This window comes from Micromys minutus (assembly GCF_963924665.1).
Source record: "Micromys minutus genome assembly, chromosome: 3".
Taxonomy (NCBI): Eukaryota; Metazoa; Chordata; class Mammalia; order Rodentia; family Muridae; genus Micromys; species Micromys minutus.
In genome coordinates this window covers 32,034,255-32,178,433 of record NC_137972.1, presented here as the reverse complement: position 1 = coordinate 32,178,433, position 144,179 = coordinate 32,034,255, and the positions used below count along the sequence as shown (strand labels likewise).

The window sequence follows — 144,179 nt, the reverse complement described above, 5'->3', positions numbered from 1 at the left end:
CATGCCTGTAATTCCAGGCCTGGGAAGGCAGAGACAGGAGGGATAACAGAGAATGCTTGGGATAACCTCACTGGTTATCAGGTTAGCCAAAGCAGCAAACTCTAGTTTAGTGAGAGACCCTGTCTCACTAAATCAGGGACAGAGTGACTGAGGATGACCTCAGACATTGCTGACCTCCACACCTCCACACATGCATGTGTAGGCGCGTCTACTCAAACAAGCACTCACAACACAGAGGGGGGATTTTGAATGGCTAACAGTATTTTTAGACACTTCCTAGAATATCTTATGTATCAAGGTATGAGGATCATTGGGCTCCTGATGAAGTCCTTTCTGCCCACCCATGCCCCACAATGGACACCAAAGTCTGTCAATTTGAATGGGGCTCCATCTCTTTATACCTAAAGTAGGAATCATAGCTTCAGCTAACCACTGGAGCCTAGGCAGAGTTCTCAATCTTGGGGCCTTCCAGGGATGATTCTAGGCCCTGTGGCTCCTGGACAAGGCAGGGGTGGGGGCTGGCCGGCCCAGCCCAGCTCATAAATCACAGGCCAGGAAACACAGGGTGGGTGCCCTGAGCTGATGGGTACCGCATTAGCTGCTTCATCGGTGCCCCACAAGCAAGCTTTGTGTAGCCCAGGGCAGTTACCAGAAAGCAAACTTGGGCCAGCATGCTCCCAAGGTCTCCAGCTCCCCAAGTCTCCTCACACAGAAACCAGAAACATGGCTCTTTTTTTTTTTTTTCAGAAGGTGGGGGACATTTGGCTCTGGGTTTAAGGGCACACAAAAGGCCCTCAAAGGGGAGACAGAAATCTATCACCCGCCTGGCCAGAAATTGCCCTGGGGGAAGCTGGGCTAGAGCCAAGGGCCGAGAAACCATCCCAGGGGGACCTTAGAGAGGCCTCTTCAAGGGGAGCAGGACCCACAGGCTGTAGGAAAGGGGACATGCCCCTTTCAGAAAATCTTGGGATAGTGAGTTTCACTTCAGGTTCTGACAGAGAAGGACCAAAGGATGAAAAGACAGACAGAAGGATGAAGCATCCGTATCAATAACTGGGTATGTGGGCTGTAAACCACATGCAGGGTTCAGGTAAGATACACCCACAAGAGAGGGAACCCTTGCCTCATCAATCTGTTAGAGAGTTACTTTCTGCTACCCCAAACAAGGGCTCTTTGAGAGAGCAGGAAGCCCTGCCCAAAATGCCAGTAGCAGCTTTGGGGAGAGGAGAAACAGGGCGGAGCATAGAAGATGAGCAAAGGTTCAGACCAGGAAGTGAGGTGGACACCATCTGCTCTCTGATTATCGTGTGGGCTCAGCGGTAGGGAGGGCTGATACCAGTGGCCAGGCTGCTTCTGTATTCTATCCTGACTGGACTTAGGAAATCCTGGGTGGTGGTGGTGGTCCAGCTAAGGGTTACAATGTTGGAAGAAACAAGGGGATGTATCTTAAGATGGGAGGGGCCTGAAGAGCCCAGTCACCCCTCGAGTGCCTGCCATTAGAACTTACTTACCCACACTGCCTCTGAGTCTCTGTGCGATCCTCATCCACACTGCCTCCCTCCTACCTCAACTCAGCAGCCATCAGGGTAGGTAAGCAGGACAGTCAGGTGTCCAGGCTGGTTCCTTTCAGTGCAAGCAGGGGCCAACTTTTCTCTGTTTCATACACAGTTCTGTGGAAGACTCAGCCAGAGCAAATGCTCCATTAAATACATTTAAAGGCAATGAAGTGTAATTTCTCCTCCGGAAATAGCCAGGGAACAGAGCCAGAGTTCTAGTCAGCTTTCAGGGTCTCGGGATTGGGACCAGAGAGTTTTGCAGAGCTAGTGGGAATGGGAGAAGATGAAAAGCTGGGGCCTGGGTCTGGTACAAATATACCCAGAACTGTCCTAAAGAGTTCCAGGGCTGTTCCACAGGCAGGAAGCACGGGCTGACACCCAGCCATGGCAGAACTGAAGTCCCTCAGTCTGCCTAGAGTGGCTGAGAGGAAAAGGACACTAGGATGGAGGGTGAGCTTGGAAACCTGCAGGAAAGTATCTCAGAGGATGTGTCCCCTCAGGTAATGCTGAAGAGAGACTGAGCTCTGGACCAGACATGACACGTCAAGTCTCTTGTTCATCCTTCACAAGTTATCTGGCATTGACCAAAGGGTTGACCTCTTCAGTCTCAGAGAAAGGAGTGATGGTTCGGTACCTGCTTCTCGGGTGAGCAGAAGATGACACAGAAGATGCTACAGAGTGGGTGGTCACCATCAGCGTCTAAGAAAGTCACGATTTAAAAGCCACCCAGGTCACAGTACCTACGGCATGCAGACTCTGTCACGAGTTCCCCGAGCATTTGCTCATAAGAGTCAGCTGGGACTGAGGCATAATGGGCACTGGCAAGCCATTCAACAACACAGGGCACCCGACAGAGGTCCACAGTCACAACACACTGGAGTTATGGTAGGGCAAGGAACCATGCAGAGCAAGTTCTGTGGGGGAAACAGCAGAACGAGGTCAAGGTGGTGGGAGTCTAGCAGGCAGTGAGGATGGCTGCTCCTGCTCTTGACCGTATGTTTCCAGCCGATGTATGCCAGCCACCATAGCTGTCCCTCCTCGGGAAGGGCTGCTGGTGAAGTTAAGCCCACACGCTGCCTCTGCATCATGGTTAGACAACCAGAGGAGGGGCAGAAAGGGATGGCAGCCTTTCACCTGAGTGCAGTATGGAGGGGTGAGGGACAGACAGGATGTGATGTGCTGCCCTAAAGATGGAGTTTGCCCATCTGGAGCATGAACTAAACAGCCTTACTCTCCCAAAGACAGCATGGCATGCCTGCTGCAAGGGTTTGTGACAAAATGCTCGCAGGTGAGTGAGCGTAGGACCCAAAGTACTTTACCTGGCAGGAAGCAGGAGTCAAGATTGGAAGCCCCAAAGTCTTGCAAGAGTCAGCTCCATCAGGTCTCCATGACACCTCTGAGCCCTCTACACCCTACCATGTCCCCCAGCCTCCTCCAAGATTGACTATCTTAGGTGTTTCCTAATGCAGACATTCAATTAGCAAGTCAGCAGGCGTCTCCTCCACCTCCTACCATCGGCAGCGAGATGCAGGGAGAGCCAGACATGTCCGCAGATTGGCACTACTGTTTTGTGCTCTGCTGGTTTCTGCCTTCTGCTGGTGTCACCTCATGGGTCATTTGTGTTTTATTCATTTCTCTCATTTGAGCCTCCTCAATGAGTGCAGGGATGTGGGGTACAGCCACAGCCCGGGGCTCTTCTGAACTCTGTATGTTGATGTCTTCCTATGGACCAATCGGTGAATGAGTCTGACCATACCTGAAGGTTTAGAAATGTGAAGAAGTGCATTTTGGGTCCACCATGGTAAAGCTGAACCAGAGCCAGCAGGGTAGAGGAGAGGGGTTGGCAGGCCACAGCCATAAAAAGATGGAGAGGATAGAGGGGTTCGGCAGAGGCAGATGCAGGGTGACAGACCAGCAATCACTTGCTAAGGCAAGACTGGGCTCTGCACTGACAGCTTAGGCCAGTGCTTGTCATGACCTCGTGACAACACAATGCTTACACAGGTATTTGGAGAGCAAAACCCATTCCTAGGATAAGTAAATCGAGTCACATGGTCTGTCATGTTGTAATCGCTTCCTTGGCATGTCTCAGCTTCTATGCTAGACTGTGAGGTCAGGGCAGTGGGGCTAAGCACAGAGGAAGGTGAGGGTTGATGGTGACCCTAGAGGTGGCTGACCCATCCTTACTACTGGTGGTTGTGAATTTGGGGAAGGTACCAAATTTCTCTGCATCCCTGGAGCTCACAAGAACCGCTGCTCTTATGACTGAATGAGATTGTCTGTAAGCCAGAAGGTACCTGATCCCTGTGCAGTCTTATTAACTAGAACATGTTTACTGTCTGCCTCCCCACCCCACCCTTTTCTATCCCTCCTTCTTCTCACCCCTTCCTTCCTCCTTCATTTCCCTCCTGCCCTGTTTTTTCAGTACTGGGGACCTCCTTCCCCACCATGCTATGCCACTGAGTTCTATCCCCAGCTAATGAATGCTTTTCTTGAATGGGTTATCTGTGATGTTCCCGGCTCAGGGGAATAGTAAGTGTTCTCAACCTATGGGCCACTTCTTTCAGTATAAAAACGGAATGCAGGAAGTAGGAAATGAACAGTGACCCTGAATGCTTAGTTCCAACCCTCTTCCAAGACTCCTGTGTTCTTCCGCACTATGCGAGCCAGCCTGCCTCTGTTCTTGCTCAGTAACATCTGTCTGATGCCTGGGGGTCTCTTTTCAAACCCCTGACATGCCTTCTCCCTTAGCACAGGAAGAGGACTAAGATGGTTTTAAAGCCATCCCAAGGATATATGTACCAAGGCTCACATTCTGAGTCCTCCCTCTCTGTACCATGTACAGAGAGGGAGGACTCAGAATGTGAATGTGCACGTGGGATGCTTGGCAAACCTCTGTCACTGAAACCAGACGCATAGGTGTGTTGGGGCAACCCATCTCTCACCTTATCCCAAATGGCAACACAGATGTTAGCCAACCAGCCACACGGTCACCCTTCTCTCTCAGCATCTCAAAATAGCAGTTTCGGAGGGAGCCAGGGGGCAGGGTGTGGTAGACCGATTTGTGAGCCAAGGCCAAGAGAACTAATCACTGTCGAGGGAGCAGAGAGGGGCTGGAGAGTCCCAGTGGAGAACACGCAACGGAGTGATACCAGCTAGAGATGGTTCTGTGCGGGGGGGGGGGGAAGGGGGGAGCCTAGGATGGAGCCTCCAGTGAGATTTCTTGGATGTGTGAGTGGCAGAGGGTTCCAAGTGCTGGGGCTGGAGAGATAGCTCAGTAGTTAAGAGCACTGGCTGCTCTTCCAGAGAACTTGTGTTTGGTTTCTAGCATATGCAGGGTGGCTCACAGGGTGTCTGGGCCCTCTACCTGCATGTCCTGTGTACACACACCCCACTATAAAATGAAAGTATTACAGCTTTTACACTGGGGTCACTGCTTCTCAGCATTCTGCTGTAAACTGCCCAGCTCTCTGGTGTTGTACCTTGGAGGAGGCTTCCTCAGACAGTCTCACCCAGCAGCAGTACAGTGAGCATTCTAGAATGCTGCAGGTAGCTGGGCTTAGCTGGACTGTCTGGTAGGCTAGGCATATTAAACACATCTCGGACTTAGATGTCTTCAGCTTACAATGGGCTTACGTGAATGAACTCCCAACATAATTAAGGACCGCGTATGTGTGCTATTATTCTGGTGACATCTCACCAGGTGGGGCTTCCATATAACACCTTCTTCATGTTAGCCCTACCACAAGCTCGGCTTCACTTACACTTTGGCTCCAATGCCTACCTAGGCTTCCTACCCTGAAGTAGACCCAGACACCCAGAACCACTCAGACACAACCTCCAGCAGAAGCCTTTCAGGCAGGACATGCCCAACATGGTTATTATTTAACTCAATATCTCCTCTTATTGCCAGCTTTCTCCTGGGCCCCTACCTCAGAAATAGTGAGTGACTGGGGAGTGGACACCAACTTGAATGGCTCTCCCACTCCTGTTACTCTCTCACTGCCCCTGCATCTGTTACCAGGGCAACAGCACCCTTCCCTCCATTCAGATGTTGGCCTGGAGGGATGGCTTGGTGTTTAAAAGTGCTGACTTCTATTTCAGAGGACCTGGGTTCAGTTCACAGCACCCATAGGCTCGTAGCCACTTGTAATTTCAATTCCAGGGTTTCGAAACTCTGGCTTCTGAGGACATCTGCATACCTGTGGTGCACATAAACACACACACACACACACACACACACACACACACACACACACACGGGGGGGGGGGGAGACAAACAGACAGAGAAATAATTTTTAAAAAGTCTTCTAAAAAGTGAGTTTAGCCATTCTCCTGCCTTTTCAAGTTCAAAGTGACCAGATAATGAATCACAGAAGAGCTAAAACTTCTCTATAGTTCCCATGGGTTACAGCAGGAGACAGATGGTTCTGGATACCGGTTCCTTTGTAAAAGGAGCTTGTAACAAAGGGGCACCTGGAGTTCAGGGAAGTTGTCTTAGTTATTGTTCTATTGCTGTTAAGAGACACCATGACCAAGGGAACTCTTATTTTTTTTAAAGTATTTAATTAGGGGCTTGCTTGCGGTTTCCATGATCACCATGGTGGGAAGCAGCAAGGCTTGGCATTGGAGCAGTAGCAGAGAGCTTACATCCTGATCCTCAGAAAGCGGATAGAAAGACACTGAGTCTGGTGTGAGCTTTAGAAACTTCCAAGTCTACTCCCAGTGACACACTCCCTCCAACAAGGCCACACCTTCTAATCCTTCCCAAACAGCCCACCAACTGCTGACAAAGCATTCAAATATCTATATCCATATCCACATAGGGATCGTTCTCATTTCAACCAGCACAGCTGGCAATAAAGAGGACCAGAATCAATGGAAGACACAGACAGCTTTGGCAGTCAGGAGATAAAGATGCCGTCAACCCCAAGAGAAAGCATAGACAGATAGCCTCTGCTAGTCATGGGAACAGACTTCTCCTGTGCCTTTGGTTTTGCTGGGGCCTCCACTTTCCCATGCTGCCCCAAAGCTGGCATGATGCCTGCAGATACAGTCAGTCTACAGGGTCAGTGCTCTGGGCCCAGAGCAGAGCAGAGGTGAGTGCTGTGCAGGAAGGAGTCAATGGAAGATCTAGGCAAACCAGTGCCTTCCTGGTGCCACGGCGATAATGGGAACAAGTGACAAACCAATGTCTCCATCACACATGATGAAGAAGGCAGCATTCTGACACTGTGCTCTGTCCCTTCAAGTTTCCCCCCATCAAGCCCCCTTTCTAACATGCTCAATGCCCAATGCCAAGGTCCCATCTCCTAAGACTAGTTCAAATGACACCACAGTTGGGGAGCTGCCCTTCACTCTTCATCAAAGACAGTGACTCTGTTTCCAAGGTCCTGAAGTATCTCCTGGCTGGATTCTAGTTCCCCATACGTGTCACATCCTTTCCTTAGGTAAATCATCAGACTTCCATATACCCAGTTTGGAGAGCTTGTTAGTTATTCAGTAAAAGACATGAACTAGTGAGTGAATTGAAAGTGGTGAGATATGTATGAACTGTGGCCATCCCTGATGTTCCTATTGGTACCAATGAGTTTTCTACCATGTGCAAACAATGGTGTGAGTTTTCCATACCTGCTGGTGTTTAAAAATAGATGCAATACACAATAGACTCAAAGTCCAAAGCTGATTGAATTTTGCTGAAACATTACCAAAAAACCCAACCAACCAACCAACCAACCAACCAAACAAACAAACAAAAACCCACGAACATACAAAACCTTCAATTTAGATCCAAGCAAAGTCATGCACAGAGCAGCTGCCATCAAGGGAAAAGTTTTTACTGTGGCAGTGGTGGGCACCAGCTTGCAGTTCCTGCCTTGGCATCTTGGGCATAGTAAACTGAAGGAAAGACTGTTTGGAAGCTAAGTTTACAGTCCACTCACCGGTGCAGAGGCATTTGTGGACATGGGCTATGACTCCTGTTTTCATTTCAACAGTTTGTAAACTACAGTCTCCATGCAAACAGGAAAGGGAGCGTCTCAGAGCGGGGACTCAGAGGACTGTTAAAGCACCAGCCATGTGACCAGCATTTGGGAGGCTGGACAGTGTCCAAGGACACTTAAGGAACTTCAGTATCACAAAGGAAGCCTGATGTGCTGTGATGAGACAATTTGGTGTCCAGGCAAATAAACAAGCTGGCTCCAAGAAAGAGCTGGTCTGAGCTGCCCAGTGACTTTACAACAGTTCTGTTCCCAGAAACCCGCAGTTGTTGGAGACTCACCATTGACTCATCTGTTAAAATCTCATTGAGCCAAGTTTTCTTAATGCTTTAAGTATTTGAAGGGAAAAGGCAAATTTGTGAGCTTAAGGTATAAGATCTTGGTAATATTTTAAACCTCTTCCTTGTAAGTATGTATGTGTATAATGTTTGTAAGTACAGGTATGTAAAGTTAGAGAGTAACTTTCAGAGTTTAGTTGTCTCTTTCTCTGGTGGGCCATAGCCATCAAATTTAGGTCATCAAGCTTATCGGAAAGCATCTTGACATAATAAACTACCTCACCAACTCTGAGCTGTAAAGGAAGGAGGGGACATTCCAACAACTGGAGAAAGGCTATTTAAAAAACAACAACAATAAAACCCAAAACAAGACAGTAGCACCTCCTTTAATCCCAGCACTTGAGAGGCAGAGATATGACTATCTGAGTTCAAGGCCAGCCTGGTCTCCATACTGAGTTCTAGGCCAGCCAGGAATATAGGGGAAGATGATTAAAGAAATAGTACATCTGTATCATACCCCACTCCTCTAGGCTCAGATCATCACAGGATAGTGGGTTGGAAAGACTATGAGAGCCAGAGGTTGGACAGGACCATCTTCTGATGTGATAGGACTCATTACCATTCTGGGTTTCTACACAAAACCAAGCCAGCCAATATTCCAGCATAGAATGTTTTATGAGCCCCTTCCTGTGACTGAGAACTTGTGGGATAGGAAATACATTCTGGTAGAGAAAGACTCAGCTTTTGATAGGTTGAATATGCTTCAGTGATTGACCCCAGAGTTCATGGAACACACACTTGGAGCCAATGGGTTATTTAAAAATAAAGATGCTACGAAGTTGGGGAGGCCAGAGAGGTGGGAGGAATATGGGAGGAGTTAAGGAGGCAAATTGGGAGGATGGTGAACAAGAACTTTGGGAAAGAAGCTGTGTCTGGAGAGATTGAAACTGCTGTAGTGTGGAGAGACTGGAATGCTGCAGGTCCAGCAGTTAACCCCTTATTCTGGACCATGTGAGCCCTCAGGTACAGTCACTGCTTGTCCATCTCTGTGTCTGAACTAACATCACATGATTAATAGACAGAAAGCTTTAGAAACCTATTAATGTCGGCAGACCATAAACTTCTGTCAACCCCTAAACTAAGAAGTTCTCAAGTAAAATCTTAGGCCTATATAAAAGTTTCCCCCATCTTGGATCAATGGTCTCCACCATGTGCCCACCAAGGTATTTTAAACTTGCCTTCATTTATGACTTGCTTACTATGTAAAACTGTAAAACTTCACAAAGCTGCTTCCAGTTGGACCATAGAATTTGGAATAACCTAAATCTGTGTTTCTATGTCTCCCAAAATGACCTCAGAATAAATTATGTCTTATTTCCTTTAAGACTGGAGATGTGGTTTTTGCATAGACAATGTAATCAGAATACATGGTGTTAAAGGCTCAAGGAATTAGTAAAAGCATCTTCTTTAAATTAAAGTGGTGCCAGTGAGACAGTTCACTGGGTAAAGGCACTTGCCTCCAAGCCAGGCAAGCTCGTGTGTGTGTGTGTGTGTGTGTGTGTGTGTGTAGCAGCCAGAAGCCAACCTTGCCTTTTTAAAGATTATATTTTATTAATTTGCCTGTCTCTGTGTGTGAGTGGCTACAGTGTAGGTGTGATAGTCAGAAGACAACCTCTAGGTGCCGGTCTTCTCTGCATGCACACAGGTAGGTACACACATACACACTGTTCTGAAGACAGTTTCCATGTGGCTCCAGCTAGCTCATCCTCTGGAGAATTGGGTTTTAGGCTTGTGCCCCCCTAATACAGCCCAGGTTCCTATACTTGAATGGGAGAGAAATGTGGTGAGAAAGGCTGTCCGTATTGGAAGTTGAAAAGTCTAAATGGTCTGAAAAGGTCAATTCCTTATTGCACTTTGTCTGCTAACAGCCAATGAGTAAAAAGCTCTCAAAGTAACTAGCTTAAAGTTCCTGATGGAAGAAGCAGGCAGTTGGACGAGGATCCCAGGAGGCTCTGAAGGCAATGTTTCTTCCTATAACTACCAGAGGAGAGCAACCTGGTGTGTAGTACAGAGCACAGCAAAAATCTTAGTTGAGGGAAAATGGAAGATTGGCTGGGGTCTCCATTTTTCTACTCTGAATCTAGAGGCAAGGGCTTGATTTTGGAATAACTGAATGATAGTTACAGCTTTAGTGAAATGTTTTCTGTCTGTATGTCTGTCTGTCTTTCAAGAGGTATATACATAACACACACACACACACACACACACACACACACACAATTTGTTATTGTTTTTAGCTACCCCAAATGCACTGCTTCCCCCAGTGGCCATTTCTGTAACTGAACACATAGTGCCCTTGGCAAAGGCACTTGGTAAGCTCACCAAGCATGAAGGCAATTTCAGGGATATTCCACTTAAGCTGCTCAGACACACAGACCCTCAGTCATTTCTTCCAGCATCAGAAGGGCTGTCTGTACCTGAGGGGTCTGGTTCTGCATCTACTGATCTGAATCTGTTTCATTTCCGTCCCTTCCCAGGATTTAGGATTCACAGTTCCGTGGCTGTCTTACTCTAGTATCCTGGCAACCTTCTCCAAGGTTCTGCTGTCTGACAAGAAAGGAAACTAGAGGAGTGGGGGGGGGGTGTCTAAAGCTGGTGAGGAGCAGAATAGGCATAAGAGAGTACGGAAGAGAGTTGGAGGGAGGGGGACAGGAGAAGGAGAAAATGGGGAGAGGTAAAGGTGGGGAAAGAGCAGACGAATAATAAAAAGGGGAAGAAGAAAGGATTTTGATGTTAGATGAGATGGAAAATGGCAGGTAGGAAGGACATGGCCTATGTTCCTTAGGTTAGGGGGTCTCCCATCATACCTGGCACTTTGGGAGTGACCCAAGACAAACAAAAGTCTAGAATTAATATCCACATTTGCCCCACCCCAGCTGGAGGTGACTCACCTACTGACCTGAGTAGCAAGGGCTGCTGCCCTGGTTGGCCCCTGGAGTAAGATCCAGGCAGGGCATTGCTTAGGGCATGGAGTGTTGCTCTCTCAGGAGATGGCTATAGCTCAGAACTCAGGGCCTGGTCTTCCTTATGTTTGATTTTAAATTGCTAGTTCCATATCTAGGTTCTGGATAAATTTTTTGGGTTCTGAGTAAGATTCTATTTTTACTCTCCTCAGCTTCCAGTTTTTGATCTGTAGTTTTTGGGAGAGCACAGTTATTTCTAAGAAAATATCTTAACTGTGGGTCAGTTCCAGAACTTTAAATCTAGCAGTGGCAACGGGCAAGGCAGCTTCCCCTCGCTGTTGGGAGAGATATTAGGCAAATTTTATTTCCAACCCAATTTAAGTCAAAGATGGGATTTTAGGCAAAGAATGAAGCAGGCAGGCACTCTGTCTAGCACACAGCTCACCTCACACACACCGGCAGCATGCATGCATGTTAAGTTGTAAACCGACACATATTTACCATATTTTTACCCTAAAGTATTGAGTTAGTTTTTTGACCTTGCCTCGTGGTCATGGCAAGGATGCTGATGAGCTAAAACAAGCCTGGTTTAGAAAGCTCAGCATTGCAGCTGCCTTGTGCTGCCATCCTGAGTGGGGAATTTGGGTTCTACCCTTCCTATAAAAACTCAACTTGACAAAATGGAAGCAAATTGAAATAGAAAACCTGAACAGTCCTATAGTTTTTAAAGAAAAAAAAAGTAAATTAAGTCCTGCATGTCATTAAAAAAGCCACACAGTCCAGTTACCTCCATTCAACCCCTTTCTGGTTAATTAATTATACAGAAGAACCAAAACCAACATGTCAAAAGAAATCTGAGCTTCCAAGCTCCCTGCACCAACATTCACAGCACCCAAGAAAGGACTCAACTTCATCCCTACCAATGGATAAGTTAGTATTAAAACACCATACGCGCGCGCGTGCACACACACACACACACACACACACACACACGTTGTATTCAGGTACACCAAAATAAATAAATAAATAAATAAATAAATAAATAAATAAATAAATAAAAAGAAGGGGAGAGGGAGAGGGAGAAGGAGAGAGAGAAGGAAATGCATCCTTCCTGAAAACATGGATGGCATAGAGGACATTATGCTAAGTGAAATCTATCTGGTATGGAAAGACAAATGTCACTCTTCTCACTTACATATGTGTTTTTTCCCCACAGAAATAGAGCTTAACAGTAGTTTTAAACCTTCTTAATGATGCCATCCCTTAACACCGTTCCTCAGGTTGTGGTGTTTCCCCAACTATAAAACTGTTTTGTTGCTACCTCATAACTTTAATTTTGCTACAGTTATGAATCACAATGAACCAGGATTTCTGACATAAGACCTCCATGAAAAGGTCATTTGACCAAAGGGGTCATGGTTCGTAGGTTGAGAACTACTGGCTTAGAGGGATGGTTAGCAGAAGTTGGAGAGAGGGTGGGCATAGAAGGGAGCGAGTAAAGAATTGTCTGTAACAGGATACAAAGTTTCAGACAGGCTGTTTCTGTCTGGAAGACCACAGAGTTACACCACTCTGCAACTCCAGGTGTTAAAACCTTTCAAAGCAACTGAGAATTGGTTTGCAGTGTTGTGTACTGAAAAGGGCGTCTGAGCCACTAGATACAAATGAACTAACAACTAAACTAATTAAACAAACTAACCAGCTTGACTTAACCCTTCTAAGTTCTGTAAACTAGCCAATCACCACATATTACTCTATCCATGCTTATGGTTGTATTTTGATTAATGATATTTGAATGGAATGTTCCTTGTTTGTGATGAGAACAGTGGAACCCCCAAACTGCAAACTGGCAGGAATGGTACAAGCAAAGAACATAAAAAGCTGGTGACACTCATGGAAGCAAGACACAAAAATCCCGAAATGTTAGCAGACTGTAAAATGAGTAACTAAGGATAAATTTCAAAATGTGACATGTGACACCCCCCTGCCCCCAATCAACCAATGCAATTGACTATGTTAACAGAAAGAACAACAACAACAAAAAAAAACCTGAATACATGAATAAAGAAAAAGATTTAGTACAATCAATACTTAGTCATAATTTGAAAAATCAACATGAAGACTAGAAGGAAGTTCTTGGTCTGAGGGATGGTTCAATTGCTAGAATGATTGCCTACCATGCATGAAGAAGTCCTGAGTTTTATTCCCAGCACTGAGTAAAATCACACATGGTGATAGATACCTATGATCCCAGCACCATGAAAGTGGATTCAGGAGGATCACTGTGAGTACAAGGTTCTCCTGGTCCACATAACTAGTTCCAGACCAGTCAGAGTTGCTTGGTAAGACCTTGTCTCAATTTTACCTCCCTCAAATCACCCAAAAACCAAAAATAATATAAGAAACTTCTTTAGGTAGATAGTTGTCACGAACTCATAACAGACAACACAGTTCATGGCGATTCGACAATCCTTCCTCATGGTCTGCAAACAAGATGGAGTACCCAGGACCTGACTCCCAACCTAAGAGCCAAAGCAATAATGAGAATAAATACCAGAGAGACGAGCCACTCAGTGCAGGATCAGCACCAACATAAAGTCAACAAGTGTAAATGCATTTAAGTAATATAAACTAGGTCCTTAAATCACAATCAAACTATTAGAAGTTAATAAAAGTGAGGTGTTTGGGAACTCTCAAATACTAATTTGGAAATGAATGAATGGGTCTTTATTTATGCTGTGGATCAAAGCAGAGATTATAAAGGTAAAAAAATTAATTGAATAGATGTAAAAACACAGCACGTTATAATTTATGCGCAGCATCTGTATCCACCTTTACGAGAGAGCAAGCACCAATAAACCTGACAGTAGAAAAGAATAAAACACCCATTAGATAGATTAGAGGTTAGACATGTGCTGGTCTTCCAGAGGATCAGCGTTTGATTTCCAGCACCCATATCAGGTGGCTGACAAACCACCTGTAACTCTAGCCTCAGAGGATCTGGTGCTGTCTTCTCTACTCCATGGATTCTTGCACAGATGAGGCATATACCTCACACAAGCATACACATAAACAATATTTGAAAATAAATAAAGGGCCAGTGATGGGACTCAGTGGGTAAAGGTGCTTGTCAATAATCCTGACAACTGAAGCCCCAAAATCCACATGATAGGAGTAGAGAATCAATTCCCTTAAGTTGTTCTCTGACTTACACACACACACACACACACACACACACACACACACACTAATACTAGGAGAATGTCCTGAATTTAAAACTTCAAAACCTAGACTAAGAACAGAAAATTTAAGTAAATAATGATAAACAGAAAAATCAGTAAAAGGAAAAAGAACATGAAAAAGGATGAAAACTTCATGCTGGATCTTTAAAGATGACCAATAAATCAATAATTTCAAGTCAGGACTAATTGGGAAAACAAAAAGAAGACATAGATTATCAACATGGATATGAGAATAGAGTCTATAAGCAGTCAAAGGTCAACAGGATAATGATAAATTCAACACAGGGGTAATAGAAAATATTCTTTGCAATATATAAATTATCAAAGATTATACAACAATAAATACCTGCTGTAAGAGTGGTAAGGCAAACACATTGAATTTAAAGCCTAGACCTTCCCCCAAGAAGATGACTTTAAACTCAAATGTGTTTACTGGAAAATCCAATAACAAGTTAAGAAAGATAATATCAATTTTATGTAAAACTCAGAGAACTGAAGAAGAGTAAGTACCTCTCAGCCAAGCGAGCATTAACCTGAGAACAAAATCAAAGGTATTTTGAAAGACAACAATACAAAAGCATCCAGGCCATGATCTTTCATAAACATTGATATAAAATACATTTCAGTAACTTGCAGCCACCTCATATAGAAAGATTGTGGACAGGTAGAACTTGTTCCAGGAATGCAAGGTTGGTTCTACATCTTAAAATAATTTATTAAGTTCACTATATTTGTAAATCAAAATGAGTAAACATGCATAATCCCATTAATACACACACTCAGGCTAAAAGAAGCATTTGTGGAATCCATTGGTAATTTGTGGCAGAAACTCTAGGCAAGCTAGACATAGAAGAAGTGCTCTTGGTTGGCTAAGCACCTATAAAACTCCCACAGTCATCATGACAATCAAGGGAGGAAGGGTAGATGAATTGATTTCCCCCTAAGATAAAGCAAGGAAAAGAAAGAAGAGGCAGATGGCTTGAAAGGGAGCCAAGGATTCAAGAACTGGTTTTACTAGCAGGCACATTCATCTACACAGAAAACTCTTAACATAGCTACAACCAAATACCTCCCCACAGGAATTAATAAAAGAATTTAGAAAGTTTACAGGATACAAAGTTAGTATATACAATACTAGGGTCTAGAGAGATGACTCAGCAGTTAAGAGTGCTTGCTGCTCTAACAGAGGGTCTGAGTTTGTACCCTAGTAACAGAGGGTCTGAGTTTGTACCCTAGTATGCACATTAGAAGGCTCCTAACCATTCATAACTCCAGCTCCAGAAGATCTGACACCCTCTTCTGGCCTCCACAGGCACCTATATACACACACGCATGTACACACATATACACACATATCATAATTAAAAATAAAAAATAGTTAAAATATTATATTTTATATCAGCAAAAAGAACCCAAATGCAAATTGAAAAAAATTAGTAATGGCATATACAAACTTAATGTGATATATTTGGGGGTAAAATGGTTTAAGAGATGTCTGCATTATTTGTATGTGTGACTGTGTATCTGTGTGTGTGTGTGTGTGTGTGTGTGTGTGTGTGTGTATACACTTGCATGCAGGCGTACGGAGGCCAGAGGACAAACTTGGGTGCTGTTTCTTCTTAGGTCCACCCTGTTACAGGCCCTTGCTGGCCTGGAGCCACATTGCTATCTCCAAGGATAACACAGTGAAGACATGAGAATACAGCCCCTGGAGCCAGGCTATATTCAGTTCTTACTGACCCATTAGTTGTGTAGATACTGGATGCCTTCCTTATCCTCTCTGGGCATCCTGTTTCCCCTCTGGAGTGTGAGGATAAAGCCACACCCATGTCACAGGGTCTGGCAACTGGCTGTGGAGCTGCTGAGGCAAACTCCACCCCTCACCCATTTAGCCACTCCCACCACGCCAAGCCAGCAACTTCACTAAGGACCTGTGAGAGTACTTAGCTTACCTGTGGTCCTTCTAGATCTTATAGTGCATTGGAAAATGTCTGCAAAGTCAGAATCAAGAGTAACTTTCTTCTCTGTGTGAACAATAAGTAACAATGAAGGACAAGTGCATTGTGGGAAAAGGTATGTCCAGAGTGGGTATAGCCCAGTGGAGCAAGCAGCTGACCCACAAGCCAGTGTCTGGGGCAAAGAGCTAATGTGGAAGAGAATTTGCATCCCATCAGAGCTCTGCAGTACAGCAAAGGTGGTGAATAGAAAACCAACCCACGGAACTAAATTACAAGCCCTGCATCCTGCATCTAAGAAATTGTTTCTGTTCCAGATATACAGAGGACTCAACAAGGCAAGGTAGTAGAGGCCTGGAATTCCATGAGTTGGAAAGCAGATGCCAGCCTGGTCTACACAAGTTCCAGACCAGTGCTCTAGGGAGAGATCTTGTCTCAAAACAAAAACCCTGTCTCAAAAATCTCCTACAACTTAGCCATCAAAACAAAACTAACCCAATCCAGCTTTAGGAAAAAAATAAGCAGAAGAACAGAATAGACGTTTATCCGAAGAGACGAACAGACACAAGGGAGCTCACCATGACTAATCTTTGCAGAAATACAAAGCAAAACCAATTAAGGAAATTGGTAACAAAGAGCGAGTATGCTAGCAAGGGTGTGGAAGCAGAGCCCTGAGCAGGATGCATGGGAACGGGAGCTGGATCGCTGCTCTAGAGAACAACACAGAAGTGTCTCTCAAACTACAACTCCCACAGCATCCACCAATTTTACGATGTATCTATACTCCTACCACAGAGGAGTTCCTGACAGCTGAGGTAAAGCAATGATCTATCAGTGAACTAATGTAAAGTGAGTTATGTTTATGAGATACTAGCACCCAATGTTAATAAAGTTATAGAAGTGCTACTGTTTGTATCAACATGCATGAACCTGGAGAATATTATGTGAAATGAAATAGACCAGACACATGGGGGCGAATATGAAATGATATATATGTTAGGAACCCAAAAGTAGTTAAACTCATGGAATCAGATACAGCAGGCTGGGAGGAAGAACCAGCAGGTCACTTCTAATCCAAACTTTGCTCCTTTTTACTGTTAACTGAGAAAACACCCAAACATTCTATTACCATGGAGCTGCCCCACCACACCATCCCCACCACACCATCCCCACCACACCATCCCTACACCATCCCCACCACACCATCCCTACACCATCCCCACCACACCATCCCCACCACACCATCTCTACACCATCCCCACCACACCATCCCTACACCATCCCCACCACACCATCCCTACACCATCCCCACCACACCATCCCCACCACACCATCCCTACACCATCCCCACCACACCATCCCTACACCATCCCCACCACACCATCCCTACACCATCCCCACCACACCATCCCCACCACACCATCCCTACACCATCCCCACCACACCATTCCCACCACACCATACCTACACCATCCCTACACCATCCCCACCACACCATCCCTACACCATCCCTACACCATCCCTACACCATCCCCACCACACCATCCCTACACCATCCCTACACCATCCCCACCACACCATCCCTACACCATCCCTACACCATCCCCACCACACCATCCCCACCACACCATCCCTACACCATCCCCACCACACCATCCCTACACCATCCCCACCACACCATCCCCACCACACCATCCCTACACCATCCCCACCACACCATCCCCACCACACCATCCCTACACCATCCCCACCACACCATCCCTACACCATCCCCACCACACCATTCCCACCACACCATACCTACACCATCCCTACACCATCCCCACCACACCATCCCTACCACACCATCCCCATCTCTACCACACCATCCCTACCATACCATCCCTACCACACCATACCAGCCACCCCCACCATGTCATCTCCACTGTGCCAGTCCCACAATGCTGTTCTCACCATGAAATGTCCACCAGGATATCCCTGCTGTGCCTTCCCTTCCACATCCCGTCAAGCCTTCCCCACTATGATGGACTCAGCTTACAGAACCATGACCCAAATAAATCTTTCCTCTTTTACACTGCTCCTGCCAGGGATATTGTCACAGTGCTGAGACAAGTGTTAATTAAAGATGCAGTTTCCACTGTGTCTGATGAGAAAACCGCAGAGACACACAGGACAGAGCCTGCAGCCTGCACCACTGCACTGCACACTGGTGCAGGAGAGTCAGAAACCTGCTAAGATGGTAAATGTTACATTGGATGTTTTCAGTCACCATGGACATCATCATCACCATCATCCTCACCATCATTGTCATCACCATCATCATCACCACCACCACTATGATGACAGAACCACCACTGTCATGAACTCCAGCACTAAGATTGTCATTCTTCATCACCAATCACCACCATTATTATCACCATCACCACCATCACTGCCACCATCACCATCCCCAGTAGCTCCACCATCAGTACCATTACCACCACCATTGACATTATTCACCATCACTGCCACTATCAAGATCACCATGACGACCACCATCACCATCATTATCACCACCACCATCATCAGGCAAACAGTGGCACATTTGTGGTGAGGGCTCACAGGTATATACTTTCCCCTAAACTCATCAGTGCCTAGAAGTATGTATTGATTGTCTGTGAAGAGGCTTTAAAAGCAATCAGGAGAGATGCTTCCCAAAGGACAGGAAAGGTAACACACAGGAAAGGGACAGCACCCTCGTCAGACCCTGCCACCCATGGCAGCCTACCGTGGAGCCCAACACAATTCATTTTTAGAAAAATCAATAAAGCAGTTATTTTCTCAATCAGAAGAAAACCCCAAGGTCAGTAGAAGGTCTGGAATCTTTGGCTTCTCATCTGCCTCCCTGACCACACAGCCTTCTTGGGGCAGAAGTGGGAAGCTCTTCACTTGGATATGCTCAGCACTTAGAAGAGCCTGGGGAAGGGCATTCAGTAATGTTTGTTTTTTTGAAATGCCTGGGTCCTGACAGAGCAAGTTCAGAGCGGGGCCCTGGATTCTCCATCTCTAATGGGCTCTGCTAGCAGTGGTGTGGACCCCATTTTGACTGGGTAGCCTGTCTACTTAGTGAGAGTTTGTGGGCACCTGTGTAGAGAGGTGATGAGCCAAGAAGAGATCTCAGCAGGAAAATGGAGGAGAGGTGAAGGGCCCTGAATCCCAGTGTTACCTAGTGTCACATGGAGAGGTTTCTGTCTCTCTCTGAGCTTTGATGCTAGCTACTAGGTCACAAGTCCTTTCCTGTGCTGCCCTTGTAGTGTGTGAGCTGTAGCAGCAAGAGCAGCTGGAGGGACAGCAGCGGCCATCGCCGGCATCACAGCCTTGGATAAGCCTGAGGACTTTACCCATGAAAATGAAGAAAGACTTAAAGCCCAGACTCAACATCTGCCACCCAAACACTGACCTCAGATTTTATATTTAATTCTACTTGGTGAATTCTATTGAGCACACACTGACAGCTTTCATTTCTCTGAGACGGTGTCTTTGAGTTTCTGTTGCTTCAAGCAATCACTCTGACATAAATGGCTTGGGGAGGAAAGGTTTTGTTTCAGCTTACAGTTACTGTTGGTCATCCAGGGAAGACAGGGCAGAAACTCACGCAGGCGCGATGAGGCCTGAAGCAGAGGTCATAGGGAAGGGATGCTTACTGGCTTGACACTTATGGCTTGCTCAGCTTGTCTTCTTACACCACTCAGACTGAATGCTCAGGGACTCTCCCACATCAATTCTTAATCAAGAAAATGTCCTATAGGCACCTACAGGCTAAACGTAGGAGGTGTTTTTCTCAATTGAGATTCCCTCTTCCCAGATAGATTTATATCAACTTGACAAAGAACAACCAGTCCATTTCCAACCAGCTGGATTCCCCTTCTTCCCCAGCCCCTATGCTGGGGATGAAGCCAAGGCCTCCTGCTCCCCCTGAACTATACCCAGCCACACCCTTCCTTCGTAAGGATTTTCTTGATCTCCACTTGCACCTGACTTTCTTCAAGGACAGGCCAATTAAAGACAAGCTCATGCTTTTATGTGTTTGTCACAAATAAAAAAATGACAGCTTGGCATTTATCAGGTGCCATCTGTGTGCCACACATTGCTAAGACCCTTGTGTGGATTATATTGCTGTTTTTTAAAATACAGGAAACATCAATCAGAGCATACAGCACACAGAAAGGTGTGGCCTTGACATAGTCTGCTGCCAGGGTGTTGTGTGTGTGTGTGTGTGTGTGTGTGTGTGTGTGTATGAAATTGGTGTGGAGAATGACATGTGGTTTTGGGAAATGACTCAGAACTCAAACAATAATTACTTGCATGTGTAGGCATGAGAATTTGTATTTGATCCTTAGAACCCATACAAAAAATCAAGTGTTGAAGCAGATACTTTTAATGCTAGTACTGGGAGAGTCTGAGACAGACTGTGTAGCCTAGTTTGTGAGCTCCAGGCCAGAGAGGGACCCTGACTCACAAAGCAAGGTAGATGAGTCCTGAAGATGATGCCTGCCTGGCTGACGTTTGGTTCTCTCTCTCTCTCTCTCTCTCTCTCTCTCTCTCTCTCTCTCTCTCAGCATATTACATGTGCATGTACTCACACTGAGCTCTCTTGGGTATAGTCTCATACTGAAAGACCAGGATAAAGCCGACCCCCTAACAGGTAAAGCAGAAGACCCCTAGCAGGTAGAGTAGAGCCAAAAATGCAGGCTAGCCACTTCTGCAATACTATCCTTCGATTTCAGGAACTGGCTGACCATAAAGAATTCATGGCCTTAAGGTCAGGGTGACTCTGTTTCAGAAACTGACTGACCATAAAAACATAAAAGTTAAATAACGCATCATAAACAATCTTGAGAAACCAGGTATTTCCCTTACGATTCTTCACTGGTATTTTTGGTATTCTCCAATGACGTACCCCTTCCCCCCCATTGTGGTTTGTCTTCCTTAAAAGCCCCTACTCTCAGCCACTCGGGGTCGAACTCCTCTACCCCTGCATATATGAGTTTCAACCCCAGTGCTGGATTTCAATAAACCTCATGTGATTGCAGCAAGGACAGTCTCTCATGAGTTCTTGGGGGTCGTGTTATTCCTAGACTAGACTGAGGGTCTCCCCTCTGTGGGGGTCTTTCAATAACTGCATTATGTAATCTTTTGACAGTTTTGGATTAGGGAATATTATGGGTTTTGAACTTTTAGATCCTAAATAGCCAACCTGTGCTTCTATTATGTATAGACTGCTTTCTATCCCTGAAAATAATGTTGTCACTCCATATTACATGGCAAAGTCTCCTTTCAGAATGAAATAAAGCACTGGACATGATGTTATTATATATGTAATCCTGGCACTTGGAATTCAGGTGAAGGATAATGTCAAGTTTCAGGCTAGCCTGGGCTACATAGCAAGTTCTAAGTCAGCATGAGCTACAAAGCAAAGCCCTGCCTCATAGTGAATCCTATAAAATGAGGAAGGAGAAAAGGAGACCAAAGCCCCAGTCAATAATTCTGTGCCAATGGGAGTAGCTACAAGTTTTTGTAATAACTGATGTTATTTTGGTCAGGATTTCTATTCCTGCACAAAACATCATGACCAAGAAGCAAGTTGGGGAGGAAAGGGTTTATTCAGCTTACACTTCCAAATGCTGTTTATCACCAAAGGATGTCAGGACTGGAACTCAAGCAGGTCAGGAAGCAGGAGCTGATGCAGAGGCCATGGAGGGATGTTACTTACTTGCTTACTTCCCCTGGCTTGCTCAGCCTACTTTCTTATAGAACGCAGGTCCACCAGCCCAGGAATGGCACCTACAATGGGCTGGGCCCTCCCCCCTTGATCACTAGTTGAGAAAATGCCTTATAGCTGGATCTCGTGGAGGCATTTTCTCAACTGAGGCTCCTTTCTCTGTGATAACTCCAGCTGTGTCAAGTTGACACAAAACCAGCCAATACAGATGTTAATAGATGTTAGCCAAGATGTGCTATAGCTGGAACCCTCACATACAGTGGGGAGACAGATCCAACAGTCCAGCTCAGAAAAACAATAAAGGCTGGCAGCACCCCAAAAAAGGTTAAACAAACAATTGACTAGGACCTAACAATTCATTCCCAGGGCTATATGCCCAAGAGAAGTGAGAACATATATCCATGCAAAAAGACTTGTACAGAAAAGCTCAGAAAATGAACAGCCTCAACCTGCAAGTAAACCAAAATTTCACTGACGAATAAATAAAATCCTGTGGGACTTGATGCAGCCGAGGAGAAGATAAACCACCTGCGGCAGATGAATCTCTAAAGGACTGTTCCAGGAAAGGAACTGGGTGGGAAAGGCTGTGCACCTTACAGCTGTAGTCATGCAAACGCTTGGAGTAAGTGAAATCACAAGGCAGTGGGTAGAATAGTCAAGGGCTGGGGGAGGCATGAGGAGTGGCAGCTCAAAGGCACAGCATCCCTTTATGAGGAGGGAGTGGAGAAATTGGGAACCACTTATCTCCTGGCCGGCTATCTATGTCTGCTTTAAGTGGATGGGATGCAAAGCATGTGGGGTATGTAACAGAAAAGCTGCTATAAAATACATGCAGAAAATACTAGATAGGAAAAAATTTGTAAGATCAGCAATCAATCAGTCTAAGAGCTCTCAGGGAGTGCTAACATTTTCCTGTTATCAGAGAAATTAGCCTCCAGGAATAAGCTGTTCCAGTGGCAAAGGACTGTAAGTATGTTCAGCCCCAGGCAGTTGGAGCAAAACCAGAGCCATGATGCTACATGGCTTTGGAGGATCCTCCTCCGAGACTCTGCACTTCACAGGGGGTTGATTCAGCCTCTGGTGGAACTTTACATGGGGGTACCCCATGGAGGGCAGGATGAGGTCTGACCTTCACCAATCAACATTACCTACTGCTGACTTATGAGGAAGCTGAAGCAGGAGAGACAACACTAAGATTCCTAGAAGGAGTACTAGGGCCACTAAACACTGTTTCTTCCCTGAGGCAAGAGGTTCCCCAAAAGGACCAAGAAGGTGAAATGCTTGCCCACCTGTAACTTATGTCCATGACTCCCTTATAATGTGGTGCAGGCAGGGAGAAGGCTGTAAAGGCGGCTGTGGCTGAAGTTGTGGTACCCGCAGGCCCTTGGCGGCGGAGGAGGAGGTGGCGGCTCAGAAGCAAGAGCAGAGACTGCGCAAGTTCTGTGAGCTGCATCTTAAGGGGAATGTAAGTTAAATCACCAGGAAGTTGTGGAAGAAGACAAAAGACTTAAGTTGCCTGCAAACTGGGAAGCCAAGAAAGCACGCTTGGAGTGGGAGCTCCAGGAAGAAAAAAAAGAAAAAGGAGTGTGCAGCTCAAGGGGAAGACTATGAGAAGGTGAAGCTTCTGGAGATCAGTGCGGAGGATGCTGAGAGGTGGGAAAGGAGGAAGAAGAAGAATCCTAACTTGGGGTTTTCAGATTATGCTGCTGCCCAGTTACGCCAGTATCACCGGCTGACCAAGCAGATCAAACCCGACATGGAAAGCTATGAGCGACAGAGAGAAAAGCATGAAGAAGATTTTTTCCCCGACATCCAACAGTCTTCTCCATGGGACGCATGTGCCTTCCTCAGAGGAAATTGACAGGATGGTTTTAGATCTGGAGAAGCAAATTGAAAAGTGAGACAAATACAGTCGGAGGCGTCCATACAATGATGATGCTGACATCGACTACATTAATGAGAGGAACGCCAAGTTCAACAAGAAAGCAGAGAGGTTCTACGGGAAGTACACGGCTGAGATCAAGCAGAACCTGGCGAGAGGAACAGCAGTGTGAGCCTCCCCTCACGAACACTACAGAAGCTGGGAAGGGATCGGAGGCTTCTGCCTGTGAATTCAAACTTCACATGCGACCACTTTGTTTACTTAACCCTCCTCCCTACCAGGCCTTTGAAATAAATACCCTTTCTCACCTCTGCCACATGCATATGTCCACATTTTCGTGCTTGGATAGACTATGTGTTTCTTGTAGTGAGTGATGTTTTGTAAAAATCTTATTTGTATAAATCCTAATTATTATTTTTCTATGTATTTTAAATGTGCACAATCATGTAACCTTTGAATTATTGGGGCATAGATGGTTGTATACACAGGTACAGTCACTGTTGCTTTGAGTGTTGTTAGGAAGTAGAAGCTACAGCCGGGCTTTGGGACTAAGGAAAGGACTAAGAAGCAGAGGCTGTCAAGACAGATGCTCCTGGAGTTCTGGCACTGCCTGTCTGGGACTGGAGTTGGTGGTTGTGGCTGTAAGCCCTGAACACTCCCTTTTTAAAAGAACAATAAAATTCTTTGAAATAGAAAAAAAATAATGTGGTGCAGGCCAGCCTACCAAAGGGAACACATCTGAACTTACTGCCTTATACTTAGAACCAAAGAAAAATAAGTTGGGGTCACATGACACTGGACAGTCACTCCATTCTTGACCCACATTATCCTCTAAAAAAAATATTTGAGCACTTGGATACATGAGGTTATTACTTTCTACTGTTCCAGTTACCTACAGTCAACCATAGTCTGATAATATTAAATAGAAAATTGTAGAAATAAGCCCTAAATTCTATCCACTTATTTATTGTAGGGGCTCACTATGTAGACCAGGCTAGTCTTGAACTTACAGAGATCTATTCCACCTCTTCCTCATGAATGCTGGGTTTAAAGGAGTGTAGCACCATGCCTTGCTTGTAAAGTTCATTTTAAGTTATTTTTCTTGCAGTTATAACTTTGATTTTTATTATTTTATTTTTGTTTATTTTACTACTGTTCATCTCTTTCTGGGACTACTTTATAGGTTAAACTTTATTTTAGGTATGAAACCCTACATGTAGGGTTCAGAACTGTCTGTGGCTTCAGACACTGAATAGAGCACAGAGAGAAGGCACTATGAATCTTAGGCCACAGGACATGTCATCAGCAGGAAGTATGTGAACACATTTGACAAGAGGGAACATGGCATTTTACCAACGGGGCCCTGGGGTCAAATGTGACCTGTCCCTAAGGGGCTCTGGGTCATCCTGCTGTGTAACTTCAGGGGCCATAGCAGGAGACAGTATATCCTGTGTGACAGATTCGATGTTCTCAGAAGCCTCGGGTAAACGCAAATGTTCCCAATGTGTCTCCCACCAAAGGGTACAGGTGCAAACTGGGAAATTCTCAGTCCGGAAGAAATCATGTGTCCTTACACACAGGTGCTGGACAGCTCCAGAAAACTTGTGCTCACAAGCAAGGGTACACAGACTTGGAATTTAAACACCACGTTCCCCCACAGAATCTGTATGGGAGGTTCCTCCAAGGGGCAAGTTCCACTTAGGGCACGATAACTGAGCTCTGAGCTAATTCAAACAGATGAGGAAGGCATGAACAGTGTCTTTCACCCATTCCTATCTGTAACAACAAGTTCACATGGTTAAAGTCACTGCCTAGCTCAAATGTAAAGCACAAGTCAGAGAGGTGAGCTGTGTGATTCTGAGTAAGCCATCCACCATTTCTGGGCCACAGTTTCTTCTTCCATAGAAAATACAGCCAGGCTTACAATCCCTCAGTGGTATGTGCGCACAGGGGTAGAGAGGCGTATGTGACAGCTCATGCACAGCCTGGTGTCTTGTGATGCAGTTGGCTTGGGCTTGAGGCTTAGCTCAGGTGTGTCTGCTCTGTGGCCTCCTTCTGGAACCCGAAAGTTCTTAACATAGTAGCATCATCGGATGGCACAGTAAAGCCACATTTTCCAAGGCCGAAGTGAAGGGCCAGAGAAGTGTGTCCAGCATAGGGCCATGGCAAGATCAAGGATAGGGAGCAAGATCAGGGGAAGATGATGAGGCAGGACCACTAGTTCATTCTACTATGGTACAAAAACCACAATCACCACCTGTACACAGTCATCTATTTAACTATTTGCTGGAAATCCAGGTCATTTTAGCATATTCTTCTTTCAGAAGGCTATCCTAGGTGAGGTGGCATAAGGTGAACACATATAATCACATTAAATTACCAAGGGGCAGAGGAGGGAAGACAATCCATGGAAAGTCTGCCCATCCTCCCATCTTTATTCTGGTCCAACACTAAGGATGGCTCACTGAACCAGAACAGACAGCATCAAAGGAACAAGTGTTCCCCTTGTTAGCTGGCCAGGTTACACCCAAAATGTGCTGCAGGGGGTACACAGGGCACAGCTTCCTCCTGAAAGCTGTCTGGAATCCTGAGAGAACACCGAGAGCTTCACGATGTGTGAAGAAGAGGGAGCTGCACTTATAAAGATGACTTGTGTCTTAGGGGCAAAGTGGGGTATCTAAGAAATACACGGGCTAAGCTAATACTTGTCTCAGAACCATTCACTGACTATTCTAGGGTTGTAAGTTATAAGGCTGGAGGCAAACAGATTAGGTTGCTGGTAGTTGGGATCTATGCTGGGTTTGGTTGTAGCTTTGAGATGATAGTGGGATGGTACCTTTCTTAGGTCTGGATTTGTCTTGGACACCTTCAGTTAGGATGGGACTTGTTTTCTCCCTGAGCCTCCTGACTGAGGAAGACGCTGGATCCCATGTTGCTGATGGATATAAAAGCTTAAAACCAGTGTCAAAGCAAGCTGATGGTGGAAACCTTTTGCTGTGAGGCTTCTGCAAAGACATCTAAAAGATTTCCATAGCTACAGGGAAGGGAGAGAAACCGGAGCTCCTATACAAATATATTAGGAAAATAGCTGTTGGTATCAGTGAAACTGGGTTTTATAGAAAACCGTGAGCTCAAACTATGTGTTTGGGAAATTCTGTCCTGGGCTCCTGAGCCTGAGGAGCTACCTCGGGGCATCTCTACATCATTGATGACAGCCCAGAGTCCACATCTGCATCTCCTGATGCAGGCTATCCTGTCGGCGAGTGAAGGAAGGTCACTCTAGTTTCAGATTCTTTGCAGCCACATCTCTTTGGTTCTTTGGCTCTTGGCCCCTTGCATACACATTCAAGTCCTGCTCATGCCTCTTCAAACCTAATCCTAGGTCAAGCCCTCGAAGGGAGGAGTCTCTCATTATCACTTCCTTTTGCCCCCCCCCACACCGGTCCCCACAGAGCTACCAACCACACCTGGCTAAATCTAGTGATTTAGATAGCCTCTTTACTGTCCCCAATCCTGTCTTGACTCCGTGTTCACAGTAATCTTTTTACTATTCAGATATACTCTCTTGTCCCCCACCCCACCCCTGCTGCCAAAAAGGCAGATCTTGTGCCATTCTGCATGCCAGCAGTAATAGCCAGTGTTGACTGGTAAACTCAGCAGGATCTAGAAACCAGGAGACAAGCCCCACACCCCCAGGGCCTCCTGTGAGGAGTTTTTTACATCAGTCTAGGGTAGGAAGGCCTTCTTATCTGTGAGTCCTGATCGACAATAAGGATAAAGAAGCTGAGTACCAGCCCCCATCTCGCTGCTTCCTGACTTCACTTGCCACGTGACCAGTTTTATCTCAAGCTCTGCCTTCGGGATTGCCCCACCATGGAGGATTGTACCTTCAACATGTGAGCCACAATAAATCGCTTTGGACAGCTATTTTGTCACAGTGATGAGAAAAGGATGGGCTCAGAGAACTCAGTCCCTGCAGCTAACCCCGCTGAGCTCCACAGGAAGCCAAGTGTTTTGCTTCTTCAGTTGTGAAGGCGTTTCCCCCCAGGTCCTAGGGTAACAAGCTCATCTTCCAGCTTGAAGACCGGAATAAATTCTAACTGCGGATGCTGTTGTTCAGAGAACAGAATGAATCCTAGTTACCACGTGCTATTGGATGCAAAGACTTGAGTTGAAATCGATTCCTGGCTTAACTGTTATTTTTCTACAAAGTACCAGTGATGGTCAGAGAGAAAGGAAATATTGGTCTTAGCATGTGGGAAACTTAGCTTTGATTTAAAAGGGAATTATGGAAGACTGAGAAGGCCAGGGAAGTTAATATCAAGGTCAACAGATTAGTTCCTCTGGTAGGAAAAGAAGAACATTGAAGGCTGTCAGCAGAGTAAGACACTGTGGCCTTCCTCTTCCTCATCTTCCTCCTCACATAGCAACTGTTCAGAATCAAGCCAAGGCCTGTCATTCCCAAGTCACCCTGAGGTAAGGAGGAATGTGAACCCATTTGACAGATGGAGCCTGAAGCAACGAGGCGACAGCTCAAAGGCACAGAATCATTGTCTTAGTTTGGGTTTCTGTTGCTGTGACAAAGCCACGACTGAGTGCAACTTGGACAGGAAAGGCTGCATTTTATCTTACAGTTCGCTGTCCTTCGCTGAAGGAGGTTAGGCAGGAACTCAAGGCAGGAACCTGGAGGCAGAAACTGAAGCGGAAGCCACTACTCAGTCTGCTTTCTTATCCAACCCAGGACCACCAGCCCAGGGCTGGCTCTGTCCAACAGTGAGCCAGACCCTCCCACCTCAATCATAAATGAAGACAATGTAGCATAGGCTTGCCCGCAGGGTATTCTGCTGACATTATCATCTCATTTGAAGTTTCCTCTTCCCAGATGACCCTGGCTTGTGTCCAATTGACAAAAATCACAGCCAGCAGAGACTAGGCATGCAGTCAGACCTCCCCGCGAGCAACAAATAATGCAAACCTAAGAAGGCCATGTTGGGGGCACCTTTTGCAGACCAGCAAACTGAGAAACTGCGGTATCGGGAGCCTGGCCAAAGTCACACAACTCATGTAGGTGAAAGCAGGGCATTCAGCTTAGATTTGCCTGCTCCTGCCTCTGGATGTCCGGACTCAACCAGACCCTGCTGAGACTCACATGTGTGTAGAATGGGGGTCACGGGTAGAATAAGACCTGCAGGGTAGAGGGTACCGGGCATGGGGTTAGGGTTAAGACCCGGCTACTATCACCTGGGAGCTTCAAAAGGACTTTCCATCTCATGCCCCAGCCACACACTCACCAGGCCCCTGCAACTGAACCCTACCCACACAGCCGTTCGTCCTTCAAAAGTTAGAGCTGTCCATATAACCTCCGAGTAGAGATGGGAAAACTGAGGCCCAAGCTTCACAGAAAGGGGGTAGAAGTTCAGGTACTACACTCATAGTCCACTTGGGCCCGGAGGGAGGACTCTGCTGTTACCTGCACTCAGAAGCCAGTGAGTCAGGCTGCGGGGCAAACCCTGTGCCCTGAGTCAGCCAGGTGTGTGCAAGGTCAAGGTGTTAAGGGAGGCACTGGGCACACAAGGTCAAGTTAAGGGACCCGCAGCACCCCTTCCATCCGGGAGTTCAGGCGGGCTGAAAATGGCCTGGGCACTGAGTCCTTGTCCCGTGCGGTCCAGCCCTGGCGGCTCCCTCGGCTCCACCCCCGGCTCCCCCGCCCGCCGCTCGAGCCTCTCAAAAGCCCGGGCGCCCGGGGCGGCGGCGCAGAGCCGGGGCCGGCGCACGAGGCGGCAGGGCGGCCATGACTGCGGAGCAAGCGCTGCCCCTGGGCAACGGGAAGGCGGCAGAGGAGGCGCGAGGGTCCGAGGCGCTGGGCGGCGGCGGCGGGGGCGCGGCGGGGACGCGCGAGGCGCGCGACAAGGCGGTCCACGAGCGCGGCCACTGGAACAACAAGGTGGAGTTCGTGTTGAGCGTAGCGGGAGAGATCATCGGGTTGGGCAACGTGTGGCGCTTCCCCTACCTGTGCTACAAGAACGGCGGAGGTGAGCGCGGCAGGGACGTCAGGGACGCGCGGCGACACCTGGGGTGGGGTGACACCTCTCGTGCAGGGCCCTGATCCCCCCTCCCAGTCCCCAGGAGCCGAGGGACTGCACGGGGCCCACCTGTTTCTCTGCGCCTGCGTGCATGGAGCCGCTTCGCACCTGAGCGCGCCACCACCTGCCACCTGCCACCGGGCCCAGAGCAGCGTCTGTCACCTGCGTGAGAGACAGACCTGGTCCTGGAGCTCTGCTTTCAGGCAACTCTCGCTGGAGGTTTAGGCAGAAACCTGTTATTTAGCCTCGGAAGCTCCCTATCCTTACAGGAAAAGACTGATCTGAGTAGTCTTTTAGAGAGGTCACCGAAGTACCAGGAGAAGGGGCCCAACCATGTCTTGTAAATTTTTAAATGGCCTCATAGTCACCTTGGAAGGCAGTGCTTTTTTGAATTCCAAAAATGATGGGACCAAGCGTCTAAGAAGCTCTCCGTTTTACTACTGCTGAGGGTGAGATTGAGACTCCAAATGGTTTATTTTTATTTTTTATTTTTGTTTTTTTGCGCAGGATTGAGCTGACCCCTGAGGAGAACTTTTGGACAGGTTTTGCTGCACCCTCCTCTCTGTAGTGTTTTAAATTTGCTCTTCAGGCCCTTTCTAGGGAAAGTATTTTAGGTCTCTCTGGAGGAAAAACTGGCACCAAGCAGTTTCTTTTACTGGGCTCAGACTCACCCACAAAACTGCAATCACGCTGATGTGTGTGAGACGGGGGAAGACCAGCGTCCCTTCCAAAGACACTGTCGCGAAGTGCCACTGGGAAGAACTGAAGATCTGGTCCTCAGCTCTCCCAGCTCAGAGTGGGGCCCAGACTCCCACGCCCCCCCCATCACGGCAGGATGGCAGAGTAGCAAGGGGTCCCATTGAAACCTGTGGTGCTCCAGTTCCTCTCAGAAAAGGCCTGTGTTGGCATTTCCCCGCCTCCCTGTGCTTTCCCTGATCTTTGAGAAAAAAAAACAAAAAAAAAAAAAAACAAAAAAACAAAACAAACAAACAAACAAAAAAAAAAACACCAAAATCTTCAGACACTAAAAAGGTGACAGAGAAGTTGGTTGGCAAGGACCCTGCAGGGCTTCCTGTACAAACAGCTGAGGGACCTGCGAACCCCACTGCCTGGCTCAGGCCTTTTCTTTGGGGACATTCACCCTGAAGGCACAGGCCGCTCCAGGCCTGCCCTGCACTGGTAATGAAGTGGCCAGTGGTGTCCGTGGCTTGGCTAGGGGAGACAGCTGGCTGCAGACTCGGAGACCCAAAATGCACCCTGTGCCCTCAGGCGGGCTGTGCCTCACTGTGCAGACGGAGCCGTTAGAAGCTACCATGTGTGCTTAGGGTAGTTTAACAGAAACTACTTTAAGTTCTTGATTCATCTAGGAAGTGTCAGGCCTCAACAAGAAGCATCCTGCAAAGTAGAAAAGGGAGATAAACTGGGCTAATTAGAAATTCTGTTACATATTGTTTTTGAGGTTGTAGTTTGTAAAGTTGAAATGTCACTCATGTTGGTTGTTTGTTCTTTGATTTGCCACAAGCCTCCATCCGTGCAGACACCCTGGCTTGGGTGAATTAGTTATTTTAAGAATTACAGTGCTAGCTTTGTGAGTACATGGGCCAGCTGGCTTTCCCCCCAGTGTCATCTGTTGGGTTCATGGAGTCCACAGGTGAATTACAAGCTCTTAAGAGAACCACTTCAGCTTTTTAATCAAATAGATTTGGAGTCAGGCCTCAGACACCATTTATCCTGTCATACAAGTTCCTGCCTTCAATCTGGCTGGGCTGTGGTTTCCTCTAAAAATAACGAGTTCACAGGCCACACTAGTAGATTCCCACAATAATTGAAAGTATCTTATTCACTGGGTAGAATCTTAAATGAGTTTATTGCCCAGAAATGATTTAAGACCCTTTCAAAGCCTGGTAGATAAGTCCACACTATCAGGATTGATCAAGGTTGTTGCTGTTAATCTGGTGGCTAAAGAGGCTTCATTTAGCAAAAGCAATTTCAGGTAAAGCCTCCATTCGTAACATCAGATGGAGAATACTGTGTTTTCATGCTTTGTTATTAGAGGAGAGAAAGAAAATAAGGGATTTGGTGGGGTGGGGTGGGGGGTTCCCCATCTGTTCCTAGGAGCAAGGCTAACTTGATTTTATTTATTTTGTAGAAAGGCCCGGGCTGTGGGTATTGTGTTTAGAGCAGTCCTCACCCAGGCTGACCCTAAGCCAGCTTTGAAGGGGGATTCTTGCTACAAATTTCTTAGGGCTCAGAACCATACCTGGGATCATATGTGCAGGAACATTTAACCCCTTGAAGCCCTGTGCTTTTCATTGTATGATTTTCTGAAAAGTTTTTATTTTTATTTTTCTTCTTCATGCGAAAACTCTCTTAGGGGGATTCTACAAGGAAATAATGAGGGGTTGTCTCCGCTTACCCCCTTGAGATTAGTTTGGAGTTGAGAAGGGAACAACACATAGGAGGGAGATGAACTTAATCTGTGCTGGGGGGGGGGATGGGCTGAAGAGATCAATGCTTTCACTTCAGGCATGAAGGTTGGGTTTGAATCCTCAGCACCCACGTAAAAAGCCAGCTGTGGTAGTACACATCCCATATTCTAGCAACAGGGAGGTGGAGACAGGAGAGTACCTGGAACTCACTGGCCAGTCAGTATAGCAGAATCAGTGAACCCCAGATTCATTGTGAGACCCTGTACCAAACACAACATCAGGGTTATAGAAGAAGACATTGACTTCTGGTCTCTATATACATGTGCACAAACATGTATGTCCACACTGACAGAAAGTAAATTGATCTCTCAATCTCTATTTCTATTGCGCGCTCGCGCGCACACTCGCGCGCGCGCGCGCGCGCACACACACACACACACACACACACACACACACATCCATCCATGTGTGCACACAAGGAATTTCTCTACAAAACACTTTATTTCCCCAAGCCTCTTATTTCAATCACACAGCCATCCTGGGAAATAGTCAATGGCATTAATTATTAAGACTCATTTTACAGCTGGAGAAGTCGAGGCCCAGGGATAGGAGAGAGAGAGTTGCTTAAGGTAAAGAGTGGCAGAGGACACAAACCCCCTCCTATGTTTTGTGGCTCTGGCCTTTCCAGACAAATTGGAATTCTGGCTGGCGGAGAAGCATGTGCTGCCCTGGGGTACACACCCTCGGGATAGGACTGATGCTGCTGGAGAAAGGCAGGGAGTTTCCTTATCACCCTCTGTACCCCCACAGGGGCGTTCCTGATTCCTTATGTGGTGTTTTTCATCTGCTGTGGCATCCCTGTCTTCTTCCTGGAAACGGCTCTGGGGCAGTTCACAAGCGAGGGCGGCATCACCTGCTGGAGGAGAGTCTGTCCTTTGTTTGAAGGTAAGTGTGGATTTCTCAAGCAAAGTAAAGTTTGTCTCATTGATGCCAAGTTGCCAGGAGCCGCTGAAGGCTGTCTCAGGGGACAGAGACCCCAGCTGCTCTTTCCTGTTCCTCCTCACAGGTATTGGCTATGCAACCCAGGTGATCGAGGCACACCTCAATGTCTACTACATCATCATCCTGGCGTGGGCCATCTTCTACTTAAGCAATTGCTTCACCACTGAACTCCCTTGGGCCACCTGTGGGCACGAGTGGAACACAGGTATGGTCTCCAGGCTGGGTCTCTCCTGGTCCTGTGGAGGGATCTGGGGTTGGTGGTGCACCCTGAGTCTGCAGGCTCTTGTCCCAGTTCAGTTTCCTGGGAGTGGCCCCTGGAACAATGGTCACCTGATATTCAGCAGCTAGAGGTAAGACTGAGCCCTGAGGACACAGTTAAGGTATGACCAAGGGCTGGACTACAATATGAGTATCTAGTCCTGCTTCTTTGAGGGGTTCATCCCCCTTAATGAGGCAGAGAGGTGTTAGATTAAACTGAGACAGTTGCATTTATAGTAATGGGCGCACACTCAAAATTGCATTTGGTTGCCAGAATTTGAAAGTCGGAAAACATTGTGTGGAAATGCCGATTTCCAGCTTCTCACATTGAAAAGATTTATGTATTCTTATTTTATATGTGTGTTTGCTTGTATGTGACCATGTTCATGAAATATCTATGGTTGCCAGAAGGGGGAGCCATATCCACTGGGACTAGAGTTATAGAAGGTTAGAAAGTCATGTGGGTACTAGGAATCAAATCCAGGTCCTCTGGAAAAGTGGCCAGTGCTGCTAAATCCTGAGTTAACTCTTCAGCCCCCAACTTCTCTTTAAACACCAAATCTCTGGTAACCTCCCTTCTCGACAGAAATAGCCACAACCATGTCCAGGAAGCAGCAAATGCTTACAGATGACAGTTGCCAGCACCGCACCCAAGTTACTTGGTTTGCTTTATTTAGTTTAAACCAGCTAAATGTTTGAAGGCAGCAATATCCCACACACGCATGCACAGTGGAAAGTCTGGTAGGTCATCTTTGACTTAGATATAATCTGTCATCCTATCAGGACTTCTTTGGTAGTCTAGAGAAGGAGGTGAAAAACTGTCCCAACCCTTTCTGTGCTCACAGCACGCATCACAAATGGACTGTAGCACTCTTTCTTTCTGAGACAAGCCTGGGACTATGAGCCCTTCTCAGAGGTGCTACTTTTTGACTGGAATTGGGACACATACTTGGACCTATCCATCTATGTTAGCATCTGTGGTTAATTATGTCCGGGAGTGGCCTATCACCCCGAGAGCTGAGATACAGTAAGTCTGGGAACTGTGCTGGTCACGTGAGAAGCAGCAGCCATGTTAGGTCTAGAAAGCATAGCAGTCTAGTTTCTAGGTCTGTGTCTTTGCCTCCCCTGCCTTCCAGTCACTTCTGTGTCAGTTGTGGTCAACTTTCCTTAGGCCCAGGGTTCAGTCAGCCTTCCTTTGGCAAGGGACCTCAGGGAGATGTTGATCAAGCTAAAATTCAGGGATGCATTCTTGAACTCCTGATCATCAGTGTATTAAGTAAACTATAAACCTGTACATGCCTTGAATTTCCTCTGCAGCCACTGCCATCGGGGGCTCTTGGAAGATTCTGTGGCTTGACTCTGTGTTTGTAATTTCTCAAGATTTAATTTTTACATCATGTGTCAACAAGACATGTGTGGCTTAGTGGCTCAACAATTGCTTAGCATGCATAAGGCCCTGGGCTCCATCCCTAGCATTAAAAACGGATGGGCGGTAGGAAGGAAGGATGGGCGGGTGAATGGACAGACAGAAATGTTCGAGTGAGCTGAGGCTGAGGCATGCTGTAAGGTAGAAGATCTTGCAGAAAAATGAGTTGGGAAAATATGGGGATAATATGCAGGCTAATCTCACAGACTCTTTCCTTTGCTCTTGGTCTGCTTTTCTATTGGAAACGCAGTGCATTATCCCCACATGGAATTATTCTGCACATTGTGAGAGGGTATGCTATTGGTTTCCTGAGTTGAGTTGGTATTTTATTTATAAATAAATTAACTAAGGATAGAGTTTCATGTATCCCAGGATGGGCCTGGAGTTCCTGGTCCTCTTGCCTCCCCTGCCTAGGTGCTGGGATTACAGGGATGCACAGGGCAGCTTTAAGTTGTATTATACTTGATCTTAGATCAAAGGCTGAGAAGCAATTGACTTAGTATAATTTTAATTTCTTATCTATGAGAACACTCACACAGGTTTATAACCATTGTTTATTTTTATACAATCAATTCAATTTTAATGCAAATGACATCAGTTTTGACTATCCGAGGGAGTATGTATGTACCTTCCTGTCTGTCTACCTGCCTGTCTGCCTGTCCGCCTGTCTGCCTGTCCACCTGTCTGCCTGTCCACCTGTCTGTCTGTCTGCCTGTCTGCTTGTCCACCTGCCTGCCTGCCTGCATCTCTCTCATTTTATTCTGCTAGGGTTGAACTTGTTAGTATTGAGACATGGACTTGCTCTGTGGCCCAGGCTGGCTTCCATCTGTCCTTCAGCATCAGCCTCCCAAGTGTTGAGACTTCAGGTGTGACCACCACATCCAGCATAGTTTTTTTTTTTCCTCTTAGGAAAAATATTAAGCAACACCATTTTAGAGTCTGATGAAAGTCAAGGACGTCATCATTGCAGAAATGGGCTAGGGTATATCCAGTCAGATTGCTGACAGTGTTGGTTTCTAGACTCCAGTGTAGACTCTCTGGACACCCAGCCCCACTTGCTTTCAGCATAAGCCAACAGTAGCCAAGAGAAATGAGAATGACACAGACAGCTGGGTCATCTATTCCCAGTGGAGCACAGATCTTCCTGGCTTGTGATCCCTTTTACAGAGCCCATGACATCATCACTTGCTGTGCCTAATATGCTCCAGCCTCAATGGCAGGTGCATTTGGGGGTTCATCTGAGTGAGAAGGATCTGGCAGATGTAGCAGTACCTACTCCTCACTGGAGCTGAATTGATGTCTACGTCCTAAGGCAGCTAATGTAGGAGGCTGTGCTCCAAGGAGCCTGCAACCCAATGGCTCATGCAACTATGTCTGAAGGTGTGAGGCCCATGGTGGCTGACAGGTTCCAGATCAACGGCAGCCAGCAATAGAACTGTGGCTTGAGATATTCTTGTTTTTGCCTTTAGCAGGCTATAGGCTTTACAGAGGAGGGGGAGGGTATACATGGGGCCTCAGCTATTCCTTATCCTTGGATTATTTCTCTTCATAGTCAAGACAGTTAGAGAAAGTGATTCTTTGGAGGGTCTTGGGGTTCTTGTTTGGTTAGAATTTAGGAGAGGAAAGTCAAGGAAGGCTTCCTGGAAAAGGAGGCAGCTCAGAATTGCTCTGGACACTTGGGTGCTTCTGCTGCAGAGTCCTTTGATGATCAAATTTTTGAAAAGCGTTTGTTCAATAACCAACTTTTTGACTCACTGGAGCGAGGGAGGGATAAAAGACCACAGGCCTCTTCTCTATGTTCTTGCTGGTTTATTCAGCCCCCAGCTCTTTACAAGGCTGCTCCAATAGTCACCTCTTACTACACAAATGGGAATATCAGCTCCATCGGAGCTCCTGGGGATTTCTGTTCTATCCTGTTCTTTTCAGTGAGGGCACTGGGCACCAGAGACCAATGCCAGGCATAAGCAACGGAAACCAAGAAAGAGTAGAAGATGGTGTGCAAGGATTGGGGGAAGCTGAGGCCAGGGGGAGCACTCGGTGAGATGCTGGATGAAAACAGAGTGAGGCTTTGCTCCCACTGCGTCCTCCTCCTGATAGAGCCAGAGCAGGCTACCAGGGAAGGCTGTGGTCAAGCATGGCTTCTCCAGTGTGTTCTGACCCCTGTGTGCCAACACCACCTGGCCGTATCACCAGCTCTGTGTGCTCCCCGGGTCCGGCCCCGTGAAGGTTAATTTCCTATGTGTTTTGTCTTGTTCCCACTCAGAGAAATGTGTGGAATTCCAGAAGCTGAACTTCAGCAACTACAGCCATGTGTCCCTGCAGAACGCCACCTCCCCGGTCATGGAGTTCTGGGAGTAAGTGAAGGATCAGCTGGCCTTGTCCTCATCCCTGCCTTCCCATCTCCTCCCACCTCCATCCTGCTCCTGAAAAAGCCTAAGCTCAACTCCCTCCACTCCAAGCTTCTTGGCTCCCGTGGCTATCAGACTGCTGTAGAAGCAAGCATGTGTGTAGGCTTTTCTGGGGAGTCCCATGGGAGCAGCTGAGAGGAACGCATTCTGGTTCTTTGAAAACATGTCAGCATGCCTGCTTACTAGGGCGGGAAGTGCTTGGTAAAAGGAGTTTAAAAATTCATTCTGAACAGTGGAGAAGTCAGAGTAAGCTAGCTGTAAGCAAAGCCAGGAGTATATTTAGCCTTAGAAAGTCGAAGTCTCTGGGGATGGGGGGAGGTGGGGGCTAGCTTACTCTCAGTACCTGAAGTGTGTGAAAGTTCTCAAACATATTTAAGAAGGATGTGAGATCAGAAGAGCCCAGAAGGTTCTGAGCACCCCTTATCCCAAAAGCTATCACAATTTTACCAGAGTACTGAAGCACCATTATCCTCACAGGGCTGAGGAATACGGTTGTGTGTAAGCTGTACACTAACCTAGGGAGGCATCATTCAGAGGTGCCTTCTGAAGTGTACTCTGTAGAAGTGTATGATGCAAGTGTATAGATAGGTGGTTTCTGTAAGCATTGGAGGCTAGACCAAATGGGACCTGACATCACTGGTAAAGTCTCCCCTACTTTGTGGCTAATTATAGTAATGAATGGTGGATTCCTGAGCAATTTTAATTGGTTTTCCAGATACCATTTTGTTTCCTTCCTGCTAGAAGTCTGGCTGAATTTAGATCTGTCTGTCTTTATATTTGTTCTGTTTATGTATGTCCCCGGAATAGAACAGACATTTCTTTACATATTGTAAACCTTTCCAGGACTAGTATCCAATCCTTACATTTTCTTTTTACTATGTTTCTTTTCTCAGTTGTGGTTTTTGGATAAGTCTATATTGATATAAGGATACGGACTTCTTCATACCTACCCCTTACTAGTGTCGCACTCCATGAATGGTTACTTTGCATTTACAAGTCTTTTTTGTAGGGTTAGACTGTGGTCCATCCCCCACCATGGTTGAACTAATTGAGCTTTCTTGGCTGATTTTAGTCTGTAAACCTATCTTAGTTTGTTATATGCTACTGTAACAAAATACCTAGGACTGGGTGACTTATAAAGAACAGAGGTTTGTTTCTCATACTTGTACAGTTTGGAAAGTCCAGGGTGAAGAGACTGGTACTTGGTAAGAGCAGACTCCTGAACCATCAGAAGGCAAAATGGCAAGAGAGGAGCAAGGGGTCTAAATTTAGCTTTTCCTTAGGAAATCCCATGGTAACAATTTAGATCAGTTCCCATAAGCCACTTTTCAATTCTTTTGCATTGGGATTTCACTCTCCAACTCATACTGTAATGGGGGCACATCTAAACCATGGGCAGGGGTGAAACTGCTGGGTTGTGGGGCACATGTGGCATTGCTTTTAACAGACGATGCAGAGATTGCTCTAATATGCATCCTGAATACCAGCTTGAAAGAATTTCTGCTGCTTTGCTTCTTTCCTTCTTTTTTGGGGGGAGGGGGTGGTAGTTATTTTATTTTGTGTGGAAGTACTTAACCTGTTTGTCTGTCTGTACACTACGTGCATGCCATGCCTGCAGAGGCCAGAAGAGGGCATCAAATCCCCTGAAGCTGGAGTTGCACATTATTGTGAGCTGTCATGTGGGTGCTGGGAATCAAACCCAGGTCGTCTCCAAGAGCAAAGCTTAGGCCATCTCTCCAGCCCCAAGTGAACACTCCACTCTCTGTGCAGCTCATCATCTGAGCAAGTGCTTTTTGTTTCAAGTTTTCTCCAAATAGCATCCTGTGTGTAACTCTGGTTGGCCTGAAACTTGCTGCATAGACAACATTGACCTTGAACTTTCAGCAATCCCCCTGTCTCTGCCTCTCAAATATTTGCATTACAGGCCTTTGCCACTGCACTCCAGCCAGATTTTATTTCTCCCAGGTATTGAGCGTGAAATGGTATTTTACTATTTTAAACATGCATTTCCCTGACTGTCAGCGAAGTGAGCATCTTTTTGTGATTTTTATGCATCTAGAGAAAGACAAATCCTCCTGTATTTCTGTGGGTTGTTTTTTTTTTTTTTTTCTTGCTGCCAACATTCTTTATACCTTTTCTTCTAATGTAATTGTCTTTGCTATAGGATCTTCTCTGAGTGTGCAGCTTCTCCTTCCTTAGGTGTACAAAATTTTCCATTTTCCTGACTTTGTTCTCCTTTGTGGCTGGTACAGTTGACCTCTTATTTAGGGTGACTTTCCTCCCCCAAAGCTGTATGAACAGCTTCTGTATTTTTTCCTAAGAGTATTAATTTTTTGATTTTCCAGCATTTAGGAATGCCATGTATGTGATATAAGGTAGAAATGTAGGTTTTGTTTTCATGTGAAGATTGGATCTGTCCAGCAGCTGTGACCCATCTGTCACCCCGTCCCAGCAGCTTTGCAGTGCCTTCTCATCTAGACTAGGCTTTGCTAATAGCACAGGTCTGTTTCGGCATTCTTTGCCCCTCTAGTTGTTCTTTCTGTCTGTATTGATGTCACCCCATGCTGCTGTTATGACCCTTGACCTAGTCTTGCTTTGTTCATTTTCAGAATGATCTTTCTGTTCCAAACACATTTCAGAATCAGCTCATTTAGCCCAAGCAGCAAGAAATAAATGAAAACAACGTTGGGGATATTTGAGGTCAAGGTCATGACCCACTAGCTTAATTTGAAGAAAGCCATCTCTCTTGGATTACACTTTCAGTTCGTGAACATAGTTCAGCGGGCTCTTCATTTATTTGGGCCTTTTAGATGCCTTTCAAGCATGGCCTTGGAGCAGTTAGCACCCACACAGATGGCATTTACCTAGTCAGTCTCAAAAGGAGCCTATGTGAGGTACGCACGAGGGAGGAGGCTTCAGTTCTGGATGGGACAGCAAAGTGTTTTCTAACTATACCGGGTTGGGGTTCCCTTGAGCAATGTACAGGGGCTTATTTTGCTTACAAAGGTTAAATATGTATTTATATATATATATATATATACATATATATATATATATATATATATATATACCCAGCCTAAAACAAGACATGATATTTCTATAAGGCAGCATGTGTTTTCCCTACTGACCATTCACTCCTTTTGTAACGTATGTGTGAACCTTGTGGGTTTTTTTTTTAAATTCATTGTATTTGTATTCATTTTAAGGGGTTATATGCATGCAACAGTACGTTGTGGAGATCAGAGAACACCTTCGGCAATTAGCTCTCTTTTTCTGCCATGAGAGTCTTGGAGACTGAATTCACGGCTCCAGGGCCAATGACAGGGGCTTTTATCCATGGAACTGCCATACTAACACAAGTCCCTGTATGTTCAATGTCTTTGCCCACAGCCTGTGCTTTCTGCTAGCCTCGGAGAGGCTCTCAGTGCAAGCTTATAGGATGCCTAGGTGGAGGAGGAAGGCAGGCAGGTGGCATAGTAGGAAACCCTATGTGAGAAAGGGTAAGGAGGCCCTAGCGGGGGCCCATTCTTCACAAGTTTTCTATTCCTCAGCACCCATCACTCCCAGCACTACTGTACTATGTCTTTGCTACACATCAGAACGCCAACCTTTTCCAGCTGCCCCTCACTGCACATGAATGTGCAGGGGCAGCAGCATCTCTTCAGTGCATCTATGTCACAGGGTGCTGGGTGCTGTGCACTGACAACACGTCCTCAGGTGCCTTTTATTAGACCCTAACAATTCATCTTCTCAAAAGAAGGTTCGGAGCACAGAGACCATGAGAGGGTTCACATCATCCCGTGAAGATCTGAGAAAAGACAAGACATTGGAAGCACTGAGAGGCACTGGTGCCATTTGATGGGACCGCCATGTATTTCTGATCAACCCAGATTTCCAATTACCTGACATTCACTGGACTCAATCAGACACCTCTCCACAGTGTTCCCTGGACACCACGAACATTTTCTCCAGCCCCATGTTTGAGAACACTTTACTAGGACGTGGTTCTTTTTTGAGTTGAGCTGATAGTTGGTTGATCCTGGGACTCTGGGAAGAACTTTCTAGTTTTCCACCTGCCAGTCCTTGAGTCCTGGGTCAGTTTTCCCAGAGCTGTCCCACCACCATGCTTTCTGGCCTCTTTCTTGTGTGCCTTCCCCATTTGTACTCAAGTCTCTGTTATTTACACCAGGGTCACCATGTCTGGTCAAAGCACAGGCTTTGGCTGCCTGCTGGTTCAGAAGTTCTACAAATGCCTGCCTCTTGCTGTATGTAAGAAAGACATTGTATTCGAGGGAGGCAGTGATGACAAATGCCAATCTCTAATACACAAGTGGAACAAACCTTCAGATGACCATAACATCTATGACAAGTAGCTGCTTCCCTGCCTGCAACTGGTTGGACTTCATATTGTTGAGAACACCCAGCCCAACCCACAGCAAACCCATTTAAAATTTCATTTTCTTTTCTAGAATGTATCTTAAGTGACTCACTCAGCCAACAAGACAAGCCAGACCCTGCATCTGTCCTGGTTCTGACTCTGGCAGGGGCTTGTAGGGTGGGACAGCTTGTCTTTCTAATGTCACATTTTAAGATGGGACCATGGTGGTTTCCCTTAGTTACCATTATGCTTCAAGCCCATGTGCTTATCTGCATATGTCTGCATTTCTAAATCTTGAGCCTGCATCCTCTGGTGAGACTGAGCTGACCGTGTGTTCGCTTTCTTTCTCAATCTCCTCATTCTTCCCTGTCCCAGAGTTTTGTGAGCAACCCAGACTCACGATGCGTACAATTACAATCACTCTGCACAGGGGCCCATGCGAGGAATGTTCCTAGCACTTACTGTGTGCTGGGCTACAGCAAGCCTCTGAGGGGTTCTGTCTGTTTCTTATTCAGCACCTAGCCTGTGTGTCTGGGCTATCCATACTGCAGGTTTGTTTGTTTTGTATCTTTAAAAGTTCCACAGATATCTTAATTCATCATCCTTGGATAGAAATCGGGGTTCAGAGGAACAGAACTGTTGAGACTGGGTATCTCCCTTGCTGCCTCTGTCCCTCCTTATTCCTTTCTTCCTTCCACTTCCTCCCTCCTTCTCCACCTTCCTTTTCCATCCTTCTCCAGCCCCCCTTCTCCCTCTTCCCCTTTTCTCCCTCTTCCTTTTCCTCCCTTCTCCCTTTCCTTCTTCCTCCTCCCCCATACTGGTCTCTCTCTACCCTTCCCCTGTTTTCTGTCTCCTTTCTGCCTCTTCATCCTGCCCTCAACTCTCTTCCTTCCCCCATTTTTTCTCTCTTCCTCCTGTTGCTGGCTTTCAGTGTGGCCCATACATACCCTGTCTTGTACCAGGGTCACCCTCCTGGCTTGTTGCCCTCTCTTTGCCTGCATCTGGTTCTGTGTTTTCACTGAATCTTAATTCAGATGTCAACACCCTCCCGAGTGGCACAGTGGGATGATGCCAATTCCCTTAGCTTTCTCTCTGCACAGCGCCTTCCTGAAGTCCCATGTCTGTGAGCTGGCTCATCCCCCTTCATCTTTTATGTAGTTTAAGCCCAATGCTAGCACAGCCGGTGTTCTTTGTTCACTGTTGCTTGCTAGCACATTCGAGGTGCTTTGAAAACATTGTCAGAAATCCATGAATGGAATAGTAAGCGAGTGGATGCATGCACTGCATAGCCCCTTCCGTTTCAGCTGGAGGGTGGAAGTGGATAATTCCAGCTGGCAATATGGGAAGCCATGACCCCTCCCCACACTGAGCTGTGTGGACAGGCCTGCTGCACAGGTAGAGTATTTGTGAGCAGCTCTTCCACCTGTGACATGGGGACTTGTGTTAGTCAGCATTCCTTGCTGTGATAAAACACCCCAGGTAAGGAGCTCCAAGGAGGAGAAGGGTCTGTGTCTGCTCCCGGTCTCACAAGTCTCAGTCATTGCTCACTTGGTCCTGTCTGAGTCCACAGTGGCAGAGTGCACCACAGTGGGAGCAAGTGATGGAGGAGGTGGTTCATCTTACGGTGGTCAGGAAGTCGACAGAGATTGGATGGGACCTGGATTCTAATGTTATCTCTCACATATGTCTCCCTGTTCTAACCTCCTCCTAGGCTCTCCCTCCTAAGGGTCCCATGGCCTCTATGTGGTGCCATCACTAGACATTAAGCCTTTACAGGGCATCTAAGATCCAAACCATCAAGCAGGCTATGCCTGTTCCCTGTCTAACTGGCCTGTCTGGGTAGCTGTGAGGAGTCTCAAGGAGAATGGCATGAGGCCCTGCGTGGGCTATGAGCAGACACACAGGCTAGCTGCTTTTTATTGAGCATCCTAGTTAGAGTCACTGTCGCTATGATGAAACACCATGATCAAAAGCAAGTTGTATTTGGCTTATAATTCCACATCATAGTCTATTAGTGAAGGATGTCAGAACAGGAACTCAAACGTAGCAGGGACCTAGAGGAAAGAGCTGATGCAGGGGCTTTAAAGGGGTGCAGGTCACTGGCTTCTTCCTTACATTCTTTCAGACTGTTCTCTTGTAGCATCCAGGAATACTATCTTCCGGCTGGTACCACCCAGAATGGGCCGGACCCTCCTCCACCAATCACTAATTAAGAAAATGCCCTACAGGCTTGCCTACTGCCTTATCTAATGGAGACTTTTCTCAACTGTGGTTCCTATCTCAAATGCCCAGTGCACTGAGCCACGATGTTTCTTCTGCTCAACTCTGCTGAGGCAGAGTATTGGCTGGTACTGAGCTGTCATGGCTTGTGACCTGAGAAAGCTTGTGTCATACCCCTGCTTCAGAGACAGAAGGACCCCAGAGCATTTCCCTAGGTCAGGACTAAACACTCTGGTACCATATGCTTCCTGACCCTGTTCCACCCCAACCCATCACACTGCATGGGGCTGAAGTTGTAAATCTCAGTGGTAGGTGCTGTGGCCTAGCTGGAGTCACTTTCTTTTCCCACAAAGGGTGTGCCCCTGGGCAACTTGGGTGGCCTCTAGGAGTCTGTGTGTGCTTCTCTGAGCATAGCTCAATGTGTCACATTAACTTCAAATGAGACAGTGTTTAGAGAACACCCAGCACGTGGTACATGCTCAACAAGCAATTTTAACCTTGTCCAAGCTTCTCCTGGGTGTCCTCACATCTGTACTTAGAGATGTGAGAAACAGTGGAGGAATCCAGGAAGTGAGAGGGACTGGACTTTCTGAAGTACTTGACAAAAAACTGTGGGGATGCTTGCACAGAGCCAAGAAGAGGGATGCTGCCTATCCAGCTTGTGGGACAGGCTTCATGAAGGTGCTGGGGCTGACCCAAGCTGGGCTTCAAAGGATGAATAGATGTCCACGTGGCTGATTGCGGAGCTAGGAGAAGGGACTAACACAGAGTGGACCACGGATACTGAGGTCACATGCAGAGCTTGTGATGCTGTAGTGAGTGTGGAGAGAGGCTAAAGGTGGCAGGACAGTGCGTCTGTTCACCTACAGTGGTTACCCCTGGTTACCCCCTTACCTGTGGTCAGCTGATCAACAACGATAAATAGAAAATTATCGATATAAATCAATTGGTATTTGTCTATTTTAAACTTCACACTGTTCAAAGCAATTAGATGAAATCTTGTTCTTCTATGTCAGGGGGAGATGTCATTTGTTCTGCAGTGATGGGGAGAGAGAGTGAAAGTGGGGAGAGGGAGGGAGATGCAGTAAGGGGGAGGGAGAGGAGTGAGGAAGGAGGAGGAGAGAGGGAAAGGAGGGAAGGGGGAGAGGAGGGAGGGAGAAAGAGAGGGAGGAGGAAGAGGGGAGAGAGAGACCACAGAGGCCAGGGTTGCTGAAGGTTACCTCCCTCAGTCACTTTCTTCCCCACCCCCCCATTCATGCTGTATGTGCTTCCTGCCTGAAGTGGTGTAATATCAAGCTGCTTGTGTTCAGGTGACTTCCACATTATGTAGTGACAGCCCAAGTATATAAGAGTAATACTGAATTTCAGATACGCCAACCAATGAGGAATCAGCAGATGCTTTAAGGAAAAATTAATTTCTCTCTCTTCCCCCACCTCCCTCCCTCTCTCCCTCTCCTCTCCCTATCCTACCAATCCCGTGTGTGTGTGTGTGTGTGTGTGTGTGTGTGTGTGTGTGTGTGTGTGTGTGTGTGTGTTTGTGTTGGGAGCAGTTTCTCTTTTTGGCCTAGGATGGCCTCAAATTTCTTATTTGTTGGAATTTGTTGAGTTTCAAGTCGACTTGGAATTTTCAGTCTTCCAGCTTCAGCCTCCCAAAGGGCAAAATATGTATATTTTAGATGTATAGGGAAAGCATGGCATATATAAAGGACTCATATTGTATGGTGTCAGCAGCCACTGGAGCTCCTGGAACTTTGTTCTCTGCTTAGGAGGGAGTTGTCATGCATGTCTTCCAAGAGAGCTTGCTCTATGCCAGGTGTCATGGAGGGTCTGAGGTACATTATGAAAAAACCAAGTAAGAGAGTGCCCTTGTAACTCAATGTCTGTCTTCTAAGGAAAAGGCTAGCAGGCTACAGACTTGAGAGGATCTGGGTCAAGTGGGCTTCCTTGAAGGGACAGCATTTGAGCAGGGACCCAAGAGGAGTGGAGTGATATACTTACATGTCAGGGACAAATTCTAAGGCCAGAGGAGCAGTGTGGGATGTGGCCCCACTGTGGAGAACTTGTGTGTTCTGAGGCTCACATGCAGGGTAGATCTTTCCTGATAGACACTTGAGAGACCCCATCTTAGTTGGCTTTCTATTGCTATAATAAAGAGTGCAACTAAAAGCAACCTGGGTAGAACAGGGTTTATTTCATTTACCTGTCCTGATCATAGTCCATCACTGAGGAGGTCAGGGCAGGCACTCAAGGAGGAAGAGTCTGGAGCTATGGAGGAGTGTAGCTGGCTTGTTCTTGTAGCTTGTTCAGCCTGCTTCTTCCTACAACCCAAGAACACCCACCCACCCGTAGTGAGCTTAGCCCTCCTATACCAATCATTAATCAAGAGAACACTCCCATAGACTTGCCTACAGTCAGTCTGTTGACCACATTTTTTTTAAATTGTGGTTTCCTCTTCCCAGATGATGCTAGCTTGTATCAAGTTGACAAACTACTTACCCTTCATAGGCCCTAATTTTTTCTGGACCTTGTGCCTTTATGGATGGTTGGAAATAATGCCATAGACTGTCCTGAAAGAGTCCCTGTGGCTCTGGGAATAGGACAGAGCTCTGCCTTGCATCCTGGGTGTGCTGGGTGTGGCCTGGTTGCAGGAAGCTGGTGTATCCCTGGGCAGAGGGAGACTGAGACTGTCCTCAGCTGTTGGGAATTCATGGATGGCAGCAATCTTGGAGGATGGCAGCTTCCTCTTCTCCACTGTGCTGACCCCTGATGCAAAGGACATGCCTGTGCCCCAACTTCCTAAGGTTTCCCCAGTGCTTTCTCTTGCTACAACATGTCTTCTGGACTCACATCAAATCCTGGGTGGGTCTTTCCCCAATAGAGACTCATGGGAGGCTCCAAATTGGCCAGGACTTTAAGGTTAGTTTCTTTTGTTTGATAGTAACAAGATGGTTTTTTACAAGTACCACCTTTTGGGACACATATTGCTTTGTCTTATTTCTGAAAGCTTTTTTTCTGGGGCGTGACCCCACTAGTTATGCGTAGTCCAAGCATTCGCACGAAAGCACCATTCATGATGGTTAAAAAAAAAAAAGACAACAAAACCACATGTGAGATGTCCCATGGGTGAAATTATTCAGCAGCTATAACAAAAAGAGCAAGATAGAAAATGTGTTGGCACAGAGGGTGGCTGCTATTGAGCAGAAGGAGGGGTGAAGTGTGGAGAGAGACATGTGCAGGCTGAGGTGCTGGCATTTGAAATGGTCACCACTTCCTTGGCTTCTGGAGTCTCTGTATAACCATACTGAATGAAAATGGGATCAGAGCCTAACCATGAAATTGCTCATTATGAAGTTATACTTAGTATGTGCAACCTAAAGGTCATTGTTTTGGGGTGCTAGAATTTCTATTTCGACTTGTAACATCAGGTGAACTGTGGAGTGTTTGTGTTCAGAAAGTTTCTTATGGTCCCGGAGAGTTGTCTCAGTGTGTTAAATGCTTAGGATCTCAGCTCTGAGGCACATAAAAGATGGGTGGGCATTGCCAGCCTACCTATAATCTTAACACTTGTAAAGCTGAGACAGGAGATCCCTGAGCATAATTAAAATGGAGAATGATCAAGAGAGATATCTGATATCACCTATGGCCTCTACAGACATGCAAACACACCTTCATAAGTACTTGCACACACATGAGAATAACATACACACGGGCTCATATATATACACACATACATACTTACATTTATACATACACACGTACACCAGTACACACATGGAGGGGGGAGAGTTTAAGATTTTAGATCATTTTAGATTTCAAGTTCTCAGATTAGAGAGTACTTTACCTGTATTTATAGATGCTTGAAGATACACATACCCTTAACCTCATCCACATGTCTGGGAGGGCACATAAGATGTCACTTATCCTCAGACTACCCAGCAGTAGAACTCACAGAAAGTGAGATAAACGGATAAAAGTAGGACTCACGGTGTCAGTGAGTGAGACGCCAATCTTCATGATCCTCCTAGCCCCCACTTAGAGCCCTAGCCCCATCCTGTTAATCTTAACTCATCAGTTCATTCTTGTCAATATTGACTCATTTAATTCTGCAGCCAGCTCTAAGAGATGGGCAGAAGACAGATCTCCATCTTCCCTTTAGCCAACACAAGGGTGTTACCCCAACTCATGGGCCTGAACCCCAAAGCCAGTTCACCATTCACTCCTTCCCCTGAGCACTTGTTCTATGCTGCTACAGGCTGTGCATTGAGGACCTCCCCTCATTGAGACACTGGGGACTCTTGACTTGAACACAGCTAAGAAGAACAGGGAAGGGGTCAAGACACTTGCCAACACAAACCACAATGGTTCTTTGTTGTCTCAGCAGGGTTGTGACCTCTTTATTCTAACTGTTGAATATTTAACTGGCTGCATCACTGGCAAATGGAATTTTAGCAACTAAAATATAGTGTATTCTATGTTTCCATAGTAGATTGTAAATCACATATTGCCCCATCCCTAAGAGATCACATCATTAACAATTCACTCTCTTCCTTCCCTGGGATCCTGTATAACTGAAACTGGAAGATTATTGCTGAAATCTACTGTTCTGATTTCCTTATGCCCAAGAAAACGTCTCTAGTGGTCCCTACAAAGCTCCAAATGGAGCCAGACCCCCATTTTGCTGCCAGTGGCATTTGAGGAATAGAGAAGGCCCAAGGGGAACTTTATTTGCTCTTGGGTACCAGATGAAGTTATCTGCCTCAAGCCATTTCCATCAGGGTAGTCTCCTGGCCCAGAGCCCCAATCTCAAAAAAGACCAGTCTGTTCTGTCATGGTCTGAGCTCCTCACTGAAAGCCCCACCAAGGGTCGGGCATTGTTTTCATGGACAGTTGTGAAAAGCTGTTCAGTGCCGTGATGTAATGTGGGAAGCTAGAGACTTGGACCTTGTGGGGCTAGCATCAGGAATCACTGTGCCGTTGCCTTGGGCTTATGTCTTACTTATATCTGCTGTCCCAGCTTTTATAGAACAGCCATAGCAATTAACCTTAATAAAATTCTTCACAGTTAGGGTCTCCTCTTGCTGGACATTTGTGACCATCCAGAAAATAATACATCTGAAATTAGTCAGGAAAGTACTGGCCATTTTACCTGACACATTACACTGTATAATGGGAAATAGCCAGTTGCACATAGGTCCCGTTTTACATCCTCATGGCTACAATGAGGAAAGGGAGTCACTTTCAGATATCTCCTACTGCACACCTGCCATTACACAGAGTCACAGAGGCTTGTTCCTTCCACCCACCTGTGCAGATGATGTGTCGCAAGGCTGACTATCTGCCCAGCACAGCATGGGGATCAGAGGTTAGAGGTTAAGGGGCTTGTTGAGGTACCTATCAGGGTGAGCCAGAGATGTGCTCAACACAGCCTCTGAACCCCACCTGCATCCTCCTGTGATTGCTCATTCTTCTCTCCTGCCCCTGAACAATGTTAGCATTCCTGTGTATCTCAGGTATAACATCCACTGGCATGTGCTTCCCACAGAGTTCCAATAGCAGCCCTCTGCCAACATCCCAGTGCCCACGGCCTATCCCTGGAAGATTGTCATCACTAGATAGGGCGTGTTCATGAAAAAGGAAGAGAAGGGAGGCTGGAGAAAACTCACAGAAGGCTCCAGCATCTGTGCTGAACAAAGGCATCTGGCGTTTGTGGTTTGCCCTACACTCTAAGAGGATCATTTAGAAAGTGGCTTGGACCTTGTTTTAGAAAAAAAGGACTTCCTGTCGGGCTGGGCCAGATGTTAAATGTGAGACTGATCCTGTCTGCTGCTTGTTGAGAGGACGGGAGCTGGTGAATTGATGCTGGCTCTGACATGTTTTCTGTGGTCCTCTCACTGGCAGCAGGAAGCATCAGTGAATAAATGATCCCAATTCAGGAACAGGAGCAGAGTGGCTTGGAGATGCCTGCTTCTTCTTGATTTTAACCAATGTAAGAGCATATTACACTGTCCAGATTTGTGCGTGCACATGTGTGTGTGTATGTGTGCAAGTACACACACACACACACACACACACACACACACACACACACACACACTTCTGTTCCCCTGTGCTCTACCATCTTCCCTTCCTATGGAGTGGGCAGATGAACAACATCCAGGACAGAGAGGGATCCCCAAACCTGGGCAACCTAAGGCTCCTTCATTGATATAGAGGAAGTAATTCAGATTCTCAGAGTTTTCCTCAGCAGCATGATGTCTGGCTTCACAACTGTTTCACTTACCATGTTCAGCTTCATGGGATGTGAAAATGGTGAACACTCATAAACTGGGCTTTGATATGGGGACTGAGGTTTGTTCCCTGGTTAAAGATACACAGTTTATTCTGTCTCTACCACAGTCAGCTGCCGTCTCAGGAATGAATGACCAGCACTCAGTGTTCTGTGCTGTAGCTCCAGGATGCTCCGTTCACTATGTTCACTCCTCTCACCCTAGGTGTCTCCAACTGTGAAGTTTCAGTGAGTCACCAGCAGCTAGGCACCTCTGCTTCTCCTGGTGTCCTTGTTGAACTCTGTCTACTTCTCCCACAGAGGAGCAGACTTTGGGCACCCCGCCCATCTCTATGTCTGCCCTTGCTGTCTCAAATGTGCATACTTCTAGATTCACTGTCTCTGTCTTCTTCCTCATGCCCCTCTGGTCACACCACACAGCTGTAAAGGGTGGAGGAGAAGAGACGTTGAACTGACATATGGGAGGCTAGAGTTCAAAGCCAGGCTGTGCCACCCATATGTTTTTTGTTTGTTGGCAAATGAATTAGCTACCATCCTACTGCTATGGTAAAACAACCTTGAGTAAGGCAACTTATAGGCAGAGGCATTCACTGGGGATTATGATTCCGGAGGGTAGCAGTCTATCAGGGAACAGGGGCACTTCAGCAAGGGACATGGTGACTAGAACTAGAAGCTGAGAGCTTACCTCTTGACCATAAGCAGGAAGCAGAAAACAGAAAGCATACTGGGAATGGAGTGGGTTTTCAAAACCTCAAGGCCCACCCCCAGTGATGTAATTCCTTCAAAGAGGCTACACCTCCTAAATTTCCCCAAATAGTGCCACAAACTGGGGACCAAGTGTTTAAGTACATGAATCTTAGGGCAATGTTCTCATTCAAACCAGCAAGTTAAACGTGTGGAAAACGCAATTCCTCTGTATAATGATTGTAAAACTAAACGACAAGCCTAAGTGTCCATGTTTTTGTCCATGTCATGCACAATGTAGAATTGCAGTGGCCCCCTTATTCTTGTGTCAGAGTCTGAAAGCCACAGGAAGTTTAAATCCTATAAATTCCTACATATAAACACTTGAGTTAATGGTTAATTGATAAATTTTGAACAGTGTTCAACAGTAATGACTAATAGTAACATCCAAGAATACCACTGTGACAAAGTCACCCAGTCTCCATCCTTGTACTTTGTGGTTCTTATTAAGTAAATTAAGGGAAGCTCCCAAGGTAGGTAGCAAATAGACTGGAGACTTTGGTTAAAGAGGAAGCTCATGTCTTGGACAGGATGTAGAGGCGTAGTGAGAGATTTTGTCATGCCGCTCGGAATGATGTACCATTGAAGGCTTAGAAATTGTTTATTTCTGAGATCTTCCATTCAATATTTCCAGAATATAGCAGACCATCAGTAACTGACGTTGGAGACAACCATGTGCCTTTGGAAAGCAGAAACATGCTGGGTGGGCACTTTCTTCTGAGCAGGTGTTTAGTAGATTTATCGAGATACAATTTACCTATAAGATGGATTATTTAAGTATACAGCTCAACTGTCTTGCATCAACTCACATCGAGCAACATCATAACACAGGTTAAGACCACTCCCATTTCCCGAATGAACTGCCACTGTCTAACATGTGTCTCCTCCGACCTCCAAGCCACTTCTCATCTGCTTTGTCTCTGTGGACATGCCTCATCTAGACAGAGTATAGAAATGGAACTGGGTCTTTGGTAATTGGCTTCTTTCATGTGATGGTTTCAAGGGTCATCCCTGAAACAACAACTTGACTCAGTGCAGGAGGGGTGTCCCTGATCTACACTGCTTAGGGCCAAAAGTGTTTCAGACCTTGGATTCTTTCCTAACTTTTGTGATATTTACACCAAGTTTAAAAGCAAATTCATTTATGTTTCACACTCAGAGGGAAGGAAACTGTAGAGAGTACTCCTAGTGTGTCTGGACTTCACTGTGAGCTGGAGTTTTCTACTTATGATGTCAAATTGCCACACAAAAGCTTTCTGCTTTGGGAGCACTTGGGGTTGGGAATCCTCACCCTGCACTTAATCCCTTTTTCTTTAAGTAATACAATCTATGCCATATGGACACCGCACGTCCTATTGGCATCCACAGCAGATGGATATTTGAGTGGCTTCTCCTTGGGGCTATAGGGACTAAATGCTGTTGGGAACAGTAATGTGTGGGTTTGGGGTTGAACCTGTTCTTGGTACTTCTGGGGCAATATGTACTCAAGAGTGGGGTTGCTAGGTAGATTATCTTTTTTAACTCATATTGTGGTCCTTACTATTAGTGTATGTGTGTGAACATACATGTGTGCACCCTGTGTGAAACTATGTCCATGTGTATATAAAAGTCAAAGAACAGCTTTCAAAAGTCAGTTTTCTCTGCACACCACAGGTTCCAGAGATTGACATCAGGCTACAGAAGCTACACTGTAGAGGGCAGATGCTTGAGGCCTTGCAAGGTATCCACCTCCATCCCAAACGCCAGCTGAGCCACCTTTTCAGCTTTATCAGTTGTTAGTTTGTGTGTGTGTGTGTGTGTGTGTGTGTGTGTGTGTGTGTGTCTAACTTTTACAAAAATACCAAGCTGCTCCCCAGGGCTTCCAACCTGTGCTTCATCTTTACAATATATGAGACTCTATTGTTTCTGGTGCGGTTTGTTAGTTTCTGCCTTTTGCATTGCAACTATCCTAGTGGCTGGGGAGTGACTGTTACTGTGGGTTTGCTCCACATCTTCCTGAAGGATGTCTGTAAAGACAGATATGGAGTGCTAGGTCAGACAGAGTTTATTTCAGGCCTTCTAAGTGAATTCCTAGGGAAGTCTGGAGTGGGCAGTGTTTTCCTGAATGAGGGTCCACTGTGGGCTGAGAACTCAGTGTCTTGAAGAGGTCACAGGGGTCAGCAAACTACTGGCCAAATCCTTGTTTTCTGTAAATAACGTTTTACTGGAAGATAGCCGCACTCTCTCATTTGCAGATTGCTCCTGGTTGTGCTCACATTGCAGGGGTAGAGCTGGCGTCTGGGATGGAGGTGGATGCCTTGCAAGGTCTCAAGCATCTGCCCTCTACAGTGTAGCTTCTGTAGCCTAAGCCTCTAAGATCCTGGTGCACAGTGAGGTGTCTACACCAAGTATGGATAACCCTGCTGTGGGAACTGGAGCAAGGAGACTTGTGGTGGTCTTTACAGTCTGAACTGGAGTATGCAGGGTGGGTAAAAGTTTGTTGGCTTGGGGAAATTGCAAAGGACATTTCCTGAAGAGCAAACAAGAGAGCGGAATTAAATGGGGGGCTGATGGGAGACTTGTTTAGCTATCCGGAAGGTTCTACAGAGACAAACTAGAGGCAGCACCAGATACTTCGCACTAAGTTTCTTCTCTAATTGGATACATTCCTTGGATTCTGGGGGTTTGAACTCCCATCTACAAGATGAACTTCTGATCTGGCTGTCCCCAGGACAAGACAAGGCATTCACATGAAGCTGGGGTGGGGTCCTCACTTTCCATTCCAGCTCTGTTGAGGGAGTGTCTGAGCCCCCCCACTCTAAGAGCCCCCCAGATATGAAAAGAGTTGAAGAGCTGAGTTTGTTCCCAGAAAATTGTAAGTAGATTCTGGGCAGAAGATTCTGGGAGGTGACCCTGGCTCCCCAGTAGGGGCCAGGAAAGCACACTTGTTTTGGTGATGGGCCTTTTTTGTTGTTGTTGGAGTTGGTTGCTTTGGGAGACCAGAACAGCTATTTATAGCCTAGCCCCTTCTGCGCCAGCTTTTAGGGCTGTCTCCATGTCTCTGCCAACCCACATGGCAGGTTAAAGAAAGGTGATCTGTTTGCAGGCTTCGTGCAGGACATAAAGATGAGGTATCCCAGGGGAGGGTGGGAGCTATTCTTCGCAAGGCCTCTCTTAGGTTCTAATGGAAGGGGCAGAGAAAAGGCACTGAGGGTTTGGGGGACAGTCCAACTCAGCAGCCTCTGATCAGAACCACCTCATTCTAATAGGTTGTTGCCTCTGCCCAGAGCAGGGTCAGCACACAGGGTAGATGATCCATCTAGAGGGAAAGGAGAAGGAGGCAGGAGAACCCATTGCAGATTCCAGATACTTCCCTTAAGCCCTCAGAGACAGGGGTTCGAAGCCCAAGACTTCTCCTTGGTAGGTCTCCACCAGGCAGCTGGTGTCAGCAAAAGAACTTGGCTCCAATTCCACAATCCCACCTTGGACAATTGCTTCACTAGCCTGGGCCTCAGTTTCACTATTCATGAGGGAACAGTCAGTACTCCATGTCTGGATCCTGAATCTCAGGTTTCAACCAAGCACAGACTGAAACTATTCAGGGGGAAAATGCATCTATCCAGAATTTTCTCCTGGTCATCAGTCCCCAAACAGATCAGCTGTTTGATAAGCACTGAGGGGTCGGTGGGAGGGGGAAGTTACAAGTCCTTCCAAGATGTTTAGTCCACACAGCAGGCTAGACCAGGTTCTGTGCAAATATTTCATCATGCTATATAGAAGGGCCTGGCATCTTCAGGGCCAAGAATCAGTGCCCCACGGACATAGAGGGTGCTGGAACTAACTCCTCAGCAGTAGTTTGCTATGAAGATGAAATAGCATGAGCTGGGCGCCCCTCCCCTTAGCGCCTGTCACAGCTCCCATCCACTGTCAGCTTCATCCATCCGTTTCCTCTCAGTCTCCTAATAGGAGTGTGCTCTAGGCTTGCTTCCTACCAGCACTCCTTCCTCTGTGGAGAGGTTCTTCCCATCCTTTCCCTCATGTCCTTGTCCTCTCTTGGCCTTCCCCTCCACAGCTCTTATCCATGGTGTAACCCGTTCATTCTTCTGACCCACGAACTTCACTCCCTGAAAAAGCCATCTGGCTGAGCTCTAACCTCCCATCAGCCCAACAGGTCTCCCCTGCACAGGGAGTCTCTCTGCCTTGATGGTGGGCAGATCAATCATTTGCCCCCACGTTCCCTCTTGTTTGTCGTGGGGGGTGCATTTCTCCCATGCTGCCTTGCCTCTCTGCCCTGCCTCTGTCTCCTTAAAGGGTTTCCCCTCTCTGTGCCCTGGACTAGAGATGCTGGACTAGGTGGCAGACAATCTCCCTTTTCTAGTTCTCTCTGAGAGCTCCTGAACCAGGACTTAGGTATGACTTTTCACCCTATCTCTGTTTTCCAAGCTTTGGGTCCAGAGACCCAGTGGGCTCCAGGCTTTTAAGTCACTGAGTGTCTCACTTTGAGCCACCTGAGCTGCTTAGATTTTTGTCCACATGACACAGTCTAGAGTTATCTGAAACAAAACGGAACCTTGTTTGAGAAAATGACCCCATTAACTAAAGTGAAATCTTCTGCACTGGGTAGCCCAACAATGCCCCAACTTTACAATTAATTCTTCCCGATATAGCTGAAGCTGGGTCTCCAGAGGTACCTATCTGCCCCAACAAGGTATCCCCCGTCTTTAGACTCCTCCACCACTCTTGTGAGATGCAGCCCCATACTCTACAAAGCTAATACTACACCTCACTGGCACCTCTGCTTCTGCACTGGGCACACATGGTCCACTGTACCATGGCTAGCCTCCAGCTTTTGCTCTGGGTTCACTCCTGTCCCTTAAGACCTCTCCCCCAACTCCCATTTTTGAGGCTTTGCTGTTCTCTTCTTTCCATCACGAGCAGTTTCCTTGTCTTCATTTCCCACTGGGTCCTGAGCTCTTATGGAACCTCTAACTTGCCGTAGCAGCCACCATCCTAATGGTGCTCAGTAAGCACTCGAATATAACAATTCACGAAGTAGTGACAGGCAGTTTGTACCCCTTTTATTCACTGTGCAGAGGTGTGTGAGATAGCTCTAATCTGTAGGGACCAAAGCTGGAGGGAATACAGTAGTGACTTCGGGGTTCTGGGAGACCCAATGGCTAGCATGGAGGCTTCCAGACTTCCACCTAAGCTCCCTCCATCATTTACTGACGTGGCTCTACCAAGTTTCTTAACTTGGCTGTACCTCAGTTTTCTCATCCTTGAAGCAATAATATGTGTCCCTGCCTCAAGGATCCTGGGATGGGTTAGATGCTTTCACACCTGGGTAGCCTGTGGAGGAAAATGCGATTAATTCCTTTTTACAGATGAGGAAAGCTGAGACTCAGAGAGCTGACGTTCCCCAGCCAAGGTGGAACAGATGGTGGGAAACAGGGCTGGCCTCAAGCCCAGCTGTTTGGTATGTGTCAAGGTCTGGAGATACCTGGCCCTAAAGCTCCAGGCTGGTTTCAGCCTCCAGGGGGGAAGTCTCCAGAAATATGCTCAAAGGTGCTCTCTGGATCTGCTCCAAAGCCAGCGCAGAGTGCTCAGCTAGCATACGCTCATCTCCCCAAGAAACTGGCTAGTCCTGAGTGCTGAGTGTGTCCGCTCTGGGCACAGCGTCCAGAGGTCCGGTCCTGGGTCCTTGCCGGCCAGCGTGTTGGCAGCGAGCTCTTCCTCATTCAGCTGCTCCAGTGCTTTGTGGGGGAGGGTCATTAAGAAAGCTTTTTCCCAGGAAGAGCTATGCCTTCCCTGAGTCTCTGCTCTGGAGTGCCCCAGCCCCCATGCTCTCAAAAGCCGTCCTTGTGGGTTTCAAAACAGCCCTATAGCCTAATAAACTGAGAACCCCATCTACCGAGCCCAGGTTTCCTCCAGAATCTTTTGAGCAACCATCAGCATTGGCTCAATGTAAAGAACATAGTTTGAAGATGTTTTCAAATAGAGTCTGGTGGAACAAAAGAGCAGTTCATCCGCTTTGGCTTTTTGTGTACTGCTTCCCAATTGGGAAATGAGATGGTTCAGTCAAGTGAGGGGGCGCCAGAGCTGGCTGTTCAGGCCTCTGAGGCTCTCGGCTTCCAGAGAGTGGAGCCAGCTCACTCCTAGCAGGTCTGTTTCCTCCTTCCTTTCTCCTTCCCTGTGCATTTTCATCTTCAGATCCACAGCTCAACAGATAAATCCACCAATACAAACACACACACACACACACACACACACACACACACACACACACACACAACCTATGTTTATTCATGAGCTGTCCCGAACCTAGAATAGATGGATACAGAGCATGGCATGACACAGGGACCCAAGGTCTTGTCTAGATCATTCTTCCTTGCCAACTGATGTGCTATCTTGCGGGTGTTTGGAGTAGCAATTACAAGAAAACATATGTGTATCTCTTATTGGGTTCTTAATATGTGCACAGGAAAGGTAGTGGGCACACTGAAAGTTATACAGGGGCAAGAAAAGAATGCTATTGTTTTCCACCTTTGAGATCTCTGTGGGGGATGCTTGTTACTACGGTAAAACTCAATCTGTCCTAACTGCTAGAGGGCCCAAATTAAGCTTCTTGTAAGAAATTATAGGTAAGACATATAATTGAAGGGTGAGTGGAACTGTCCCAGGAGAGGAGGGTAGAGGAGATTCCATCCCCCAATTCCTGTCAAGAAAAAGGCGAAGTTAAAAATGACTCAAGTGAGTAGTAGTTGTAAGTCTCTTCTCCATTACTGAGTCCTGCCTCTGTTGATTCCAAGTGTTTCATTTAGTAAGAAATCCATGGCTCAGTGCTCTCAGGGATCTGTTTGGCAAAGATGCTTCTCCGTTTCCACACTAGACTTTCTCTAAGGTCTTTAAAGATGCATCATGTCTGTGTGAGGTGTGAGTGCCTCAGATGACTTCAAGTGGAGGGTTACTAAAGCACTCCAAGAAGGAAGTATGCTCATTGTTGGGCCTGGCTAGCCAGCTCCTTTGTCCTCACTTAATATGTACCCCCTCTTTGGTCCAGCTTAGCCTAGTTGAACATACAGACCTTCTATGCTCAGAACCTAAGGTAGTGAGTCCCTAGCACATAGTAGGCCCCAGGACATGTGTACTGAGCGTGGTTGCTCCGGTTTCTTCCAGCTGTGAGCTGGTTTCTAGTAACTCAGAGGCTGCCCACAGTCTGATTTTGTTTGGGGGCCTGCCTGATTTCTCCGGCAGGGGCTGGGGCTATGGGGAGCCTGCTGACCAGTGCTAATTGGTGTCATTGAGTAATTAATGCAGAATCAGACCCGAGCTGATTCCCAGGGAGACAGACACTGAGGGTGGCTTTCATGCTTGGTGGGATGGGAGTTCCTTTCTCCAGGGACATTCTCAGAGCACTGAAGGCAACTGGCACTGTCTGGTGGGGGTGGCTTGGCAGCCAGAATGGGGTTCGTGGAGCAAGTGTGGAGGGGGGTTGTGCTAGTGCCATGGTTGGACACAATATGGAGCGTGGCAAGTTTGACTTTAAAGAAACACAACCCCAGGGTGGGCTTTGGTAGCCAGGCATGTGTCAGCTCTGAAGAATTGCGATCTTGGAGAAGACCATGGTGCAGGCGTTTCCAGCCTACCTGGTATCTTCAATGTTCTATAGCACCGGGTCCTCTCAGTATGGGTGCCTCTCCCCATTAGCATAGGTTCTCCTCCTTGGAATGGGTCCCTCCTCTGTCTTCTCCTCCCACCATTCTGTATGCACTCTGTGCCCTGCACCTCTGTCCCTGAAGTGCACCACATTCTGTCTCTAGAGGTTTCATTTAGCCTAGGACAGTCTCTGCTTCTCCCTCTTCAGGGAGCAGATCTTCCATCCTTTCTCCCAGGAAGCTTCCAGGGGCTCCCTGCAGCAGCAAAGATGGGTTGAGTGATGTTGCAGTGACAAGCACTCCAGAAATCTGAGTGAGACGATCCACTATCTTCTGATAGTGCTTGCACTGTGTCTTGGGAAGTCCCTTCGGAACAGGGCTCCCAGGAATCTTACCATGGTACTCTCTTATAATAACAGCAAAGGGAGAAAGGGGGGAACTGGACAGTCATCACAGCTGGCTCCAGAAGCTTCTCTGTGATTTGTCACATGTTCCATAGTCATGTGGCAACCCCCGAGTTCAGTAGGCTTGCAATATGTAGTCTTTTCCTAAAGACTCAGACTATTTACATAACAGTACAGTTTCCCAGATACATCAGACTTAGCAGGGCGGTTCCCAAGCCCATTGTGCCACGTGTTTTTCCTTTCCTCCAGAGTGTGGTTCCACAAAAGCACAGTTTAGGTCTTGTCTTTCTCAGAGGCTCCCTGTTCAGCCCAGGGTGTCACAGTTGGTGAATGACAGAGGGGTGGGGCATCGGAGGGCAGCCCATCCCTGCTCCTCTACTGTCCCCTGTCACAGATAGAAGCACAGCAGCCATCTTCCGTCCAGTGACTCCCCGCCCTCTCTTCACAGACGCCGGGTCTTGGCTATATCCGATGGCATTGAGCATATTGGGAACCTCCGCTGGGAGCTGGCACTGTGTCTCCTGGCAGCCTGGACCATCTGCTACTTCTGCATCTGGAAGGGTACTAAGTCAACCGGAAAGGTAAGACGTTAACTATTGAGCAGCTAGCCCATAAGCAGAAGATGAATTCTGCAGAAGTTAACAATTGACCTACCTGTTGGTCACCAAGAAGCTCATGCTGGAAGCACCAGCTCTGAGTTGAGAGAGGAGAAGGGCAATGGATGAGGAACCCGCCTGGGAGCTCCTCCACATAGGTCCATACCCTTCGGGGCTATTCCGTTTTGCTTTAAGTTTTGTTTTCTCCTCTGTAAAATAGTCTTATACCACCTTTCTGGATGAGTTGAGAGTCACAAAGGTAAGATAGGATAAGATGTATTAAAAACTAAAATATGTTAGGCAGTTATAACTATGATAATTCTTATGCTACTGAGCCTGATTCCAGGTATACACTAGGGCAGGGCATGCTGGCCTTCCCACTAGCCACCCCAAATGAGTCTGTGTCTCATGTCCTTGCAGTGGGGAGTGGGGAGCAATGCCTCTGTCTCACAGCCCTGCTGTGAAAGCCATGCTGGGTGACCTTCAGGGTCACAATGGAGAAGAAAAGGGAAAGAGTGGCCAACGCCAAGCTGCCTGGGAGTTAGCTGTATATGCCTCCTCCACTCGCCGGCTACTAGTCAGAACCTGAGCCATAGCCTCTTCCAATCACAGGGGAGCTAGAAAGAACAAGGGGGCTTAGGTCAGAGGGCACAGCGTGGACTGTGCTGTTGCCATAGCGATAGAGGAGCAGAAGTGGAACTTCCGTGGGCATGTCCATCTTGCTTGTGTATATAGCTTAGAGAAAAAAGGAATTTAAAAAAAAGTTAACTCATTGGATACAGCCCTCCACTGTTCCCTGCTGCTCTTACCTGAGGCTGAATATCAAGGTCATTAGTCTTCTGTCTGGGAATTATTTTATTTTCTTTAAAAATAGGATATCAAGTTCTTATTCCCATCCCTTCCTGACTCCATTACTCTTCATGAATGTGGGTGACACAGGTCACTGCTTGTCACCAGTGTTCTAAGTTCTTGTCTGAGGTGAGGGGTAGAAATGAGGTTTCCAAGCACAGAGGGATCAGCAACTCTGGGCCTTGTGAAAGCTGCTCCCTGGAGGCCCCTCAAGGCTGGGTGGGATGGAGAAACTGCTAGGGTGTGAGAGGCAAGGTGGTCCAAAGGAGGGAAGCTGAAAAAACACAGAAACATAGAGGAATGGCATATAGGAAAAGCAGGTGTGCTGAGAGGCTGTCACAGAGATGCATGGGGACCCCAGCAAGCAGAACAAGGACATTTGTGTCCCTCCAGCCATATCATCTTCTGACCTTTGCTTTTTGTGCATTGTGATGCCATAAAGCAATAGGATCCCTCTGTTTTTGCAAATAAGAGGTGCTTATATTGTTGCTATACTTGATACTGTTGCCTGCTCAAACTTTCTCCCTGTGGTTCCCCTTGCTGCCTCCTCCTAGCTGAAGAAGAGGATAACTGGATTGCTAAGAAGCAGGCTCAGTGTTTGCAGAGCTGGCTAAGCAGCTGGGAGTGCTTGGTGTTCTTCTAAGGGACTTGAGTTTGGTTCTCAGCACCCATGTTGAGTGGCTCACATCCTTCTATAACTTCAGCTCTAGGGAATCTGATACCTCTGGCCTCCACAGGCACATGTGCTTACTTAGATATGTGTGTCTACACACACACACACATAATCACACACACATACACACACACTCACAAACACATACACACACTCACACACACATACACACACACTCACACACACACTCTCACACACATACACACACATATATACACACACTCTCATACACACACATACACATACACACTTACACTCATACACATTCACACACACATACACACACACTTACACATACACACACACTCACACATACACACACACACATACACACACACTCACACACACACACTCTCACACACATACACACACATATATACACACACTCTCATACACACACATACACATACACACTTACACTCATACACATTCACACACACATACACACACACTTACACACACACTCAAACACTCACACACACACTCACACACATACTCAAACACTCACATATACACTCACACACACATGCACACACATACACACTCACACACACACCATTTTAAAATTAATCGTAACAACAAAAGTATCTGGAATTGAAACTCAATCCCCAAGTCTGTTTTTCAGCATGTATGTTCAAAAACACTGGATTAACTCGGAGGTTCTTTCCCTTCTATAGAATAAGATACAGGAGCTGGCTGCAGGGTGAGAACCAAGGGTGTGAATTTGCATGTAGGGTTGACAGTATGGGGGAGCTCACAGCATTACTGAATAGGGGTTTTCAATACTCCTTTATAAGGATAAACTATCGGAGGAGTGTTTTCTGAGCTGGGAGTGGTGGTTCACACCTATGACCCCAGGGCCTGGGAGGCTGGACTGGAGGACCGTCCAAAATCTGCCTATGTTGTATAACAAGACCCTATTTAGAGAAAAAAAAAAGAAGAACAGGAAGAGAAGGGGAAATATTGAAAATCTTTTTTGAGTCCTACTGTAGACTAGTATAATTCAGTTTTGTGTTTTTATTACATCTTTATGTATCTGGTATGTGTGTTGAAGGAGGGGGCATCAGAAGATAACTTACAGGAGTCACTTCTCTCTTTCAACCATGAAGTTCTGAGGGACCAAACTCACAAGCCATCTTCCCAGCCCTCAGTAGGTTTTTAAAAACGGGGAAGTGCATTCTGAACCCTCCCCAGTAGGTCAGTGGAAATGCCTCAGGAACCCAGAGGGGAAGGAAGATGTTAAGATAGTACAGCCCTAAGTACTGTCTCTTGGATGCTGTGCTACATCAGTGAGCTTGACTGGGCGGCAGTGATATGTGTCCGGAAGAGAGCCGGGGTTTATGTAGGAGAGCCACCTATAAGAGCCCAGCATGCAGCCACAGCAAGATGCATATGCACTTGACCCTTGCATGGGCTGTGTGCTGCTGTCTGGGGTGGTGGGCAGCCCAGGTGCTGGAGAGCTCCTGTTGGGTAACTGAGCGAAGGGCAGGCACAGTCTGGGAGATTTCAGATGAAGCTGCCAAGAAGGAGAAGCAAAGCATATCTCCAGCCATGCATTCTCTCTCGGCCCTTCACATCTGCCTGGGACATCCTGTTTCCCCATTGTGGGGAGTCAGTATTCTGTTTCCCAAACAGAGAACCCAAGTCTCCTGAGTCTGAGTGATCAACCAGCCCAGTCATAGGAGTCTTGCGACTGCCTCTGACTCTGCCTCACCTCAGAATTTTGCTCTCTGCCTCTCTTTGTCTCTTGTTTTGCTCTTCTTCTCCTCTGCCCCCACCTGAGTGTAGGAATTACAGATGTATGTCACCACGCCCATTGGCATGCACATCACTGGTAGAAGTGACAGCCACAGCTACAATCGTAACCAGAGTTTGTGATGAAGCACTGCTGGTGGATGCTCCATTCAGGCCCTTGAGCAACCCTGCAAGATGGAGGCTCAGTAGCCCTGTCTGCAGAGACAGCAGATTGGGCATCTAACCAAAGTACCCTCAACAGGCAGCAGCAGGTGGGGCCGAAATCTAAGCACCGTTGACTGCACAGCCCATATTCTGCATAAGGACAAGGCCACACCACCTACAGCATCCTGAGGACAGTGATGGATTTCTTATGACCCGATTAGGAAGAAGTGCTTAGGTGCTCAGGGGTTGCTGCATATATCTAAACAAGAGCTTTTCAAGGTAGTCGTGATGCTGGATATCCTGAGCTGATGGACCATACTCTTGCAGGCTGGCTTCCTGTAAGATGCTCCTGTGTCTCCAATGTCACGGTGATATGAAGGATGAGAGCTATTTTGTCAAAACTAAAACCCCTTAAGCCAATAAGCTCACACCACCCTGATTTTATGTGTGAAGAAATTGAGGCATGGAGACAAAAGAAGGACTTGTCCCGTGTTACAGAGCAAGCGTGTCAGGCCAGCTCATAGGCTTTTTATGAATGGTGGGGTTTCAAGGTTACACCAACAACTTATGAAGGTATATACAGTGTGTGGCATGGGTTAGCTACTGGTTTGTTCCCCCCACTACATCTAGGAGATGAGTCTGGAATCAAGAACTCTTCTGGATTCTGTTCAAAACCATCTGAAAACAGCATGTTGGGTTGACTGAGATAGCCTGTGTGGGCAGTGGCTGCCTCTGGTCCCAGAATGCAGACCCTAGCCAGAGATATTTGCCTGGCATTACTCAAAAAAGGAGGCATCCACCTTCCCTGGACTGTGTCTCCTCTTCATCTCCTTCCTGGAGATCCAGTCTTCCCAGAGGCAGAACTCAGTGCCTGACATGTTAATTACTGTGAGAAAAGTTCCTGGTGTCCTCTATCTCCATGGTGAAAATTGCTCCTGATTTCAGCACAATTTACTCAGTTCTTTCCATGGTCAGGGAGGCAGGCACTGTTGACCTGGCCTCATAATGAATGGATTTGGGAACAGATGACTAACATACAGATACACATGAAGTCCCTTTAACATTGTCCAGCAGGGACATGCCCAAAATGGCCAGGATGAGCCACAAGGCTTTCCTTCCATTGGTATCTCCCTTAGAAGACACCTGACACCACTGAAGCCAGCACTCAGTATCTTCTGGGGTCCTACATGAAACCCCAATCTCAAAAGATGCTTCTCTAGAGGAAAGGGATGCAGAAAAGAGCTCTGGCAGCCATTCATTGCTTCATAAACCTGGTGGAGAGCACAGATCCTACCCTGTACCAGTGAAGAGAGTGGACAGCATGGTCCTCAGTAGGCATGTAGTGTGCAGCCCTCAAGGACAGGTAAGGCATGCAGCCTGTGGGAGTGCACATGCTCAGATAAGAAGCTACAGTTGAACTCCCAGATGCTGCTGATCAGTAATGAAACAGGTTAGCATGCCAAAGCCTGAGAACTCCTGGGGTCTCTAGAATGCTAGAATCCAGTGCATTTGACCCTGGGAACATTTTTTAAAGGTAAAACTCTCTTACGAGTCACAGAAGACTATACAGTTGGCCGAAGGATGTCCATTGGCCAGGTGACTTGAAGCATTTAAATTCATGTCTTCACCTGTTCTGTGCCCTCAGTGAGGAGCAGTGTGCAAATTCAAGGACAAGACCTTGGTTATAGTTCTGAACACACAAGGGTTGCTCATTCGTCACTTTATTTCCCTGCCATGGAAAAATAGCTGAGGTTTGGATGCCATTTCTTCTCTCTAGACCAGTGTTTCTCAACCTTCCTAATGCTGTGACCCTTGAATACAGTTTCTCCTGTTGCCATCACCCCAAACAAAAAATTATTTTTGTTGCTACTTCATAACTGTAGTTTAGCTACTGTTTTGAGTCTTTGTGTAAACATCTGAGATCCAGGATATCTGATGTGTGACTCTCCAAAGGGATCTTGACCCACGGGTTGAAAACCGCTGATCCAGACACTGTGGAAGCTCCAGCAGTTTCCTGTGGACCAAAAAGAAAATATATGTTTGTTAATAATATGTTAAGTTCTGAGTAAGCAAGGCTAAATGAGGCTGATAAGGCGTGACTGTGAGGGACTAACAGGGACCCCACTCATTGAGGCAACTTTATGATTTTATTGTATCCAAGTTTTACATACTACTAAATTCATCATGCCTGCCTCTGCCCTTGGCTTCCTTTCTTGGTTCTCGGGGCACAAGATCACTAAATCATATTGATGAACTCCACTAATCTCTCATTCCGTTATCGGCCAAGTCTGCTGACAACCTTTGTACGGACAAAAACACTTTTCTGCACAGACAAACACAAGTGCTGTGTGTCCCATGAAGCGCAAATCCCAAGTGAATTTGTAGGGTTCGTCTTTGTCTTTCGCCCCATCTGATTAGAACACTGTCTGTGGGCTGGTGCTGTCCTTGCCGATCTTTTGCTTGTAGCTCTGGGTATTCCAAAACTACTAGTCTGCGTGCCTGTGTGCTGACTTTGCTTGACCTTCATGTACACCAGCGGCCGGCCAGCCCTGGCTTCAGCAGATCTGACCCACCGCCTGTGTCTTTAAGCTGCACCTGTTCACTCCAGTGCTGCCACACATGGCAGGACTGAGGAACTGCAGGAGGCTGAGAAGCCCACAAGACTTCACTTGTAGGATAAGAATTCCCTTATCTAAAAGCCCAAACTTCAAAATACTCCAAAATCCAAAGCTTTCTGGGGACTGATATGACACTTGAAAAAATTCCATATTGTTCAACTGTTTGGTGTCCAAATTTACTGAAATATACAACATGACCTTTAGGATGTGCATTTAAGATGATTAAGAGCAAAGTTGAATTTAGTGTTTAGTCCTGGTTCCATATTCAAGCTGTCTTAATGTGGACAGTATTATAAACATCCAAAATATGTATGTATGAAAAACCCAGCTTAAAAAATCTGAATGACAAGCAGTCCTGATTGCAGACAGTTTAAGGAAGCTTTGACACTCGGCCTGTACTCATGAACTGACCCTTTCCAAAATGCTTAGTGGCTCAATAGGCTATGTAAGACATGTTTCTTTTAATAAGAAATGACTGATGTCACCTAATTCATGGGCGATTTCAACCACTGAAAAGCAACAGTGACTGTCTGTGTAGAATCCTTCACACACTCACACATGTGCACGTGCAAAAAAAATGTGATTCCTAAATATGAATATATTCAAACTCACATAAACATACACACAAACATATGCACTCAGGTGTGTATATACACATGCATGTACATACACACATAGATACATAGACACATGAACACACACATAAACCAATATATATGTATGTATATATACACATTAACATACACATGCACACACATGTGTATATACTTACAGACACCTATATATACATGTCCATATATGCACAGATACATACCCATACATATACACACAGATATACACAATCATAAACGCACAAATGAGCATGCACACATAGCCATGCACAGGCATGCACATGCATTTACACGTGCATAAATATGTATACAAATGCATATGTATATATAAATAGATACATTGCACACACACATAAACATCCACACATATAGACATACATGTGCCCACATAGGCACTCAGAATCACACTGCTTGTTTTGGCTCCTCATACAGTATTTTCCATATCCAGATGCTTTTTTTGTGTGTGTGTTTGAAGTTTAGTTTGTTATTTTGGCAATGCTGGGGGTGGTGTACAGTCCAGAGCCTCAAGCATGGTAGGAAAACTACTGTACCCCAGAGCTCCTATCGGAGCCCAGCACTCATTTCTAGGGAGCCTGATCCTTTGTCTGCACTTTCACCCACCCACTGAGTGTTGGCCGTGCACCCACTGTGCACTGCAAACCAAGTGGGGGCTGTTTTCAGAGGCAAGTGGCACAGACTATGGAGCCTTTACTTTCGTGCAGAGGGAAATAAATAACAGAAAAGCTGTTTGAGGAGTGCTAGGGTCTGGTAGAGGGATGCTCAAGATGCTCCCCAGAGAGCACATGAGACAGACAATCGAGGGTCAAGCCACACACACATGTGGTTTTCCAGGTGGGGTGGTTCTGGCGAACTTAGAAGCATTACAAAACCAGGGCAAGAATTGATGGTTAGCAGACAAGAGATGAGCAGAGAATTGAATAAGACCTTCTGTACTGTGCAGAAGGGTGGGGCTTAGTTCTAAGTACAAGGAGACCTTTGGAGCAGAGAAACATGGCTGACTTGTTATTTTACCTGATATTAAGGGGTAGTTGGAGAAGAGGCTGAGGGCATCACAGATAACTAGGACGGCAGTGGCAGAGGTGTGGGTCAGACACAGCCTACACCCACAGCCCCTTTATGGTAGCATTTCTGCTCTGCCCACACAGACACTGAGTGCCCCTGCTGTCTTCCACCTTTTGAGCAGGGGTGTCCTAGCTTAGACATTGAGTTCTCAGCAGACCGCTGTCCCATCTAGCAAATCGAATCAGCCCTCAGGCTGTCCTGATGCCTCCTCTTCGGCTGGCAATCCTGTCTTTCCCTGTTTCTTCTGTCCTTCACCGTGGATGATTTATGGATTTTTCCCCCTCGTTTCCTGGTCTCCAAGAGCAGTGGTTGGGAGGGGAGGACCTAGAAAAACAATTGTGGTCCTTTCCCACCTCCCCCGCTGTCCCTTCAGAGGAAGCTGCAGGATTAGCTGGGATTTGAAGAAGAATCCTGGCTTTTCACTGCACTGGGGTTCTGTTGTTGTTTCTTTCAAAGGCCCAGGACACCAAGGCAGGGGAAAAAGTTAGAGAGAAAAAAAGCCACACACACTCACACACAGACAGACAGACAGACACCCTCACCCAGAAACAGCTGCAAACAGCCTTGAATTGAGTTTGTGTTCTTTCCCTTCACCTCATTCAGCCACCAGGAGAGGAACTGGAGGGAACACAAGGGCTCCCAAACAGGCTGTGTCTGGTCTGGATGTTCGAAGTAGTGAGGCAGATGGCCGAGCAGCGCCTCCTTCACTCATTCTTAACCCATTCTGTCCTCACACCAGCCCATTAGGAAGGTGCTGCCCCTGTGCAAATGGGAAGTCCGGAGTTTCACAGGCTGCAGGAATCCATGGGGTCTGGAAGGAGCAGGTCCACTTGGTGCACGTTTTGCAGATGAAGCTGCAAATGAAGACAGCCCCAGGGCACAGGAGACTCTGCCCTCCCTCCCATCACTGAAGCAGAGCTGCCAGAGTCCCACATTGGAGATCTATGCATCAGGAGCATCCTGTAAAGTTCCTAATGGGTTTAGTGATGCATGAAGAAAGAGAGAAGGGGGCAGGGAATTTAGAGAGAGGAGAGACATGTAAGAGAGCGGAGGAGAGGCTCAGAAGGAGACCTGGGCAGCCCTGCTTTGCCAGCCCTCTAGCCGCCTTGGTGTTGGGACTGCCCTAGTGGGGGATGGAGGTCTGCTTTCAGAGAGGAAACTGGAGCGATCATGAGAGGCATGCAGAGAACCCCAGCAGTTCAGCCGCCATATGAGGGTCCCAGCCAGGGGCCCCCATGGGAGTACAAGGGTACAGAAGCCACACCACAGCTTTGGGTGCCACTCTCACTGCTGCAGTTTGAAAGAAGGAGTAGATGGTGACATTAAGTCAAAGGAGTCCAGCATCCAATTCAGCCCTTTCTCTGGTGTTGAATGGCTGTGCTTCACCTTTAGCAGGATTCTGGCAGCAGCGAGGGGACTTGGAAGGGAGGAAACTTTGCCTCTCAGTAATACCGTCTTTATTAAAGCACAAAGGCCCCCCAAAGTCCGAGTGATTGCTGGGGGGGCTGTTTTGCAGGCCCAGCCAGCTCTAGAGAAAGACTGCAGGAGCCCAAGTGGGGCCTGGACTCCAGGGTTGGGGGATGGGGGGCTTGGGGGGAAGAAGGCACTGTTAACCCTTCCCAATCCTTCCCTGGCACCTGGCACTGTGTGGAATCTCAACCCTGTATGGATTGGTGAATATCCTTTGGGGCACATGGCACCATCACCCTACAAGGTGGGCTCAGAATAACTAGAAAGGTCCTTTTTCTCGATGGAGACAGACACTGCTATTGAGAAACCAAGGCAGAAACATTTTGCTCTGCACCCACAAGATGTTAGCACTGTTGGAGGCCCAGATGGCAGAGGTGACAGTCTCCATGCAGTAAGCAGTTGTCAGGAGTCCGGCCTTTCCACCTCCAACAGCGTCATCAGTCAAGGGGAGCTTAGCAGCAGAGCCTCAGAAGTATACAGTACAGGGAAGGCGGACACACGTGAACATGGCTCAGGATACAGCGAGTTGTGAGCCAGCTCTGTGGATGCAGTAGAGCCATAGTAAGGAAATACCAGGGGAGGAACTAAGGGTAAGTCATGATGATTTTTAGGGAGCTAACAGCTGGGTGGCCAAGTCACAAGTGTCATGGTGTAGGTGTCCCCCTCCCCTGTCACATTGGCCAGTTCTCTCTGTGGTGGATGGGGCCTGTTTCATTCTCTTGGAGTCTTCACTGCAGGCCCATTTCAGCGGCATCGCTGCACCACAAACAGCCCATGCCCACTTAGAGAACAACTGTGTGCCACACAATGACATTTTAGTCACGAGGGGCCACAAAGCAGTGGTGCTGAAGGTTAACAGTGAACTGGAAAGTTCCTGTCAGTGTCATCAGAGGCACTGTAATGTCACAGAACAGGTGATCCTTCCGTGCTGGTGCTGATGCTGGTGGGACAGTGCTTGCCTTAGTTGTCTAAAGGTTAGTAGTCACCTTCTCTCAGTGAGCTAGTGGAGAGGACTCATGGGGCTGCTTTGTTCCTATACTGCACTTTGGTAGTGACTTTAGGGTATGTGTGTACACAGAACCAGGGTAACTATGAGACAGCCTTTCTCTTTTTTCCTTCCTTTTTGTAGACAATAAACAAGGTCAACTCCATGCATGTCAGGGGTACTGAGAGTAGCCATGACTTTGTCCTCAAAGGAAGTCACATAGATGCACCAAACAATGACCTGACTGAGTGGTCCAAGAAACACGTGATGCCTGTCTGTGCAAAGACCTTCTGGACTGATTTGACAAGAAATAGCATTTCCTGGGCAGTCACATATCTGATCCCACCTCTTCAACTTTCTATACCTAGAGTGGCTCAGGAACGCTTTCTTGGGGAAGAAGATAAACGTGGGTCCAGAGTAGGTGTAAAAAAAAAAAAAAGTGACTCCAAATGAGTAGGATCCTTGATAACCAGCTTTCAAGGGAGGGTGGCCACTGATGAAGGAAGAAGCATGGGGAAATGCCATAGAAGCCATCTGTCAGCAGGCAGATAGGCCCAGGCTCCAAGTTTGGGCTCTTACCATTTCCTAGATCCTCCCTGTGTTTCTGACATTGAAGCTTGGTGCCCTGCTATCAGCATGTGATTTGGCCTCTATAGCAGGTGTTCATGTGAATGTAGGCAAACCTACTTTAGGAATGGCATGAAGGTCCAGAGGGGTGAGTGGCATAAAGAGTAACACAGCCGGCAGATGAGCCAGGGTGCAATCCATTTGCCATGTTGCACGGCAGACCAGTGCACCATACGGCCCTCTTACTCATTAGCACACAGAGGAAAGCAGAGACCAAATGTGGCCCTGGGCAAATGTGGTTTTGAATGTAGTGCTTTCCCCCAGGGTGACCGCTGGGCTTTCTTTGCCTCTTGAGATATAAGAAAACCTACCTTGTTATGAGGTTTATAGAAGGTGCTACATGTAAAAATACTCAAGGTGTGTATCTAGCAGACACAGTGTCTAGCCTTACTGGAAACATGAGTTCTCTCTGTCTTGCTGAGCTCATTCTCTGGATCTGGGTAGGTGGGTAAGCTTGAGCCCCTCACCTGCAGATATTCACAGTGATCCTTTTGTAAACAATAGTTGTCCACAGACCAGTGGATGCTGTTTGGGTTGGGACATTACCATGGCATTGGGAATGCTGGAAAAGCCTCATGAAAGGAACTTCATAGAGGACAGCCTGGTAGGGAGACTAGAACCAGGACTACTTTTGGAGAAGAGGTGAGGGAGGTAGAGTGTGGCCATGGAGGTTGGGAAGCAAGCAAGAGGCTGGACTGCCCACCTGAGAGCCTTAAGCAGTGGGGAGCCATTGATGATGGTTCTTAAGCAGAACCATTTTTGGAAAGTTGAGATCACACTTGCAGGCCTCACACTGTGCCCTGTACTGTGACAGCAGCTGTCTTCCTTCCTGTTTGACAACCTCAGGTATGTAAGGAACAAGAGCCCCCAGCGAGAACACTGGGGAAGACCATTTTTCACCGTGTAGAAGTCAGCAAAGACTTTATCCCGTTAAATCATTTGTATTTGGATCAATGTGTTGATCACAGCACTAGGAAGAGCCTGCTACATGTGAGGCCTGCTGGTCCAGATGCTTAGGGCTTCTTAAGCCACTAACAGCTGCAGGGCCTCCTGCTTATGGCTTATAACATACCTTGACCAGTCTGAGATGCCAGTCATACTTAGACTGTGCAGATCAATTGCAGAAAACCCCACTGTGTTGCAGAAAAAGCCAAAGACAGCAGCTTTTACACACAGCACATCTGTAAAGATGTGAGAATTCTCCAGTATGTACGACCACACACTGTAGCAGTGATCTCAACTATGAGGAGCACGCATGGATATGAGGTAAGATGGTAGCCTAGACTGTTCAAGACTATTGTTCTGGGTTTTTCATCTTGAAATACGAGCTTTAAGCAAGCACAGATGTTAGTTTATAAAGTTCTGACTATTATAATGGCCATAAACATGGCTGCCCCAGAGTGGTGTCTTGGTCAGGAGAGTTATGTTGGTGTTGACATAGCAACATGATTTATCTGAAAAGAGAAATGATGTTTAAATAACCTGCCTCATCTCACCCTGAGTGATATCTGTATTTTTAGAAACCCCAGTTTTGATTAATATGAGAAAAAAATGGCTATGCAAGGCCCTGGATTAGCAGTCCCAAATAAAACCTTTAAGTTTCATGTAAAACAGGTTTAAGCTAAGTAGTTAGAACGTCTTGCTCCCAAATAGTTGCCAGGCCATTTGGAAACCTTGGGAAATAGGGCTTTTTTTTGTCATGACTTGCTGTGCACTGTAGTGTTCCTAGAAATCCTAGACCTTGGATTTTAATGCAGCACTTTAGTCTCTGTGATATCAGAAAACTCCCCACATGTCTCTGGTTTAGCCCTCAGGAGGCAAGACAGATGTTACCGTAACCACCAGCTTAGACTATAATACTTAAGCATCCTAAGACTTAATTTTGCAGCATTTATAGATGTGCACGACCATGTGTAATGAGACACCAGCAGGAAAATTTACTTTAGGGCTCATGGTTTAAATGAAGCATATGATATTGCCTCATTGTTTTATGCAGCTGACCATCTTGAAGTGGAGTCATTCAGCAAGCATTAGACACCTATGTAGACCTTGAAGCAGTATGTGGGTGGGAAGAGAGAAGCCGAGAATGCAGCTGGTCACTGAAAGTCCTTTTGACATTGTGACACAATGGTAGTGTCTATAAATATGTCAGGCCATATTCACAGCTATCTTGGGACCCATGTGGTCCAGAGAACCCAGCTTGGATATACTGAAAGCCAAGTGGTAGCTTTCTCCCTGTGGTGTCTCCAGAGCCATGGCATGTGAGTAGGTATAGGTGACCATAGAGGGAGTGAATGTCAGGGATGCTAGGTACCTTAGGTGGAGAGAAGAGAATGGGGTTAAGAAGTTCCCCAAGAGAGGACCCTACTCTCTGTGGTGGGTTTGAGAGGCAAAGAAATTAATGATAAAACCCAGGCTGCAAGCTAGATGATCGGTGCCACTGGGGAAGAGGAGAAATACACTAGAAACAGAGTCTAGAGGAGATAGTTCTCTCTTCTGAATTCTCATCAAGATTGCAGTGGCTAGTGGGAATGCATGGGGGGAATCTCTGGGATGCCACGGAGGTGTCTAGGCTCAGAGAGAGGCAGGTGGTGTGGAATCATCTCATATAGGTTAAGATTCTTTATTGTGGGCATGAAGAGGTTTCAGGGCTCCCACGAACCCACAGGAATTCTGTAAAACTCACAGTTATTTGGGTATGTGTGCTTTTCTACACTCGGGATCCATAGATACCATTTGACTTTAATTTAGTGCCCTACTCTTAGAAGAAGAAATGGCTAACTGACATATTTCACCTGAAGTAAGTTATGGCATTATTTTGTGCACTAAAAACACATGCGTCTCCCATCAAGAGAGAACAGAAATCAAAAATGTGCACCGTGGCTGGCACTATGCCATGTGCTGGTCTATGGCACAGCAGTGTGGACACTTGCTGTGAAGGCTCTTCCACGGGGTCCTCGGCATCTGCAGGCTCAGGTTGTAGGTCAGAGCATTAGCAGGCCATGTGTGCAGTTGGGCCACAGTAACATGGGGTAGTACAGTAACAGTGAGATAGCCTCCTCTGTCTGTGGTATCTTCTTTCCCTAGATCTGTAGAGTACTGGGTTGCCTCAAGAAAATGTGGACTCAAGATTGTGCTCCTAAAGTTGGCTTTTCAGTATCAAATGCCACCAACCTTTTTTGATACCTTTCTGCAGAAAAGAATAGTTCCACCTTTTAAAGACATTTTAAGTATCTTATCATAAATTTACTGTGTGATGTGTCATGGCTTATATGTGGAGGACAGAGAACTGTTTAAAGGAATCCATTTTCTCTCTCCATTGCTGGCTTCTGAGGATTGTACTGAGACCCTTATGCTGGGCAGCCAGTGTCTTTATCCACTGAACCATCTCACTGGCCAGAGTCATCTTAAATGTTAAACAAGTGGTCTCAATGAGCTGAACAGATGGTTCCGTGATTATGAGCATGTGCTGTTCTTCCAGAGGACTCAGGTTGGATTCCCAGCACCCACGCGGTGGCTCACAACCATCTGTACCTCCAGCTCAAGAGCATCTAATGCCCTCTTCTGGCTACCATGGTTACCAGTCCTGCATATGTGCAGAGATGTTATGCATGTACATAACACTGATATACATAAAAATTACATCCTAAAACATTGGCTATTTTAGCCAGTAAAGTCTGTTGCTCATCTATAGTTATAGAAATGGTGCGAGTCTTGGTGCCTTGCATTATAGCAGGCTGGTAGTAGACTCTCACTTCATTACACAGCCTTCCATGATATCATGAGGTGTTGTCCAGGGCTGAGATGAGTCGGGTGTTATTGCCCTAGTATTTCCTGAACTGCTACCTAAATAAGCCTCTTCTCTTTACAAAGTTAGTTGTCTCTGGTATTTGGTGATAATGACAGAAATGGAAAAATGCAGCAATTCAAAAACGTGTTGTAGAATAGTTGGGATCTTATGAGCAAAGGCATGCTCAGGAAGAGAATGCAGGAGAAGGTAGAGGGATAAAGAGACGTGGCAAACACTGGCATTTAAGAGATTTGGCTGAGAAGAAGAGTGAGGCCCAGGAGACTAAGGTTGAAGTGAGCACTGGGGCTAGCTAGCCTATAAAAGACAAAAACAAGAGGGCTGATGCTTCTGGAAGTAGCAGCCATGCTTCCTCTATTTCTAGAGTTTAATTCAAGCTGAAGGAGGGGAAAAAGGAAGCTGCAGACAAAGGATCTAGAACTTGGGAGCCACCACAGCACAAGAAGAAAATGGAGGAGGTGTAGGTTTCAGGGAGAATGTGAGAGCTGCAGGTTTAAACATGGATTTGTAGGTATCCACGTGGAATTGTGGAAAATTCAGGCAGATGTAATAATAAAGGATTTGAAATGTGGGTCTTGAACTCTGGGGCTGAGGCAATTCATTCAGTTGGTGAGTGGGCTAGGAGGCATGGGCCACTCCTCAGCCTCTGAAACTATAGGAGGCAAAAAGATTGGCATGTGGTTCAGGGGAAGAGGGCTTACCTAATGTGATAGAGGCCTTGATTCAACACACACACACACACACACACACACACACACACACACACACACACACACACAAAAGTGCTGAGTATAGTGGTGCACACAAGGAAGGGGTGCAGGGAGAAAAGAAAGTGGGGTATCCTAGTCTGTTTTCATTGCAATAATTAAATACCAAGGCTTTCTTTTATTTTGTTTATTTATATTTTTGTGGAGAATATTCATGGGTGTGGGCATACATGTGTGTATGAGTGCACACTTGTGTAAACAGAGGTCAACATTGTGTGGTTCTCTTCAGGAACCATCTACCTTTCTGAGTGAGGGTCTTTTGCTGGCCTGCTGCTTCATGTTTTGAGGCTCATGTGAACTCCTTACTTCCACTTTCTCTGTTCTTAGATTAAAACAACAAGCACTCTGCCCACCTCCATGGGTACCAGGGATCAAACTCAGGTCCTCATGTTTGCATATAGACATTTTACCAATGAGCCATCTCCCCAGGCTGGATACTAAGTACCTCATAAAGACATTGCTCATCAGAGTTGGTTGATTGGTTGCTTAGTTGATTAAGGGAATATATTACAAAACAAACTGGGGCAAGGAGCCTGTCAGATGGGAGTGGGAGAAACAGAAGTTTAATGAAGGAAAGTTTTAATCTGTCAGAACAGAGTAAGGATCAGAACTGAGAAACTGTCAGGCTGATCTTTTAAGGGTGAGCCTGGTGTCTTCTGAAATGCTGGCTGAGTAACAGGGGCAACAGAAGAGCAACTGAGAAAAGAGGGAGGGGAGCCAGATTCTCTGCGATGGATAAGGTTTGTCTGAGATGAGGTCTATTTTCAAGAGCCTGACAAATGCTATGGTCCCTGCCTGAACCTTTGCTGTTCTTCCTTTTTTTTTTTTTTTACAAGAAAATGTCCTCTAGAGAGCCAGGACACATGGGGTGATGTTTCCTATCTAGCACCCCCTACACATACACACACACACACACATACACACAGACACATGAATTCACTCCAGGATATGTGTGCTTTCTTGTTGCCCTTGGTTGCTATGGTTGCAGAAGCCTTCTGGTCCAAGAAGATGGATGGGGCTTAAGTCATTATTAGCCAAGGTACTGGGCATGTTTTTCAGGCAGTAAGCAATAGCTCTTAATACCAGAGTAAGCTTGGCTGGGCACAGCATGGAATATTTATGTTGCTTGGGCTTGTTTTGAGATTGTTTCCATTTCTGTGGCCTTTATGGTAGAGATGTAAAAATCAATAGCATTGACTTCCTAGCTAATCTTAATTTACCATGAAATAGGCTTAAACCCTGCCTCCCAAATCTGGTCATCTTTTGATACTCTGTGGACAAGGATTTCAATTGGATTCAGCCATCCTAATGAGCTTGCAAAAATCCCTGCTGCTTTAGGACCATGTCACTCAGCATGTAGGGCTTATTCCTGTCCCTGGAGGTGACTTCCCCAGGCTGACACATTCTGCCTTGCAGGAATTTGCTCTCACAGTGGGTTCTAGATCAGGACTGGGGTTACAGGGGCTTGCTGTGCCCTCAGAGTCCATTTTCAGGAGCCCCGAGCCACCCCCCCCCAGCTATGCTGTGTTTCTTGTAGAGTATCTCAAGGATGGGGACCTATTCACTCATCAGCTTCAGTCTGCTCTCAGAACCAAGCACAGGGCCTGGCCACAGTGTGCTCAGCAAACCTGACTATCTGTAGGTAGTATTCAGTAGAAAGTTCTCAAGTCGATGAACAGAGCAGCCTCGGTCCCACAACAAAGTCCAGTGTAGCATGTGTGATATTCACCTGTCAAGATCTAAATTTCATATTAGCCTAGATTTACAGTGCAAAAAGGACTTAATAAGAAAAGTTCTACAGGCTGAGGAAGCATATAGCCCTTAGCCTTGAGCAGCTTTGAGTAAAGATACAGTCAGATGTGTCAGCAGCTGTTTTAGTTTAAATATTAAGTGGCCCCCTAAGGCCTGTGTATTAAAGGCCAAGTTATCAGTGGTGACAATGTAGAAATATGGTCTGGCCTTTAGGGCGGGGCTTAGTAGATGGACGTTAGGTCACTGGGGGGTGTTTCTAAAAATGATGCTGGGATCTAGACTCCTTCTTCTCCTCTCTGCATCCCACTTCATCTCCCCTCTCTTCTTCATTCTCTCTCTTTTCTCCTCTTCCATAACCTTCCCCTTCCCTCTTTCTCCTCTCTGACCATGACATATGATGTAAATAGATCTCCTCTACCTCATATCCCCACCATGATGTCTCTGCAGACCTAAAATATCCCGACCAAGCCACCACAGGTCAAACCTTCTGAACCCATGAGTCAAAATAATTCCTTCCTACCTCTTAAGCTGTCTGTCTTGGGTATTGTACCACACAGGTGGGAGCTGACTCCTATGTCGGCTAACTGCATTATGAGGTAAGATGAAGAAGAGGTGAATTTAAAAAACAAAAAAAAGAAGAAGGTTGCCATTTACTAAAAGCTGATGGGCCAAGATGTAGGACTGATGCTGTGTAGACCTTGGCTTGGTCACTTCCCAGAGTTAGCACAGAGGTGGACACTGTCATGGCAAGAACCTAAGGCTCAATGGGCACATCTAATGAGCAGAGCCACTGTCCTCACTGTAAAGAAAAGAGAATCAAACCCCAGAACAACAGTGGCTGGCAAAACTCTATTGGATGCACCAAGAAATGCTAGAAACTGGATCTGTGTTTGTATGGTGTTGCTGTGTTGCTGAGTGCTGTGTGCCATGTAAGGGTGGTTCTTACAGCCTGGGCGAAGGCAGCCATGATTAAAGAGGCATGAAGAAAACATAGGGCAGAAGCAAGGGCCCCTGGCAGGGGAGAGCAAGAAAAACTAGTGTGAAATTATCCTAGTTGGATCACAGAGGAAAAGACTCCCCACTGGTCCATGTGGTGGTCAGGATGCAGGCTTTGGAGCCTGGGGGAATCTGACCAGGAATCCTGTACTTTCCTGACTGAAAGGGTATATTTCCTTCGGGACATGTTCAGAGTTTGTTTATAAGTGATCTCCAACCTTCCTAACCCTTTAATATAGTTTCTCATCTTGTGGTGACCCCCAGCCATAAAATTATTTTTATTGCTGCTTCATATTTGTAATTGTGCCACTGTTATGAATCATGATTTTGGTGCTCTCAGGCTTCCCCAGGAAGTGAATTAGCCCCTCTTAACATTAGCTTTCCAGTCCTGCCATGTCTCCAGTAGGTACCATATTCATTAGTGAGGTTTCCTCTTAAGTATTTTTCAGAATCACTGCTCTGACCCCCTCGTAGCTGAGATGAGACCAATGCAGCCTCTGTCTGGTCTAGAATCCCTGCTACATTGTCCCCTACCCACAAAGACTATTCATTTGCTAGGACGAGAGGCCACCCCAGCTTTTCTCGTGACTGGGTAATGGTGACCTCTGACCTACTTCCATCATCTGTGTGAAAACTGACCTCTTCACAAGCCAGGAGGATGTAAGCTCAGGGAACCATGCACATTCCTTATCATGGTAATACACCTTATGTGCAAGTCCCCCCAACACTGCTCTTGAACCATGGCAGGGAATCTTGAAGCTTTAATTTATAGCCAAGCCCTTCTTATTTGTTGATATTCCTGGTTGATTCCAGAAGTAGCTAGCTGAAGGTCACTTTAAATGACCTGCTTCTGTATGTCTGTGAAGGAAGATATGGGTCTTCCTAGCCAGTACCTTTCCTTAACAAAAGACACAGACCCAGATCCACCCAGAGTGGCAACATCAGTACCTATGCAAGGTCAGAGAGGCAGCTGGTGTCTAGACATTTAGAGTCTCTGTTGCACTGAGTCTTATTCCCTCCCTCTCACCCAATGGATTAGACTCAGGAGCTCAGTCCCATGTTCTTACTCCCAGATATCTTAGGGTACTGCCCTAAGAGATCTTGTCTTCATTTAAAGGCAGGATGGAAGGGTAAGATCTAGCCCTTCCTTTGATGTACATAATTTGGAAGTGGTACACAGCACCTTCATTTGTGTCTTATTGGCCAGCTATCTGGGAGGGAGGTTGGGATTGGGCAGCCATAAATTCTGTTAAGAATGAGGAGTCTTAGACTGGGGAGATTTTTCAGTCAGTGAAGGGTTTGGATCCCGGCACCCACATAAAATCCTTGGTGTGGCATTGTATGCAGCAAACCCTGCACCAGGAATGCAGACAAAGGGTGCCTGAGGCCTGCTGGCCAAATAACAGACCTCCATAGTGAGTCACTCTATCTGAAGGAGTAAGGTGGAGAGTGATTGGGGAAGAAAGCTGTCAGTGACCCTGTACACATGCAAGCACATTCTAAACAGGGCTCTACGTACTGAAGAAGAGGGAGTAGATACTAGAGCTCCCTCATGGTCTTACCATGAGTTCCACTCACAACTCTCAGCAGGAGCCTGCTCTGATGCTTTCTCACAGCATCTTCCTCTCCTCCTCCCTAACCCTGTCTAGGGATGCCAGTGTGAAATATACATCTTACAGTAACACAGTGTTTGGTGACAATCAGGGAGTCTCTGCTGTTATTAAGCCCATTAGTCAGTTGTTCCTTAACAACTGTTTCTTCATCTACCTGAGAAAATAGCACTGTCTTGTTAAAATACCATTTCCTCTGTACGGAGATACCCTTACTGTGAGAACATGACATTACCCAATTTAGATTTAGTTACCTAGAAATATGTTTTCCCCCCAACATATACAAGTTTTGCTAGAATATTCATAAGAAAACAAATCTAAAAGTAATAAAATAAAATATGGGAAGCAAATTATGTCCATGGGAGCTTCCATTTTTCAGATTTTCATCTTCTTCAAATCTTCTCAAAGTCCAACAAGTTCTTAATGGAGGGATGTCTGACTACTTGGTGAAGGTCTTCCTTGGGAAATCTGGGAGTGGTCCTTAGAAATCCGGGTTGGGGAGAGTAATAACAATCTGTTAATAGTCAAAAGAACGCTTGTCTAATGACTGGCTGTCTAGTGCTGTGCTTTTTAGCCAGGGGGCAGGTAGATGAGCTGGAATGACCAGCTGAAAAGAGAAATGGGCACAGTGGGTTGCATGGGCTTACCGCAGCTGGGGATTGTGAGTAATGATGACTTCCTTCCTAGTCAAGCCAGCGGCTCCAGGTTAAGAACAGAAGCTGCAGCAAACTTCTGAGTGCTTCCAGATGTGTGCCCAGACAAGCCATCTCGAAGGTTTCAGTCTGCAAAGTATAAGAAGAAACCTACATAAGTAGTGTTGAAGACAGAGGAATGGTGTCAGCCATCTCTGGCACCCAGGCGCTCAGCTAATTGAAGCAAGTTCCAAGATTCTGGACAGTTAGTGCAACCCAGTAGGTGTCAGGACCCTGGAGAGCGCCAAGGAGCACTGCTTCTCTGGGAAGGCTACCACTTGACTAAGGACTGGTCTCTAAGAAATTGAGACTAGGTAGGACCTCACACAGCATCTGTCTGGTCTTTCATTACAAATATAGAAGAAATTCTGCTGGTAGTGGACCCTAGAATGATCTTATCTGCGTGAAAGGCAGACAAGAGCATTGCTCTACTGTGGAATGGTTTCTTCCTTGGCAGAGTCCAGGGAGAGACGGTTTAAAGTTAGTTCCTCTCAAACCTGCTTCTCTTTCTTTAGACACAGACAGAGCACCCACAAAGACACCCAACCTTGGGCCAGAATTTATTCTCATCTTATCTCATCACATTTAATTCTGCACTTACCAGCCCATTGGGCTTAGAGGTGGTTTACTGTCTGGCAGAAGTTTCCTTGTCATGTTTGGTAACATAAAAGGCATACTACCCTTAAGAAGATTTGGGTAAATAACAAAAGATTAGCTCACATAAGTGAGTCCACTTGTGGAATACAGTGTGGAAGCTGGAATTATCCTGTCTGTCCCTGTCTCACTGTATTACAGCTTCTCACTTTGTGAGGAATGGAATCTGCCTAGGCAGTCCAGCATTCTGGATCTGCTGACCCTGTGGACCTAGGCCCTTGTCCCCACATCAATCCACTTTCCAAATGCCTTTTGAACAACACTCCACTTTATAACTTTCCCCATTATTCTAAAAAAACTTGGGGAAGGGAGGCCCTTTTGCGAACTCTGTGGCATTCCTAGTGACCAGACAGTCTCCCTGCTATGAAATAAATACCGTTGTCTTGGAAGTAGGGGGAAAAGCACCCCAGGATTCCAGTATTGGGATGCAAATGAGCAATTAGAGTCAATTAAGACAGGATACAGTGTAATTAACACAACTATGTGACCTTTCTGTGCAGAAGGAGGTGACCTGATGCAAGGGGATTCAACAATAGTGAAACTCTTCATTAATCTAGGGGTGTGCTTGGAGCAGGGAGGCCTCACAGCCTGAGCCTAGGGAGGCTAACAAATAGGACCCTCCCTCCTCCACACCCACTTCCCTGTGTTTGAACCACTGCTGGCAACATCAAGGAACAGCCTGGCTGGGTGCTACCTTGTCAAAGGACTTAATGTGCCTGTCTCAGTCTCCTCTCACCCAGAATACTCACAAGCATTGAGAACTCCTTCTTCCAGATATACCCTGGGTCCCCAGATGACCCTGTTCCTTGCCAGGGAGCACCTTGATCAAGAGATCCCTGACTCTCAGTGTGTGTGTGTGTGTGTGTGTGTGTGTGTGTGTGTGTGTGTGTGTGTAAGGAGGAGGGCAATCTGTTGCTATGATATTCCTTGTGATGACCTTCCCTATAAACCCAGCTCCTAAACTCCAGTATTCACCAAACCTCAGTTTACAAGGCTCCCATGTTTCACATGGGCCTGGCACAAAACCATATTCCAAATCACTGGCAGTCTAACCTAAGTTTTTGTTTCTCCCACCCAACAAATAGTGACTGTACTCATCTCCCCCAGAGCCCTCTGTGCTCTGGAACCAGTGAGTGCCTCATTAAAACTGTCAAATGTCAAAGTCCATTCTTCCATTTTAGACATTATGAATGAGCTTTTAAGGCAAGGCAACCATAGTATTTGGTGTTAGAAAGAAGGCTGAGATGGTTCAAGTGACAGGTGACAGGCAGGTGCCATGGCAGTCCTTACAACCACAGCAGGGCTGGCAGTTTTATTTGTGGGGTAACAGGTCATTGCTGAGGTGAGCAAGGGATATTTCAAGTCAGCCACTGTGAGGCATTTCAGAGCTGTGAGATGGGACAAGGACATCCTGGTGGAGGGCAGAACATGTGACCTGGAGGAAGCTCAGCCAGCTGTGTAGGGACTCAGACACACAGAGACTGAACACTGTGGGTGGCCTTGAGCTGGCCATGGACTCTGTGGACAAAGGAAGGCTGGGAAAAGGCAAGGGGACTCGGAGGAGCCTGGCATGCTCCCTAGCAGTGAGGAACTGGCGGTGGGGATGGGTGGAGACCTGCCAAGTCACACAGGAAGAAGCAGGATTGGATGCTGGCACTTGCCACCAAGGCTTGACCATTTCACTCCACCGCACCTGGATCATGGGCTGCTGGCTGAGACTCACAAGACAGAGATGAGCCAGACTTTGTTTCTGAACCTGGGCAGCAGTGTGGACAGCATAGGATTGTCACAGTGACCCAGAAGGAAGGGAGTGAGGGACCCTTGTTGTGAGTGCAGAATACAGTGAGTAAGCCAAATGGTGGGAATTGAGTTTGATGGCATGTGGGGATAGCTGAGGAAAGAGGCCAAGCTCTACATCATTCCAGTGACCACTTGGAAGCTCCTAGATGCTCAGTAGGCATTTTCTGTGCTCATCCCACTTCCTTGCCCTCTGCCATTCCCATTTACCCAGGGATGCCTGGCTCCAAATCATTTTTACAGATCCTTTTCAGAGACCTGGGAAGCAGTTGTCTCAGTAGCCTTCTCTACCTGTTTGACCCTGCCATGCAGTATCAGGACTCCAGGGAGCCCAAGCACACATGCATACATTTTTTTTCAATAAGGACTAGACCTGGATCTTACACATCCATTGATCTGCAGGAAACTGAAGGTGCACATGTGATGATGCGTGGAATAGGCCATGGATGACAGCTGGAATAAGGCATGAAGGGCTTTGAGGCTGCCTGCAGGTACAGCTGCAAGGCATGCTGTGATTGATTAGTAGAGTCTGACAAGTGCACAAGAGAAGTAGGTGCTGGCACATGTCATTTGTGGGCAATCTCTTCACAGATCTATACGGCAACAGTCACCAGCTGCTGGGGTAGAGGGGAGGCAGAGATTCAAAGATAACACAAATACCCATGATAGCCAAAAATAGAAACACCAGAGAAGGGATTTGGGGAGATGTTGCATTTTCAACTTTGATGCTACGCACCCTCTGTGTGTATTATGTAATGACACCCCAAACCACCCTTTATAATCATCACTCAGAACCATCGCCCATTTAATGAATCATACCACCACCAGGATGAGACTCAGTCTGCCGTCTACACTGGCTGGGCACACAATATTCTTGGTTAGGTTTTAAGTGTTTCTCTGAAGGTTACCCCAGTGACCCTATCCACTCAGTAAAGACAACATAGGAGAACTGGCAAATTCAGCCTCATCAAAGTGGTCTTGCAGGCTGAGGATGAATTCCTAAGATTGCGAGCTGTCCTTATATTTTGCATTCTCATCTGTCAACTGTGTGAGCAAGCGCTCATGGCAGCTAAGCTGGAGAATGAAATATGGGACGTGGCCGCTTCTGGCTACTGCACATGGTTGTTATGTTGTTAACCTAGCTGATGGCAGCTAGGTTGTTACCCTACACCTGACTTGTAGATTTGAGCTGACTTAATAGTACTCAAAATAATCAAGTGTGTATATACAGGGGCCAGTGAGATGGCTCTAAGGGTAAAGGAACTTGCTGCCAACCTTACAGCCTGAGTTCAATCCCAGGGACCAATGTGATAAAAGGAGAAAACTAACTTATGTAGAATGCCCACTGACTTATACCCTTCATATTTCTACGTACACCCATACTCATATCTACACACACCAAACAAATTAATAAATCAATTATTTGTTTAATTTTTATCTTTTAAAATTATGTATATGTGGGGGTTTCGTTATATATGCACATCCACATACATGTGGGTACATGCACCTGAGTGCAGGTATCCTCAGAGGACAGAGATGTCAGAGCCCTAGGAACTAGAGTCATATATGGTTGTGAGCCACCTGATATGAGCACTAGGAACCAGCCAGTAAGTAGCACCCCTTCTGTGACTTCTGCCTCCAGGTTCCTGCCCTGTTTGAGTTCTTCTTGTCCTGACTTTCTTTGATGATGAACAGCAATGTGGAAGTATAAACTGAATAAACACTTTCCTCCCCAGCTTCCTTTTTGGTTATGGTGTTTTATGGTAGTAATATAAACCCTGACTAACATAAATTGGTATCAGGAGTGGGGTTTTTATGAAAAGTTTTGGGGAAATTTGCAGAAGGATTTTAGAAATTTGGGCTAGAAAAGCCATTGAGTATTGAGACCACAGTAGGATGTTCTGGAGGAGCTCAGAATATAAAAATACTGTGTATAGCACAGAAGATGGAGTCTTGACTTGGGTAATCTGGAAGACTGGCAAGTGGAAGTGCTCTTAACTACTGAACCATCACTCCACATCTAACAAATGTTCCTTAGATAGAATGCTGAATATCTATCCTAGACAAGGTCTATGAAACTATGTAGAAGGGGAGAGTTTTATAGCAGTCAGCTTGTTGGCCAATGACCAGCCACAGCTATGGCTGACCTTTTCCTTATTGTTGATATTGACTGCCTACTCTAATTGTGTGTCTGATTTGCATGCTCTTTTCTTTGAATTACACTTTGTGGCATTATATATCACAGTATGAGAATGCATCAGTCATATGACATGCCAGAGAGCCCATGGATCATTTGCCATCTGCAATGCAGCATAGGTGGACTGGGGGCTAAGTGAGCTATCATTAAAAACCAGAGATAGCACCCACAGAAGATGATCCAGCCTTTCAGGTGTGTCTAGATGATGCATTGTCACCATCTCTGCTGATCCTTGTGTCCTCTTGTTTGAGGACTGTGTTTAAATACATGCTTTGTGCTAACAAAATGACTGGGCTTCTCTCAAATGATAGAAATAATAAGGTATTTTCATGAGTGTTGTGATGATATCATGAGTGGAATATTGGGATGTTCAAATAGGATAGAAGTAAGCCATCCTTGATATGAATCCATACCTGGCCATGATTCATTAGCTGGGTGACTTTGTATAGGCTACTGAGCTCTCTCTCCTTCTTAATATATAAAAGATAACTCTTCCTGTCCAGAGCACCTTCTACCCTCACCCAGTGTCGAAACATGTAGGATGAGCAAAGCCAGTTCTGTATCCTGTGCATGTGTGTGTGTCTAATATGTCTGCATATACAGTGCATGTCTGTGTGCAGGCATGAGTTTGTGTGTACTTGTGTATATAAATGTTTGCAGGTATGTGCATGTATGTGATTTGCATATATGCATGTGTGTTTGCATGTGCCTGTATATGTATGCATATTTGTATGTGTATATGTATGTGTGCCATGCATGCCTGACATGTAGTAAAAATTCCATTTTCCTCTTCCTTTATCCCCAGTTTCATGTCCTGAATTCTTACTCCTTAAGGAGCCAATGTCTGGGTTACTCTTCTTGGGAAGTCCACCCTGACTGCTTTAGTCGTGGGCTGCTCTGTACCCACCACTGAATGTATTATCTGTCTCTACGTCTGTCTCTTTGACCAGTTGGAAGCTTAGAGAAGAAAGGCCCATTAGATGAATGGGCCAGGCATCTTACCGAGGCATCTCTGTACTGACTTTATAGGAATGGCTTCAGTGTTGTGAGTGCATGTGTAATGAGGAAGTGTGGATGTGAATGAAGGACTGATATGAAGGACTGGAGCACTGGCCAAAGCAGGACCACCTTATACAGGAATGAGGGGCAGTAGCAGAGGCAGCCTGCTCAGAACACATGCTCGTCCTGTGATGTCTGAGTCCCAGACATCAGCAACCCTGTGTCCTGCATCTGAGGACTATGAAGAACTAAACTGGAATCTAAGAATGTCTCTGGCCCTTGAATGGTGACAAGCTGCCTTCTAAACAGAAGTGGGAGGTCCCAACAAGGGACAGTGCAAGTGATTAGAGAATAGAAAATGACAAAGGAGAAAGGGTCAAATGTGGCAGGACTCTGAGCCCTGCAGGATTCTCCAGTGAAGGAGGGCTGGCACCTATGTGTGGACCCAGGACTGGGGTCCAGAGTATGGGTGGTTGGCGAGTTCAGTGTGTGCAGTATTCAGGACAGGGGGCTCCAAGAGGGCTATGTGTTCTTGAGTGCACTGTCTCTCTATTGGCTCATCCTCTCTCTGCTTCTCTGGGTTCAACCATTTGCCTCCTAGCAATCGAGACCCAGAGAGTCCCAAACCAGTGTGGGATCTTCCTTGCCGCTTAGCTTCCTCTCCCACTCTTGGCCTCTACTGCCCATCTTCTTTCCTACCCCCATATCCTAGCCTTTCTTTGGTTATAAAAAGAAAATATTTTTACTAAGAACAGTTCTTTTCAAAATTGCAGGTTTTAGACCATTAATGAATTGTGAAATGGATTTAAAAGAGTCCTGGTCAGGTTTAAAAAGGGATGACAAAGAGGACCAGCAAGATGGCTCAACTAGAAAAGGCACTTGCTACCAAGCCTGACAACCTGAGTTTGATTCCTGAGGGCCACGTGGTGAAAGGAGACTCCTGAAATTTTTCCTTTGACCTATATACATGAGCCATGTCATGTACACAGTAAATAAACACATTTTAAAATGAGTGGAGTCAGATAGACAACATTAGCCAGTGACCCACATGAAGCTGTTTTGAGAAATGTCTTTCCCAGAGCTCCAAGTACAGGATTGTGATTTCTATGTCTTTCTGTGAGTTTGAAACCCACTTCTGTCAAGCTCCTCATATGCCCTTTGTATACACTGAGGAGTAGGAAGAAAGAAACAGGCAGATGTGCCTGTGAGCCTCTCTCCCCTTGGCTCTTGGTGAGGCCCACCACAATCACAGTCCTCCCTTCATTCCTTTTCTAAGTCTATTTATGCAGTAAGAACCATAACATGGAATCTCCCCTCTCAAGGTTTAAACATAGGACACATTATTGCTGACCATGTACGACCTTGGAAGATCCAGCTCCTGCACATGTTCCTCTTGATTGACATGGATGTCACACCCAACATGACGAAGATGACAATGGAGGCACGATCATCCCCCTCTTATCTTCTGTGACTCTAGTTTAGGTACATCCTGTCAGTACAGTCACATAGGAGCCACATCTGTGAATTCAAAGAAACCCAGATAGAAACAATGAATGGATGTTTGCATCGGAACTGGATATGTAGACTTTTTTTCCCCTTGTAATTGTTCCCTAGATAATGCAGAGTGCTGATTGCATGGTGCTTGCATTGTATCGGATGTTGTCAGCTGTCAAGAGATGACACAGAAAATTGTAGAGCTCTCTGAAAGCACTGTGCATGTGGTTTGATGTGAGAGGCGTGAGCATCCATGGCTACTGGCAGCTATAGAAACAAGACCCTGAGGATGCTCACAGCCCATTGTCTTTCTGAGACTGGGCTGTGTAGATGGATACAGAGAACATGGTCCATGCATCTATTAATTTCAGGGAAGCTTCCATAAAGAATGGTGTGCATCATGCAGAGGGAGCTGTGCTGAGTGAAATAAGCCCACCACTCCCATTCCTGACTATCTCCTGTTTCCTTCTTCCTGGCAGGTCGTATATGTCACTGCAACCTTCCCCTACATCATGCTGCTGATTCTCCTGATCCGAGGGGTCACATTGCCAGGCGCCTCTGAAGGGATCAAGTTCTATCTGTACCCTGACCTCTCCCGGCTCTCTGATCCACAGGTAAGGGTTACAGCTGAAAGCACAATGTCACCTACCAGCCACTGAGGCTGATCCACTCACCACCATGTAAGTAGGTGGAAGCCTGTGGCCTCCTCACAATAATAATTATTAATGCATCAATTAAGCACTTAGGAGAGCAAGTGTATTAAAATGCAAGTGGAGAACATGTAAAGGTAACTATGTGACCTGGTAACATGGAAACTTCTTGGTGAGTGCCTTCAACATATGATCCCACCTGGAATGCCTGGAATCAAACTTGTCATATTGGGATTTTTCTGAATTTTGGAATATTCCAGATATTTGATGAACATATTGGAGATGGTGCCCAGGTTTAAGCATGAGATCTATTTGTTTCATGTATATAGCTCATATCTGTATTTTTAGTTGTTTTGTGTGTGAGACAAAAATCTATTGCCATGAGCTTTTCTACTTGTATTATGTTACCATTCTGGAAGTTTCTGATTTGGAGTTTGCGATCAGGGATTTTTTTTGGGGGGGAGGGAGATCATGTGATCATCCAGTATCATGATTTCAAGGCAATGTTTATCATAGATATTGAATTTTTATTTATTTTTTTAATTTTAATTAATTGACTAATTTTAATCTTGTGTACATGTGTATGTGCCATGCATGTATAGGTGTTGGAAGAGGGCACAGGTGTCAGATCGCCTGAGCTAGAGTTGCAGGTGGTTGTGAGTTACCTGATGTGAGGGCTGGGAGCTGAATTCCAGTCCTCTGGAAGAGCAATACATGCTTTTAACCACTGAGCCATCTGTCTCTCCAGCCCTCACTATAGATTTTTGAGTTAGCCATACCACCATCATATCTAGGCTTTTCTTCGTGAGAAGTCTGTTATTTGTTGACGACACACATGGTCACAAGTAAAGGACATGTTAAACTTCACTTAGAAATTGGTTAAAATTACAAACCTATTTTTTCCCCTGCCTGAAATCACAGACCTGTCATAGGGTGTCTTGGGGACAGTGTGGATCTTCACTATGATTGGCTTTCTCGGGAGAATAGTTCACACCCAAACCCACCCTTCACCCCACCTTCACATAAAAAAAATGAAGAAATCAGCTCACCTTTTGTCAGGCCTGGATTATTCTTGTTGTGAGTAACAGCTATTTACGCCTGAAACCCTCTGACTGCTCATGTAGTCATGCTCAAAGTGCCTGGGAGTATATTAAACAGAGACCCCTCATCAGCCAAGCCCTGAGCCTGCACTGCATGCCTGAAGTTGCCCTCAACCTGCACATGCATGCCTGAAGCCTGCATGGAGTTTCCCAGACACTAGCCTAAACCTCACTGAAGTATGTCCAGGGTACGCCCAGGTCTGCAAGAATGCCAGCATAAGAAGCTACTTGCTCAGGGTTGGCTCCATACACCAGGAAATACCCATTTTATATAGAAACAAACACACATGAATCACACGGAACTGGTGTCTCACTTCCAGTCAGAATTTGGTGCTTCTGGGTGGTTTCACGCCCATGGCTTTTGGCTCCCTTTGCCTGGGCAGTGTGGATGAAAAGATTTGCAGAGTACTGGTTATTTACGGCGACTCAGAGGTGTCTGTGACAGCAAGTGATAAGGCCAGTGGACTGGGACATGAACTCATCTTTGCCAGTTTGCTATGCCTCTGCATGCTACTGGCGACTGAATCACAGGAAGGGTCCTCAGAAGAAAAGGAATAGGCTCCTGAGTGCTGTCCTGACATCAGGAGCTCTACTAACAAGGCAGTTGGGGGTGCACACTTTCCATCATGACTCTGTCTTCCCTTGTTAGGTCTATAGGTCCTATATCAATACAAAGCAGGATCCGGCCTGTCTCCTGGTCACCACCTTCTTCCTTCCTAGCCTTAAGGTTAAGCAAAGAGACCATAATCATCCTTACCTTGACAATCAACAGGGAGCCTGGAGCTTGCTAAAGATGCAAGTTCTGGCTCCAGGGGCTCACTTTCAGTGGGTCTCAGATGGCTGAAGGACACTGAAGTAGGTAAGGAGCTTCAGGGATGAGTCTGACATCTGACAGACAGACAGACAGAGAGACAGACACACACACACACACACACACACACACACACACACAAACGAACACAGAGACATAAAGACACAGAGAGGGAGAACACTTATACATGAACATGCATGCTTACAGATTAAAATAATGCTCATGAGCACACATGTAATCACACAGATACATAAGTACACACACATGCACACAGAGGAAACAAGTAAACTTGTTGTTTTAGTCAGGGTTTCTGTTCCTGCACAAAACGTTATGACCAAGAAAGAAGCAAGTTGAGGAAGAAAGGGTTTATTCAGCTTACACTTCCACATTGCTGTTTATCACCAAAAGAAGTCAGGACCAGAGGCAGAACCCTGGAGGCAGGAGCTGATGCAGAGGCCATGGAGGGATGTTACTTACTGGCTTGCTTCCCCTGGCTTGCTCAGCCTGCTTTCTTATAGAACCCAGGACCACCAGCCCAGGGATGGCACCAGCCACCTTGATCACTATTGAGAAAATGCCTTATAGCTAGATCTCATGGAGGCATTTCCTCAAGGGAGGCTCATGTCAATTTGACACACAAAACCTGTACAGGGATGCACACATGAACATATATGTACATACAGAAACATGTGCATGCATACACACATCGATATACTGGTGGACATGCACATACATATGTACACAGATGAATACACATGTACACACAGTCTGAGAAGACAAATTGAACCCAAGGCATAGCAATTCACTCAGCTCTTTTTCTGACCATCTCAGGTTCCCCACTGTCTTCCCTGGTCTCCTTCTCAGCCTCAGTTTCTCCATCAGTGGCCTGAAATGAGCTGGTGTTTTTTCCAGATAGATTTTGTGAGAGCACAGTCTGGCAAATTATGGCCTCTGGTTCAGTTCCAGCTCTCTGCCTGTTTTTACATCCTTTCTGGAGAAGGCCTGCAGTGCTGCTTCAGTGTGGCAAAGAAAAGGTTGAATAGCAACACGTTCTGTGGACACCTGGACTGGGAACCCCATAACCACTCACATACTCAGGAAGTCACTGAAGAACCCCCAGGCTCAGAGGCGGTTATACACAGAGATACAATGTGTTCCTGTCCTAAGAAATTGCTACACCACTGGACACAGAGAGCATTCTAAAGGCTGGGTCCCAGACTACAGCCACACCTGTACTTTGCCCACCTCCACAAGGGCAATGTCAGCTTTTGCAGAGTGCATGCATTTACCCTCTAGTCCTCTGCTGACCTCTGCCCCAGAGCACCCTGGGAACACCCAATGCTTCACTGCTCACCAGATCTTGTGTCTTTCCTGTTCTCCATACCCTGTGTATCTGGTGTTATGCTGGCTACTGCTGTCTCCACACAAAGCCAGGAATTGGCCCCTCAGTGGTTTTCAGAAACAATGCCTGACTCCTCAGGCCACTCCTTGGCCAGCTACAGAGACAGCTATTTGAAATGTGAATCTGATTGGCAGCTCTTTGCTTAAATCCTTTCTGGAGTGCTCATGGTTACTTGAGTAATTCCAAATGAGGGGGCCCCCAAGACTTCTGGGACCTGCATCAACACTGTTTTTGGTTTTTTTGTTTGTTTGTTTTGTTTTGTTTTTGTTTCTTCCATTCCTGCCCTGCTTTCTAGCTCTCAGTTTATTCCAGGTAAGAGCCTTCTTTCTGGGCCTCAAACATATGTCTCCTTTCTGTCTCAGGACCTTTACACATGCTGTTTCTCTACAGACAACTTTCTTTTTGCCCCTAACTCCTTCTTACCATAACATTTACCCAACCTCTAGGACTCAACTAAAGTATGATCCACCAGGCCATCTGGTCTGGAGGGGCCTCAGCCTGGCCTCTCACCTTTTCTCTTCATTCTCAGTGCTAAAGCCTGTGGGCAGCTGCATCTGCCCCTCACTGACCCTCACCTGCCTTCTCCATAGCAGATCCTCATGTGCATGCAGGCTGGAGGTGGGGCAGGCACTACTCTGTCCTTTTTTAAAAGAATGTTGGGACCATTTCAGTTTTATCATCAACAAAATGGAGCTAGTTCCTTTTTCGTGGTCAAAAAAGGTGGCTGTGAAAATTGTTTTAAAATTCTAATTTGTGCTTCACTGGAGGGACCCCAGAACTTAAGACCCCACCATATCCTCCTTAATCCCCATATCTCTTGTCAATCCTCAAACTCCCTTTCCACCATCAATAACACCTCAAAGGCTCTGGGTATGACTTGCAGTTCTTCGCTGTAGTGTAGACTCAGTGAAGCAGGAGGATACCCCTGTTATGCCCACTGTTCGATTGCCAGCCCCTGGCACAGACTACAGTGAGGTAAAGTGACCAGTGAACTTTCCTTGGAAGGAAGGTAGTTGATCCTAGAAGTGCTCACTGCCTGTGTCATGGCAGCCTAAGTCTTCAGTACATACGAGCATGCTCTTCAAGAAACAGTGACTTAGGAATACTCAGTCTACTGCTGCAGTGAAGCTGCATGGCTTCCCTCTCCCTCTCCCTCTCCTCCCTCCCTCCCTCCCTCCCTCCCTCTCCCTCTCCCTCCCTCCCTCCCTCTCCCTCTCCCTCTCCCTCCCTCCCTCCCCCTCCCTTTCCCCTCCCTCCCTCCCCCTCCCTTTCCCCTCCCTCCCTCCCCCTCCCTCCCTCTCCCTCTCCCTCTCCCTCTCCCCCTCCCCCCTCCCTCCCTCCCCCTCCCTCCCTCTCCCTCTCCCTCCCTCCCTCCCCCTCCCTCCCTCCCCCTCCCTCCCTCCCTCCCTCCCTCCCTCCCTCCCTCTCTCTCTCTCTCTCTCTCTCTCTCTCTCTCTCTCTCTCTCTCATCACAGTTCTCACCTATCCTTCAGGGTAAGAATGTTTGTCTGCCATGCAGAGCTGCCCCAAGGCACAGATGCACACCCATGCCCAACCACTTGTATTCCTCACTTCGGCTGCCCAGCCCCAGGCCTGGCACATTGTAGGACCCTGAGTCATGTTGTCTTGTGGCTGGCTCTTAGTAGGACAACTCAGAGCCCCACACTCCCAAGAGGAGGGTGACTTTGAAGTAGGATCCGAGGCTTCTATTGAGGGTCCAACAAACCAAGTTTCTTGTGTGATACAGCAGCTTGCCCTGTGGTTTTCATTCCATGGTCAGAACTTTCTAAACTTCTGTTTGTCTTCACTGTCAGCCCTGAAGCGTGAAGTGCTCCAACTCCTTTTTTACCCCGTTAGATTTTCACTTTCTGTCTTTTCAGTCTTTGGGGAACCAAGGGGATCTTGTGAGAAATCACAATGTCCCTGCCCCAGATTCCTTTCGCTCTTGCTTGTCATTGTGTTTCAAGTGTGTGTTTTCAGAGCGAGAACAGGAAGGCTTGTCACAGATCCAACTCTCGGGTCTGCTTTCCCAGGCTGGCCACTGGTACATCACTTCCCTGTGTTGCCTCCCTTACAGAGGGAGCAGAACCTGAGGATGAGGTGCCCAAATACTGGACCTCGGGGCAAGACCTTCCTTGCCTCCCCACCCCACAGGAGAACAAATCAGACCACCTAAGAAGACAAGACCCTGGTTCAAAGCCTTCTGAACCATGAAGAAGATGACATGAAATTACTGCCACCTGGTGGCAACATTCTCTGGTTCCAGGCTAAGATTCAAAATAAAAAATGGCCTCTGGGCTGAAACACTTTCAAACCAAAATACCCATGTCTCCACCAACTTAGAGAGATAGCAGGTACATTTTAATAATAATAATAATAATAATAATAATAATAATAATAATAATAATAATAATGTCACTGGTATGGGGCCCATGTTCTCTCCCTGACACTGGAAGTCCCTTACCTTTTTCTTTGAATACATTGGTTCTGCATTAATCGCTTTTTCTAGCACCGTGAGTTTATTGTCTACTTTTCAGGCCTAGCCATTTCGTCACATGTAGCTCTTGTCTTCAAGGAGACTCCTGTTTTGTTTTGTTTTTTCAAGAGCTATGGTTCAGTCAATAATAACAATGGTTGGATGGTACTGGGGATTGGAACTGGCCTACAGGCGTATATCTTACCTATCCTTGTGTCCAAAGGCAGAAAATCTTCACCTTTTCTTGGTTCATGGAGTCAGCATTGTTGGGTTCTTTCTTGGGGTTCTGCACATCACAGAGATGCTATCAACGAGTTGGGACCTCAGGTCTTCCCAGAGAAAAGTTCTGGTCTTTTGTCTGTTTTATTGGTGTTGGGGTTAAGAGAGCTGCTGGCATGGCCATCAACATAGTGATACTGGAGTCTGGAGTGTGGCACAATCTAATAGCACACACTTAACTTGCCATCTAAAATGTAACTGCTGATGGTTATTCCCTACTGACAGCGGGTACTCTACCAGTCACCATAACTCTTGTCTCTCCAGCTCACTCAGCCACCAAATCATTACCAAAACTCATTGTGCTCTGCTGATGGAGGTATAGATGCTTTTTATAAGCAAAGTTCTCATAGGAAATATGAGCTTAGAACCCAGTTTAACAAATGAGGGAGCTGAGACATGAGGACTGATGTTTACACAGCTATCCCTGAGCTCAGTGGCTTGTGACTCAGCTCAGCAAAGGGCAGGCATAATGCTCATGGCTGACTACCTAGCTTCCCAGTCCCAGCTGTTCTTGACTATGAAGTCACCACATGGCTTCTTTACTAGGATCCCGGATGTTTCATTACCATCCAGGCACACTACTTTTGCCTGTCCCATCCTGTGCCTAGGTCCCTTGTCTCAAAATTGAAGCAACTGCCCATCACTCACTTCCCAGTGTTCAAATTTTGCCTGTGTCTGACTTCCCCTCCCTTCATACTTCCTTCCCCCATTCTCTTCTGACTTTGCTGCCTCTGGTTTGTTGGTGTCCCACTTTGAGGGAAGCCTCTGGGCAGATTCAAGTTCAGCCTAAACAATATATACAAGCATCTCAACATGGCCCCTGCTTCTTATTGCTTACCAGCCTTGCCTCCTGGACCTGCTGCCTTCCTGCAGCACTCTGAAGGAGCTCAGTGGAGAACCTGGACTGTCAGCTTCCTGCCTCAGTGTTTTGAACTTGTCCTGTAGTTTTATGAACATATCTAGGGTCACCGAGGTCTACTAAATGCAAAGTCTTTGGTCTAGAGTAAAGCCTGTATTTTCTTATCTGCTTTTGTTGCTTGTAGTTTTTGACTGCTGTATGTTACAGAATTGGTGTAGACACTAGATACCATTATCCTCATCTGAAGAGTGCTGGCTTTTGCCTTCATGTGCATTTTATTCCAGCCCTTGACAGTCAGCTGGACCTTGTGTAGGCTAAACACACTGTGACGGTTCACCCTCACATTTTCACATTTTCAGCTCTGTGAAAGCTGCACACTGACCCCAAAAGACTGACCTCATAGAACTAGGTAGGAGGTGATGGGTTTCTGAGCTATGGCTCTCCTATGGGTCCCTTCAAGCCTTGGATTTAGGCTTGGAGAAGGTATAGATATTTCCTTGGTCTAGAGCAGTGCTGCTTAGCTGCAAAGTTTGGGCTCCCAGGAGACACTTGGCAGTATCTGCCAATATGTTCAACACCATAGTTGGATATAGTCCTATCTCACATGGCCCCCATTCCCAGGTCACAATGGGCCTGAACCCAGCTCCAGGGACCCATCACCCAAGGTTCTATCTCAGTTCTTCTTTCTCTATGTCATCCCATAACTGTTCCTCACACATGCTGCTGGTCATTCTGCTCCCACATCAGGTCCCTGCTCAACCCATGACTTGAATAAAAACCCATTGTTTTTTTAATTCATGGAGCTGGTGGCCGCCTGATATAATCTCATGTTTATTAATCAATATGTCCATAGTTAGTATCACCAGTTAGAATTTCAACTCTACATAAACAAAGACTGTGTTTCATCCATTGTGGATTTTCTGGCACTTGGGACAGAACATGAGAAAATCCTAGTGATTATGAGATAAATGGGTAGATGGGCAGATGGACATATAGATGAATGAGTGGATGGATAATAGATGGTGCATGTTAGGTAAATTTATGAATTGTCAATAGTTGAGAAGTCAGATGAATGAGTGGTGGATAAGTGAGAAGATGGATGATGGGTAGTTGAGTGATGGATGGGTAGATTAATGAATGTAGAGAGGCATATGGATCAATGGATGAATGCTAGATGGATAAATAGGTAGGTAGGTAGATGGATGGACAGATGGATGGAAAGACAGACATGATCACATGGATAAATGTTAGATGAATGGGTAGGTGGATAGGTTGAATAGGTGGGTAGGTGAGTAGGTAGATGAATAAGCAGATTAATAGATGGATGGTGGGTATATGGGTGGTTGGATGGATAGTGTTCAGGTGGACAGATGGATAGATGTATACAAAGGTATATAGATAGTAGAAGGGTGAGCAGATAGATGGATGGATGGGCAGTGGGTGGGTCGATAGATGGACAGACAGATAGGAGGGTGTATAAATAGAAGCAGATAAATAGGTGCCATGTGGTAGTTTATCTTAAGGAACATCAATAGTCAGAGGTGAATTTAAAAAATTCTTTCCGGCTGTCTGTCCTAGAGACCTTGTGGAGCTTTGATTTGCTGTCTGAAGGAAGAGGGAAGAAAGAAGGCAGTTTAGAAACAAGCATGGATCAAAAGAATAAATGCCTTTATGCATGCAGGAAGTTACCAGGGAGATTTGGTAACCAACAACCATATGTAACTTGTAATGTGGCTTTAGAGAAAGAAAGGTCATGTTATTCTCTCCAGAGACCATAGCTGTCAAGCCAAAGAATGCAGACTTCCCTCAGTTGTCTGTGGGTGGGTGTGGAAAACTCCTGCATGAGAAGTTGATTGGTGTGAAGAAATCTGTAATTTTAGAAGGCTGTCTAGCTCAGGGCAGAGTGAGCAAAGCCAGGCAAAGTGTCCTGGGGAGTTGGTTGTTTTGTAATCTGCTCTCTTTTCTGTGTGGCTACGTCTTAGAAACTCGTCCTCTCTCACCTTCAGACTGTCCTGTTGTGTGTACCTAGAGGGCAGAGACCATTTTTACTTGTCTCTTGGCCCATGTCGATATGGTTAGGCTAGATGAGACAGCTAGTATTAGCCTATTCAGGAGTCTAGAAAGGACAGGAGAACAGGAAGGAAAGAAGGAGGGAGAAGTGGGGCCATACATCCAATGAGTTGTTGGGACTTTAGCAAAGTAGGCATCTAGGTGCTGAGGATGAAGGGGAACTTGTGCTGTAGGGTCATGAGAAAAGCATACTAGCTATAACATTATAGGTGGCTGTGGCTGAAGTTCAGAAGGCTTGGCAGCAAAGAGATAGGGTCACTTCCAGTAGACACCCAAAGTCCCTCATGACATGTTCTCAGTGGTATAGAAGACAAGCTGAGCTGCACCAAGAGAAGCACATCAGTTCTGTCTAATGACTCTGATGGACTGTTGGCTGGGTTTCTTACTGAGCTTATTTGCCCAGAATATATTTATGAAGTATTGATTGACCTTAGCTCTGTTTTCACAGACCAAGTGTCCATTCCACTGTGGGAGTGAGTACAGGATCAGGTGGGCAGATATAGTTTATGTTTTTTGGAGCAGAAGTTTTTAACTGGGAGGGGGTCTTTCATTAATATGTTTTCCTTTTTGGGTGTTTTAAGCTTACAGAAACAGAAAATAGAAAATCTGAATAACTTTCTTTGCCACTTTATGGGTTCTTCCACCCTTTATCTTTAACCCATATTTCACTTTCTATGACTATGTAGAGGAGAAAGAAGGATAGAGAGGAGGGTATATATATATATATATATATATATATATATATATATATATATATATATATATATAGAGAGAGAGAGAGAGAGAGAGAGAGAGAGAGAGAATCTATGAATCTAATTTCTTTCTTTCTTTCTCTTCCTTGAGCATGACTATTAATAAATCAAAATCAAGCCCTCTGAACCACCAACTACCAATCCTATCTCTTGGGGCTCTAGCATTTATATGCCCTTTAAAAAATTCCCAGAATTCCAAATGTCACACAATTACAGAAACTATCTGTAGCTGTCAAAGCTATGTCTCTGCTAGAGCACAAGGCAAATCATGGCAGCGGCAGAGCAGCTCCATAGCCTCACACCTGGGATTAAGATGAAAACAGTCATATAATATTTTTGTGTTTTTAAAAGAACCCAAATTCCATAATTCTCATTAAATCTTCGCTAATACCCCAGGATTCTGTCATTGTTAGGGTAGTCCATTCCGTCAACATTATAAAGCCATTTTTGGTGTCTTATATTCACTGAAGCCCATAGATTTTATGTTATTTTTTAAACTTTTTTTCATTTGTGTGCACACATACATGTACCATAGTATATTTGTAGAAGTTAGAGGACTACCCATGAAAGTCAGTTCTCTCTTTCCACCATGTGAGTCCTGGGACCAAACTCAGGTCATCACTCTTAGTGGCAGGTACCTACACCCTCTGTGTTAGACACCCTGTAGACATTCTGTGGGTTCAGACAGCTGTGTAACGTCATGTACCCAACATTAAAGTATCATACAAAGTAAGAACACTGCCCTAAAATTTATGTATTCTGCCTGTTCACACCCATCCTCCTTCTGACATTTTCCCTGTTTCCATAATTTTGTCTTTTCCAAAATGATTAGTAGTTGGAATGGTACAAATGTTGGCTTTTTATGCTGGCTTTTTTTTTGGCTTATGTCTTACTACACAAACTGTTTTTAAGCCATCCATGATCTCTCAGGAGGTTGTCAGAAGTGCTAACATTCAGGATCCATCAAGAGGCTGTTCTCTCAAAGACTGCATTTCATCAGTGTCTGGCACACAGGCGGATATTTGAAACATTCTGGTCTAAGAGATCATTTCAGTGAGGTGAAGCCTGTCAGATAAATCAGTAAAGGCTCATGTCTAAAATGTCTGTTGTCCTGAGGACATATATATTCTTCACACAAGAATTTTTTGTAGTTTGGGCCTTCTTCCTGCCATCCTGACTATTCTAAGATGGGAGGAGGTAGAGGACCACCTCAGACTTCCTGGAGGTAGAATACAGTAAGCCCTTTAGGGTCCTAATCCCCTAGAGCTGTGCTATCCAGATATATAGCCACAAATATTGTCTGTTTAAATAGACTGAGACGAAATCACATTTATAGTTCAGTGCATCAGGCACTATAGGCAAATTTCACATCATCAACAGTCATGTGTGACAAGTGGTCACTATAGTGAGAAGTGTATTAGTGAGGGCTTTCTAGAGCAGGGGTTCTCAACCTTCCTAATGCTGCAACCTTTTAATTCAGTTCCTCATGTTGTGGTGATTCCCAACTATAAAACTATTTCGCTGCTACTTCATAACTGTAATTTTGCTACTGCTATGAATTATAATGTAAATATCTGTGTTTTATAATGACCCTAGACAATTCCTGTGAAAGGGTCATTCTACCCTCAAAGGGTTCACAACCTATAGACTAAGTACTGCTTCTCAAGAGCAACAGAATCTAAAGAAGGAATATTCTTTAAAGGGGACTTATTATATTGGTTTATAGCATGTAGTCAGAGTAGTCTAACAATAGATGACTCACACCAGAGAGGCCACCAGCCTGATAGCTGTTCAGTCTATGATGCTGGATATCTCAGAGATCCCAATGTGGTGCTGATGGAGTTAAGGAGCTTCTCACCTTTAGTCTGTTATCAAAGAATAAGCCAACAATACCAGAGTAGGTAGACTTGCTAGGAAGCACAAAGGCATGCAAGAAAATGCAGTTTCTTTCTCTTATTATCTGTGCTTTTACCAGTGCTGCCTAAACTTAGAGTGTGTCTTTCTATTCAAATAATTTGATCAAAACATTCTACATATAAATGCTCAGTGGCTTGACTTTTAATTAGCAGGCAATTTGACAACCATGCTTAGCTATCACAAAGAGCATATATATGGAAGAATTTTGTATTTGTAAAGATGTCTGTTGGGCAGTAATGATGTTTAGAACTAAAGACTCCAAAGCAGGACAATCTGTAGAAATCTGTAGAAACTGACACTTAAGTCTCCCTGAGGGCCTAAACATGGAGCTGTTACCTTGTCTTCCTGAATACATATTGTTCACTTGTATGGCTGTTCATCCTCTAGCTCCAGGGGCCTGCTCATATCCAACAGTGTTCCAAGGATTCCACTGAAGAGCTAGAGTCAGAACTGTGGCCACTGTTTATCTGGACAGGATGAACCATGATGAAGGCTTATCTGTGAGCCCTATGGGAGACTGTGATGGCACTGATCTGGGAAGATAGGGTCTTACTTGTACCTGAGGGAGAATGTGGAAGCCATAGAGGTTTACTCAACCAGCATGGCTATCACCAGCCTCATCCTCTGTCTGAACAATATATGGTAGGACACATAGTCCCCTCTAAATACTACACTCATCAGCTCAATTATTATTATCTACATCCAAATCCCTCATTACTTTTTAGGAGTAGAATTTTATACCATGATCTAATGATTTCTTTACACTATCATTTTCATTTTTTTCTATAGGGTTCCATTTGTTTTTCTGACTAAAGTATGTCTTTTACTAGTTTTTCCATGGGGTTTTAGAGAAACTAAACTCTCTCAGTCTATATAGGGATAAATGTATTTATTCCACTTTTTCATCTTGAGTGATAGTTTATCTGGGTACAGAATTCCAAAGATGGTAACTTACCAGTTACATGTTTGAACTTGAATGTCTATATTGACAAAAAACAGCATGTGATTATACATATACCCAGGACTTCCATGTTGGGTCTTAGGCTGAATGATAATTTTGTAACTTATTATTTACTGCAAGAAATTCACATTCTGCTTTATAGTTTCTCAGAGTAATTCATCTTAACCTATGTGCATGCCTTGAGCTCAAATTTTTAACTCTATCCTTTGGAAGGTATAAATCCAGCTTCTTGGGCTTCTGTTTGCTCATGTATCCTCATGGGTTGCTGGGTCTTTTTCTTCTTCAACTTCCATCTTTGACTTTTTATTTCTTTTGTCAATGGGAAGGCATTTCCATCTTCTTCCAAGGGAGACCGGCAGTTCAAAATGCAATATATATCATGCTTGTATATTCTCTGTATCTCCCATGACAATATCCTTGATCCTTAGCATTTTTCTCTTTATCTTCTGGTTTTGCATCTGGCATACTAATTATTTGGGAATTATATGAGCATTCAGTGAAATGGCCTTTAGTCATTCTTAATTCAAATATGACCATGACAAAGTCATATTTCTTGGTTGATGATTATCTAAAGACCATATATGGACTGTCTATTTGCTTCTTGTATATAATGCAATTATATTTATTAAGGCATGTTGTAATGAATGAAATGCAGTTAATTTATTTCTGTGTTAACAAGCTGTGGAAACAGTGTCTGGCACTAACTGCTTCCTTGATGTGGAATAGCTGAGTCCTAGAGAAAGGGTTTGACTTACTTGAGGCCACAGTTGGTAAAGAATTAGACTGGGACATAGGATCCCATATGAAACATCTGTTACTTTTCCAGTGTTTTGAATCTGTCTCATCACTTGTGAAATAATCAGTATAGTCTGACATGGAATAGAGTTCTGTCTCACTAGCTCTATGACCTTAAACAAGGGGCTCGACCTCTCTAGACTTCCATCTTAATTAACCCTGTTCTTTCCACTTCTGTTAGTAGTAGAGAACACCAGATATACTAAATAGTCTGACATGGAAGAAAGTGCCCTGAGATTTGCAGAGGCCACAGAGAGGGAGATAGAGGAGGTTCTCAACAACTCCAAAATTCTAACATAATTACAATGAGCACCTCATGGACACAGTAGTTTATGATAATTTCTGACCCATCACAGCTTTGTGAAAGAGTGAGGTCTTTTTTGCCCACAAGCAGCAAGATGATGGGGCATTGATAGGTCTTGGGTGACTGGGATTGTGACAGTTGATGTTTGTCTCTGTGCAGACTCACTGGTGTGTGAATCTCCTGTCCCATTTCTTTCACTTCTCATATGCAAGCTGAGCTTTGGAGCACCCACAGGGCAAGCACAGCCCTGCTTTTGCTCACAAAGAACACAGGCCTGACTCCACTGCTTGATTAAAACCTTAGTGACATTTTACCAGGCATAGAAAAGGAAATACAACTCCTCCTCCAACATTACAGAGGCTTAGGTCACTGTCTTGTACACTCCAGCTCAGGAGGCTGTGCTGCATGATGGGAAATTCCCTGTGCAGACTCTGGGGACCCAGAACTATCACTAACTTTAACAAGCCACTGTCTCTCCCCATGCCAGAAGCTCCCTAATCTAGAAAAGAAGGTTATTGAGTAAAATTGCTGGCTTTTATCTTTTCACTAGCAATACCCTTTAATTCTCCATTCTGACTTTCTCACGTAGGCTGCTTTATGTCAAGTGGAAATTCCTCTTAATGGGCCCATGTGTCTGAGTCATAAAAGGTACCAAAGTCTAGGGATACATCATCAGGGTGTCTCCCGGGGGAAAACAAGGCCCATAGAATAGAAATGATTTATCTTTGGTCCTCTCTGTGTTTCTACATTGCATAGCTTCTGAAATGGTGCTGATAAATGTTAGTTTAAGAGAGCATATGATTAAACCAGGTTATACTCAGCCACTACCCAAATGATTAAGCCCTTCCAATATGTGAACAAATTGGACAATATCTTACTCAGCTCTCCTCTTGAGATGGCTTGTGTGCTGCCCAGCAGATAGTAGGTATCCACTGAATACTTGTTGTGAAATCTTAAAGTTATGCTCTTTCCTGGAATAGTGTGTACTGTGGTGTTAATTTATATCACAAAATAGGTAACTGAGCTGGTGGAACAGTCACAGAGTAGTAAAGAAAGAGCTCCCTCTTAGCATGACATGGCCTTTACATATGTCAACACCTGTGGTTAGTTGCTTAAGATCAAGTCAGTCAAAACAGTCCAGAATAAATGTGGGAGGGGCTCTGAGGACCTGCCTTTAGCAGAAGAGCTAGTAACAGCTAATGGCCACTGTGGAAAGGACTGTCACTCTTCTTTTGTAATGTGGCTAGTAACCTGTGCCCTGGTGGATGGCCCCTCACCAATGTGCATATAGGAAGCACTCATTAGATTCAGAGGATTATCAATAACAAAGAAAAAGGAAGACAGGGAATTGAGAGGGTGATGGGGTGGAGACATTGTGCAAGTTGAAGACAGGGAGTAGTAGATGAATATGATCAAAATATATTGGCTAAATGTATAAAATTTCAACAAGCAAATAAAATACTACTTTAAAGAAAAAGAGGATTCCTTAGAAAATCAGATGGAGAAAATAACAGCAGCCACTGGATTCTCTAGTTACTATGAGACAGAAATCTCAAACAAAGACAAAAATGGAGACAAACTCATACCTTCTTGCACTTAGTTTGTTCTTCATTTTCTATGGATCCATGGAAGGCTATGCCATTTCATCCAGAGAAATGTGTGGCTAGAAATAAGGATTAAGAGCCATTCAAATAGGCACATAGGCAATAGGATCATGTTAGGGACTTCAAAGTGTCATTGGTTTGTGCGGTGATGTCAAGGCAGAGATAGATGAGTTTCCAGAATTCTTTGGTTTTCTGATTACTGACTGTACACTCATCTTTGTTCTTGCCATTGCCAAAAACAGCAGAGCTTCACTCAGTTTGCCACCACTGATGGAAACATGCATGTGCATAACTTTTCCCAGAGAGACACAAACACATGTCTGTTTAGCCCAGATAGGGCACAAACAAACAACATACCAAGAGAAAAGAACTCACCCAAATCTTGCTTGGTGAACCAATGAGTTTATTGGCATATCCCCAAGGCAGATGTATCACTAAGAATCCTTCTTGGCATGGGTGATGAGTCACAAGTCTACTGAAAAGTCTTTTTCTCCAGCAATTGTTTATTGCTTATATTACTTGGGAGAGGGTCTTTGTGAGTCTTGTAATCCTCTGTGATTTCTGAACCTTATGAGTTTCCTTAGCTTCCTGAGTCCTTTGACCCTCCCTTCTTCCTCCAGGAGAGAATGCTTCAATTTTGAAACAACAGCTTCTCCACAGTCCACCCCTCTTCTGAATTGTTCCCTGAGAGTGGAGTGGATGGTTATTGTCTTACATTTATGGCAAGCATTGAGCCCCTTTGCCATAGTCAGTTATTCTCAGCAGCTTGTATGGCTAGAAGTCTTCAACCTACACTGCAAAAGAAAAGTTTCTGTCACTGAGGGCAACAGCAGCAGTTTTCCATGGCAAAACCAAAAATGTTTAAAAGCAAATTGACAAATCACATCCACCTAATAAAACAATAGAAGTTGCTCCTTCATGGGAGCCTATGACCTCACCAGCAAAGAGCCTTGCCCCAGGGCATAGTATTATACTTAAATTCTAATCAAGGGAGTTGGCCTTGAAACCTATTGGAAATCAGTTGGTTGCCCTTTGAATAGTCTTAAGTCTTCTATGAACACAATTCTAGCAGCCAGTGAGCTGGGCATGTGCACCAGAGGACATAATTTGTCTTGTATGTTGTTAGTGTAGCAGGTAGGCTCCATATCTGAACAGTACTATCAGCAAAAATCCCCTATCCCCTATCCTGCGTAAGCACTACAAAAGCCAGCAATAGATAAGTGGCTTCCAGCTTCTTCCCAGCTTAATTTCTCTGTGTCCTAGAGAATATTCAGAGGATATCCAAGCACAACTTGAATAGAGAAACTACCTTGTTTAGCTCTCTATACTCTAGCCATTCTCCATGATTGCCCAGCTTCCTCATCCTGATGTGAAGCTTCTGTGGGTCTTCCTGCCTGCCATAGGCTTGGTGGAACTAGATACTACTGCTTAGCTGACTGGGAGCTCAGGGAGCAGGACCATGCTGTGCCCTGCTGAGCCCTGCTGTGCCTGCTGCTGGAACTGATTCTGGGGTCAGATAGGCTCCAGGTCTTGCAGTAGTTCTTACCCCACTGATGGCCATTCTTGGCAATAGGAAGGGCGATGAGTTGGATAAAGGATCTCTGCCCTCAATGTACTTTCTTTCAGAGAAGAACTGTATAGCATATACTCAGAGGGTACAATTGCCCACTACTAGAACAAGCTTAGTCTTTGTCCCCTTACTGTATCATTTATGTCTTCTGGGAATATTTTTTCAGGCTTTAAAAGCATCCAGGTGCCTACCAGTAAAGTACTTAGCTGTCAGAGTTACCACACCCCTGGGAAAACTAGCTTTATATAAATCTCACCTTTGGGTGACCCAGATGTACCTCTCTATTTGCCCTTCTGTCTCTTCTTCATTATTTCAGTACTTGTAAGCCCAGTTCACATGCTGGTCTAAATCACAGATAAGTCAGACCCTCTTCTGAAGCTCATAAACATCACATTTGACCATGTGGCCACAAAGCCACTGGAGCCACATAACAGTCCCAAGGTCGCTGCTGCAGAAGCCTCTTCACTAACTCTTCTGTGAACACAGTCCTCCCAGGCTGCTGAGCTGGCCATCAATCACCATCTCACTCATTCTCTTTCTCTGTTGTCTTCCAGCCCCTGATATTCTTGGGGAACTTAGCTGACAATGGCCAAGTGTCTTTTATGGCTCTATGAGGCAGTGCGTCAGGAATTGGTTTTCTTAGCACTTTCAAATTCTGCACCCGTTGCTCAAGGAAGGATGTGTAGTTTCATTATGCAGTTGCTACATTTCCACAGAACTCAGACTGATCCACTATTCCCTACCCTACAATCTCACAAGCCAGGCTGTGAGAACTCTAACAGTTATTGTTTCAAAGTTGATCCCAATCTAAGCAATGCCGTTGAGTGTTTTCTGACTGTCTGTGTCCTGTACTGAGTCATCATTAAGGGGGTTTTATTTCCTTCAGAGTTAAAGATTGAACCTGTAGGTTTCTCTCTCCTCAGACACAATCTGATGCTTCTCATGAGTGCCAAGGTCTGTGCATCAGTAAAGACTCTTTAGCACATATTTAATTGTATACTTTTTCCTGTACTCTAACAGATGTAAGAAATGGCAGGCTAACACTTTACACACACACACACACACACACACACACACACACATACATTTTTCCCTGCCAGTTAAGGCAATAATGTAGAAGGACAGAATCCATATGTCTCTTACTATAATTCCTCCTACTCAGACAGGTTCTTTCTGGACAGACAGTTGAGCATTTGTGTCTGTTCAATGCTACCACAGCCTGTTTGTAATACTAGCCAATGATGCTACTCTTGGTGATGGCAGCATATTCTCTAGTTCTTCTGGTAAGAGGGTATCCTCATGTTTGTGCAGAGGATGCTCCTCTTCAAGGAGGTATATAGCTAAGATGTGTGAGATATTTATAGTCAACTTAGAGGAACATGGAATTTTGTAAGAGACAAGTTTCCAGGCAAACCTATCTGGAAGTATCTGGCCTCTGAGTATGCCTATGAGAGATTATGTTGATGAGGGTAATCTAACAGTGGACCATTCCCTGGGCTTGTGTCAGGAATGAATTATCTCTTTATCCTATAGGACACAAGTGAGAGATCAGGAGACAATCCCATCCAAATTTAAATGATAAGCCAGTGAGTTCAGGAACAGATGCATCAACAAAATGCCCCCCACCCCACCCCAGTCTGAGTGACAGTCAGGAAAGACCTCCTTGGAGCTCCACTGAAGAGTCTCCCTTGGTACCACTGCTGCTTGTGTAGCCTTGGAAGTGATCTGTATGAGTTTGTAACATCCCAAGCTTCCAGAATCTTACAAGCCTCCCTTCTTCTCCAAGAGCATGATGTTTCTACTCAGAGGGAATGGTTATGCAGCAGTGTCATTGAGCAGGAATCATGTTTCCTCTCCAGAGTGTCCTGGGAACTGTCTCCCCCCCCTTTTTTTTTTTTTGTAGTCTTGACCTGTCTCTTCCAGGGAGTGTCTTCTCTGCCATCAGTCTGGGTAGCAGCCCCCACCCCCAGATTCTATCATTGACATTCACTGTGTTCACTATCACCTAGAACTCTCTACCCCTCTTCCATCCAGTTTATTTCCCGTGCATTTTAAAGTGTGTTGTAGACATAGGAGCCCTTCACCCAGGACATGTCAGCTTTCATTTCTTGGTTTATCTTCTTAATGAGCATCCTGAGTTTTGCTGTTCAAGATCCAGCCCTGGGAAGTCACCTAGGGAGGCACGAGTAGTAAGGACCTTGGCTCACTCTCTGTGCCTTTGCCCCAAGGCTTGAGACACTGTGCTACCGAGAATCCTTTGGGAGGGTGAGGAGCCATAGCTGCCAGGTCTCCTATTTGTTCTTCTGAAGAAGCCAGCTCTCATGCATGCTTGCCTGCAGACCTCCTCGGGGTTCTGAGCCAACACTGTCCAGCTGTGGTGTTACTGCCCAGTTCCCCAAAAGCTGCCTCCTTAGCCCTGTGCATGCCCCGTTGACTGCCAAGTCAGTCAAATGCCCAGGGTCACAGAACTTTTGAAAGGTGTCACCTCTTCTTTTTATATGAGCTGGGGACAGACCATGCGGACGGGGGGGCAAGGTGACCTTTCAGGATGATAAGGGTTCTGGGAGCTGAAAGAGAACCATGAGAGGTGGGTGGGTTGCTGGAGGCCAGGCAACAAGATCCATAGGAACACTAATTTTGGGGAGCAGAGACTGGGGACAGATGTATAGCCTGCTTGGAGACTCTGGGTACAGATGGTGGTAACTTCCTAGATAAGTAAAGATCTCAGAGAGGGCACCAAAGGACAAATAGAGTCTCACTTCTCTGGACTCTGAAGAAGTCAGAGTGATAGAAGCAGGAGTCCTCAGGTTGAACCACTCGGTTCAATAAACAAAATCGCATCTTCAGATACCATGAAGAAGAGCCTTGCTCACCCATTACTCTCTGCTGAATAACATACAACAGCTTGTCTATGGGTTCAGGTGGGTTAGGTTTTTGCCAGTCATCGACAGACAAGATGTGCAGGAGGTTGACACAAATACTTCACTATTTAAGGACCAAGCATCCTAGTGTTTTGGTAGAGGGGGATGTCCTGGTACAAATTCCCAGTAAAATCCAAAGGATACTTAAAAACCACTGAGAGAGTCAATTAAAGTGTTCTCACCTCACACTACCCACTGTGTGAGAGAATGTGTGCATCAATTAGTTTGATCTGGCCATTCACACTCCCAAGAGCACCAGCTGCCTAAGAGACCTGTCTTCAGAGAGACCCAAGGAGTCTGAGGAAAGCCTTAGATGCTGACGATCTGGGAAGTGTCTACTGCCTCTGGGAGAAGAGATGTTGAGTACCAAAGAGAGCTGGACCAGTATAATTGTTGGGAGATGGGGTGATTCCAAACCAGACTATGGAAGCCAGGTCTCCTTTACTGGTTGATGCCTCCACCACTAGGGCTGGGATGGGAACAGGGAGCAAGAAGTCCCTGCAGGGCTGAGAACACATTTGCCTCTGCTCCCCCAGCTCAAGATCACAGAAAGGCCTAGACCCCTCAAAAATCTCTATTAGACACACAGAGCCACGGTCTTTTCTGACCATTCAGTTTTTTCTGTGAGCCCTGTGCATGAACACCATCATGAACAGTTCCTAGCTGCGCTGTCACCCACAGAGAAGCTATGACTTCAACCTCTACAAGGTCTCCCAGAAGAGCTGGGTTTCTACCCAGCCTAACTGACCTGTATACTCCAGAATTTCTGCTTGTCTAAGCTCCTTTCCCCCTGTACACCTGCTAGGTTGCAGGCTCCTGAACAGATGATCTTGGGGGTCTGACTATTTTTGAATGCCTGTATCTAGAAGCTATATAATAATGGTCAGAAAATAAGACTGAAAATGAGTCTCTGCAACAGTTTGGCTTCTCAGCTACAGAAAAGCTCAGAGATCTATCTGTCCAGACTTAAAGGTTCAGAGCACTTTAAGCAGCTACTTCTTCCTAATCCTCAGCCTCAGGGGACTCATCCTAGGATAGACTCTCAGCCAGGAAGGAAGCTCATTTGACTCCTGTGACTATCAGAAGTCCCCAGCCGGCATGAGTCCTCTTTAGGAGGCTCCTTGGGGACTTGAGTGTGTTCTCAGCATCAGACATCTGATCATCACAGAATTGAATAATCTTTTCCTGCAGCCTTCCCGTGAGTCCCACAGGCATATTCCTACTTGGGAATTTTGAACAAGTCCCAACCAAATATGCATTGATTAATAGGTAGTTGCCCCCATGGACTCCAGGCATGGGTGGGGGAGGGGCTCAGGAATGCCCCTCACCCCTCACTCAGCCACTTGCTTGGAAGTACCCCTGCTGAGCAACTCCAGTACCACTCTAGCTTTCCTAATCTTGGATTTTGTTCTCATATTTGCCATCTTGTTTTCTTCCAGCCTCCCAGACCAATGCATGCACCACTGACCCACTAAACATGTGCATTTCTATGAGTATACTATGGCTTTTGCATGTGACTTCTGCGATGGGCTCAACTAATCCTGGCATCTAGCTACTACTTCCTTGCCTGAAATGTCAGAGATAGACAGTCATCTCCCAGGTTTTACCCCATTGCCAATTCTGGCTGGTAGCAGACCCTTTTCACCATAGCCAGATTGAGAACTGAAGAATGATTGATTAGTAATGCCTGTCATGGGCAGCAGTGAGAATGGGGTATGCATGTCACATAGTTGCCATTGCCACTGCTCTCTAGTGCCTGAATTTTATATAATAGAAAACCAAGGCTAAGAGGAAAAAGAAAGAGTTCACGAACTTCAAGGACTATATGCAAGAGAACTCAGGTCCCCTTTCTTTTCAGTACAGCTGGTTCCTTACCTAGTCTAATACTTGGGATTCTGCATGGACCTTGAAGGTTTTGTTCCTGTGTGCTGAGTCTAAAGCAGTGGTGGTCTCAGTTCTTGAGAACTTGCCAGCATGGCACAAAGGACTGGGTGCTCTTATGAAAATCCATCTTTGCTAAGACAGACAGATGATGCTCAGGGAACACAATGGGATGCTGGGAGGTCTCTAGTCTGTGTTCAGACAGACATAGTAGACTGTGCAGTCTTCTACCGGACAGCTGAATTTCCTCTCCTCCAACCCTAAGAGACCCTTTTCTGTAGACTGGACCCCACACTGCCATGGTCCTCAAAGGACACAAAGCATTCCTGACTTTGAATCAGTTCTACAGTTATTAAAGGAAAGAATTTGGCCATAGTGGGAGGGGCTAAGGCTTCATCCCAGGGCCAGCTTGGCTGATACAAGAGAGTATGCCAGCCCAGGGCTGGACTTGGGAGCTAGAGTTTGGCTTGGCCCAAGGCACACTGGCCTGGTGCTGTCTGTGGGTGAGTGTTACTGCTGCCAGACCAGACCCCTGCCAAGGCAAGGCTGGACCTCTGATTCAGATCACTTTGAATGGGATGGGTCATCAGCATGGTGTTTACAATGGGGGGAGGAGCACCTGTAGCTCCTAGTGGGAGTCAATAGGGCTTATGTGTGAATGCCAAATCCTGCATGTGAAATGTGCCATCTATAATGCCAGGGATGATCCCCTGAAGAAATCCCAGTGGGGGAGATCTTGGCTTAACTGGATCTCCCATGGACAGCCCATGGACAGCCCTTGAGGAGGGTCTAAGCTGAGACAAGGTTCTGGCTCTGGACCTCCTCTGTAGAGCCCTTGGAGAATGGGGCTTAATGTCTCATGGGATAAGCTGAGGCAGGTATGCATAACCCCCAGTATTTTACTACATAGGACATCAAAGGTCACTGCCATGTACTTGGTACCACCAACCACCCATCCACTTCCTCTATTTTCTGTATCTCGGATGCTGTAGCTCAGCATCCTGGGCAAAGCTCCAGCCACAGTGACTCCTGCTCACCACTGCACACACAGGGGCCACCAGGATCAGCCTACACACCCAAACTCCACACACACAGAGGCAGCCAGCGTCTCGGTACTCACAGCTTAGCCCTTCAGCCCATTGACATTTTACTGGCAGGTCCAGGGACAGCCAAAGCCAGCTGCCCAGGGAAGGGCTTGGCACTCACTCGGGAAGCAATAGAACATGTTTCCAGTGGGGCTTTCAAGCCAAGATCCCCTGCCCCTTCCCACCACTACCATCCTGCTGGCCCAGCACATTAGCATTTAAATATATCCAAAGTCAGCTCCCTCAAACCCTCTTCCCCATAGAAGCCACAGGGGAGGAGCATTTGAATCCTTCTCCTGGACTCCAGGCCCCTCATAATGGCCATACTGTATTCACTTGCTTCTGTATGTGGCATTAGCTGGGAGAAGGAGCGAGGGTGCCTAGCAACCGGAGGAGGCTGAGAAAGAGGTGGGAAGGAAGCGGTTCTCATGTAATTATTCACTTCCACAAAAGCCGTTGTCAGGTACACACTGGAAACACAGCTGTTTCATTCTTCTTCTAACCTACTTTTAATCCTTTCAGTGGCCTTCCCAATAGAAAAGGTGGAAAGAAAGACCTTGATTCAGCCCTTTCCTGCCAGGTTATATAGTGATGTTTGTGCTTCAACTGAGGGCTCCACTTTTAAAACGTTGTGTGTATCTGTGTGTCTGTCTGAAAATAAAATGTTCAAGAAAAGGCTGTGGGTCACTAAGCCCTGTCCTGGCTCCTGGCTCCGTAGGACAAAGGCTGCTTGCACTGTTGGGTCTGGCAGTGTCCACTGGGCATCAGGGAGGTAGGGAGCCTAGGAATTAAGAAACATTGGCTCTCCCCACCCATCACTGGTTCCTGTACTCATGACTAGAGGAGCTAGGTGCATCTGTGCAGTGTTGATGTGTCTCAGAAACCTGAGAGGGAGATTGGATATCGGATTTTGGAAAAGACTCAGGAGTTTGCTTCCCTGGCATGGTAGAAAAGTATTAGAGTAAGAGGCCAGTGCCCAGTACCCACTGAATACTTTCTATTTATTTGCTGTTTATGAATGATGAACATGAGGCCCAGAGAGGTCAAGGAATTTGTCTGGGGTCACATGAAAGGAGTGAGACTCCAACCTGCCTCTGCCCACATACAGCTTCTGCTCCATTCACAAATCCTTCTGAGGATCAGAGCAAGGCATTCCCCACCAACATTTTTTGGTTGGTTGATTGGTTTGGGGAGTTGTATTTTTGTTTTTTACTTACTGTCTATTGTATTCACTGTTTCCCTCCCAGTCACCTCTCCCACAATCCTTCCTCTATCCTCCTTTCTCTTCTCTTCTAGTGGGTGGAGACCTCTGGGTCTCTCCCAACCCTGGAACTTCAAGTCTCTGTGAGGCTAGGCTCTTCCTCTCCCACTGAGGCCAGAAAAGGCAGCCCAGCTAGAAAAACATGTCCCACATACAGGCAACAGCTTTTAGGATAGCCCCCATTCCAGTTGTTTGGGACCCACATGAAAATCAAGCTGCACACCTGCTACATGTGTGTGGGGAGGCCTAGGTCAAGCCTGTGTATGTTCTTTGGTTGGTGGTTCAGTCTCTGGGAGCTCCAAGGGTCCAGGTTAGTTGACTCTGTTGGCCTTTCTGTAGGGTTCCTATTACCTTAGGGGCTGCAATCCTTCCTCTTATTCTTCCAGAAGAGTCTCCACTGTTTGGCTGCCCCACCAATGTTTTGCTGAATTCTCCCCTATCCCTAGAAGCATCTGCTCCCAAGCCAAGACTGACTGTATGTGCCAGGGTCCATTGTCCCCAAACTGAGTAGATGGAGCTTCTCTCTCCAGCTGCCTTATCTACCTAAATGACAAAAGATCTCCAACTTGACAGTGAGACTGAAGGGTAGCTGAGGTACACATGCAATTTGCCCAGTCCTTGGGGTCCCAGGCTCTGATACAGCTGGTTGGAGCCACTGTGGTAACTAGGGTTACTGTCAGTACACACCTGTTCTTACTAATAAGCCTACTGTGGGACACAGCCATCGGTGCTGACCAGCAGTGGGCTCTTTGCAGTCCTGGAGGCACATTCTGGCTGGGGTTTCTCTGTGGTGATCCATCCCACCTCAGATGCCTTCAAAGAGCACACCTCTTTCAGCTCGCTCTTGGCTGCCTCACCTGCCCTTCTCTACCAAATGTTCCGTCTCCAGTCTCCATCTTTATCTCTGCTGGAGGGAGCTGGGTGAATCATTTACCTACTGTGGTCCTTACTCTCAGAGATCAGTCAGTGTATCTGTGTTACAGGGGAGGATGTAAAACAAGAGTCCCCACCCCAACCCGTCTCTCTTTGCTCCAGGTATTAAGACAGGGGCCGACTCGCTAGGCTCCCTGGCTCATCTAACACTGCAACTAGGCTGCTGAGTCCCCTGTGGGTACCATTTCTGGCTCCCCAGGCATAAGCCAATTCTATCCTTTATGTGTGAGACAAACAGAAAGTTGCAGTCTCCGCCTGTACACAATATCCTGCACCACCCCCAAGAACCCTGGGTCAATCACTCATATCTTAGAGGCCCTAAAAAGATACATTGCTTTTGTCTCTACATGTGGATGAAATTAGACATTCTACAAGTAAGCTCGGGGCAGGGCTATGGAAAAGGTGAGCCAAGGATCTGCTTAGCTATATCTTTAAACCTGGCATGATTGCCAGCCACAGACTGGGTACAAGATTCACTATCCCCACTAACTGGGAAGCACAGCCTCTAAGTATTGAGAATTTGACTTCATGCCTAAACCTGTTCTTTCTGAATCCTGAGAGTCCCACTGGACAGGCAGGTAACACCATGACCCATGTGCTGGGGCTCCTTGGAACCAGTTGTCCTGAAAGCTGTCAAGGGGCTTTTCCTGTTCCCACACAAATCTGCCCTAAAATCTCTGAATGTGGGCTGCCCTTGCAGCAAGGCCAGCACGCCCCCCATTCATCCTGCGGAACATGGGGAGGATCTGCTCCTCCACTGACCTGGCTTCCTTAGAGTTTGCTTAGTGAGACTGTTTTCCCTTCGCATTGTGTAGGGGGCAGGGATAGAAAGCCATTTCTCAAAGAAACCTCCACTTCTGCAGCTCCTGGGAGATGCGAGCAAGAGGGGTTGGGGTGTGTGGCCCCCATTTACCAAGATAAAGTCATTTATTTTGTAGAATTCAGGGATGCCAGGTGCATGCTGAAGACCAAGAAACTCTCCCACCATCCTCTGAAACATAGACCCAGAAAGACACAGACTCAGACCTGAGTCTCCTTTAAGAGCTATTTGACCTTCAATGGGTCCATTTCCTCTTCAGTGGAAGCAAAGATGCAAGATTGACCCAGCAAAAGCATCATACAAATCCTGAAACTGAATCATGGCAGCCTCAAGAACACAGTCCACTTTGGCCAATGTTAAGTCAAGTCTTTCCCTAGGGGCCCATCAACTCCATGAAGGGGTTAGAAATGTTCCTTTGCCTTGTTTTCTTCACCTCTCTTCTCTTTGATAGTTACATCCTTCCATGGCCACCATAATTTCATTCATTCATTCATTCATTCATTCTGTATATAGAAAATTTCAAGTAGTGAAAGAAATATGTGCATGAAATCATGCCTTAGAGAAAATGTGATGTGAGCCTCTAGCCATTAATACCCTTCTCATGGGAACAGTTACCAAGCTTTCTTGCCCTTATGTTGGGATCCTGTTGCCTGGCTCTAGTCAAGGTACATGGACAGTAGTGACAGAAACCAGTCTCTGCAGGTTCCAGAAAGTTTCCCAAAGAAGCTTCTGGATCTTTGTCCCTTGGCTCCATTGACTGTGTAAGAAGCAGGTACTGAGGTAGCAGAGAAAGTTTGGATCACCATGTAATAGATGGAAGATGTTGTATGCACAAGCTCTGTGGGGGTGCAAAAAAGGCTGGTATCTATCTGAACCCCCAGATGTCAAGGCTCATAAGCAGCCCAGCAGTCCTCACCAATTGCAGCAGCTCATTGATAAACTCATCAGCTTCAGTCTACACCAAGAGGCCAAGCTGGTAGCCAGCCACAACAGCATCATCTCAGCCATAGGCATATCTGTTGTACCCAGTTATTGAGAAGAGGAACTTTCCATACTCCACACTAAGACATGTCATGGCTTTTCATGGAACATTCTTAAGAAACCTGGCCTAGAATTTTCTCAGGCTCTGTGATGCCCAAGATGCATGTGTCTATATTATAGAGGTTGACATCAGGACTACAGAGATGGCTCAGCAGTTAAGAACACTGGCTGGTCTTACAAAGAACCTGGATTTTTTTTTTACAGCATTCATACCAAGTGGTTCATATCCTTCTGCAACTAGTTTCAAGGGGTCCTAGCACCCTCTTTTTGCCTCCATGAACACTGCATGCATGTGATGTACACACAGAAAACCAAGTACATACACATAAACCATTTTAAAATGCAAGAAAGATCTATAAAGATGGCTTAGTAGGGAAATGTATTTGCCGTGAAACTGGACAACCTGATTTACATCACCAGGACCCTCATGGATAGAAGAGTAGAGAATCTACTTCCGTAGTTTTTTCTTGGTGACAGGCATACAAGCACCTTCACACATGCATACCCACAACAAATAATACATAAGCCAACAAACAAGTGTATTTTTTAAATGTGAGAAAAATCAGTCAGTATAAACAATGTGCAAAGAAGGACCAACACAAGTACAAGTCCCTAAAGAAACAGATCTAAAGTAGTAATGAAAGGCTGTCCTCCGCCTAGAAGGGGAAAACTTATATCTTGTTAAATTCATTTTTACCTGGTACCAGGAATGTGGCTCAGCTGGGAAAGGGCTTGACTACCATGCATGAAGCTCTGGGTTTGATTCTAGCTCTGTGTGAACTGGGTACCTGTAATCCCAACACTTGGAAGCTGAAAATAGGGTGACTATGGAGTTATCCTCTGCTAGATATGGAGTTCAAGGCCAGACTGGACTACCTAAGACCCCATCTCAAAAATAAAATGAAATGAGCTTTTAAAACTAATACATAAAATGTAAACCTCGAACATACTGATGGGAATAACATGCATATTATGTATGGGATACTGTATATTTCAATGTATATACAAATTACATAATGCTTACATGATGCTTAAGTCAGCTCAAACGTCTCTGTCTTTTTAAATATATTTATCATTTCTTTATGATAGAAACTTTCAGACTCCTTCTTCTGGATTTGTTTATTTGTTTATTTTGTTTCTGGAGACTGAACCCGGAGCCTTGTGTGCTCTTGACAAGCTTTGCACCATTGAAGGTACCCTTCCCTTTATTCCATTACAGATCTGTCCTTTCCTTAATAGTTCTAATCTCAAAATCATAACCTCTCTTCCAGCATAAGCCTTGGCTGTAACATTAGGCTTCCAGGGTCCTATTCCTCTCCATATTGTACATTTAGTATTTTTTCCTGTCCCGTTGACTGTTTTTCATTGTAACCTGCTAGTGATTAATTATTAATAACCATGTGACAGAGCCAATATTAGACTGTCTTAAAATCTCTTTCTTTGAAAAAATTAGTATGATGCTTTTAAATTTAGTCTCAGAAAAGTTCTTAGGACAAGGACAGAAAGCAAACAGATTTTGCCAAACTATCATAAAAATGAACTCTAGTCCAGACGATAATATTATTCTCCCATGAAACCTCTTGAGCTGGGGCTCCAAAGTTTACATATCTCTTGGTATTACTGTCTTCCAAGTGTCTCCTAGGATGGATGATTAAGCTCTGCAGATAGCATTTAATTGCTCTTCTAAGAGGTTTCAAAGTATTCCACGTTCCTGGAAAAACTAATCAGGCTTGTGATAAGGGCCCACTCTGAGTTGGGGAGAAATAGGTTCCCAAAAAGAATTTGAAGTCCCAATACTCAAAGGGAAGAGATGGGTGCTGGATTTCCAGAAAAGTTGTCTGCTAGTGCAAATCCATGTGTGGGTTTAGGATGCCCATCATTGGGATGTGTGGACAGGAGCTCTGGAATCTTTTTAACTCAGAGTTGAGGACTGTGATGGGGCTCTGTTGAGTGTTTGAGCAAGCTTTTCCACCAGTCCACAGTCCATTTCCCCCAACCTGTGGGAGGCTGAGCTCACAGGATCACTAGCCATAGGTGTGAGTGCCTTGTGACTAGCTATCAGTGACCAGTCAGCCACCAAGCATCTTACAAGGCTCCATCCGAAACTGGCATTCTGTTCCTGAGTCAGCATCTGAGCTGTGGTCTGCTTGCTTTTTTTGTGTGAAAAGAGGAATTCTCAGGGAGAAACTGGCACGTGGGAAACCGAGACAGGATGAAGCATTTACAACATATTCATCTCTTTCCTCAATCTTCAGCAATTTTTACTCTTTTGGACCCTTTCTGCCAGCATGTAGGCATTCTCCAGTTCCTGACACTTTGAAATCCCTCTCTGAGTTTTGATTCTCTTTTGTACTGCTACCCACTCTGACTCTTCATCTGTAACAGTGAGTCTTGAGCTTTGTGAACTTTTAAAAAAATAGTTTTAAATATAATATTCTTTGAGAACTTCATACAATTTGTTTTAATCATATTGTTTTGTTTTGCTTTTAGAAAACACCATCTCACAGCAAACAGCCTTCTGGCTATTTTAATTTTTCTATTTCCTCTTCCAAGATATTTCCTAAGCCTTAAGCATAGGGATGGATTGTAGATGCAAGCATCGGGGCTAGGTGCTCATGATCAGTTGTTCTCCGCATCTGATCAGTTGTGGCTTTCTGTAATGACCTCTGCTGCTAAAGGAAGCTTCTTTGAAGACAGGCGAGAGCCATCGTCCCCTGTGGGTGTGAGGGCAGTTAGGAATCATACTGCTTTACAGTGGCTGTAGTAGGTTCTCCTCTAGAGTCAGTAGCCATGGATAGTTGACTATATATGACCCTGCATCCTGGTGAAGCATCCCTACCTCAGAGCAGGCTCTCTTCTAAGTCCTTCTGATGGATAGTTTACAGTGCCAGGCATGATAGTAAACTTCCAGGGATAGTTTACAGTGCCAGGCATGATAGCAAACTTCCAGGGATAGTTTACAGTGCCAGGCATGAGTTTTCTCCTACTGGGCAGACCTTACATCCAATTAGGCAGCTGTCGGTTATCCCTGGATAGATATGTAGATAGATAGATAGATAGATAGATAGATAGATAGATAGATAGATAGATAGACAGACAGACAGAGCTTTTGAAACCTTCAGAATTTCTTGTCATTCTGATCATTATTTGGGCTCAGAAGTGTTACAGCTGGCTAGGACTACTAAATGTTTTCTCCTTGGCAGCTTGCATGGCTTGTTCTAATGCTATGAGAGGTGGTCCTCAGGGAGAAGGCATTCAGGTTAGATCCAGATGGATTCCTCCTCTGTCCAAATCATGCAGTGTTCTTAGTAATGAGCAAAGGCTATGGATATTGCCTGTGTTATTTGGGCAATTTCTTGGGCTCATCTAACCAACAATGCAAAGGTTTATACTATCTAGTCTATGACCATTAAGAGGTTACCCAAAGGGCATAACTTCAATTAAAAACTGTATGTGTGCGTGTGTGTGCATTTAAGTAAATACAAAATAATATGATTCCAATGGCTTTGAAAATAATCTTGTGTTCTCTATATCTCCCAATACCTGTGTCTCAATACACTTTGATTTGCCAGAACTGTGTGTGTGTGTGTGTGTGTGTGTGTGTGTGTGTATGCACACACACACACAGAGAAAGAGAGAGAGAGAGAGAGAGAGAGAGAGACAGAGACAGAGACAGAGACAGAAAAAGAGATAGACAGAGAGAGGGAGAGTTCACCCTGTGTTGCTCCTTTGATGACAGCCTAGGTTAGGAGGGGTTGGCAGACACTCTTGTGAGTGTTACTATTGGATGGTTTCACAAATATAGGCAGACCAGGCAGAGTGGCCTGTACTATATGAGAAAACTCTGGAGAAGAGATTGTGCCTGGAATGGGGGTGTTTTGGGAACTCTGAGGCTCTGAGGCAGTACCACCATGTGCAAGAGAAAACTGTGGTCTGGGGGACACAGAATCAAACACCAGGAAAGTTCTCACTTTGGGAAATGATGACCAGTCAGAGGTGCCTAAAGAAGAAAGACATGTGTCACTCTCTGTCACTGGAAGGAGTCAGGTTGAAGTCCATCAGAAGGACTTAGAAGAGAGCCTGCTCTGAGGTAGGGATGCTTCACCAGGATGCAGGGTCTAGTTCTGAATCTGCACGAGTGTGGCAATGCTGTGTCTCTAGATCTGTGTGTTTCCACCCGTCATGTTCCAGCTGCATGGTCTTGGGTGGGTTACTTGCCCTCTTCCTTCCTTGGCTACGAGAGGAGGCTAAGAGCACACATGGTACCCTGCATAGGGCTGCCCAGGACTGCTGACATTCCAGTGCAGACTCACACAGAGGCTCAGCAAGGTACCTTGCATACCAAAAGTGCCTAATAGCGGCTGCTACTGCCTGTGCTCAGTGCTGAGTTTAATCTCCAGGTGGCGCTGGAAGCTCAGCCCAAATCCCAGCATGTTTCAGCTGTGGCTTTCCTTAGAAACTTCTAGGTAGTGAGTTTAGAGCCTCAGGGAGGGAGAGCACTAGAAAAGTCAGTGTGATTGCCACGGTGTGGTTCATTCTGCCCACAGGAATTTTAACCAGAGGGGATGTTAGCAAGAAGCTGGGTGCCTGCATCCCAGGGAGGCTGGCGTTAGGAAATCTTCTGTAAGCTAGTAGACCCAAACACATGCACGCACACATATAAACATGCATACACACACCTTCCCTCTGGACTTGTGGGAACAGACTTAACACATTCTCTGCACAGTCATGAGGCTGTTTGCACGGCTATTTATTTATTTATTTGTTAGTTAGTTAGTTAGTTAGTTAGTTAGTTAGTTAGTTAGTTATTTGTTAGTTAGTTAGATGTGATATGGCATAAAAACAGGGCCCATGGCCAGGAAGCCCGGTCCTGATATGCTCATTCTCATAGCAGGCCTCATGGGGTCCTTCTCTTCCACCTTTGCAGAGGAGAAAACAGCCTGGGAGATGCTAAGTTGCTTGCCCAAGGTCACACAGCTGGAACCAGAGCCCTCAATATCCAAATACCATTTTGTGTGTTTGGTTTTTTTGTTTGTTTGTTTGTTTGTTTTTGTTTTATTTTGTTTTCCAGATAGAATCTCACTATTTAGCTCTGGCTGTCCTGGAACTCACTATGTAAAACAGGCTGGTCTTGAACTTACAGCGATCTGCCTGGCTCCACCTCCCAAGTGCTAGAATTAAAGACATGTACCTCTATACCTGATTTTATTTACTTATTTATTCATTTGGAGACAAAATTTTGCTAAGTAGCTCTAGCTAGCCTAGTTACTAAGTAGACCATGCTGGCCTTGAACTTGCAGAGATCCTCCTGTCTCAACCTCCTTAGTGCTAGGCTTACAGGCTTATGCCCACAGGCTCAGCTCAATATCCAAATTCTCATTATGCAGTGGACTATTACCACACCTTTAGATAAATCTAGGATTTATTAAGGACATTTCTTTTGAATGAGGTAGTCCCCAGGAATATAAATGTTTTAATAAGGGCTCCTAAGAAAGTTAGGAAATTTGATATTTCTGACCTAGAGTTACCTCAGGGGGTGGGGGGTGAGGGGGATGTCCAGAGAGCAAGTTCCCTCCTCCCCCGTTTGACTCTCCCTCATCCCACATCTGACTCTTTCAATGCCCACATCTTTGTGCCCTCCTCCAGGTGTGGGTGGACGCTGGGACGCAGATCTTCTTTTCCTATGCCATCTGCCTGGGCTGCCTGACCGCTCTGGGGAGTTACAACAACTACAACAACAACTGCTACAGGTGAGCCGGGCGACAGCCACCCAGTCTTCTACCCCCCCCCCCAGCTAGCTGCTACACAGGGCTCAGTGCCAGCATGCATGGCATGTATTGTATATATACAATTATATACAATAAGTTTCTTGTGGCCACACAGCTAATAAGGAGTGGAAATGGTTCAACCCAACTGACTCTATACTACGGACCTTGTTTCTGACTCTTGCTGCTCCCGAAGGTCCATGGGTCTTTCTCTTGACTCACCTGGCCCTCCTTGGCCCATTCTCCATCCACCCTCCTCTTGGCATATGCCACTTGCAAAGTCTCAAGGGGTTCAGGTAGAGAGGTGACTAAGGCTGTCAGCCTTGCAGGCCTGTAGCCTGAGTAGCCACCATGAGGCTGAGGACCAGGGACAGTCATCACTGTAGGTGTGGGAAGGGGGGCAGGATAAACTCACTCTGGGTTCCTTCACTGTGACCACAGAGTTTGTCCTCACACCTAAGAGCCCAGCACGTGGCACACAGTAGGTGGATACTCGATGGTAGGTGGAGAGAGCATCGCAGTGTGAGGCTGGGAGCTCCTGTAGGAAGGAGTCTCTGGAGTTGTGATGGGTCACTGCCAGGAGAACAGAGCAGCTGAGAAAGGATACCATGCCTGTGTCCACCCTATGTACCAGTTAGCCACAAAGGGAGACTATCTCAGAGCAAGGAATTAAATGCTAATTTGAGGATACGAAATGATGATTAGAAAACTAAAATGAAGTTTGTAGAGGAGGGAGCAACGGATGGGTTCACGTGAAAATGTACACCGCCTCAAACTTCCGGGAGGGAAGAGAAAACTATTCAAAATATCACATCAAGGAGTTGGGCCTGATTCTCCCTCTCTTGTTTCCTGTACATAGAAGGTATCTTTGTTTACTCTGGGTTCATATTGCATTTTATGATGAAAAAGTAGTCAGGAAAGCCAGGCATATTAGTACACAACACTAGCATGCAGGAAGATGAAACAGGATTGCTGTGAATTTGAGGCTAGCTTGGGCTACATAATGAGTTCAGGCTAGCCTGTGATACAGTTAGACCCTGTCCTAGCCACTACTCAGCCCCAGACCAGCAAGGAAAAGCAAATTAGTACAGATAATTTTTGTATATTATTTAACTTCAAATAAAATATTTATTTATTAAATTATTAAATTAGAAGTTATAATAGTAGCATATAAGGTTTTTGGGGTCTTAGATCAAAATATATAAAGTTAAACACGAATGGCTTTCTCTACCAGCAATCAAGCAGTGGATATGAAAATGAACAGCATTTCATTTTGTGAGAGGGGCTTGCCCCAACCCACAGCTGGTAGGAACTCAGCAGACAGGATCTTTCCTTTTCCTGTCTGATCAGTGGAACAAAGCAGATGCCTGCAAAAATCTGTTTTCAGATTGTTCTGCAAACAGGTCTGCCAGCAGTCAATTAATCCCCTCTCCTGACAGCTTAGTCACCTCTGGAGCTCAAGCAAGCCCAGCTCAGCTCCTGCTGACTTCAAAGCCCTGGTTACATAAGCCTTCCCCAGAGATTGCAGGGAGCTGTAGAAGTCATGAGAGGAATAGAAGAGCCCTGGCCAGGCAGGACCCAGCCTCATGTGGCTGAGTGAGCTCACAGGTGAAGACTGCCATCCAGATACAGTGCTAAAGGGGCTAGAGGTCCCTAAAAACTCAAATACAAGAAAGTGATTAATCAGAAGGGCCTATGGGAGAGATGGGATTTGCGGATAGGGACGTTTGCCTTTCCCAGCCTCATGGTGGCTGAAGGTCTGGACTTGAAAGCCCTGATTAGCTTCAGTAGGGGAATCTGAGAGGACTGAATTCTCAGCTACAGTTTACCTGATCACTGATGATGGAGCCTGAATCCAGTCGTGGGATTGGAGGACCTGACAGAGATGGCGCATGTAGCTCCTTAAACTTTGACAGGAGAAATCCAGACAAGAGCAAGCATGGAGTAATACACACTCTCCTCTCCAGATCCTTCTGTTCAGAGCTGGATAAGTCAGGGCTGTTTGGCTTTAGATGAGAGGAGAAGAGCAAAGGGGAGCTGTGTGGATTTTGGACAATAAGATGCTAGTGAAAGTGTGAGTTCCTGCTGCCTCAGGAATAATAATAAAGCAGTGCTCTTCTAGGCTGGGCTGATTTCTTCCAGAGTACAGGCAAACCAGGCTTTAGATTGTGAGTGTGTGTGTGTGTGTGTGTGTGTGTGTGTGCGTGTGCGTGCGTGTGCGTGTGCGTGTGTGTGTGTGTGTGTGTGTGTGTACAGTCAAGGTTAGCAGCCCAGCTGGTATTCACTGTCTAAAGCAGTCTTTAAAGGGACCTGTATCGGTCATCTGCTGCCATGGAAATGTTCCTGACAAATAACCTTGGCCCCAGGGGCTGAGTGTTTGCGTTGAGGTTGGCTGGGGAAACTGTCCTGGCTATGAGTGGGTGGGTTTGGCTTCAGACCAAGCTTAAATCTGCTCTTTGTGTGTACATCCTGGGGTCCAGGCTGAAGGAACAGTTACTCCCCTGGAGAGTTCTTCACACAGTAATGATAGTAATAATAATAATAAATCACAACAATAAAAGGGACAGTTCTTCACACCCTAATAATAATAATCACAAGAACAATAGAAGACAGGTCCAGTTAAAAGATACAAGTCAAACATCTGTGTCATGTCAGCTAACATCTTACTGTCCAAAAATAGGTCACATGGCTAAGCCCACACCAGTGGACCTAGAGGTTCCATTCCACTCCCAAGTGGGGGTATTAGAAACAAACTATGAGGTCCCACAACCAAAAGCTTTATCGCGGTTAGATCAGTCCCAAAGAAAAGACCTTGCAGGAAGAATCATCGTCCCGGGCTCCTGACTCCGTGTCCAGTGCTCTCTCCACTGTGCCCTCATCACCAGGGTCATTGCTCGTTTGTCATAAGTATCACCTTTGATTCTATTACAAAAACAGCATGGTGGGAGAGGAGCATTCTCAGTCCTGCATGTGACAGCTGCAGAGGCACTGGGCAAGCCAGAGTGCACAACAGATGGGGGACAGGATGAAGGAAGGGTAAGAGAACCCGATGTTAGCTGAGACATCAGAAGGCTGAAGGAGCTGTAATGTAAGGCTCACCCTCTAGACCACCATAGCCTCAAGCCCCACCCCCTGTTGGTAGCTAAGTTAGATTTTGGCTAGCAGGGTATAAGCAGATTCTCTATGCTGTCAGCAGGAGTTGTCATTCAGTAGTAAGGGGCCAGTTGAAAGTGGCAGTGAGCTCTAGATCCTGGGCCGGAGGCAAAGGCCACAATGTCACTCCATCTAGAACACTATTAGTCAGGATCACCCAAGTACACCTTCCATAGGGATCAAGGCACTGACATGCACCCTGATCTGAATTGTAAGCCCACACTACAGAGGCTGAGTTCGAGGGCCTCTGCTAGGATGGGTCAAGTCTCTGGATCATCATCCCATCTTGACAAAGCTCCATCACTTGTCTGGTTTGCCAAAGGTTGGGGCTTTATGTTGACGGTTCCCAGCTCGTGAGTCCCTCTTGAAAGCAGGTCAGAGTCATTGCTCTGATCATTTTCCTCTGTGAACTGGCCAAATATGCAGAACCTGCATAGAACAGAACACAGGGCTTGGCTTGGCAATGATATTAGCCAGGATGGGTGCCACAGTAAAACTTCTCCCTTGCTTAGGCAGGATGGGTGTTACCAGAAAACCTCTCCTCTGGAAGCTACTGGGCTGTAGGCCTAAAGTTCTTAGCCACTCACCCGGCTTCTTACACAGAGGCTTTTACCACCTTCTGAGCTTCCCACCTTGGGAACATGGCCCCCTCCTGCTGGCTCTGGCTCTCTCCTCAGGAATCATAGCAGTGTGTGTCTCCTGAGTCTCCCCTCTCTTGTTCTATAAAGCTAGGCTCCCTTCCTTTGGTCACATCCTTCTCCCTGTGACCCATGTTGTCTTCTAGCAATGCAGGGAAAGCTGTGTGATTATGGGCCAGGTACCCACCCTCTCTGAACCATAAATACTTTATCTGGAAACCAGCAATTTGTTAGTGTCTGTGCTTTGGTGCCTGCCCCACAGTATGCCCTGCAGTATGCCCTGGTCTCAGATGGGGAAGGTTCCAGAAGGTGCCTATCTGCTCAAGCTGACCCAGACACCTCTCACCATTTCCCAACAGGGACTGTATTATGCTCTGCTGTCTAAACAGTGGTACCAGCTTCGTGGCTGGGTTTGCCATCTTCTCAGTCCTGGGCTTCATGGCATATGAGCAGGGTGTGCCTATTGCTGAGGTGGCAGAATCAGGTAAGTCTATACAGGTGGGATGTGTGGTGGGGGTCATGTGGCCACACTGTGGTCTCTCTGTCCTCAGTTTGTTTCTTGAGTTGTGGCCATACTCATCCAGCATCTGCTGAGGAAGCCCTGACATTTCTGGTTGGGAAGTCAAAGCCAGTTACTTCCCAAGTTACCCTGTCTCCTGCCCCACATCTTCACTCACCTTGAACTTGCTCTGTTCTGCACTCAACCCCGTGGTGTGTTTACAAAGTGGCCTTGAGTGAGGTCTGCACAGTCCCCGGCTGCTGGGACAGCCCACCCACTTCACTACCACTAGCCCATTCTGTACTTGGAAGCTTCCCTTCCTCCCCTCTGCCACTCCATTCTTCATGTAGAATCCTCACAGATAGATAGCACAGCCTGAAGTATCAATGTGTTTGTATTAAATATATATGAGCAGAGTGAGGGTTACTGTGATCACAGCTCCTTCTTGACTTACATGATTACTGGATTTTGGAAACATACACTGCAGTGAAAAGTGCTATGGGGTCCTGAGTATTGAAAATAGATATGGTCATCAAGGAGGTTGGGTCAAAGTCAAAGTGGGTGGCATTGCCTTGCACACTGCCTAGTAGTATACTTAGTTCCTCAGCTCATTGAAGGGGTATCATATAGCTTCACACCAAACAACCTCAGAGAAAGATTCCTTTTAAGCAAGCATGAAGTGTTAACCAGAATAGGCTGCACAAATAGGACACTATTAAACCTAAAATTAGGACCAGAGATATAATAAAGAAAACTCATATAATTAATAGAGAATATTTTAAAAGCCAAACACCCTATTAGAAGAGATGAACAAAAGTCACAATTCCTTGACAAAACTATGAAGGAAAAAAAATAAAGAAAATACAGCTACTATTGTATTATTGACTTTTCTATTGCTGCAATAAAATGCCACAACTAAATTAACTTTTGGAAGAGTTTATTTGGCCTACGGTTTCAGGGCATAGAGTCCATCATGGCTGGAAAGCATGGCATGGTGTCTGCAGCAGGAAAGCTGAGAGATCACATTTAATAACCTCCCCAAATAGCACCACCGACTGTGAATTAACTGTTCAAATGCATGAGCCCCTGGGTACACTTCTCATTCAAACCATGGCAACCACACCAATGAATAGGGCCAGCAAGACGGCTCAGTTATAAAGAAACTTGCGACGCAAGCCCAATGACATAAATATGTGTGTGCACGTGCACGCACATAAAGAGAACAAGAGAGGAGGAGAAGGAGGGAGAGACAAAAGTCAAAAATAGGATTTTCCCATGAACTAGTAAAGAATCATGCTCCTCTACAAATCAGCTATAAAATGTGAAAAACTCTGAAGTCCATGCTCTGCAACTGTTGCCATTTTCCCCCTATGAAATAGGTCCTAAGTTGGATAATTTATAAAGATGTGTTGTTAGTTTAGCTGATAGTTTCTGAAGAAAGGAAGATTTGGTGGTTGCATCATATGTGGGGGTATCTGATGCTGTGCCATCACATGACAGAGGCGTCACATGGCAGGAGCCCACAGACAGTAAGATGCACAGAAAAGAGGGTGGGCACAAAGGAGTTGGTCCTGTCTAACTGTCCACCCTAAGAGAACCACTCCATTCTCACAGGCACTAATCTAGACCCTGAAGACAGACACTAATCCCTCTCCACCTAATCGTCTTTTTAAGCTTTAATTGCTTCTTTAAGACCCACCTGCCTGTGCTGCTACCCTGATAAGCACATTTAACTATGAGAGCTTAGCATGGGGGTGCCTGGCATTGAACTGGGAAAGGTGCAAGATGACGAGGATAGAAACAAAACTGACAGAGAGAACTCAGTGTTTTCTCTATCGATGGGAAGACATGGAAATAAACTGGTTTCTATGTCTTGACCAAGAAAAACCATTGCAGGAATAATGCAAGGTTTGTTTACTGCAGAACTTCGTCAGTCGAATACATTGTATTCATAGGTTAATGAAAACCTAATATCTTCATGGATACAGAAAAGAAGATGTTGACAAAATAGAACATCAGTATATATATTAAAAGTAATCAGGAGTGGGGTGGACAGATGGCTCAGTACTCATAAGCACTTGTTATTCTTACAGAGGACCCAGGTTCAGTTCCCAGGAACCCACATCAGGCAGCTCATACCATCTGTAACTTTAGCTTCAGGAGATCTGATACCCTCTTTGGGCCTCAGTGGGCACTGGACTCATGTGGTACACATAAAACCACACAGGCAGGCACACACATACATATAAATAAAAAAAATCTTAAAAAGTTAAGTAATCATGAAACTATCAATTGAAGTGTAGTTTTAAGTCAATGTGTATAGAGAGCTCTTTATGCTGGCACACACTTGGAAACCTGAGGCAGAGGATGGTATCTTAGTTAGGGTTTCTGTGGCTACAATAAAACATCATGACCAAAATGCAAGTTGGAGATGAAAGGGTTTATTTGGCTCACACTTCCACGTTGCTGTTCATCACCAAAGGAAGCCAGGACAGTGGAGGCGGATGTGAAAATGGTGAGCAGCTAGAGCAACAAGGATATGGTATATCTTGATAGTGGGCGTGGTGTTGACATCTTTTCAGAATTCGCTGGGAAGCACACTTACGACTGCACTATAATAAATCCCCCTTCTGTGCACTCCCTGCTTGTTGGCATCCCACTTTTCTCAGAAGCACTTTTAGGTAGACTGCTCTGCCCCTGCTTAGGTTCAGATGCTCTCTGGTCCAGGCAAGAACAGGTTACTCCCTGCAATATGAAGGCAGGTAGCAGGTAGATACAGAAGATCTATGGGTCAGACACTCCCGTCTTTGACCCTGACCCTTCCAAGCCCCTCTCCACAGTAGGCCCATACTAACACAACACTATCTGCACAGTACAGCCAGGAGATCTGAGTGATACCTGGCCCAGTGGCCTACAACTACTACCTACTGCCAGATGGAAACACTGAACTTTCTCCCTCCCATCCAGGTCCTGGACTGGCTTTCATCGCCTACCCCAAGGCTGTCACTATGATGCCCCTCTCCCCATTATGGGCCACTTTGTTCTTCATGATGCTCATCTTCCTGGGCCTGGACAGTCAGGTGAGGGGATTGGAAGAGGGTAGGAGATGGTAGGGAGGGGAGGGGACATCCAGATAAGGGAAAGGAAAGGGAAAGAAAGATCAGGGGACCAGACAGACCAGGTGCTACTCTTAGGAACAGCTTCTAGGCTGCAGAACCCTCTTCTGACCTTGGACATTAGCCTACCAGGCAGCCCTACCACCTTCTCAGCAGCCTCCCAGCCACAGAAATGTCTATTTGGTGTTCCTCCACGCCTTGTTTTCTTTACCCAAAATGCCCAATTTAAGAGTTTTGGGGTTTTTTTTTCCTTTTAGCTTTGTTTTAATTAATTTATTTATTTATTCCATTTATTTATTTAAATACAATACACATGCAGAGGTCAGAGGTCAGTTTTCTCCTTCTACTGTGTGTGTTCCAGGGATGAAATTCAGACTCTCAGACTTGGCAGAAAGTTCCTTCACTGCTACACCATCTCCCTAGACCCCAGTCTAGTTTTTAAGCTGATACCCTAAGTCCTTCCGTTCTGATAAATGATATCCAACCAGAGGCTCCTGGAAAAGCAGAAACAAGGCCTATAGGGAATGGGCTGTGGCTAACAAATATCATAATATAGTGATAATAACATAACCAAGGGTCCCTGTGTTCCCATCCCTACTGAGCCATGGAGCACACGGGACATGGGAAAACCAGTTTCCTTCCTCTGGTTCTGTGACAAGGTCTCCATGACCATTTCCTGGCATCCTCTTGGTACCTGAGTACCTTCACTGGCTCTGTGCTCACTAGTCCCTATGGACCTCTGTCCATCCATCCCTCCGTCCCTCTGCAGCTGTGGTCCACAGAACAGGTACACGTTCAGCTCTAGGGGTGGACTGCATGTTCCTATCTTGTCATCCCTCTACACCAGCTTCCTTTTCCTTTCTGCTTCTCTTCATGCCAACTCCCATCCTTCCCATGGACCCCAGCTTGCAGCCTGTGGCCTCTCTTTGCCCTAAAGGCCTAGAATATAGCCTCTGCCTGCTGCTCAACACAGTTGGCTGTCTAGAGCCAAGAGAACTGTTTCCAGCCATGCTGGTGGCTGTCAGTTATCCCAACAAGTCTGTGCTGAGCAGAGGAGAAGCCCTGTTTGACAAAGGAAGGCACCCCGGACCTCCTGTATTAAGGGTTAGGATAATGCCCAAGTTAGTCTGATGAGCACCTCTCCCATCCACGACCTTCCAAGAGTCACTGAACACATAAGCCCTGGCCTGTGTGTTTGTCAATCTAGCCACATTCAGTTTCTTGCTGCAGCTGGAATCCTTCCCCAGAAACCACTAAGATGCGCTGCAGAAACACTGTGTGTTTCTGCTGATAGCGTTTCTTCCATTGTTGTTGGCTAAGCCTTTGAGGAATCAGAGCTCTGCAGCTGGCATGTGACTGGCAGAGAGTCCTGCCTGGCAGACCTCCTCTTGCCCCACTGAGCTGGGCTCACTGGCTTTTCTACCATGTGCCTGGGCCACATTCTGAGCCCACCCTCTAATAGTCACATGAGTTGAGGACCCCTGTTCATTGTATGGGTTTAAAAACAGAAGCCAAGGTGTAGAAGTGCCAAGTGATTTGCTGGGACAGACAACTGGGTCTGCCTGCTTCTTACCTGTGCACGTCCGCAGCCCACACTCCCATTAGCTTCCTTCGTAAACAGCCTTCTTTGAATCCCATCTTCTCCATTAAGACCCTGGGGAAAGACTGGTGGCACCAGCCCTTGTTGTGGAGGCAATGAGGAGTGAACATCAGTTTTGAGTAGCTCCCAGCTGTGTGACTTAGAGTCGCCACCCCTCTCTGTGCCCCAACCCTTATTGCATAATGGAAAGACCTTGTCTGGGAAGAGAGATGTGAATCAGACAATTAGGGGTGCCCAACATGATAACTAGCAAACGCATACACCATTTGCAGCACAGATGTGGGAGACCACCTCAGAGCAGGCTGGATCACAGCTTGGCTCTGTCATCAAGCACCTGGCTGGCTGACAGAGCTGAGTGTGGCTTATCCCAGTCACAGTCCTAGAAGTCAAAGGCATTGGCCAGAGCCTGCTGCCAGCACATGGACAAACTCTCAGGACAGTTCTGAGATCCCTGCCTTGCCTTGAGGGCAGAAGCTAGGTCTCCTGTAATTTACAAAACTCAGAACAGTAAGTGATAGGGACGAGGGAGAAGGAGCCATCACAGTCTGGACTGCATGCTGAATGACCCTGGGCAGTACCTTTGGTACTCTCAGCATCTTCAGTGTTGTCCACTCAATGGATATACCGGAACGTGTTGGTGCTGGGCTTGCTTGCATTCATCATTATGGGTGGAGTGTGAAGGTGAAAGGCAGGCCAGTGAGAAGGAAACCCCTGGTACGTGGACTTAGGGTACCAGGACTGGTCTTTTTATGGGCTTCATGCACTATCTCTCTCCCTCCAGTTTGTGTGTGTGGAGAGCCTTGTGACAGCTGTGGTAGACATGTACCCCAAGGTCTTCCGGCGGGGCTACCGGCGAGAACTGCTCATCCTGGCCCTGTCCATTATCTCCTATTTCCTAGGCCTGGTGATGCTGACAGAGGTAAGCGGTGTTAGCAGTGTGCTCTATCAAACTCCTGCTTTGAGACCTCAGACCCTATGGCTGCACAGATCCACCGCCTTCTCTGTTACTTGGGTACCTGCTCTTTCATGAGACTGAACACAGACCCTCGGTGAGCTCTGAGTACAAGGTCAGCCCTCTGTCAATGCTGGATGTTGCTAGACAGGATAACTCACACAGGGACTTGTGAGGCCAACCCTCTAATTTCCTGATCATCCCTTGGATGACCCTCCAGTGAAGAGAACAATGTTAGCTCTCAGGCCCAGCACTGACTCTTTGTCATAGTCTCAAGTTCAATATTGGCTCTTCTGGAACTTCTCTCAGAGAAGACACTTGGGGTGGCATTTGCCTTGTGTTCCAGTCTCAGCCCCCTGTGTGTTTCTCCTTACCTGTTCATGTAGGTGTGGTGGGCTTCCCCCCAACTCTGAATTGAGATGTTCTTCTAAACCATGTGCTCGCCCCACCCCTCAGCCACTCTGTCCCTGTTCTGGGTCAGGTATCTGAAAGGTGAAATTAGGAATCTTTCTCTGCATAATGCATAAAGATAATGCAAGAAAGGAGAGGGAGATCTGTTGCTGAGAGACACAGAGAGGGTGTGTAGGAAACAGGATGGAGTGGGGAACAGGAATTCATCATGCAGCTGGGGTGAAACAGAGGCCAGCCATCTCCAGAGGCCCTCTTCCACATCCCCCTCCCAGGCCACAGCCCCAGGGAAGCTCCCCTGCTTCCCTTCCCATCAGGATTACACACACACACACACACACCACCACCACCACCACCACCACCACCACCACCACCACCACCATGTTGTTAGCTCATTCCCCGTCCCTCTGGCTACTACAAAGCTCCCTGATCACGTTTTACCAGTTGTCCTCCAGACCCTAAGGTCCAGCAGAACAGGAACACTATTCAGTCAAGGGTGCCTGGAGGCAGCTCAGGTCTCCTGCTCAGGGTGAGTGCTGGAGTTATTGCTGTTCTTGCTCACTAATGAGAATGACAGCCGCTGTTTAAGCAAGTAAACGGGGTGAGGGTCTAGTTCCAGCTCTCCCTGCAGTGGTTCTACCTCAGGTTTTCTCCATGTGGGAAAGCCAGGCTACAGTAACTAGGGCCTCATTAAGCATTGGTTAATTACACAGAATGGGGCCATTTGTCACCTACAAATTGGAGGGTTAATCTGATGCCTTGAAGATGCTAATGGGAAGGTGCTGGTGTGAATATTGCTGACTCCCAGCACAAGCTGCCTTGGGTTGCCCCCAGAACACAGAGCCTCTCCCCAGTGGTGCATGGTGACTCCGAGGGGCCACCAGGGAGCCAGTCCTCCAGTCAATCAAGACTAGAAATCAGCAGGCCTTAGGACTTCACATGCCAGCCCTCCACCCACACAGAGGGCTTTCTTCAAGCCTATTGTGCTGAAGAAGTTCACAGTGGGCCCAGTGAGCCGTGTAAACCTCAGTCATCCTGGTAATTGCCTGCCAGAGCCTGCCCCCCCCCCCATTTATGCATGGTTTGAGCTCTGGTCTAAGAAAAACACAGGCTACCCATTTCTTACCTCCCACCACAGCAGAGTGACTGACTGGTTGGGTAAGACAGTGAGTCCTGCCGTTCAGTTCTCAGCCCCTCCACTCAGCTTCACGACATCATGCTGCAAGTGGCCTTGCTTCTTGGTGCCTCCATTTCTCTGTAGAGACACTGAATATCAGTAGTCAGGCCTGTCAGTGCATTTCTGGAGGTGGGATACAAGAAATATAAGAAATAGATTAAGACAGAAAAGTTAAAGCCAATCTAGCCATCAATGTCTTAATAGGGCTGTGCTGTGAGGAATATGCCACCAATGGACATATAGATATCAGAGCAGGAATTCTTAAGCATTGCTACTTACAGCCCCTTTTTGCCCAAGAAATTTGTATGTGACCCTGGGTATATGGGAATATAAAATAGATATACAGGGTTGAGGGAAATGGCCAAGGGGGTAAGAGCACTGGCTGCTCTTGCAAAGAACCTGGGTTTGATTTCCGGGACCCACATGACAGCTCACAACTATCTGTAGCTTTGGTCTCGTGTGATCCAGTGCCCTTTTCTAGCCTTCACAGGCATTTCACACATGTGGTGCACAGACACAGATGCAGCTAAAATACTAACATCCATAAAAAAATAATAATAGTACAAACCAAACACTTACTGATAATAAATTATAAAGACGTTTCTTTGGAAACAATTATTTGGTATACATATTATTTTGTCATTTTTTAAAACAAAAGCAAAACTGTACACTAATGGGGTGGCAGTGCTTACATAAAGAAGTAAAGCTTGACTGAATATTTGATACTACAGGATTCAGAATATCTTTAAGGGTTTTCTGAGTTGATCAATATTTTGGTTTTATGGTCATCAGTACTGAGAACACACTGCATGAATATATAATTCAAAACTTCAAATGTGTGTTTAGGGTCACTTCAGAAATTGTAATTCTATTCTAATCCCAAGGCAAGTATATTGAATAATCTTGTATGCAACTCAAACAGCAGGTTTTAAAACCAAATGTTCCGAGGCTGGCAAGATTGCTCAGTGGTTAAAGCTGTCACCAACCTTGCCAACCTGAGTTTGGTCTCAAACCCACATGGTAGGAGAGAACTGACTCCCATAAGTTGTACTCTGACTTCCACATATGAGCCAAAACAGCTCACACACATGCATGCACACACATATATGCATACACATGCCCACACATGCACATATACACACATGCCCACACAAGTATATGCACTAAATGTAAAAAGAAATATTTAACATTCTAGCAATAGACTATAAAGATTTCTCACACTGAGGAGAGAGTGAGAAAATGCTAAGTCTTTGTTTCCCATAATTAAACCTTTATGTTTCTAGGAGAACAGAGAAGCCATTTTACCTATAGTGAAAACACTGTGCTTCATAACACGTGGTAGTCTGGAGTTTGAGGTGTTTCAGGCAGTGTTTATTGGCGCTGAGTTGCATGAGGGCACATGAGAGGCAAAGAGTGTGCCATATGGTCAGAACCATGGCCGTGGTGAACCACACAGCACAGCACCAGTGAGCAGTGCCGGAAAACACCTGATTTGTTCTGGATTTGATCTTGAATTAATTTTCAGTCTGTATACAACCTTCGCCGATTGTTTTACACCTCCCACATTTCATTTATGTGACCCGCACAGTTTAAGGAGTTGGGCAGTAGCTAGAAGTGGTGGTGTCTTTAATCCCAGCACTCAGGACAGAGGCAGGTGGATCTCTGTGAATTCAAGCCCAGCCTGGTCTATGAGGTGAATTCCAGGACATCCAGAAACTCTGTCTTTAAGACACACACACACACACACACACACACAAAATGAAGGAGGAGGAAAGAAAAATCAAGAGGAAACATGGAGGAGGGTGAGGCTGGCGGCAGTAAGGTCTACCTGGAGAGGCTCTGGGGACAGGTGCTGAAGCCACAGACCACCTACAACCCTGACATCTCTGCAGGACAGGGCCTCGGAACTCCCAGCTGCAGAATGTGTAGCACACAGACTAGAAATGAACAGACTGGCTGGCAGCTGCCAGAAGAGAGTGGATCACACAAAGGCTGGCTACTGACCCTGTTCTACAACATGTCTGTCTGTGTGTCTGTCTTCCTATCCTCAGGGAGGCATGTACATTTTCCAGCTTTTTGATTCCTACGCCGCCAGTGGCATGTGCTTGCTCTTTGTGGCCATCTTTGAGTGTGTCTGCATCGGCTGGGTGTATGGTAAGTGGAGGTTGGACCCCAGGGGCCTGGTAAGCTGTATCTGGCTCAGTACTTTCCCTTCCTGTGTTTATTCCAGCATAGGACGTTCAGACCCAGACTCCCCGATATCTGGCCAGTCCTACCCTGAGACTCAATTTGGCCCTTTGTGAAAATTGTGTCCCAGAGGGAGACATCAGGCAGATCCACTAGCATCAGCCACACCCTCATTCACTCCACTTTCTGGCTCTTATACGGACCAGAATGAGAGCTGTCTCCAGAACAAGCAGAGGGTAGCTTTGGAACAATACCCACTATTCACAAGCAGGCCAGACAGCCTTCACTCCAGAGCCCCAAGTCCCATGAATCACCAGGCCCTCTTCTTCCCTTGTCTGTTGTGTTAGCTGGTTTTGCGTCACTGCAAAGAAATGACTTCCATGGGCTATGGAAGAAGCAGAGGGCTAGCAGAACCCATGGCTCTGGAGTTTAGATCCAAGATTGGGTGGTGCCACTGCTTCTGGTCCTGGTGAAGAACAACTCTCATGCTGAGGGTGTGTAATGGAGAAAGACATCACATCTTTAGCCAGGAACAGAGAGAGGCACCCCCAGCACTGACCTAAGGATCTCTGTAGAACCCCACTTCCTAGAGCACAATAAGACTATGTAACAATGTCACCCAAGGGAACCTGCTTTATACACAGGTACTCGACACTGAAGCCCAAGCACCCTATATCCCATGTAGACCCACCTCATCTCTTCTCTGAGACACACATGCTTGTCTGCTTTCCTCTGGATAGGAAGCAACCGGTTCTATGACAACATTGAAGACATGATTGGATACCGGCCACTGTCACTCATCAAGTGGTGCTGGAAAGTCGTGACCCCTGGGATCTGTGCGGTAAGACTGGCAGAGAGCCACCTCTGTCCCCTCCCCCAACATGTCCACTAGACACTCTTCAGTTCCAGTCAGCTCAGCTAAAGCCAGCCTTGGGGAGGGTCGTGTCCCCGAGGTCCCTGACACCTGACACTCTAGAGCAGCTGTCACAGGCCAGACTCGGGCTTGCTGAGATAAGGCCTCACTCAAATGTTGAGTGACCCTGAACAGGATTTTCCCCTGTGAGGTTTTTATGTACACCAGCCTGACACTGGTCTACCTCTCCGGAGACCAAGGGGATGCAAACACGAGGGAGGAGATTGATGACTGAGAAGGTGACAGAGAGAGAGTTGAGGAGAATGTGCAAGGTTTAGGCTCTGTCCCTAGAACCAGGCCACAGACCAACCTTGGTGAGAAGATGCTTAACAGAAAAATGGCCTCCTTATTTTTTGTCCTTTTTTTGGTTCTGGAGGCATCTGAACTTACCTTCTCAATTGAAGGGGTCAGAACAACAGGTTCGAGATAGTTCTAAGGCAAACTCTTGAGTGGGCAGAAGCTTGAAAAGAGGATCCTGGGAATGTGGACAGATACTACAGCCATGAAGAAGCCCCAGGGTCCCTGAGAGCCTGGGTCCCAAAGCCACAGGCCCTGTGTTCTGACAGTCAGACTGACTTCCTCCCATGGTTTTGCCTCAAGCTCACTGTGGACAGTAGAGGTGCCTGGGCCCTTGAAATAGTGCAGGGCTGAGGTGTGCCACCAAGAATCTCCTCCACCTTCCTTTCCACAGGGCATCTTCATCTTCTTTCTGGTCAAGTACAAGCCGCTCAAGTACAACAATGTGTACACATATCCTGCCTGGGGCTACGGCATTGGCTGGCTCATGGCTTTGTCGTCCATGCTATGCATCCCACTCTGGATCTTCATCAAGCTGTGGAAGACAGAGGGCACACTGCCTGAGGTGAGCAGTTGGTAGAGGAAGATGGGGACGTTGGGTCTGAATGGAAGGGGAACTGCAGCAGGCTCCTCTTTGGCAGGTGTCCAAAGCACCTCTGAGAGATTTCTGGATTAAGCTAGATTCTGTTAATTCCACCTCAGCCTCCCACCGCCCCCCCCCCCAATAAAATGTCACCCTTTAACAGGGTAGAATTGGTCTGGGCATTCCTACAGGAAAAACTCTGGAATCAGGATCTGACCTGAGGTATAACCAAATGGCATCTGTGACAGGCCAAGTGCCACCTAAAATGCTTCCTCCAGCTCCCTGCCCACGGGGACCTGGGCTCCAGCAGAGACAGACAGATGGGAAAGGTCCCTTTTGTTGTTCACAGGAGGTATTGGCCAAGGGCAGTTGGTTAATTCAGATTGAGACCAAACTGTCCATAGGAGAGTTGACCTGGGACTTTAAAACCTCAGCCTCAGGACATCCGCTCAGCCCCCAGCAGCCTCCTGGCACCTTCTGGCTTCTTTCTGTTACCTTAATATATATCCTACCTGTCTAGACAGCCCACCTTGTTACAGAGGGAGCTCTCTGATCTGGCCTAGCCTCAGACCTCCCTGCTTTGTGACCTGTACATGACAATTCACTCCTGAGCCTGAGGCCAACACAGCCTCTGTCAGACACAGGAAGGGTCTGGAGGAAAGTAGGGGGTATTAGGACTTTCCCAGCAGCTCAGAAAAATAATCCTATTGGAGCTGTTCTTGGTTGTTTGGTCCGAGCCTCACAATAATTCTGTCCAGCAGCTGAAGAAACAGAAGAAATATCAGCTGTGTATGTGATTAAACAGGAACTGGAACCCAGGCACCTGCCTCCGAGCGTCTTCTCTAGACCTTGGTCTAAGACAAGAGCCTGGCCCACAGGAGCACATTTAATCAGCTGCCACGAATCTAAATATTAATTCTATTAATTCTAGACAGTGTAGCTTCCATCTGAAAGAGGGGAAACAACCTTGTCCTTGAATACTAAGCCACCTCAAAGTCCTTGCAGCTTTTTTTCTTTCTCATGGAACGGGGCCCATGCTCAAGAGAGTTTCCTCAATCCTTGTTGCAGGGAAAGGCAGATGGTGCTGAGGTGGGGCGATTCATGAGATGCATTCTAAGAGGTTGTGGCACTGCATGGCAGCTGAGTTGGGGTGGCGTCCCCCACACTGCAGTGGTGTGGTGACAAAACCAGAGCAGGGTAAAGCTCTGATCAACCAATTCACAGCAGGATCCCTGGGAGTCCCTGTCCCTCTGGTCAGTGCCTGTCACCCTGGCTCACATATACAGTAATGCAGCCAGAGGTCAGAGGCCAGGATCCTGGCTGGCAAAGCCATCAAGCCACTTCAAAACCTAGCCACCCCTGCTGCTAAGGAATGGGGTGGCAGCCCTGGTTCTGACTCTACATACACACTGCAGGAGCCATACATACACAATGCCTCCATTTCCTATCCTCTCACTTACAGCCATCCCTGTTTGTGATGGTAGGAACTCAAGGAGGTAATGCCTCACCCAGAACTGAAAAGTAAGGCAGACTCAGGACTTGAGCCCAGTCTGATGGCTCCAAGGAACATCTATTTAGCTGGGGAGGCAGAAAGGACAAACCCGGGCCCCAGTAGCCTTGCTCATACAGCCTTCTCCTCCTCTCCAACCATCTAGAAATTGCAGAAGTTGACAGTCCCCAGTGCTGATCTGAAAATGAGGGGCAAGCTTGGGGCCAGCCCACGGACGGTGACCGTTAATGACTGTGAGGCCAAGGTCAAAGGCGACGGCACCATCTCTGCCATCACAGAGAAGGAGACACACTTCTGACTCCCCACCAGCCACTTGGACGCGTCTCCAACCTTTCTTCCCTGCGTGTAAATGAATCCCAAACCTTGTATTTCACCTAATGTTAGGGGCTTGCTTGTCTGCACAGGACTTATTAACAAGTTAACTCCCAAACAGCCACTGTGTGCCCTGCACCCTCCTCACCTCACCCCAGTGATTGTGGGTATATCCACCTCACCAAGATAATTCTGTACAGTGACTAGCAGATCCTGGCTTAGGGTGGCTCAGCCTGTGTTTCCTAGAGTCTTTGTGTTATACTGTCAGCTTTTATGCTGGGGGCAGGCGGAGTGAGGGAGCAGTGCCCATCTGCCTCTGGTTTTCAGCCATTCCTGATTTGATCTCTGAACTTCCCTGTGCCCTAGGAACCGTTGGTTTTATTTTAATTTGTTTTTTTTCTTTTGCTCTTCCCCTTTTCCACGGATACCTTCCACATGTCAAGGTTGCAAGTCAGAAGACAAAACATCCCACCATCCTCAGGATTCCCGAGTAACCAGGAGTTGTTCACTGTCCTTTCCAGTGACTGTGGCTCCTCCCTTCTCTCCCTGGGCCCATTTCTCCATCTCCCAGACTAAGGAAACAGAAAGAGGGGAGTCTTCCCGTCGAAGCAGGGAAGAGTACCAGCCTCACAGCTTTGCAGGGCTGCTCTGACCTCTTCTCTGCCCCCTTTGTTATGATCTACCTGCCTTGCTTATCTTAAGTCACATCCACGACAAACGATGTGCAGAAGTGTGTTCCCCTAGCAACTGGAGTTTTAGCCTAACCCCCATCCCTGGAGACCAGTGTACCCCCAGGCCCTGTGGCAGGGTCTCCCACCACCCATCCAACCTTCCTGGCCACCAGCTCTGTCCCTCCTTCCTAGGTAGGGATAGTCAGAAGCTAACCATCTCTTCTTGCAGCTGCCTGGCCAGAATCTATGGCTTAGGATCTATGGCCACCCTGGCATGGGAGCTACAGTGAGGCCTGGGGCTGGATTTCACCCACAGTCCCTTCCTTGTGTACCCTGCTTTGTCCCCTGCTCTCTTTTCTACCTTCCTGCCTATTCCTGCAGATCCTGTGGGCAGACACCTTACTCTGGAGACACTCCACCTGCCTGTCACCTGGGTCTGAGGAGCCTTCACTTCCATTTGCCAGAGGGAAGAACTGGTCACCCATCCCTCAGCCTCTGCCTTGGAAACAGAGAGCAGCCTTGGTCCCTAGGGGGAAGCTGGTGCCGTTCCCTCCTGCCTGGCTCAGACCTCTTAGGCTGGTTTCTCTTCCTAGGCTGCTGGGTTTTTTGGCTGCTCTGTCTGCCCAGCTATTGGAGGATGGGAAGTGGAGGGAGGATGATTCTTTCCCTCTCCCTGTAGTTTCCCAGATTTGTCTGTGGAAAGGTGAGATGTGTTCAATGCTAAGGTTCCAGTGTCCTGTCAGAGACTTGAATGCTCAATTTACCCAAGGCTTCCAGACTCTTAGCTGTTCTGCTCAGCCCCCTTCCTCCCACCTAAAGCCTGAGCTGGCTGAGCCAAATGCCCAGCACCACCCCCATTTAACTGGGCCCTTGTCCAGGGTACCCCACCCTCAGCTGCTCACACACAGACCACATATTCCTTCTAGAAAGGCCAGCATCATCCTAAAGATGACCTGTGGGGTTGGTCCTCGATGGCTGTCCCTCCCACACACACCCCTGAGAAGGGAGGCTGCCCATTGCTGCTATTGCTCCTTACCACCAACTCCCTCATGGACAGATGGACAGACAGATTCTGATGTCTGTCACCATAGACACACGTGTTGTACATGTGGCCCTTAACACTTGACACTCATAACAATACTCACGGGGCTCGGTAGAGGGAGGATTGTGGTTTGGGGAGGTTGTTGTCTTTTTTCTTTCTTTTTTCTTCCTTTTATTTTTGTAATTTCATACTAGTATTTGGGTAACTGTAGGGAGGAAGGGAGGGTAAGTGGGAGCAAGGGGACATGTCATTGTGACAACTTTTTTGATATTCATTAGAAATGATGCAATATATCCTTTCTGAGGTATTTACAGTATTATTAAAAATGAAAAGGGTTGGGCTGTTTTGCATAACAAACTTTTTATTGGCAACCCAAAGAGCACAAGGTTGTCTGTCTGCTCGTTTTTAAAAATTAAAGGATGTGGATCAACTCCCATGTGGCTGTTCCTAGCAAGTGGTCTTTATTGGGTATCCTCAGGGTATGTCTTCGGAACCATTCTGGCCCTGCAATTAAAGTCCATTCTCTCCACTCAGCATCACAGACAAGACGACACTGGGAGCCACGGTGTTTCAGGCCCCACCTCCTCTGCTGCCTCTCGGGTCCTATAGTCACAGCATCGTACTCTGCACAGACGCTTTGTGTGAGCTGAATGTTCATCAGATCTCTCCCTTTGATTCTTACAACCACATGCCCATTTTACAGACGGGGAAAATTAGAGCACAGATAACTCAAGCAATTTGCCTCCCATAGTCACCAGCTTATAAACTGTAGAATCTGCCCCCTTCCCTCTCTTTTCTGAGTCAGATGACCTGCTAACTCACTTAGCCAGGCTTCTGCAGCAAGGCAATAAGAGGCTGTCATAAAAACGAGTGTCTCCTTCCTTCCCAGGTGTGAACTGCAGACCTTTGAACTTAACAGGATTTAAGAATTTGCCTGGTCCACCAGTAGGCAGCTGTATGCGCTAGTGACCCCTGCTGGCCAAGCAAGGCTCTGCAACCTAGCTCCGATAGATGCTGCTAATAACCTGAGTCTGGAAGGGGAGATAGGAAAGTGAAGTCAAAGACCCTCTCTAGTTCTAAGAAGTTTCCTATGGGTAGTGGAGGGGACAAAGCATCAAAGAGCAAGCGATCTGCTGAAGCCTAGTATCCTCAGGCTTTCATGCACCAAGTAGGCTGTCTCTAAATACTTACCGGTTTCCATTCCAGGACTTTGGAGTAGGGTCTAAAGGGCAGTCCTCGTTCACAAGTGTTCCCACTCTTAGTCAAAAGAAGCACTGTGGAGACTGTCTGGGGAGGAGCTGCCTCTCTGGCCTCTCCAGCAGGACTATGCTGCTTACTGGGAGAGTCTGCCCATTTTCCTGCCTTACTTCATTCATCTGTAATGGGGTAGCAATGAGACCTAGAGGGGACATGTGACTAGCCCACACTTCTCCAGTCGATCCTATCACAGTTTCCAGGGTTAACTGTGGATGTCAATAGGCTGGTGAGGCATCTGCATACCAGTCAGTACCCAGCAGGGACAGGGTGGTCTCTGGGCCTAATTCAGAGGCTGGAGTATCTTTGTGCATCCCTGTCGAGAAAGGGTTGTCCTGCGGGGAACACTGGGAGAATCAACAGAGCATCTGTCCTCTATGTGCTGGGGACACAGAGAAGCTATGGTATATGGCTGCATCCCACAGGGAAATGCTGAGTAAAAGAAGTCTGCCTCAGCCCCAGCAGAGTGGGCTAGTTCTGAGTGCCCCCCACCTGTCTCTTCTCCCTAGGCCTTTCTACAGAGATGATACCAACTCATCAGGATGAGGGCTGTCCACTTTACTCAGTCTGCTGCACTCACATGCCAACCTCTTCCTACCACCCCACAGACCCACAGGCAAGCCCTCTCTCACCTGCTACCTGGGTACCGCCTCAGTCCAGACAAGCTCACACGTGAAATTGACCTCTGGGACCTCGGGGAGGCTTTCACAGCCACCAGCACCACTGGGTCACCCAAGAGCATGCTGAAATTACAAATGGTGGAGTTTGAAAGCCACCTGGAGATACACCCTCCCCGGCAGGACCTGAAAAGATACATCAGAGGTTCCTGGTGGATGGTTGGATCATTGAGCCACCAGTGAGGGAGGAAGCACTGCGCGTTAGGATGGACAAATGGCAAGAACCCCTGGGAGGAGCAGGGGCTCAGGGTAAGAGTGGCTGGGGACCAGTAGAATTTTAAAAATCAAGGGCATTACTGAGGGCCATTGTAGCCACCCATAAGCCTCCGAGAGGAAATGGGTTGACCTTCGAGGAGCACATTGCAGGATGTGGCCTTAAGGAAGGTGAGGAATGGGGAGGACCCTGCCATCCCTTATCTGGGCCTTAGACCAGCAAGTGGCAGCAAATAAAAGGCCACCAGAGGTCACCGTTGCTAACCTTAGGACGAAGGGGCGGTATGTGAACCAGGGACCTGCACAGGAGACTTGGGGTGGGGTTGGGTTAGGGATACCCAAGGTCTTATCTAGGTTCCCAGCTGAAGAAACAGAAAGGCTACCCTTGACAAAAAAATATAATTTGTTCTTCCCTGCCCTGACAGCAGACACCCTCTCTCCTAGCTGTGACCTTGGGTGGATGATTTTACTTGTCTGGCTCAGTCTCTTTGACTACACAAAAGGGCTATGTGCTGGTGTCTGACCCACCTTAGGTCTTCAGAAGGACCTGAGTGCCATCAGAGCCTGGCTTCTTCATTCCAACTTTGCTATGTCTTGGACAAACTCGTCTGCCCCCCCCCCCCCATGAAGATGATGAAGGTCTTAACTGAATGGCATTTGTTTTATAAGACTCTGGTGAACTGGAAAAGCGATTATGGAGATTATTCTGATGAAAATTTGAGCAGGTTGTAGGGAGATGACTCTGAAGTCATGACTAGGCTGAAGAACCAGGGTGGCCTGTGTTTACACTGCACCACGCTATCCTGGCTTCACACCTGCTGGCCATCCCTGGTCCATCTGCGTGGAGTCAGGTCCCAGTCACATCTGGACAAGGAAGCTCTCAGGATGGCCACAGAGAACAGGACTCAGTTTGGGGGTGAGGCACAATCCAAAGTTTTTGGGAGATTTAGGCCAATTCCCCCTCCCCTTTTTTTCTCTGCACCATCTAATTATTTTTTCCCTAAACAAAACTTGTCTATTGCTTTTTTTATTCCAAAACATGAAATCCATTGATTTCGCTATTTTTAAAACTCCTTCCTAGGCCACTGAAAAGTTGGTTACAAATGCATGTTCAGGGGAGGCGGGAGAGACAGACACGTGGTTGGAAGAGATGGCAAGAGGAAGCAGAGAGGGTGGGGGGGAGTGTGGCTGCCTACCCTCACAAAACTCATCAGTCCAGGAATTCAGCTCTGCCCCAAGACGCTGTAGAAGCAGCAACCAAGCAGGCCTGTCCTTTGTGTCACAGGCCTGACCCTTCCTCTGGTGACAGCGTTCATGTATAGGCATTGTAGCTATTTCTAGATTGTGGCTTCTCACAGTTATTGGAGGGGAGAGGGAAGAAGTCTTTGTCAATGGCTAACCCAGTCCTGATGGTTTTCCTGTCTTATCTACAAATAAAGCCAACACTTCTCCTGCCCCCTTACCCACTGAGGGCACGGGGTCACTAATTCAGTGACTAGATGGAGAAACTGAGTGTTGGGGCTTGCACCCCTGACTGCCCCACAGCTCTGTTCTCCTACTCTGCCCATACCCCCACACCCAGAAAATGCCAGTTTCATGCCCTCCGTATCTCACAGTTTCATTCTGGTAGACAGAGACAGGACATGAACATCCCACAGAGGAAAGAGAGGGATGAGAGGGCCGAAGCAACTGATCTGTATGAGAGGAGTAAGGAGGCCATAGAGGAGTGTGGCAGGGGTTAAAGTGTATAGTGTGTGTGTGTGTGTGTGTGTGTGTGTGTGTGTGTGTGTGTGCATGCGTGCACGTGTGTGTTCTAAATAGACCATCCAGGGAAGGTCTCCCTGAGAGGCAGAGAGAGAGACACACAGAGAGTCAGAGAGAGAGAGAGAGAGAGAGAGAGAGAGAGAGAGAGAGAGAGCACCATGACCTTGTGAGAAAGACTATTACTGGAAGAGAGCAACACGTGCAAAGGCCCTGTGGTGAAAGCTCCTGTTACTATTCCCAGGATTGCAAGAAGCCAAAACAAAGTGCTTAGGGGAAAGTGGTGGCTGTCAAGCTGAGCTGAGAGAGGTAGTGGGTAGAGGAAGATGGCCTGGCAGGCTAGAGTCACTGTAAAACGAGGGAGCCATGGGAAGCTTGGACAGAAAAGGTACAAGCTCTGATTCTGTTTGTGGTATATAGATACTTGTGTATTCATTTATTTTTTCCTTTGTTTACTTATTTGCATTTACATATGTATGTGATGGAGGGAGCACATATGTGCTCAAATGTGTGTATGTGGAAGTCAGAGGGAAACTTGCAGGAGCTGGTTCTTTTTTTCTACCATATATGTTCTGAGGCTCAAACTCAAGTCTTCAGTCCTGATGGCATCTCACTGGTTCCAGCTTACATTTGAATGAGACCTTCCAGTTACTGTAAAGGGCCCAGATAGGGCGGCAGCTAGCATCAGAAGCAGGGGTGGGTGGAGAGGAGGATGGGGTCAGCCACAAAGGAAATATGCAGATCCTGGTGTGGTTTGAAAGTGGGCTAAGATCTCTTGATGCTCTAGAAGTGGGGCATCTGAGATGATGCTTTGGAGATAGGAGCAGCTGAGCATATCTCAGTCTTCTGTTGGCAGGAGATAGACCTTAAAAGG

At 46.4% G+C, this 144,179-nt stretch overlaps 1 protein-coding gene and 1 pseudogene across 2 annotated transcripts; both read left to right on the top strand.

Annotated features, from left to right (window-relative positions):
* The first annotated feature begins 18,517 nt into the window (after positions 1-18,517).
* On the top strand, positions 18,518-23,808 carry LOC308418878 (pre-mRNA-splicing factor SYF2-like; annotated as a pseudogene). The gene is made up of 2 exons: positions 18,518-18,582; positions 23,135-23,808. The product of its transcript is annotated as a pre-mRNA-splicing factor SYF2-like (transcript).
* A 5,619-nt stretch (positions 23,809-29,427) lies between these two features.
* SLC6A11 (solute carrier family 6 member 11) lies at positions 29,428-137,673 on the top strand (the record flags this gene model as incomplete). Its single annotated transcript, XM_080915037.1, has 14 exons — positions 29,428-29,668; positions 32,959-33,093; positions 33,215-33,355; positions 37,098-37,188; positions 59,357-59,489; positions 87,565-87,699; positions 120,224-120,327; positions 124,493-124,617; positions 127,600-127,712; positions 130,130-130,267; positions 133,937-134,039; positions 134,813-134,913; positions 135,677-135,847; positions 137,521-137,673. 14 exons carry the CDS (start codon positions 29,428-29,430, stop codon positions 137,671-137,673), a joined length of 1,884 nt encoding a protein of 627 aa, XP_080771163.1.
* Positions 137,674-144,179: the final 6,506 nt, after the last annotated feature.